General features: G+C 44.7%; 5 protein-coding genes across 24 annotated transcripts in view; 2 read left to right on the top strand and 3 right to left on the bottom strand.

Moving 5' to 3' along the window:
• DDX42 (DEAD-box helicase 42) overlaps positions 1–6,326 on the bottom strand; it is a 47,717-nt gene extending 41,391 nt beyond the window's left edge. The window contains exon 1 of one of the 2 annotated variants that reach the window (XM_057536017.1): positions 6,127–6,326. The gene's annotated coding sequence lies outside the window, so the exon portion shown is untranslated. The remainder of the gene's footprint in view (positions 1–6,126) is intronic. The other variant, XM_057536018.1, reaches the window with a different exon arrangement.
• A 551-nt stretch (positions 6,327–6,877) lies between these two features.
• On the top strand, positions 6,878–26,134 carry CCDC47 (coiled-coil domain containing 47). Of its 2 annotated transcripts, none has more exons than XM_007175763.3 (13): positions 6,878–7,085; positions 12,079–12,347; positions 12,820–12,927; positions 14,191–14,365; positions 15,790–15,911; positions 16,297–16,362; positions 18,543–18,644; positions 18,843–18,953; positions 19,664–19,749; positions 21,106–21,164; positions 21,679–21,788; positions 22,015–22,182; positions 25,593–26,134. In XM_007175763.3, exons 2-13 carry the CDS (start codon positions 12,084–12,086, stop codon positions 25,671–25,673), a joined length of 1,452 nt encoding a protein of 483 aa, XP_007175825.1. In that variant the 5' UTR covers positions 6,878–7,085; positions 12,079–12,083; the 3' UTR covers positions 25,674–26,134. The 2 variants fall into 2 exon arrangements, with proteins under 2 accessions (XP_007175825.1, XP_007175826.1); XM_007175764.3 differs by having other exon boundaries at positions 6,881–7,034.
• Positions 26,135–31,478: 5,344 nt separating this feature from the next.
• STRADA (STE20 related adaptor alpha) lies at positions 31,479–65,744 on the top strand. Of its 16 annotated transcripts, none has more exons than XM_057535834.1 (20): positions 31,495–31,888; positions 36,730–36,852; positions 39,858–39,913; positions 42,648–42,705; positions 44,967–44,995; positions 51,569–51,671; positions 52,071–52,192; positions 53,999–54,107; positions 54,213–54,336; positions 55,931–56,102; positions 56,631–56,735; positions 58,921–59,162; positions 59,466–59,508; positions 59,790–59,897; positions 60,925–61,116; positions 62,038–62,222; positions 64,197–64,291; positions 64,476–64,520; positions 64,600–64,739; positions 64,820–65,744. In XM_057535834.1, exons 3-20 carry the CDS (start codon positions 39,902–39,904, stop codon positions 64,883–64,885), a joined length of 1,950 nt encoding a protein of 649 aa, XP_057391817.1. In that variant the 5' UTR covers positions 31,495–31,888; positions 36,730–36,852; positions 39,858–39,901; the 3' UTR covers positions 64,886–65,744. The 16 variants fall into 16 exon arrangements, 15 of the variants coding, with proteins under 15 accessions (XP_057391818.1, XP_057391815.1, XP_057391823.1 ...); XM_057535831.1 differs by having other exon boundaries at positions 39,858–39,937; XM_057535835.1 differs by lacking the exon at positions 36,730–36,852 and having other exon boundaries at positions 31,479–31,603.
• Positions 65,745–68,146: 2,402 nt separating this feature from the next.
• On the bottom strand, positions 68,147–128,871 carry MAP3K3 (mitogen-activated protein kinase kinase kinase 3). Of its 3 annotated transcripts, XM_057536205.1 has the most exons (17): positions 128,477–128,868; positions 120,394–120,515; positions 118,687–118,779; positions 109,553–109,593; positions 101,420–101,519; positions 96,576–96,689; positions 89,785–89,905; positions 80,435–80,568; positions 76,781–76,854; positions 74,886–74,953; positions 74,585–74,677; positions 73,746–73,937; positions 73,063–73,211; positions 72,311–72,442; positions 71,697–71,826; positions 71,154–71,331; positions 68,147–69,966 (listed from the first exon to the last, which is right to left on the bottom strand). In XM_057536205.1, the coding sequence occupies exons 1-17, from the start codon at positions 128,478–128,480 to the stop codon at positions 69,738–69,740; spliced, it is 1,974 nt and encodes a 657-aa protein (XP_057392188.1). In that variant the 5' UTR covers positions 128,481–128,868; the 3' UTR covers positions 68,147–69,737. The 3 variants fall into 3 exon arrangements, with proteins under 3 accessions (XP_057392188.1, XP_057392189.1, XP_057392190.1); XM_057536206.1 differs by lacking the exon at positions 118,687–118,779; XM_057536207.1 differs by lacking the exon at positions 71,154–71,331 and having other exon boundaries at positions 69,793–69,966; positions 128,477–128,871.
• An 8,479-nt stretch (positions 128,872–137,350) lies between these two features.
• On the bottom strand, positions 137,351–141,656 carry LOC102999708 (translational activator of cytochrome c oxidase 1). The gene is made up of 5 exons (XM_007175781.3): positions 141,148–141,656; positions 140,741–140,847; positions 138,943–139,070; positions 138,243–138,420; positions 137,351–137,907 (listed from the first exon to the last, which is right to left on the bottom strand). The coding sequence occupies exons 1-5, from the start codon at positions 141,425–141,427 to the stop codon at positions 137,707–137,709; spliced, it is 894 nt and encodes a 297-aa protein (XP_007175843.2). The 5' UTR covers positions 141,428–141,656; the 3' UTR covers positions 137,351–137,706.
• Positions 141,657–142,064: the final 408 nt, after the last annotated feature.

Below are 142,064 nucleotides of genomic sequence, written 5' to 3'. Positions count from 1 at the left end.
TTATTAACTCTTCGGAGATTTGGGTCAGCCAAAAGACTGAGAACACTTAAGTGCCCCCAAGCCTTACACTAGTGTGATCTAGGTCACACTGCCCATGTTCCCTAATTAATTGCCTCTAGCAAGGCCAAATAACTGTGCTATCTATACCCCACTGACTAGAATGTCAGCTCCACGAGGGCAGGGACTTTGCCTGTTTTGTCCAACATAGAATCCTTAGTGCCTAGTGTATATAGTACTCAAAAAATTTTATGTTGAATGAATAAGTATCATGCGTTCAGGCTCTTCAAAATTCATCCTAGTGTTTGTGAAAACCATCATCTCCCGTTATTACAAACCTTGCTATCTAGCCAACCAGTCGTCCTGATTAAATCTAAGCCAGATCATCCTCAGTGCACCACTAATTCTTACTTTCTTGACAACAGTTTTTCCTACTATTAGTCCATGTATATGGCTACAGATCCTTGACAATCAGAGGTTTGAGGGGCTGTAGCTGATATAAGAAGCACAAGATGGCCAACCTAATCTCTATTTGGTTTTATGATGTTCAAAGAAAAAGAAAAAATGAACCCTCCTCTGCTTAAGTTATTGAGGCTATTAAAATTAATTTTCAATCTCTAAGCAAACATTGTTTGGAGAAGAGACATCCATTAAACAGTTAATAAGACAGTCAAAACATAGTGAGGATATTAAAAAATTAACTGTAGTCCTATTCGTGGGTCTCCTCAAAGCTCCCTTTATTTAGTCTTGACACACACACACACACACACACACCCCCACCCTGAGCCTTTTCTCAGGTTATAATATGCCTGGTACATCCTTCCCACAAGCTGGCAAACTCATATCAAATAGCTCTGAAACTTCACCTCTGCCTCCATAAACACTTCTCAAATTGATGACAGAAAAGGTGAAAAATCACCACATGGCTTCCGACACCCAGGTAAAGCTCACAGACTTCATTAAAAACACAAACCAGCAACAAAAACAATCCAATTTTAAAAATGGGCAAAGGACTTGACATTTCTCCAAAGATATACAAATGGCCAATAAGTATATGAAAAAATGCTCAACATCACTAATCATTTGGGAAATGCAAATCAAAACTGTATCACCTCATACTCATTAGGATAGCTATTATTAAAAAACAACAACAACAACAAAAAAAAGGGCTTCCCTGGTGGCACAGTGGTTAAGAATCCACCTGCCAATGCAGGGGACACGGGCTCAAGCCCTGGTCCGGGACGATCCCGCATGCCTCGGAGCAACCAAGCCCATGTGCCACAACTACTGAGCCTGCGCTCTAGAGCCCATGAGCCACAACTACTGAGCCCGTGCACCACAACTACTGAACCCCACGTGCCGCCTAGAGCCTGTGCTCTGCAACAAAGAGAAGCCACCGCAATGAGAAGCCCGCGCACCACAAGGAAGAGTAGCCCCTGCTCGCCGCAACTAGAGAAAGCCCGCGTGCAGCAACGAAGACCCAACACAGCCATAAATAAATAAAGTAAGAAAGAAAGAAAGAAACCTACACAACACAAAATAACAAGTCTTGGCAAGGATGTGGAGAAACCAGAACCCTTGCACACTGCTGGTAGGAATGTAAAATGGTTCAGCTGCTGTGGAAGACAGTACGGTGGCTCCTCAAAAAATTAACCATAGAACTACCATATGATACAGCATTTCCTCTTATAAGTATAGACCCAAAAGAACTGAAAGCAGAGACAGACATTTGTACACCCATGTTCATAGTAGCATTATTCACCATAGCCAAAAGGTGGAAGCAATCCAAGTGTCCACAGATGGATGGGTAAACTAAATGTGGTGAGATAAATATACAGCAATAGTATTCAGCCTTGAAAAGGGGGACAATTCTGACACATGCTACAACATGGATGAGCCTTGAGGACATCATGTTAAGGAAATAAGCCAGTCACAAAAGGACAAATACTGTATGATTCCACTTATATGAGGTACCTAGAGTAGCAAATTCAGAGACAGAAAGTAGAAGGGTGGTTGCCAGGGATTGGGGGATGGGGGGATGGGGAGTTACTGCTTAATGGGGAGACGGTTTCAGTTTTACAAGATGAAAAGTGTTCTGTGGACACTATGGTGGTGATGGTAGCAAAACAATGTGGATGTACTTAATGCCCCTGAACTGCCCACTTAAAAATGGTTAAGTTTTTTTACGTGTATTTTACCAGTTAAAAAAACCCTTGAAAATCAAAGAATCAGAATTCCTCTTGCACATGTATTTTTAGGTTATTATTTTATCCAGTTTATGAGGGAGAATGATGCTGTCTAGACCTCAGTTTCTACTCTGAAATGCAAACATACTTGTGAAATTTGTTATATTTTTTCTCTTTAAAAATAGTGCTTTTTAAAATAAAACATCCAATCTGAAAAGAATTAGCTGTATAATAGAACCATAAACAAAATGTATAAGCATTTGCTTTAAAGAGAACAACCTGAGCTGGGTCTTAGAAATAACAAACATTGTTTTATATAGAGCAATAACCACTTTTTGCTATGTGCCCAGTACTGAGGGGAAACACCTCTCCTTTCCCATAATCTATAAAAGGCGACTCTATGTGGTAAAGTATTAAATGAAGTATAGTGGGTCAGAAATAAATAGTGAAAAGAGAAAATGAATTTCCATCTTTTTTCGCCAGGTGTTTGTTAATACAGTGGAACTAGGGAAAGTCACACTCAAGGGAGACGAGCACTCAGAGGCTCCGCAAAACCTTCTCCCAGGTACCTCCAGGCCCTGGCCCCAAACCTCCCGGCAATACATTTCTGACCCTGTCTTTCCCTTCAACAGCTCTCCACAGGTACTCAATCAGGCTGGAATGAGGCTCTCCATTGTGGCAAGAACTATTTTACATGCACTTTGGTGAATGCTCTTCCCTCTACCTGTATTCCCTCCCCACCAAATCTCTCACTATACCTACCATAGTCCTATCCTTCAAAGCCTATCTCAAATACCAACTCGTAGAACTATGACATGAAGATGATTCCCCAAAAGAAGTGGTATCTCCTTCCTCAAACTCCCTTTCTAGTCTTAAAACACCCAACATCTATTCATAACTATTTGTGTTCTTGTTTTATCTCTCCAACTCCATGTTACAAGTTCTATGGCTAAAATAGCAGGCTTATTCACTTTCTTTTCTTTTGTTTTCCAGAGAATACACCCATTATTCATATTTATTCAATATATAAGGGTACCCAGGGCGACTTACAACTTGGCCAAAGAGAAAAATTAAAGATAGCTGAAGTACCTGCTTGGTACTGTTTTAGGCGCTAAAATGTTGTGATTTAGCAGAAAATCGTAACAGCACAGTAAAGGAGTACCGACTATGGAGCCAAGCTGACTATGTTTAAACACTGGCTTTGCCACTAACTTGATGTGAACCTCATGGAAGTTACTCAGATTGTCTGGCCTTAGTTTCTTCATCTGTAACATGGTGAGACTATCACCTACTTCACAAGGTTGGTGTGAAAAACTGAATTCATACCCAGAAATACACTTAGAACAAAGCTTGCCAAACAGTGCACAATATGTATTAGCTGTCATGTTTATCATCATTATTTTTTCTCCAAAAATCAATCTCTCCATTGGTAAATGGAGAATATCAAGCTAGACTTCTCAGGTTTCTTTCAACTCAGGGATTCCATACATCAGTGTCACATGACACTGAAGATGCCAGAGATCACTACGAGCTGACAAATGGGGACAGGCTTCATAAGAGAGCTAGAACCCAGAAAATGGGGTTTTCTATACAGAAAGATGTAAGCTGAGTAGAGAAGTGTGAAGGAAGAAGACATTCTCGGGAGGAAAGCTAGAAATAGCAGTCTAGGAAGTCAGAATAAGTTGGAACATAAGGAAGATAATTTGGCGAGAGTCTTGGACAATCAAATAAGATATGATCTAAATGACTTTAAAAATAGTGGACTAAAAACAACTGATTATAAAACTACTTTATCACTTGTGTCTTGGGAGAGGAAAGATTTCTAGTGACAGCTGACCACCATCCACTCTAATAATCTGCCCTGAGAATAACTCACACACTATAAATCTGTCGGTTCTTTAACAAGAATCTGTTCAAAACCCAAGAATTTCAACACATTCTTCTAAAGCCAAATACAAGTAAATGCTGGATTACATTTATTTTAAAAGCATGTCTCTTCTCTCTGCTGGCTTAAAGAAACTAAGAGCTGATTACGTAAAGATCTGATAAAACTAAAATATAAAGAACTGTACTGTTCCACAAATTACACTAAATTATTATTTTTTTTTAATTTTATTTATTTATTTATGGCAGTGTTGGGTCTTCGTTTCTGTACGAGGGCTTTCTCTAGTTGCGGCAAGCGGGGGCCACTCTTCATGGCGGTGCGCGGGCCTCTGACTATCGCGGCCTCTCTTATTGCGGAGCACAGGCTCCAGACGCGCAGGCTCAGCAATTGTGGCTCACGGGCCTAGTCGCTCTGCGGCATGTGGGATCTTCCCAGACCAGGGCTCAAACCCGTGTCCCCTGCATTGGCAGGCAGATTCTCAACCACTGCGCCACCAGGGAAGCCCACACTAAATTATTACAATGTAAGTCAGTTCTTACCATTTCTCTGCTCAAAACCCTCAGACAGTTCCCACCTCAGGCAGAAGAAAAATGAAATCTTCACAACAGCCTAAAAGGTCCTGGTTGTTCTGTGCTTCCCCCCACCCGCACCCCCCATCCCTGCAGTTCTTCCCTGACCTTATCTCCTACCACTCCCTCCTTTGCTCACAGAGCTCCAAGCATGTTGGTCTTCTAACTGTTCCTCTAACAGGCCAGCATTGTCCTCTGCAAGGTCTTTTTACTTGCTGTTCCCTCTGCCTGGAATGATCATTCCTCCAGAAACGGGCTGGGGTCACTCCCTCACCTCCTTCTAGTTGCTTAAGTATCAGCTTGTATGTAAATACTTCGCTGACCAAGCTATTTCAAAATGCAACACCTCCCCTTCCCTCTTTGCAGCTTTATTTTTTTACCTAAGGCATTAGTTATCTTCTAACATACAGTATAATTTATATACGTGTTTTCTGTCTCTCTTTCCCTCACTAGAAAGTAAGTTTCATGAAGGCCGGGGTCACACACCTAGAACAGTGGTAGGGAACAGGCACACAGAAGGTATCAACAAAAATATTTCCTGAGTGAATGAATTGCAGGTTAGGCCATATAATGCCCCTTCTGGGTACAGGAAAATACAACATACATTTTTTTCCTCCGCCGCTTAAAGTCTAAAAATTAATTTTGGTATGAAAGACTTATTGCCCACCTTCCACTGGGCCTGGCTCTGGAAAGTTAAAGTGAATTAAAGCAGAATCTCTGCTCTTTAGGAGTTCGGGGGTGTGTATACAGGGGACAATAGATATACAAAGATCATTTACAAAAAAACAATATGTATGGGAAGCCAGAGGAATGTGAATGACTGCCCAAGGGAGTGAGGGGCAAAGCTTCCACTAAGGTGATAAAGAAGCTATGATTCCCCCAAACTCTCGACTAGTACGACTGTTCTTCCTTATATTATTGGTGCGTATGCTTGCAACTCCATATAAATTATTTACCCACATCAGATAGGCTCCTAAGTAGGCCGCAAAAAAGTTTGTGTGACGATGGTGATGCTAATCACGGATGTACTCAAAGCTACACCAAGATCACCGACTATGTCTTTTACTGTCTTCAGATTTGGCAACTTTTCCCTATCAGGTCCCCCGACTTGGAGACGAGCATCTGCTAACTGCTGCTGGCTTGGGTCAGAATCCTCCCCGCGGGTATCCCTCACCCGGAGCCCAGCACCCTGCAAATCCCTTCCCTTGCAGGGCGGGCGGCCGGGAGAGCGCCGCCTCCGGAACGCCGCCAACTGGGCCTCGTTAAGAGCTGCGGGAGAAGCGGGAGCCGTGGGAGGGCGACGAGGTTCGGAAGGGCCCCTCGAGGCTTCAGTCACGCACTCCTACTCCTCCCCAGCCCCCTGCGCCTCGGCTTCCCCGAGGCTCCGCCGACTCTTTGTTAAGAGAGGCCGCGGTTCCCTGGCCCTCGCTAGGCCCCGCAGTTGCCTTGCGGTGCCCCCAAGGGGTTACGGCCCCGCGTCCAGACCCACCTCGCACAAACCTGCTGCTGCGGCTGCAGAGGCAGCTACTACTACCGCCGACGCGGAGAAAATCCCACGGCCCGAAGTACGACCGGTCCAGACCCCGTCCCGCCGCGCTCCTCCCTCTCCGCCCCCTTCTTCGCCGCCGCCGCCTCCGCCGCCTCTCGGCCCGTAGCTGACGGGGGGAAGGGGAACAAAACCGGACATGCGCAGAGCAGAGCGCGGGCCGAAGGGCGGAGCCTGATCTACGGCTCCCGGAAGGCGCCGCGGGCTCCGGGCCCTAAAGCTCCGGAATGCCTCACAGACACCTCAGACACCTAACAGGCACTACTGCTGGATGAGGAGTGTTCATGGCCCGTTTAGGAAGTGGGCCTGGAAGTGAAGAAAGTAGCAGTGACGGGGAGCCGCCAAAAAATCCCAAGAAAGGGGCTCGGGTGGAAACCACATGTACATAAAATTGTCGATCCTCTAAAGTCCGCTCCTTTGCAAATGCGACCAGGGCAAGATTTCCCCGCGTGCCTCTGGCCACGTGGTCCGTAGAGCATGGCGAATTTTAGCTTCCGGAGCACGGGTTCAGCGTGATGACAACTTGACTGAACCCTAGTGGAGAGCACAGGGATAGGCGCGGGCAGTTCCGGCCCAGGGGCCGGGCTTATGTAACCCTCCCAGCTACCACACCTCGCCTCAGCTGGGCGGGGGAGGAGGAGGTCTCGCTCGGCCCCCTGAGCTGTGTCCCGCCCCCGCGCTGTGCGCAGGCGCGAACGGGCCGCACGCATTCTACGTAACGGCTGGCGGAGGTTACGTGAAGAGTGGTGCGGCGTGACTGAGCTACCTGGTCCGGCTGTGTCCTAGAGGCGTCGAGGGCAGTGAAACCGCAGTGACCCGGCAGGCGGTGGCCGGCCCGAGAGGCAGGCAGGGTAAGGCGGCAGCCGCAGGAGCGCTGGTCCGGGTTCTAGCCCTCTGTACAGGTAGGGAGCGGGCCGTGACGCGCTAGTCGGTGGCGTCGGGCTGGGCCGAGCGGTGACGCTGAGTTGCGTGGCCTAACCAGGTCCCTTTTCCCACCCCATCCCCTAAGTCCAGCCTATGGTGACATGCCTCGGTCCCCGCGCCTTCTCGCCTTTCCCGACTTTCTTAAAAACAAACCAGACTTTGTCCACCCCAGGGCCCATTTTCTGTTGGGAGTTCTGTTCGGGGTTGGAGTGACTTTTAACGGTTTTTGGGAACTTCCAGAACTGTGAGCAAATGCCAACCCGCAGAGCAAAGTTAGAGCAAGCCCACAGCGTGCCAGCAGGAAGAATGCAGCGTAGAATTGATTCTCCTTGCTGGGGAAAGACTAGACCCCGCAGGCTTAACAGAAGCAGCAACTTCTGTGGTCCGTCTTCTCTGAAGGTTTCTAACATGACATGTTTTTATCCACCATGTGTAAGGAGACAGGAGAGTGTCTCCATGATCTCCAGAAGCCTCAGGGTCTGGCCATTGTCAGAAAGGCCTACTCTAAAATGCCAACAAGGAATGATTCCTGCACTTAGTCCCCTTCCGTTTTTAAGTCCAGACCCAATCGCTGCGACTGCCAGGTGAGCTAGCAGAAGAAATCAGACCAGACTTGTTAGTGCTGGGGTGCCCTGCCCCAGGAGTCTCAGGACTGCCTCTCAGGCAGGGAGTTGTGCGTTTGAGAAATGAGTTGACAGGTGTACCAGACAGACTTCTGGGAAGGAAGGCCAAGGCACAGATGGCTTGGATAATTTTAACCTAAATACCCTTAAAGGAGCTCTGTTACAGGGCTGAGTTAACTTAGGAGTGCTTCTGTGGTGTGAACGTTCTAAGTGGAAATTCACTTTGAAATGACCAGACCTTTTGTCAGGGAGTTAATCAAGTTGACTGTGCCAGTGTTAACCTTTATTTGCTTCTATTTGAAAAAGTTTAAAACTGAGATCTGAAAGAGAAGCACTAAAAATGAGGTATTTTTACACCTTAAAGGGCGTTCATAAGGCACAGTGGAAGGAAGTAATGGGAACTGCTATTTATTGAGTATTTTCTATGTACCAAGCACGTATCTCTTGTAATATCCACTACAGCCCTGTGAGGCAAGTAGTGAATGACTATCCCTTTTTTTGTATGTGGGGAACAGGGGTTTAAGTAATTAGCCCAATATCATATGGCTGGCAAATGGTAGAGCTGATGTTTTAAACCAAACCTAACTCCACATACGTGCTCCTTTTCGTATTTCTTCCACTTTTGACTATGAAGCTAAGGGTGTTTGGAGACACATCACGAGCCTCTTTGAGGTTGTTGTCAAGAGGGCAGCTATGGGGCTTCCCTGGTGGCGCAGTGGTTGAGAATCTGCCTGCCAATGCAGGGGACACGGGTTCGAGCCCTGGTCTGGGAAGATCCCACATGCCGCGGAGCAACTAAGCCCGTGAGCCACAATTACTGAGCCTGCGCGTCTGGAGCCTGTGCTCCGCAACAAGAGAGGCCACGATAGTGGGAGGCCCGCGCACCGTGATGAAGAGTGGCCACCACTTGCCACAACTGGAGAAAGCCCTCGCACAGAAACGAAGACCCAACACAGCCAAAAATAAACAAATAAATAAATTAATTTAAAAAAAAAAAAGAGGGCAGCTATGTTTTCCCATAAATGTCCCCTGCTGCTAACCTCAAAGATCAAATATTGGAAAGGATATATAATATTGGCCTATCCTTGGTGGCATTTCTCAAATCATTTGTGCCTTTCAAAATTTATGAACTTTGCCCAATTTTAAGAACATTTCTTGAGCAGCCGTGAGTTGCAAGGTATTGGGCAATAGCCTTTGAAATTGAGCCAATTTCCTTTATGAATTTATGGTGTTGTAAATATGAGCTATAGAATATTCACTATACCAGAGCACCTTGAGAGATCAGTATTGGGTTGGCCAAAAAGTTCTTTCAGTTAGTGAATATGTTGTTCAATAAAGTTCTTCATGAAAGTGAAAAATGTGTCCTTTTTGAACTTAAAACCGAACGAACTTTTTGGCCAACCCAATAACATACTCCCTTTTGCCACCCATTCACTCTGTTAGTGCTCAGCTCCCTGCATCCTGGCTTTCATACTTACCACTTCCTTGCAGTTGCCAATAATGATTTCCTTATTAACATTGGGAAATTTTTGGTCCATATTTTACTTGAACTTTCTGCAGCAATTGAAACCGAGCTCTGTTTCCTTCTTAGAAATATGCTTCTCCTTTGACTTCTGTGCTACCACTTTGACCAGAGTCTCTTTTTCTTTAACCATTCCTTAGTTTCCCATTCCAGTTCTCCCTATTATGCACAACTCTTAGCTGTTATGATTTGTTTCAAGACTTTTTGGTGCTTTTTTTTTTTTAAACCTAACTCTTAATACTCCCTGGGGATCTCTTTCATTCTCACACCATCTCTATTTCCAGCTTAGGTGCGTATCCTGAACTCCAGGCTTATACTTCAAATGCTTCCTTTTCTCCCTTTGTAAAATAGGTTATAATACCTTTTAGGATATTGTGAAAATTAAGAGTTATATAAATGTTAATCATCTGACATACTGCTTGAAAACACTTCAAACTTTTCAACAAGTATTAAATTTAATTTATTGCCTTCCCCCAATTTTTTCGCCCCTTTATTGTTTTTTATCTCAAGGATGACTTTGTCCAGCTGTTAATCAAGCCAACACTTGGAATCACCCCAGATCTTCCTTTCCCACATTCCTTATATTCATTCACTTTATGCTGACAAATATAATCCTTAATACCTGTCAAATCTGTTTTCCTGTTCATTCGCAATACCACTGCCAGTTCGGTCGTGTTTTATCTCCTAATTATCTCAGCCACTTGCTGTTTTTCCCACCTCAGGTGCCCTTCTCTAATTCACCCTCTGTATGAGCTGTCAGGGTTAAATTGCAAATCTGATTGTGTCACTCTCTTACTTAAATCCTTTAGTTGATTCTAATCATCCAAACTTCTTAGTGTGGTATTTAAATAAGGATCATCAAATAAATAAATAAATAAGGATCATCATGATCTGGCCTGTGCTGGCCTTTTTAGCCTCATTTCCCCCATTTGGGTCTACAAACCCAATGTTCTATCATACCAAACTCCTAAAATGTGCTGTTTCAGCCCTCTATGCTATAGCTGTTCCTCAGTCTGCAGTGCCTCTTCCTGAGTGCAGGAACTATCCTTTTATTTTATTTTTTGAAGAACATTTTATTATAAGAACATCATAGAAAAATTAGAAAAGTATTCAATATAAAGAAAAATAGGGCTTCCCTGGTGGCGCAGTGGTTGAGAATCTGCCTGCCAATGCAGGGGACACGGGTTCGAGCCCTGGTCTGGGAGGATCCCACATACTGCGGAGCAACTAAGCCCGTGAGCCACAGTTACTGAGCGAGCCTGCGCATCTGGAGCCTGTGCTCCGCAGAGGGAGGGGCCGCGGCGGTGAGAGGCCCGCGCACCGCGATGAAGAGTGGTCCCTGCTCGCCACAGTTGGAGAGAGCCCTCGCACAGAAACGAAGACCCAACACAGCCATAAATAAATAAATAAATAAATAAATTTATAAAAAAAAAAAAAGCCTACAAATAACAAATGTTGGTGAGGATAAGGAGAAGGGGGAACCCTTGTACACTGTTGGTGGGAATGTAAATTGGTTCAGCCACTATGAAAAACAATAAGGAGATTCCTCAAAAAAAAAAAAAGAAAAAGAAAGGCAAAATGCCCATAATCCTATCATACATAATAACTACTATTTATATGTAGATGTATGTATGACCTTCTAAACCTTTTTGTTTGTGTATTTGCTTCTAAAACCACTTGGGTTCTAACTTCAGTCATAACAATTTTTAATAAACAAAAAGTAAGTTTTTTGTATGTATGTATGGTTTAACTGGTTTCAGATTTTCCCTGTCATACTGTAACTCATGTCCTTGAAGCTAGGTTCTCTTGGCATAGTATCTGACATGGTGATATGCTCAGTGAGGGAACATTTTATTTGATATGGTAGGATCATTTTATGAAAAGCAGTGAAAGCCAGAGGAGTTTTATTATTATTCTTTAGGTAACTGGTTAGCCTTCATTGGTGATTGAATCCTTACGTAACAAAAGTCATGTTTTAGAAGGATAAAGGTAGTTTTTAGGGAGAAGTATGGAGTAGGGAGAGAGTTGAGCAGGGGAGACCATTTAGGATAATACTGTGGTTCTTGAGTAGGTGGTGTTAGCAAAAATTGCTACTTTAAATAAGTAACAAAATCACTGCTACTGGCTGACTTTGGAGGTGCTGCCTGAGAAGTGGTTGATAGCAGGGATTCTGGAGGCAAAACTGGCATCAGAACATAGTTCTCTGTCACTTGGTGGTTGTATTACTTAGCATTTCTGTGCCTCGTTTTCCTTATCTATGAAATGGGAATGTTAATAAAACCACTTTCTTCAGAGGGTTGTCATGAGGATTAAATTGGTTGCTTTTTGTAAAGCCTTTAGGACAGTGCCTAGCACTTTGTGTCTTAAACATTTGCTTTGATGATGATGATGATGTGCACACATAAAGTTGACCTAAGAATGAATAGCTTTTCCGTTCATGTATTATTTTTATTACAACCAACAGATAGTTGCATCTCATTCTTCTTTCATTATCCCTCTTCCCAGTTTCTATATAAAGCTTTTTATAGGTGTTCAAAAACTGCATACTGAATACACAGTGTAAATGGAAACCAACCTGAAGAAATTAAATGACTAGTACAAGATTTTACAGATAACTAGTGAGAGAGTCCAGACTAGAACCCAGGCCTCTTGAACCTCACCTTATTATTCTGTATATAATGCTATCTGAAATGAACAGTATTAAATAAGAGAAAAGTGGGAGAGTCTTAGATTTATTTTTTAACTGTTTACAAAATGTGATCGGTATGTGTAGAATGGCAGTCCACTTAGGGTTTTTGTTTTTGTCTTGTTTGACTTATTTTTAAGGGGCAATGAAAGCCTTCCATGCTTTCTGTGTTGTCCTTTTGATATTTGGGAGTGTCTCTGAAGCCAAGTTTGATGATTTCGAGGATGAGGAAGACATCGTAGAGTATGATGATAATGACTTCGCTGAATTTGAGGACGTCACAGAAGACTCTGTTACTGAATCTCCTCAACGAGTGATAACCACTGAAGATGATGAAGACGAGACTACTGTGGAGTTGGAAGGGCAGGATGAAAACCAAGAAGGAGATTTTGAAGATGCAGATACCCAGGTAAAGGTTCTTTTTTACTGATTTCTTGGGAAAGTGGAAGGATGGGACAATGTGTAACTAGCACTTTTCCCAGACATTAAAAGTAATGCCCAGGTCTAAGGAGACCTTTACCCTCTGGTATGCTCATTTTTATTCAGTAGATGGAGCTCTTCTAAATGTTTGTGGTATGTTCTCGCCTTTTACATTCAAGAAAAAATGAATTGTATTTTTCTCCTCTATGGAAAGCCTGGATGGAGGATGATGGAGTGGGGGTGGATATGTACTGGTGTGTGGGTGGGTGGGAATTGTATCATTTAGAGCTCAGGGTTCAAATGCATGGGGAGTCATCATTTGTTTCAAATATGTAATATCTCTGTGTTCTGTGCTTGCTGCTTTCATGTTCTGTTTTCCTCTACAAATGTTGCCTATAAAAATGAGATAAAATTGCCTGTGATGTTAGTGGGGGAAAACAGATTGTGCCTCATTTTCGTAGGAGGGAGATACCGAGAGTGAACCATATGATGATGAAGAATTTGAAGGTTATGAAGACAAACCAGATACTTCTTCTAGCAAAAATAAAGACCCGATAACAATTGTCGATGTAGGTATACAGGTTTTGAATCCCAAACTAACCAACAAAATATCTTGCTGTCGTTAATCTCAGAAATACAATTAGTGACACGTAGCTGGTGTTGATGTAACATGGGAGCCATGAAAGAGTTTGACATCAGTTCTTCTGATGCAGTGGACACACGGAAAAACAACCTGTATCTTTTGTTGGGTTCTTTTTATATAAATTTATTTATTTTTGGCTGCGTTGGGTCTTTGTTGCTGCACTCAGGCTTTCTCTAGTTGCAGCGAGCGGGGGCTACTCTTCATTGCAGTGCACGGGCTTCTCATTGCGGTGGCTTCTCTTGTTGTGGAGCACAGACTCTAGGCGCGCAGGCTTCAGTAGTTGCGGCACATGGGCTCAGTAGTTGTGGCTCGTGCGGCACACGGGCTTAGTTGCTCCTCGGCATGTGGGATCTTCCCAAACCAGGGCTTGAACCCATGTCCCCTGCATTGGCAGGCGGATTCTTAACCACTGTGCCACCAGGGAAGTCCCGCAACCCGTATGTTTTTATTTTAGCCTTCCTAGTTTTATTTACCAAGGAATGAAGAGGATAGACATTGGGTTTATTTGGGGGGTGGGACTCAGAATCAAGATGAATACAGAGGGCTTTCCAGCTTTTCATCCCATTTGATTATCCTCATATTTCCTTAAAGAATCTTTTACAAAGATGACCTGGAAGGACTTTCCTGGTGGCGCAGTGGTTAAGAATCTGCCTGCCAACACAGGGGACACGGGTTCAATCCCTGGTCCAAGAGGATACCACATGCCGCGGAGCAACTATGTCCGTGTGCCTCAACTACTGAGCCTGCGCTCTAGAGCCCGCAAGCCACAACTACTGAGCCCACGTGCCACAACTACTGAAACCCGTGTGCCTAGAGCCCATGCTCTGCGACAAGAGAAGCCACCGCAATGAGAAGCCTGCATGCTGCAACAAAGAGTAGCCCCTGCTCGCTGCAACTAGAGAAAGCCCGCGCGCAGTAATGAAGACCCAACACAGCCAGATAAATAAATAAATAAATAAATAATAATAAATAAAACCTTCATTAAAAAAAAAAAAAAGCAACACTGAAAAAAAAAAGATGACCTGGAAAACCGAAATGGGCATATTTTTCAAAGTATAACCATATTCAGTGGCAGTTACCTAACGTATCCACTTCCGTTTATGGGTTTTATCATTCTCCTTCATACCTTGAGTTAGACTTCGTCCTTCAGCCTCAACCAACATTAAATGGAACGATTGTTCTTCTTTAGGTTCCTGCACACCTCCAGAACAGTTGGGAGAGTTATTATCTAGAGATTTTAATGGTGACTGGTCTGCTTGCCTACATCATGAATTATATCATCGGGAAGAATAAAAACAGTCGCCTTGCTCAGGCCTGGTTTAACACTCATAGGGAGCTTTTGGAGAGCAACTTTACCTTAGTAGGTAAGTTAGGCTAATACAAGTCTAGCCACCTGTTTGAAAACTTTCTGGTAAGAACTGCTTATTCGCTCAGTGTAAGCATCTAACTACTTTCATGGACTGCTGAAGAGGATGCTTTTTTTTCTTCTCTCAAGGATCTCTTTTTTGTTAGGTTTTGCATAATGAATAAATTGCATTCATGAAATAATTTTCTCATCTTTCATCAATCATTTGCTATACAGCTTCAGATAGAATGAGACAATCAGTGTTATAAAAACAAGTTGATAAAAATCTAGCCAAAAGCAAAGAATTTTGACATTTTACGTAGCTTAATAAATGCTTTCAATTCATCTTTTAGAAATTAGAAGTCCTTCAAAATTCCTTCAGGTTTTAGGCACTTTAGTGTCAGATCCACTGCAGAGGTGTACACTGATACCTTAGAGGAAGCCTTGTAATGGTGTAGTGTAGGGGGTAAGGTAGACTCACCGACCTTCACTTCAGTTTGGCTTTGAACACTTTGTTTCCCTTTGATAGCAAGCAAGTATCCATCTCTTCTGCTCTTTAGCAGGACTGTGTACTATGTTGTGCTAGGTACTTTGCATACATTGTTTCTTACTTAATCTTTAGAACAATACTGTCAGTTGGATATAGTTTCTGTTTTCCTAAGGAGGGATCTGAAGTCCAGAGAAGTGTTAAAACTTGTCTAAGCTCTTCAACTGCAACCATGATATTAGAACCTAGTCTACCTGCTTCCAAAGTCCATGCTGTCCACTGTACCATACTATTTCAGTACTTTTTGACCTGGAAATTAGGAAAAAAATAAGCAGCCTTTAATGCCTTCTACTTCTCTTGGTGTGTTTTCATTTGGTGTGTCAGTCTGCTTTACCTTGTAAAGTCGGACACATTTTTGTGTACATTAATGAATTAAATGAAGAGAGGAAATTATTGGAATTTGAGCTTTTTGTAGCTCTTAATACCACTGTTATCATTTTGCTGCAGGAAAAACAAACTTGGATAAAGTTAAATGAAAGGAAACACCGTGAGGGAGCGTTGAATAGTTAGTATTAATGGTATTTTTTTTTTAATGGTATTTTTTATTCACTACATAAGTTTTTTTTTTTTTTAACTTTTGGTAGAGACATTTAAACTGACTTTGCTCCATTTTGTACCTACTCTCGAGATACTTGTATTTCAAGCTGAATGTCATTAACTAACAAGGACACATAAGTAATGCTAGAGTCCATAATTTTTTAATGGCAACAATAAAGCATTTTAGAAGTAAAAGGAATAATGCTCATCTGTTATAATCTATGTCTAAAGGAGAGTTCTATAAGATAGCTAAGTATTGTTAACCTAAAGGTACCATCATTTGGGGGTCAGAGTAGAAGAGTGTGTGGTGATTAGGCCCCAACATTTCCAGTGAATCATGTTAATGGTTTTACCCCTAGGGGATGATGGAACTAACAAAGAAGCCACCAGCACAGGAAAGCTGAACCAGGAGAATGAGCACATTTACAACCTGTGGTGTTCTGGTCGAGTGTGCTGTGAGGGGATGCTTATCCAGCTGAGGGTAAGTAGGGAATTTCTGGTACAGTGTATATCTTCCTTTCATTTTTTCCAGTGTGATCCCAAGTCCTGTAAGATCAGTGTCTAATTTTTTTCATGTTTGACTTAAAATGGGATCTAAAAATTATCTTTTGGGAATTCCCTGGTGGTCCAGTGGTTAAGACTCTGCACTTCCACTGCAGGAGGCCCTGGTTCGATCCCTGGTCAGGGAACTAAGATCCTGCAAGCCACGCGGCACAGCCAAATAAATAAGTAAATAAAAATCATCTTTTTTACTGACTGGCAAATGTAGAGTATATTTGATGAAGCATTTGAGTCCCCCTCCAATGTCTTCTCCTTATAGCAAACAGAAGTTGCAGTTGTTCTCTTGGGTTTTTTTTGTTTTTTAGTTCCTCAAGAGACAGGACTTATTGAATGTCCTGGCCCGGATGATGAGGCCAGTGAGTGATCAAGTGGTATGTATTCTTTCTGCTGGTTTTCTCTGTACAGATTGAATTCTTAACTTCTTAGAGCTTGTTCCATTTCTTGCCAGGATTATATTTGGACTTTCTAACAACTTGTGTCCCTTGCCCAAAAAATGGAACCTTTTCTATCTAGATGGATCATCTTCCACTCAGTGTGAAACTGGGGGTGGAGGTGCAGGTGGGTGTGAGGAGACGTATGTGCTTTTTGTGGGGAAAGAGGTAATACTCTGTCACCAGGTAGATCAACAGAATCAACCTGGATGATGGAGGGAAAAAACAGTTGTCACAGACCATTTGCCCTCACATCTGATTCTGCTTTTGGTGTCTGCTTTTACCTTTGGCAGTAGGCTGGGTTTCTTTTCAAATATTTTTTGCCTCAAGTAATACATCTTGGGCTGAATGAGTTCATAACACAGTATGGAGACCTTATTGTTTGGTATACTTTCTTTCTTTTGCTAAATTAACGTGTTAATCTGAAAATTGTGTCCTTCATTAGAAATGCCACATTCCCCCTCCCTTCATTCTTCCAATAAATAATTGTGCTGACTCCCACTGCTGCAAGAAACAAAAATACATGAGACAGGCTTTTATATAAGCTAGTAGAACAAGAAATGTATGCATATATATCAAAATACAAAGTAGTATTTGGTTAATAAGTGCTATATTGGTAATATAATTAGGTACTTTTTATTGGATTGAAACGCAATTGTTATTTTAAAGGTCTTATTGTTAGTTGGAAACCTGTTTCTTTTATTTATTTTAATTTTTCTAATGTGGCCACTGATGATTTTACCCACTAGTTTTTAGAGCCTCCTCAGTTAAAACTCAAAGGAGGACGTTTTGCTGCATCTTCAGCCATCTTTTTGTAGAAATTATTCTTTAGAGTGTTGTGTTAATCGTTTTCAGTTCTTTCCTGAGGTTGATTTAATCTCTTTTCCTCTGAGCCAGCCAGCCTTTTACTTTTTTTGCTGTTTTTTGGGGTTTTTTTCCCTGCAATGAAAAGCAGCCTCAACAAACATATGGGTTTTTTATATTTTTAAGCCTTTTTATGTGGGTTCTGCTTAAGGTGTTACTTTGTGTAGTTTCCCCTCAATGATAAAAGAACAGAAAACCTTTTCTTTAGCAACTGCCATCTTGCCAGATCTTTGCTATATTTCCCTACATTAACATTTCCCTTCTTCCACATATATACTGGTAACTTTTGACCCAAACTTTTAAAGATATAGTTAATAAGACAAATAGGGCCATGTTTTATCATACCAGACTCTTTAGGCTTATAACTTTCTCTCTCTGGCCCAATGTAGAGTATTAAAAACTGTTTAACCTGCCTCTGGGGTGTTTCCAACACCAACAACCAGTTCTCTGATTCTCCAGATACCAGTTGGGTGTCCAACAATTCAATCCAATTCTCATATCATCTACTTGGAGTTAGTGCCAGATCCCACAAGTTAAAGGTCTCATTCCCACAAGATTGCCCACACTTCAGATGCCAGTTGCAGGCCCCAGGCCGCCATACTTCTGACTGCCCAGCTATAAATCTAGAGTTCCCACAGCCCTCCCCTCCGATTCAATAATTTTCTAGAATAGCTCACAGAACTCAGGAAAACACTTCACTTACATTTACCAGTTCATTGTAAAGGCTACAATTCAGGAACAGCCAAATGGAAGAGAGGCGTGGGGGTGGGGCGGTACACAGAGCTTCCATGCCTCTGGAGCTTGGACCCTTTTTCATAGGGTCATTTAGGCTGTTGGCAGAATTCAGCTCCCTGTGGTTGCAAGTTCCTATTTTCCTGCTGGTTGTAGCCGGGAACAGCTCTTAGCTCCTAGAGGCTATTCTCAGGTCCTTGCCACGTGGTTCCCCTCCGCCCCATAGCCCTTTCACACTTTCACTCTTTCTTCAAGTAGGGTCCAGTCCCTTTTGAGGACTCACTTGATTAGGTCAGTCCACCCAGGATAGTGTCCCTTTTGATTAACTCAAAGTCAACTGATCAAGGACCATCTGTCATGTAACACAGCGTAATCATGGTAATGATAATACCATCACATTCACAAGTCCTGCTCACATTCAAGGGGAGGACGTATACACCAGCAGGCAGGAATATTGGGGGCTGTCTTAGAAATCTGCCTATCACAGAACCTAACAGGTGAGTTTTGTTGGTTTTTTTTTAAAGCAAATAAAAGTAACCATGAATGATGAAGACATGGATACCTATGTGTTTGCTGTTGGTACTCGGAAAGCCTTGGTACGACTACAGAAAGAGATGCAGGATCTGGTATGTCAGGTTCTTTTTCAAATATGTAGAAACTGTGCCTCTTTATTACATAAATGTTTGACTTCAGAGCATAAGATAATTATATCACTTGAACAGTTGTATCACTTTGAAATAGGTCAGTACATATTCTCTTGAGAAAAAAAAGTTCTTGTGCATAATAAAATATCATGTCTTACTTTCAACTGCGTCTTCCTCTAGAGTGAGTTTTGTAGTGACAAACCTAAGTCTGGAGCGAAGTATGGACTGCCTGACTCCTTGGCCATCCTGTCAGAGATGGGAGAAGTCACAGAGGGAATGATGGATACAAAGGTAAGTAAACTAGAAGACATACATTTGTAGACCATTTACAGGGCAGTCTCCCTGAAAGTTACACTGTACAAATTCTTCATTTTTATCTTCCTTTCCCACACAACCATTAAAATACTTTCTTTAAACAATAGATTCACGTGTCAAAAAGACAGTTTTATTAGTCAAGAAATTCTCTCTAAATCAAGAACAGATTGTCCCTAGGATTGCTAATGGCTTTCAGGTTTTTTGAAAAAGCACTACTACTTTAATCCTTATCACCATGTCATTTAGTACGTTTTTTAAAGTTTCAGTTAGTATAGAAGACAGGTATGTAAAGAGCTATTTTTTTCCTATTGGTTGTGTATGGTAACAGCACATCTTAGTATCATAAAAATATAGGAAAGCTCAAAGACAGTTCTAAATGTAAGTTCTGGGTGATGTGGTTGTGAAGAATTCCTAAAATTATTTTAGATTTTATGTTCATGCTTTCACTCGTATTTTGAACACTATTTTGAGATATATTTTCAGCTGCTCAATTTTGATCATTGGTGTGACTAAAGAAAGGCAGTAGTTTCATCATAGGGAGAGTCCTTATTTAAATTTAATTTTTTTAAGCTTTAGCCTTCATGACATTGTGCAAAAGTAAGGAGGATTAAAGAGTGAATATCTATGAAAAAAGAGAAGTGCATCAAACCTACTTTAAAAAAAATAATTTTCTTTTCTTATTTCAGATGGTTCACTTTCTTACACACTATGCTGACAAGATTGAATCTGTTCATTTTTCAGACCAGTTCTCTGGTCCAAAAATTATGCAAGAGTACGTATAAAATAAAAATATTGAAATCAGTTTTCTTCACTAGCTTTCTGTGTTGAAACACCTGCAAGGTGCTTCTGCAATTTCCCTTCCCAACTGAGTGAGGGAAGTTGGTGACAGCATCCAAGTTTTCCTTTGCTTTGACTGCATGCATCGTGAAGGTAATTGAAAACCTATGGGGGACAATCAAATAAGCCTCCCCAGTTTGCACGTGTCACCACATGTATGCATCACCCACTCAGTGAGGTAAATGAGAATCTAACAGAATGGCTAATACTAAGAAAATGCAATTGGTAATCTCTGTCCTTTGTAGTCTAGGGTTGTTGTTTTTTGGTTTTCTTTTTCCTTTTTAATTTATGATGTGAATCTGTCTGTGATGTTTGACTTGTGTTTGATTGCAGGTGTATGCATTTTGTAATTCATGGCTTTTTCCGGCTTTCTTCTTTGAATGGTTGAGTGATTATATTCTTTCTAGTGTATTATCAGACACCCTTAATGCCCATAAAGTTTCTGGCTTTATAGTAATATTGTTCGAATGTAAATATTCAGGGCTTGAATTTGCTGTTTGATTTCACATCCTGTCGCAGGAGAGCATATTTAAGTTTACCCTTGGTGTAAAATTGGTTCTGACCTAAATTTTTGGCTAAGGACTGTGGAGTTGAATACAGTTAAAAGCCAATTTGAATTTTAATTTTCTGTCAAAATCACTAAGGTAATCAAAATTACTTATGCCTCTAGATGGTGTTGGATCATCCTTGCCTTGCTCAACTCAATAATAACACTGTGGACAAAGTATCACATTGCGGCATTCATGGAGCATTTTGTATGTGGGGGGAGGTGTGGAGGGTTAAAAGTCAAAGATTACAAGAGGATTCTTTGGGGAGTCAGAACTAAATTATATATGCTATAGTAGATTATTTCTCAACTTATTCTGAGCCTGACTCAAAAATAAGATCCTTCATCATAGGAAGATAGATTAAGAGTTGGAAATAAAACATAAAAATCCATCAAAATAAACAAAAAGGTTATTTAAAATATGGGCCTCATACTTAAATACAGGCTCATTTCTGGCTCCCCAGGTGAGATGGAATTATCCTGCCTGGAGGGGACATCACTGGAGGTGTTGAAGGATAGGATAAAGATCACTTGGGAATGCATCCATCAGGTAGAAGAGTGGAGCAGATGACCTGTAAAGCTCCTTCGGGCTCTGAGATTGTATTTGACTTGGGGATGCCAAGCCAAATACTGTGCTGATTATTTGCACAGGTATCTGTTCATCTAAGTGAATTGGGTGACTTATGTGCATGGAAAGTATCTCTCTCTTGTGTTCTTTCTAAATAACTCTTTCTTTTATGACAGGGAAGGTCAGCCTTTAAAGCTACCTGACACTAAGAGGACACTATTGTTTACATTTAACGGTAAGTGTTCTGTGTCCTGTCTGAGTTCTTTGTTTTCTGTGAGATGATCTTAAGGAGAGTATTGTTTCTTTCTAAATGATAGCTATAAAAAACTACATTAAAACTAACCCCAGGGACTTCCCTGGCGGTCCAGTGGTTAAGACTTGGCTTTCCAATGCAGGGGGTGCCGGTTCGATCCCTGTTCAGGGAGCTAAGATCCCACATGCCTTGCAGCCAAAAAACCCAAAACATATAACAGACTCAATATTGTAACAAATTCAATAAAGACTTAAAAAAAAATGGTCCACATCAAAAAAAAAATCTTTAAAAAAAACAACCTCATGCGAGCTTATTGGTTTTTTGGTTTCTTCAATAAGAGATCCTTTTATATATTTTAATTTCTATTTTCTGCTGCATTTTAGCTGCCTAAGAAACTTGGAGAAAGGAGCCTATTAATACAAAAAGAAAAAAAAAGTTAATACAAGAAGTATGAATGCTGCCATTAACTCAATAGGAAAATGGTTTTGTTTTCCAGTGCCTGGCTCAGGTAACACTTACCCAAAGGATATGGAGGCTTTACTACCCCTGATGAACATGGTGATTTATTCTATTGATAAAGCCAAAAAGTTTCGACTCAACAGAGAAGTAAGACCTGCAGCCTTTATTATAAGTTGGAGCCTTTTATTGTGTTTTTCCCCCCAAGGGGCGGCGGGGAGGGGGGTCAGCTTTCGATTATTTCAGTGATTTTATCTTTGCTAGTTGACTTAAAAGTGCTACATGGGAGTGGTTTTATGAAAGAATATTAAATGGGATTTTGTTTCTGTTGGATTGAAATGGATTTCTTATAAATTGCTCTGTTTCCTGGGGAAAGGGCAAACAAAAAGCAGACAAGAACCGAGCTCGAGTGGAGGAGAACTTCTTGAAGCTGACGCATGTGCAGAGACAGGAAGCTGCCCAGTCTCGGCGTGAGGAGAAGAAAAGAGCAGAGAAGGAGCGAATCATGAATGAGGAAGATCCTGAGAAACAGCGCAGGCTGGAGGTAAGACAAACTTTTCTTATCACCGTGGTAAAACTCAGATTTATAAGGATGCCTATTTGCGCCACATTGGCTGTTAAGGTAATTCTGTGTAGGAATGTACACAGGCTAAAAGTTTAGCATTTTCTCAGCACTTGGGACAGTTAGTTGATAGCACTGTAAAAAAAGAATAATCCTTCCTGTTCAAACCATGTTAGATTGAGTCTCGATCCTGGAGAATGATATGAATTATCCTGTTCCCCCAGCACAGGCCCTTTTGGAAAGTTCCACTATCATCTTTCAAGCCAAACACTTACTAAGGTAGAAAGAAATTTGGAATTTTAATAGAGGCCAGGACATGTGCCCTATGGTCCAAATAAACTTGTTTTGTAAAAATTTTATTTTGATTATAGAATTAGAGAATTCTAATATTTTTTGTTTGTATTTTGTTTTCTATTTTGTACATAACTAGAATCTCAAACTCAAGAGCTTTTTAAGGCTGTAGTCTGTTAGGTTTCAAACATCAGCATGTTCTCATGTTTTGTGAAGTAAGGTGCTGTAGTCCAGCTCTAAAATTTTAAACCTTGCAAATGCTGGTCAAAAAAGAGGAGAACAAAGTTCTGGGAAATGTGAATTTTAATGTGAATAACCTCAAGGATTGAAGAAAATTCTTGTAAGTGGAGGAGGCAGGCTGCCAAGAAAAAGTGAGCCACTGGACTTCCCTGGTGGCACAGTGGTTAAGAATCCGCCTGCCAGTGCAGGGGACACGGGTTCGAGCCCTGGTCCGGGAAGATCCCACATGCCCAGGAGCAACCAAGCCTGTGCGCCACAACTACTAGAAGCCTGCGCGCCCTAGAGCCCGCGTGCCACAACTACTGAAGCCCGTGTGCCTAGAGCCCGTGCTCCGCAACAAGAGAAGCCACCACAGTGAGAAGCCCGCGCACCTCAACAAAGAGTAGCCCCCACTCCCCGCAACTAGAGAAAGTCCGCGTGCAGCAACGAAGACCCAACACAGCCAAAAATAAATTAATTAATTTTTAAAAAAAGAAAAAAAAAAGTGAGCCCCTGTGCGGCACTTTAGTTGCTGGTACAGTCATTAATGCTGTTGAGTGTAGTGCCCAGAGTACCACAGCCCTCCTCTCATCCTTTCTCATCAATCTTTGATTTGGTTTCGTTTAGTTGATGGATATTTTTCCCCTGAAAATAGAGCTCTGTGTTCATGTAGTCTTCTTTATAAATATAAATGGCTTTTTAACAGATACACAGGAAGAATCTACATGGACTCATTAATAGATAATGCCTTTCGTTTTTCTATGGAAAAAAAAAGTTCTCCAGTTATTTCCAGAGTTTGAAACTATAGTAGGTTTAAGTAAAAGAGGTGCCCAGAACTTAAGTCAGATTGTAGGTTGCTTGTGGGTGTAAACCATGTATTTTTTAGAACCACCACTTTATAGTATCTAGGCCTAGGTACCTTGTAAAAAGATCTAGTGAATTAAATGGGAAAGGAGCCAAACAAAATACAAAAAACCCTGTAGTGAATTTCCGGCTTGAATGGCTCATTTATACCAATGATCTGGACCTTCCTGCCACTACTGGTAGAGCTTTGTTTTATTTTGTTACATATCTAATTTGAAAAGTATAGAGAAACATATACACAGACATTAAAATTAACCTTAATTCTACCATGTAAGAACAATGTAACATAATACTTCAGACAGGTCCCATCCCTAAAAGTAACCACTGTTAACACTAGTTTATTTAGTTCCTCAACTGTGTATATTCAGTGTACATATTCCATTTCTTAATGTAGATCATCTTATAAACTTTTTATATTAAAAATATAGCAATCTTTCAGGAAAGTGTCTTTCCATATTTGTTCTTTTTTATTTCCTGAAGAAAACAATCCTAGGAGAGAAAAAGAGAGATTGGCTGCCAGTAAGAAGTTGTACCAGTTTATACTTTTACCAGTACATGATATGAGAGCTCCTCTTTACTCATGTCTTTATGAAAACTATTTAACAAGTTTTTGAATGTATGACTGTTAGTGGGGAAATGGTATCTCATTTGTTTTGGCAGTTTTTGAATTATTGAACATTTTTCACATATTTATGGACATTAACATAAACATGTTTCTTAAATATGTTGATGTAAACAGATTTCTTCTCTTAATCACTATACTGTATTCTGTGCATTGGTAGTTTTACACATGTGTATAGTATGTAATATGGTAAGGGATGGATAGTGTTGGGGAAAGAATGAGTATGGTGGAGGTAAGAGTTTGGACAGTGGGAAAGGGACCTTGGGACAGTCTTTTGACCATTTTATATAGCTGTCCCAGTAGAGTATATAGCTCCTGACAAATATGCTATTGCTGTTTGCTTGCTACTGAGCCCTCACAAGAGGCAGCAGCTGCCAAAGGAGGTGGCTTCATTCCTGCCTCTGTGAACCCAAACTCAGAATGCATTTTTCCATTGAAGTGGTGTTAACAGTGATGGCTCAATTCTTCAAGATAGTTACACAGTAGCACAGCTTTGGATAGATACTCATTCAGGCTTACCCTGCTGTATTGATGGTTAGTGGATAGTTTTTTGTTAGCAAGTGTGAGAACCTGACAGAGTCAGTAGGTCCCAAACCAACAATTTACAAATCACCCTTTGAAACATAATTTGTTATACTGTCGAGGACTATATATATACTATGTTCTTCTGTTTTTCCTCTTCCATATTTTCTCAGTCCTGTACCAGTGGAGGAGTATGTTTATCAGAACATTTCTACCTTAAACCCCTAAAAAAATTAGGCTTGAGATTGCAGCTGAAATAAGCTTTAATCAGACGTGGCCACTGTTAACTAACCGTGAGGTCATACCTTGACTTGGCCTGTAAGGCTTCCCTCAGTACAGGTGATAAAAACCAGTGACTTTTGCTACCAAAATAATGTGTTTGAAGCTCTTTCTGCTTTTACACAACCTCCTAATTCCTAAATAAAAATATGATAAAAATTCCCAGTTGAACATTATGAATTGAAAAGTGTTGTGCTTGGGCATAAAGTCTATGCTAATAAGAAGAGATTTATAATTAATAATCTGACCAAACAAGATCTTAAGGTTTTCTGAACTGAAATACAAATCCTTGGCAGATACATATGTTATGATGAAAGTTGGGCTAGTGTTTCCTGTGTTTAGGAAAAATCAGACCAGAATAACAAAGTCTGCTTGAGTGTATAGTGTTTAATTTCTCTCTAACTTGAGATTTTAGTTATCTTTACTTCATTTCAAGTTAATTTTCATTAACCAACATACATATTAGCAATTCTTATAACTATCTTCTGGAATGTTATTTGTGGTGCTAGCCTAAATAGTATAGGCAGTATTCTAGTTTTGACTTTTTTTTAAACAAGTACTGAAATCTTAGTTTGCATTCCCTCTTTCTCTCTAGGAAGCTGCCTTGAGGCGTGAGCAAAAGAAATTGGAGAAGAAGCAAATGAAAATGAAACAAATCAAAGTGAAAGCCATGTAAAGTCATCCAAGAGATCTGAGTCCTTATGCCACCTGTAAGCTCTGAATTCACAGGAAACAAAAAATACCAGTTCATTTCTCATTGTAAAGTTTCCCAGTGACTGAGAAATCCTTATTTCATCATGTGTTCTGTTTTTGGTTTGGAGTTTTACAAAGGTTATAGATACATTGGAAGGACTCTGTTACAGTAATTTTCTTCCAGATAATCAGATTATTTTGATTATTTTATAAAAGGAATAATATATGAAATCTGTGTAGTTTCAAAACATTTTAAAAATTATAACATGAATCAGTACTTTTAGTGCTTGATATTTGAAGAAATATCATGAAATTTATAGATATATAATTAGATTGTTACTTTTTGTTTAAACTAGACAGTTGAAATGGCTATGAAGACTGACTCTAAACCAAGATTCCACAGATAACTATTGGAATTGCACAATAAACATTGCTTGGTGGTCTCTTCTGTGTCTACATGAAACTTGTAAAAAAATAAAATTTAGAACACTATATGTGATACTGAGATTTCAGGGACTCAACAGTCTGGTTCAGTATATGTATTATAGGTGGGAGGTGCTGATGACAGTATGATAGGATATCTTTAGGCTCTAGGATACTTACATGTATGTGGAAAATTCTAGGGATAGGTAGTACAGGAGCACAGTTTCCTCCTTACCTGATACCATGAGCTAATGACAATGTGAATGCTGTATTTTAAGTGGTTGTATGTTTTCTTGAGTAACAAATGCATGAAAAATTAACTGCTTCACCTAGATGAGATCAGTGGTCTATGCGAAGTCACAGAAGTTTTCCTTCTTGGTCGCTGCAACCTATGGGATGTTCACGGAGAAGCTCTGTTCTCTGTGTTATGGCCATGTCCCTTTGCTTCTCCTTCTGCTTTTATCTCTTCCACAGTTGAGACTGGGTATATTCTTTCAAAGAAATAGCCATGAATATGCATAAACTACTTTTAAAAATGAGCTTTCCTAGACTATTGAGAGTTCCTTCTGCCTCTTGAGGAAGGAACTCTTGGGGGAGAGGCCCATCTATCTGCACGAGCATTTAGCTTGTTCAGATCTCTGCATTTTATAAATGCTTCCTACTAAGAAAGCATTTTTTAAGTCACTGCTTGTACCAGGTAATTTTTGCTGGGGATGGGAAAGGGTTGGGTTTTTTGTGGGAGAGGGGTGGGTGGGTATTTTTTGTTGATGCTTTATGTGCAGGTGTGTTCTGAGGCAATAACAAGTTGCTGTGAAAACAGCATGTGCTGCTGCCTTTGTAACTGCATGGAAGCTTTTCACATGGGTTTTTCTCTAGGTTAATGCAGAAATGTATAAACTGGGAGATGCAAATGTAATTTTTTTAACAGTTCATGAAATTAAGTTATTAAAATAACAAAATTTAATTACCTTAATGCTATATAATTCTAGAATTAGCCTTGTTTTACAAACCTTTAATCTGCATTTTAGAAATCAAAGTTGGTATGCTTAGCTATCTTTTGATTGATAAAAGCTTTCTTAAAGTCCCACACATTTGGACCATGGCAGCTAATTTTGTAATTTAAGCATTCATATGAACTACCTATGGACATATATTAAACTAATTGACAAAAGTCTCAGAGTGCCGCCTTTACTTTTCTGGGGTTGCCCTACAAGAGTATAAGCCCATAGGAATGTTCTTCTTGTTCAATAAAAGTCAGCACTGAAGTGCTTTTCCCTCAAAAGAGTTAGCATTGACAGTAATCCTTTAGTTGTTACCAGTTTTTGGTGTTTTGTTTTGTTTTTCGGCTGTGCTGCACGGCTTGCGGGATCTTGGTTCCCCAACGAGGGATCAAACCTGCGCCCTCGGCGGTGAAAGCGTGCAGTCCTAACCACTGGACCACCAGGGAATTTCCACTAGTTATTTTAATTAATGTTTTATATTTTTAGAGCCCCATTATGTCATTGATGGGCTTCTCCCCAGAGTCTCCCACTAGAGTTGAGACACCCTTGTCTCTCCTGTGACTGAGAGGACAAAGAGAGGAGAATGTTGTTGACTGGCACACGTTGGAAAACCTGTCTTGTCCTCCTGTCTTGTCTGCATTGCCTGGGCACTTAGCAATACCACAGCAAGTGCTGGACTGGAAGATAGAGACTTGGCCTTTAGTGCCGGCAAAACCAGTTACTAATCTTTTGACTTTGGGCAGGTAACCTCTTTGAGTCTCTGTTCTGATCTTCCTTCTACAAAGTAAGGGAAGTAATTATTTTCTCTACCTACCTCAAATGTAGGTCAACACCAAGACGTAATATATGTAAAATTCTCCTGTAAATGGTAGCACTTTAAAAAATGTATCATCTAGGCCTATTCTCCAAGTGGTGTATTTTTGCTTTATTCTGTTTTGCTTTTCTTTCTCTCAGTGGAAACCAAGCAGATCCTTTCAGAGTTCTCTAACTTTATCTGCAAAACTTGACAGGGTATTATTGGGGTGGGGGGGGATAGTTTACAATTCTGTTTCCTTAATAATAGAAACTTTCCTTGTCAGGCACCAGATGTGAAACTCTTTTCTTTAGATGGAACTTAGACCAAAGAAAAACATTAATTGGCACTCTCATTCCACCCATCCAATAGGAATTGGAAACGTGAAAATTACTTAGAGCAGTGTTGTACAAGGATCTAGTCGTTTTGGTGTGAGGGATGAAATACTGTACTTAATCACCCCAGATTCTCTTTCCTTACTGTTCCTGGCTCCATGAATTCAAATTCATGCTTTGAATTATTTGAAAGCGTGTAAGAGGGAGAAGACAGTTATACCCATAAGAGTGGCTTCTATTACATACTACTAAAACAATAGTGAAAAGTATTTTCTCAGTTTCTGGAGTTTGGTGATGGGCTAAAGATTTATTTGCATTTGGAAAAGAGTGTAATGTTTTTATCTTTGCACAAGTTGAATGCCATCTTCTCAGCTCTGTGAACTGAGAAGTAATACCAATTTCAGAAGAAGGTTTTTTGTTGTTGTTTTTTTCCCTGAAAGGGAGAACTTTGTGTCTATTACTAACTGCTCTTAATGGATATTATTAGGTTATATTTTCATCTTTTAAAATTAATTGTCCTCTTTAATTTCACCTATTTTGCTTTTCCAAATAGTGTAACTTTTATTTATGTAAAAGACACCCAGGCCTTTTAAAGTATTTAGTTCCATGGGAGTTATTTGGAGATCAGATAATATCATATACGCCTAGGTTATTTGTTGTAACAACTTTGCGTTCCTATCACATTTCCAACTTAAATGCTTAAATAGCTTTCTTTTGCCTCTTTTTCTTGCATGTTAACTGCATCACTTAGCAAGTTTGTAGCAAAGCTAGAATTGAAGCTAGTTTTCTGCTTCAGGAAAGAGCCCTGGGTTTGTGGGTAGGGACCCAGGTGCTGTCCTAGTGCTGTAACAAGTCTCTTTCCTTAGCTATAGGTGGGCATCATCTACTCTGCCCTTTCTAAAATGCCTTTTCAGAGGATATTAGATAACATGTATAAAGTGCTTTGACATATAAAATGCTCTATAAAATAATCCTGCTCAACTTGTTAAACTACGCATTGTAAACATTTCTAGCTCTCACTTGAGTATTGCAGGCAATTAGTTTTACCTTTCTCACAGTTAATTTATGTGGTATCTTGAAGAGGGCAGTGCACTCCGGGTGCTCAGGGTTAAAAACAAAATAGCCAGGATCTTCAGTCCATCTCCATTCCTCTAGGCTTCAAGCAAGTTTCAGAAGGCTCCAGAAATCTTGGAGAGTCCCAGCCCTTATGATACATAAGTGAAAAGCAATAGGGAGTTTGTGCATCCCATGACTCAAGTCAAAAGCAAAGCAAGGAGAAACTGAGTTTGTAAACTCTCAAAATTGACCTTTCATTACACCAGTTTTCTAATTAATCTGGATTTAGGAGGCCCTTTTGCAAGGAAATTTGCTCCTTGAAACAGAGTCTAGGCCAAAAGTTTCTCAAAATATCTTTTGTGGGCAGTCATGAAGATGGTGAGATCTTTTAGCCCCCTTGACCAACTGACATCCAGTTAGAAAATGACATAGCTACTGGGCTGGGCATTAGAACAGATGAGAAGTACTTCCGTGTTTAAACTCCCCATTGTGGTGGCTGCATCAAGCCTGGCATCTTTCAGGCACTGACTCCTCTAGTACCCTTGATTCCAAAGACCACACGTGAATAAGGTCTTTTCAAGAGAACATCACGGGGGACTTCCCTGGTGGCACAGTGGTTAAGAATCCACCTGCCAATGCAGGGGACGCGGGTCCAATCCCTAGTCCTGGAGGATCCCATATGCTGCGGAGCAACTAAGCTCCTGCACCACAACTACTGAGCCTGCTCTCTAGAGCCCGCGAGCCACAACTGCTGAAGCCCACCTGCCTAGAGCCCGTGCTCCACAACAAGAGAAGCCACCGCAATGAGAAGCCCAGGCACTGCAACGAAGAATTGCCCCCCCCCTCGCTGCGCGCAGGAACGAAGACCCAACGCAGCCAAAAATAAATAAATAAAAATAAAGTTATGAAAAAAAACCACATTCAGTAATTAAAAAAAAAAAACATTGCAGGGATTTTACTTCAATTTCTGCTACTATCTTGCTTTGTCAATTTACCGAGTTTGCTGCTGAGAGAAGTATCTTATTTGATGACAGTGAGGATACTGTTTTGGAATGTTAAAGCACTAGATAAGAGCAAAGTGATGTGTGTAAAATTCAGTGAGATCCTGAGATGCACCGGCAGAGTTCACATTCAGTTTCGGCATCAAATTTCCATCGGTCTCTGTTTGAATGGAGGGAACTTCTTCCCCGTCTTGGAAGTGAGACCAGTATAAATCCGTGTCAAGGGTCGTAGCTGGGAAGGGCGAGTGTTCGTTACTTGATGGCGTATATCCAGTTTTGGATCTAGCCCACCGCACCCCTGTGGGCGGAGTAAGTCACTGAAAAAAAAAAAGTCTCACAGAAGGAAGACTTGCTCCATCCCTTACTGCTTCATCCTTTCTCAAGCCCTGCATGCCTTGGCTTAGGCTAGCTTCCCCAGCAAGGCAAACCTGACAGGTTTCTGCAAACAGAACATGTCTCTCAGAGTTGTGGGTAGGGAAGGATCCAGGACCAAAAAGATCCAGAGGGGGGGGAAAAAAGATAGTTGAGATACTTTCCTCCTTTTACCTAAGGTGGCACAGAGAAAGGGTGGGATTCCCCTTTGTAGCTTGTCACTCTTGTGCCCGAGAGGCCAAAGTGAGGGGCATTTGAGATATCTTCAAGGAAACTGCGAGACTGATTTTTCCACTTAAGTCCCACCACACGAAAGGAAAAAGAACTTTAAATAAGTACTCAAAAGTAGCCAAGTCAGCAGCCAGTGTTGGTTTGCCTTATTCTAGTCCCCTTGACTCTTCATTACTGAAATCATCCCACTGCCTTCCTGCTTCGGGGATGGAGGCTCTGGAGAGCCCTTTTCGGACCCCGAAGGCCACACCAACGACAAGCTAGGTCTTTGGCTTCCACACGCGGGGGAAACGGGTCCCCTCCGTTGGAGACCGAATGCCCTCAGGTATGCGCAGCGCGTAATGAGGTAACTCAGCACTGGAGAACCGCTCTGTGAGAGGCCGCTGCTGAAGGCCCGCCGCACACGAGACGCAAGAACCTGGCAGAGCTTCCCCACCTGCCGGGCCGAGCGGGCCGGGGCGGGCCTTCCTCTCCGGCGCGGGGCGGGGCGGGGCGGGGCCGTGGCGGGGCGGGGCCGTGGCGGGGCGGGGCCGTGGCGGGGCGGGGCGGGGCGGTTCTCTACCAGCCCTCCCTGGGTTCCTCTACTGCGCATGGCACGTTGCGTACCTTCCTCCCAGCAACTGGCCTGGCGGCAACGCGGCCTTAAACCAAGGAGGCGGAGCTGAGATTGGGTCGGGATTGCTTGCCAACTCCAGGACCAGGTACCGGGCTGGCGGGGCCGCCTGGTGCGCTCCAGGGATCGGTCCCTCCTTGCCCTGACGCCGATACCATCTCCTCGGGGGCGGGCCTGCGGCAGAGCGGCCATCCTGAGCCCCACCTCGCCCTCTACGGGCCCCTTTTCACCCGAATTCTTCTCGATTCCCGCAACGAGGGGCTGCAGCCCGAGAGCAGAATAGGCTTGGGCCTGGCCCGGAGACACCGGAGCAGAGTTGCCGGGCGGAAGAGGCGAGCGCCTGCTGCCTCTCCTCTTCCCCCCTCATTTTCAGGTGGGAAACCTGGGGCCCAGGTGGCAGTTTGTCCTGATCTGGCAAAGAGGAGGCATATCCTAGGCTGCCCTCTCCCCGCATCCCCCACCTCATCCCCATCTCATCCCAGGCTGGATAGGCAGTGGGTCAAGCCCTCGTAAGGACAGAGATCAGGTACTCCCTGAATCAGCCTAAACAGAGCTTCTGATTGTCTTGTTTTCCAAAATGTTTAAGTGCCCACAGTAGATTGGGGTGGAGATGAGGGGCGGGGGTAGGGAAGTGAGCTAGAGGGAAGGGGTGTGGTTAAATAAAATTGTTCAAGTTTTCAGGAAATGGGGAACTAACTTCTCTGCCCAGGCTTCTGCTAAGATATCCTAGTATATTCTAACCTGACTTCTCTCAAAAGAGCAAAAGCCGTTCGAATTGATTCTTTTCTTATCTTATCTTATCTGTTGGGGTAGAACCGTATTCCAATATGTATTTGTGGCATTAAAACAGTTTTTCATTGATTGATGGATGCTTTTCTTTAGAGACCCCCCCCCCCCCAAGACTGTTTCTTGTCCCTGAGAGTTGAAAAAACCAAATCTTTTCTGATTTTCAAATCTCCTCAGGCCAGAAGCCTATTCAGCCATAAGTTAGTGCTGAACGGGTTAAATCTGTTGCCCTCCCCCCCACCCTTTAACTAGGTTTCTTAGAGGTATTGTGGCTCAAACGCAGTGTTTATAGTTGTATCGCAGACATGGAGGAAGTTTAGAAAACCAGTGACAAAAATAGGGAAAAAAGGAAAAATTAAATCAAAGTAAATGAATCTCCTTTCAATACCACTTGGCATCTGGTCAACCTCATTGTCAAATCAGGTGATGCTTTTTCAGTCATTATATCTTTGCACACACAGTCTTGACACTTCTCCCTAAGATTCTCTGTTATCACTCATGGTTTCCAGAGCACAGGCTTTGGAACAGACCTAATCAGTCCTCCACCACTTGCCTGTGTAACTTTGTTTTTTTGTTTGTGTGTTTTTTATTTTTTGGCCATACCACACAGCGTGTGGTATCTTAGTTCCCCATCCAGGGATCGAACCTGCGGTGGAAGTGTGGAATCTTAACCACTGGACCACCAGGGAAGTCCCATGCCTGTGTAACTTTGGGCATTTAACCTCTCTGAGTCTTAATTTCCTGATCTGTAAAACGAGGATCTATAGTACTTACTGTGAGCTGATCTCGGTGAAGCGTTTGGCACAGATCCTGGCACGTACTAAGTTCACATAAGTGTCTGCTGCTTTTATTATTTTTACCATTATTAGTTTAACAGATACAGGAGTGCCAATATTAAGTGCTGGTCACAGTAGCCCCTGGGACTGCAACAGTGAATGAAATGCGTTCCCTGCCTTCACAGAGTCTCTATTCTAGCGGAGGAAACTGATAACTAGGCAGTTAAGAGAGTGGTAGGTATAAGCGTTGAATACAGAGGCCAGACATCTAACGTGGGTGGGGTGGGGCGGTCAGGGAGGACTTCCTGTAGCACAGGACACCTGAGATGAGTAGTGAATGACAGGTAAAAGTTAACAGATTGGGAGAGTGTTAGTGGTCCACAAGGGGAAGCAGGATCGTTAAAGTTTTTCCTTTGGGTTCCATTTCCTACCTGCCTTTCAAGCTCCATGTCCTAAATATGGACCTATCCCAAGGCTTACTTCCCAGCTTTCTGCTTTTCTCTCACCATTTTCTTCTTTAGTGAATTTTTGTCGCTCATATAGCTTTAGCTGCTAACTTTCAAGTCCACATAGCCATTTCTAACCCCTCTTTTAAGCATCAGTCTTTTCAGTACTTCTCTAACTGAATGCTATTTCTACTTGGGATATATAACTGTTTTCTCAACCTCAGTATGACCTAAAAACTCACACTCATCTTTCCACCAAAACTTCCATCTCTGAGCTTTCCCATTTTGTCTTTGACACGCTACTCTTTTCCCAGTTACTTGGGCACAAAAAAAAAAAAAAGTCGGAGTCATCAGAGTTGTTCACAGTTAGAATGGGTTCCCTGATTAGGTAGTGAGTATCTGGCATGAGAAGTTTTCAAGCAGAGACTAGATAACCTTATATTCAGGAGTTTTTAAAAGCGGTTCTTCCAAAGGGTGGAGGATAGGCTTGATGACTTATGGTATCCTTACTAACTAAATTTTTTTATTTTTCCTTCTCCCTATCCATCTATTTCTTAATATTCCCTCTGCCACAGGCTCTTATCACCACAGATGTGGTCCAGTATAATTGTATTCTAACTGGCATTCCTTTTCTGGGTTATTTTCACCTCCCCCTCTCCCATCCCTTTGCAGATTAATATTCCTTAGAATGTTCCTTAGAACAAGGCTTCTCAAATGTCAATATGATGGTCCACAGATCAGCAGCATTACCATCATATGGGAGCTTGTTAGAACTACCAGGCCCCGCTTCAGACCTTCTGAATCAAAATCTGCATTTTAACAAGATCCTCAAGTGATTTACACGCACAGTAAAGTTTGAGAGACACTACCGTAGACCACTGTTTTGTGTTTGTCACCTTTCTGTTCAAAACCTACAGTGGCTTCCTACTGCCCGCTGAATAAAATCTGTGCTCTAGCATGCACTTAAGGCCTGTTAATTGTTCTCATATGTGTGGAGTTCTGCTTCTGTAACCGCCCTCACATTAATTGGAGAGTATATGCAAAGTGCTGAAATACTGCTCGGCACATTTGTTCAGTCCTTCAGTATTACTGAGTGCCTACTCTGTGCTAGGCGCTATTCTAGAAACCAGGAGATACACCTGTGGATATGTAAGCACTAAATAATCAGCAGTTAATACTATTGTATGCTTGGAATTCCCATTTTCTTTAAGTCCTGTTTGACATTCAAGCTCCACCTCTTCAATGAAACTATCCAGGTCCACCTAGCTAACTGTAATCTTTCCCTTTGCTGAACTTCATAAAGTGTTGCCCATTTCTACTTCTGCATTCCCCAGACCTGCTGAATTAAAATTTTTGGAGGTGGGAGTTTGGGCGGGCATCCGTAGATTTTTTCTAACAACACAAATTAATTTGAAACACATCCTGGTTTGGGAACCAGTGGTTCAGATCATTCGCGAAGCTGTTGAAGTGGCAGCCTAGAACCAGTTCTTGGGTCTCTCCAATTGGGCAGTTATATTTGTTTATACAGTGTTTTGGAATTGACTTTATTTCTGTTTCCAGTGTTTTTTCCAGAGCATAGATAATTCCTTCTGAGGATAAAAATCATCTCTTTATCTACATTAATACTCTCTTTTCTTTCTGTTGTAGACTACAGATGGATATGGATGTTATTTTCTCTTAAATTTCTTTGGCATGATGCTTTGTGTTTAATGTTATTAGACAATGTGCATTCTAATAATCTTTTTTTTCCAAATTCAATCTATATTTTTACTATTTCATGGCAGGATAAATGATTCTCAACATGGTGGGGTGGGGGCTTCTATAAGATCAGGGTTGGGGTGAGAATAAATGCAGTTTGGTAAAAATCTATAGATGATTTTGAAAGGCCTCCTCACTCCCCTGGATTGAAAACCATTGCTTTGATTTCTCTGAAGCAGTTCTAAGGATTTTTAGATTCTGTGTACCACACTAAGTCCCCACCCCCATTGCTGTACCACTGCCACAACCCCTCACAACCCTAGCCCCCCCTTAAAAAAAAGAAGGGAAATGTGGCAGGGTTTTTTCTAGATTCTTCAAAAGCATTTCTGAGTATTTATTTTAACCATTTTACTTTTAAAATCAACTTTATTCAGATGTAATTCACCTATAACAAAATACACTTTTTTTTGTTTTTTTGGTTTTTTTGGCTGCGCTGGGTCTTTGTTGTGGCGTGCAGGCTTCTCTAGTTGCGGCCCACAGGCTCTAGAGCATGCGGGCTCAGTAGTTGCAGTGTGCGGGCTTAATTGCGGTATGTGGGATCTTAGTTCCCTGACCAGGGATCGACGGGCCCCCTGCATTGGGAGCGCAGAGTCTTAACCACTGGACCACCAAGGAAGTCTCAAATACGCCTGTATTAAGTGTACAGTTTGTTGAGTTTTGACAGATACACTCACATAACCACCATGCAATAAAGATACAGAACTTTTCCATCACCCTGAAAAGTTCTCATGTGTCTCTTTGAAGTTGGTCCCTCATCTCACTGTTGGTCCCAGGCAAGCAAGATCTGCTTTCTGGGACTTCCCTGGTGGCTCAGAGTTTAAGAATCCACCTGCCAGTGCAGGGGATATGGGTTCAATCGCTGGTCCAGGAAGATCCCACATGCCACGGAGCAACTAAGCCTGTGTGGCACAACTACTGAGCCTGTGCTCTAGAACCCGCGAGCCACAACTACTGAGCCCATGTGCCACAACTACTGAAGGCTGCGTGCCTAGAGCCCGTGCTCTGCAACAAGAGAAGCCACCGCAATGAGAAGCTTGTGCACCGCAACGAAGAGTAGCCCCGCTCGCCACAGCTAGAGAAAGCCTGTGCGCAGCAACGAAGACCCAACGCAGCCAAAAATAATAAATAAAATAAATAACTTTATAAAAAAAAAAAGATCTGCTTTCTGTTGTATTTTTACTTTTTCTAGAATTTCATGTAAATGGAAACAGTATGTAGATCTGTGTCTGACTTCTTTCACTTAACATGAAATTGTTGCCTATATCAGTAGTTTGTTCCTTTTTATTGCTGAGTAGTATTACATTGGTGTATGTACCACATTTTTAAAATCCATTTACCAGTTGGTAGATGTTTGGATTGTTTCCAGTTTGGGGCTCTTGTGAATAATGCTTTTACGAGCATTCATGTACGAGTTTATGAGAAAATATGTTTTCATTTCTCTTGAGTAGATTACCTAGGAGCAGAATTATTGGGTCATAAGAAGCTGCTAAACCATTTTCCAGCGTGGCCATATGTGTTTGCATTCCCACCAGCAACGTATGGGAGTTCCAGTTGGTTGATATCAACACTTGGTATTGTCAGTCTTTATGTTTAGCCATTTTGGTGGGTGTTTAGTGGTATCTCATTGTTGGTTTATGTACATTTCCCTGATGACAAGTGATGTTGAACATCATTTCATGTGCTTAGTGGCCACTCATATATCTTCTGTTCAGATCTGTTGCCCATTGTTTAAGCTGAGTTGTCTTATTATTGAGTATAGAAATTCTTTATATATTCTGTATATAAAGTCCTTTGTAGACACACACACTCACACACATATACATGCACACACAATATGTTTTCTCCTAATCTTTTCATTTTCTTTGATAAAGATCAATTTATCATATTTTTGTTTTATATTTCATGCTCTTGATGTTCTTTTTTTGAATCTCTACTTACCCCAAGATCATGAAGATTTTCTCCTCTGTTTTCTTTAGTAGTTTTAACTTTCTCTTTAGTTCTATGATCCATTTCAAGTTAATTTTTGTGTACAATGTAAGGTAAGGGTCAATGTTCATTTTTTCTAAATAGATATCAAGTTGTATCCAGACTATCTTTCCCCATGAAATTACTTTGGCCATTCTTTTGAAAATTAATTGACCATATATGCATGGGTCTATTTCTGGATTCTCTGTTCTATTCCACTGATCCATTTGTCTATCCTTAGACCGAAGTACACTGTCTTGATTACTATAGCAATAAAGTAAGTCTGGAAGTCAGGTAATGTAAGTCATAACTTTCCTTTTCAAAACTGTTTTGGCTATTTTAGGTCTCTTGTATTTCCATGTAAACCTTAGACTCAGCTTATCAATTTCTTTTAAGAGTTTGCTGGAATTTTGATTAGCATTGCACTGAATCTGTAGATCAGTTTGGAGAGAATTAACATCTTAATGATATAGAGTCTTCCAATCTATGAACATGGTGCACACCTCTTATCTAGATTATCTTTAATCCCTCTTATCAGTGTTTTATAATTTTAAACGTACAGGTCTTATCCATAATTTATTAAAATATTCCTAATTATTTTATGGTTTTGTAGGTATTATTGATGGTATTGTTTTTTAAATTTCATTTTCTACTTTGTCATTGCTAGTATATAGAAATACAATTGCATTTTATAATTGACCTTCTTTCTAAATTCATTTTAAGTATAATGATTTTTTTATAGCATACTTACAGTTTTCTATGTATACAATCATGTCTACATAGAAAATCGTAAAGAATTTTACATCTTTTCCAATCTATATGCCTTTTATTTCTTCTTGCCTTTTTGCATTGGCCAAGACCACTAGTACAATGATGAATAGCAGTGATAAGAACATTCTTGCTTTCCTTCTGTCCTTAGAAGAAACTCATTCATTCTTTTTACTGTTAATAGATGTTAGCTATAAATTTTTTTTTAATTTTTTAATTTAATTTTATTTATTTTTTTATACAGCAGGTTCTTATTAGTCATCAATTTTATACACATCAGTGTATACATGTCAATCCCAATCGCCCAATTCAGCACACCACCATCCCCACCCCGCCAAAACTTTTTATACATATCTTTTAGCAAGTTGACTTGGTAAATTCTATTTCTATTCTATTCCTAGTTGACTATTCCTAATTGACTAAGAGTTTCTTTTTTTTAAAACTTGTGGGTTAGTGCTGAATTTCGTTAGATGCTTTTTCTCCATCTATTGAAATAATTTTATTTTTACTTGCTTACTCAGTTAATAAGGTAAAATGACATCAATTCATTTTTTAAAATTCCTTAAAATTGGTTGTTCTTTATTTGCAAACAACTTCAAACAAAGACAGTTTTGTGTACATTAATTCATTTTTAAATGTTAAAACAATCTTTTATTCCTGAAGTAAACCCCACTCGGTCATGATGTATTACGCTTTTAGCCATTCTAGATATAAATTCTTAACTATAAATAGCAAACATAAAATAAGATCAGGATGATATGAAAAAAGATACATTTGAGAAATGGCAAAAGCTCTTGGAAATGGGTAACAAAAATGTAAAACTTAGTAGAAAGGTTGGAAAATAAAGTTTGAAGAAGTCTCCTAGAAAGCAGAGAGTTGTAAAGTATGAGTGAAATAAATACAAAATTGAAGGCTAATTCTAGAAGTACACCTTTAACTATTAGAGTTTCTGTTCCTATTTCTTGTCAAAGAAATAATATTCCCCAGAATTGGAAGCCCCAAATCTCCACACTATAAAGGCTGACTAAGTGCAACTGACTAAGCAGCTCGTCCAGATTGCAGCAGGATGGAGGGCCTCTGGAAGGCCGTCTCCAGGGGAAAATTGGAATGGATGAGTTTGAGTGTATGGAAAAACACACTGATGAGACTAATAGCAGAAATGTTGAAGTATTTGGAAAAGTTAATAGCTACATGGAAAAACAAGCAAGTGAAAAAATGAGGCAATTATTAACTCTAGGGGGAAGAAATGAGTGTATGGGAAAGAAGACGTGGTCATCTCTATTTGCCTCAGTGAAGAACCATGTTTGCATAGTCCTAGTAATGTAAATTTGGACTATTAACCAAAATTTATGTCAGAACTATGTTGGGAGAATGAAGGCAGGAATGTAGGGTGCAGGAAGTCGATGTAGGAGAGCTTAGTCTTCACCTACCGTGGTAGGAAGTTAGTAGATAAATGTCTAAAATGGATAAGTCATGACATATAAACAGCATTTAAGAATGATGATAAAAAGGAGGATAAACAGACAAAAGAATTGAAGGTAATTGCTTCTGCAGAGGGGTCAGTGGAGGGTTGGGTCACAAGAAATTTAAAAATTAATTTAAACAAAAAAAACCCTATAAAAAACTTCTCTTACAGATATTACAGTATTTCAGAATGTATTTGGCCAAAGTACATCCAGGTTTATTGTCACTGAAAGTTTCTCTAAACAAATCTTTAGAATCTAGAAATTTGTAGGTCTAGCACAGTGCTTTGAATGGTAGACTCATAGTAAGTTTTTGTTAATCAACAAATATTTCTATAAAAGCAGATTTGACTAACAACCTGTGTCTATTTTCCTTTTAGGTTTAAATTTTTGAAATTGAAGTAGGTCTACACGTTAGGAACTCATGTCTTTTCTTGTAAGTAAACCAGAGCGAATTAGGGTGAGTGCTTCTCTTCTTCTGGCTTTACTATTTTTTATTTTCTGAAAAGCAGTGTGTTTGGCAGATATTGTAGGAGGTTTTGGGTTTTTTTTTTAATGTGGTGTTCAGAATCATACAGAAGTGAGGGATGTAGAAAGTAAAGCAGCTATTGCAGCCTCCACTCCTAAGAAAAGAACTTGCAGGGACTTCCCTGGTGACGCATTGGTTAAGAATCCACCTGCGAATGTAGGGGACACGAGTTTGAGCCCTGGTCCAGGAAGATCCCATGTGCCGTGGAGCAACTAAGCCCGTGCGCCACAACTACAGAGCCTGTGTGCCACAACTACTGAAGCCCGTGCGCCTCGAGCCCGTGCTCCGCAACATGAGAAGCCACCACAGTTAGAAGCCCGTGCACGGCAACGAAGAGTAGCCCCCACTCGCCACAACTAGAAGAAGCCTGCGTGCAGCAGTGAAGACCCAACGCAGCCAAAAATAAATAATAAAAAAAAAAAAAAAAAAAGAAACGAATTTGCAGAGGCTGACCAGAGACATAGAATATACCCACCAGCTTGTCTGATAGAGAAGAAACAAGGTGGCTTATTTTAGGATTATCAGTCATTCAACATTAAATGAGTTGCTGGCCCTTTTCAGCGTAGATGTGTACCCACTAATGATCTGCCTGTTTCCTACGCGTTTTCAGTGAGTTTGTGTGTTTTAAAAATCAACATTGGACTTCCCTGGTGGCTTAGTGGTGGGGAGTCCGCCTGCCAGTGCAGGGGACACGGGTTCGAGTCCTGGTCCAGGAAGATCCCACATGCCGCAGAGCAACTAAGCCTGTGTGCCACAACTACTGAGCCTGTGCTCTGGAGCCCGTGAGCCACAACTACGGAGCCCGCATGCCACAACTACTGAGCCTGCACTCTAGAGCCCGTGAGCCACAACTACTGAGCCCATGAGCCACAACTACTGAGCCCACATGCCACAACTACTGAGCCTGCACTCTAGAGCCCGTGAGCCACAACTACTGAGCCTGTGTGCCACAACTACTGAAGCCCGTGTGCCTAGAGCCTGTGCTCCGCAAAAGAGAAGCCACCGCAATGAGAAGCCCATGCACCACAACAAAGAGTAGCCCCTGTTCACTGCAACTAGAGAAAGCCTGTGTGCAGCAACAAAGACCCAACGCAGCCGAAAATAAATAAATTAATTAATTAAAAAAAAAATCAGCATCAGATTGTAATCATTGGAAAACTTTTTTGAACCCGGGCCCTTGGCAGTGAAGGCACAGAGTCCTAACCACTGGACCACCAGGGAACTCCCATCATAGGTTTTAATTGAAGGCTTTTTGAAAAATTTTATTACACCTGAGAACTTCACTAGCTAAAGTGACCTCAAGAACAAATACTGGGTTTAGCTTCTTTACAAGCTTCCTAAATGATTTCCTAAAAGACTGTCTTGTTTATTATCAAGTACTTAATTTCTAACTGCTGTAGTAATTATTTTAAAATTCTGTAACACTGTATGTGTACTATGAGACATTGGGAATATACCACTTTCTTTTTTTTTTCTTTTTTTTCTCTTTTGGCCACACAGCTTGTGGGATCTCAGTTCCCCCAACCAGGGACTGAACCTGGGCCACAGCAGTGAAAGCCTGGAATCCTAACCACTAGGCCACCAGGGAACTCCCTTAATATACCACTTTCTTTAAATATTAAGGTGTAAATTATATTTTGTGTTCCAGTGAATATAAATTTTTTATATCAATTTTTAAAATTTTACAGTGTTCTTTTTTTAATTTGGAAAAAATTGATATAGAGAATGATGTTACAGTTTCAATTCATAGTCCATATTATACAACTTATTTCTGAATGTTCCTTAATCTTCCTTTTTCTTATGTTTGTGCGGTAAGAATAATTTATATTGGAAAGAGTAAACCTCGCTATTAATTAAGAGAAACAAAACAGAATCCCTCCTTAGCCTGAATTCTACCCAGTGGAAAGAATACCCCTAAGCCAAGGTTTAATACCAGCCCTTGAGTGAAATATAACCTTGATCCCATTGCTTTTATGTATGAGCTTCTTTTCTATTTCAACCTAACCTGATTCAGGTGAAACCAGACCGCTGATCAGTATGATGGAAATCCAATACTTGTTTGAAATAGTCCAGTAAAGTGAACCATAGATTAGTCATGCTAGTTTGGTCCTGTAAACTTGGTAGAAAATGTAAATGTTGGTGATGTCTTTAGAAATCCTAGTGGATGAAAGAATATGCAGTTTGCTATTTCCTTTTACAAACTAATAGAGGTTTGTGAAAAACTGTTTCATCCCTATTTTCTGTGTGTGAATTCCAGTATTTTTCAAATTGGCATTAATGATCCAAAGCATCTGTAATAGACAGTCATGGAATGAGTAAGATGGAACCAAAAGGCAGTTTTATATATAGGAAGGACAAAAGCATTCTTCATTATTAGGGCCAGTACTACTTGTTTCTCATCTGTCAGATTTAAGAATTTGTCATCAAATTAGGCAAAGAAGAATACAGAAAGGAATTAATCTATTGTTTGCAGTTGATTTAAATCCAAGATTCTTTTCAAAACTTTTCCATAGAAATGTAGCTTAACTGTACTGCATGATTCGCTTTTTGTAGTTGTCTTTTTGTCTGTCTATCTAATGGCTGATAGCTGATTTTTTGTGGCTTGGAAGAAATACTAATTCTCTGGGGTTTTCCTCTTTAGCGGTGGGTCTCGGAAAAGTTCATTGTTGAGGGCTTAAGAGATTTGGAACTATTTGGAGGTAAGTACAGTATGGCATTTAGCCATCACTTCAGGATAAATATCGCTGCCTTTTTTGTTGATTAAATCAATTTTCTAGAAATTAGCAATTTAAGGGCAAGTTGTTATATTTGTTTGGCTACAGCTGTTATATTTACTTGGCTCCTTTTTGAATCCATGCTTTCTCCAAAATTTGAGGACTAATCTGGCAGTTGTCCTTGGCCTGTCTTGATTGTTAGAAAGCCAGTATTTACTTAAAAGCACACGTGTTTCTTCTAAGTATTTGTCTATGAAATACATATTCTTAAAGGAAAAGAAGTAGGTATTTAAAAGTCTCTAGCCTTGAAGATTTAAAAAATAAAATTATAGTCAGGACAAAGGTAGCAGTGATATAAAAGTCATGGTTTTTCTGATCAATCTAGTTGACTCATCTTTTCATGAGACTTAGAGACTAGAGAAAAAAAAATCTGTCAGGACAAAAATACTAACTTCCTGTTGTAAAATCTAGATGTTGATTCAGAAGTAAAGTAGGTTTGCAATTTTGAGGTTTAACAAATCCAGGCACTCCCCTTTGGCTATTTTCCAGTTGAGCTGTTTTGGGAACTGTGATCTTAAGGCAAGGAAAATTCTTTTTCTATAAAAATAATAGTAGTAAAGCCCCTTTCTTTTTATCTATACACCATGATACTCTCTTCAGCTCCTATAGCTAAAGAAATGGGTTATCAGATAGAGTATGTTGGTTCACTGATCCAAACTACCTCGAGAGGCTTGAGTAATTGAAAACTCAAACTTGTTAGTTACTAGGTGGCACCTAATTATTTATTTTCCCTACTGCCACTCAAAGAACTTCTGGAGTTGAATTATTCATGAACTTTGTCAAAGGGTTTTATAGAAGACAAATGAGAGTTTAGAAAAATGATGAGTTATTTTTGTTTTGGTTATAAAGAATAAAAATAATCTGCACAGTAAAGGAAAGGCTAATGGAACAAAAATACTATGTTCTGGAGCTGTTCTCATTTTTTTCCCTATCATTAATGGGAATACAGTGGTTTAAAAGTAAACATTGGCATTGATGGAAAATTGAGTTGAAAGTCCAGTTTACATTAATTAGCTAAAAATATTCCAGTTATGTGAATTAGATTAATGGATTTTGGTTTCAGTGTCTTGAGTGTAGGATCTCTGGATGTCTTTTGATAATTCCCTTGTCTCTGATCTGAGGAGGATGAAGAGATTGTTCTGTATATTGTTTACAACTTAATGAAGCGTATGTTACCAAGGTGATACAGCCTAGAATTTGCCTTCTGCTCTAAGGAGCCTTGGTTTGATTTCCTTTTACCTATTCGCCTGGCTTCTTATCTTTGACTTGTAAGAAGCCCCTCTTAAGCAACCGCTCCTGCCATTTGTGTACCAGAAAACTGATGTCCATGGCACACATACAAATCTTATTTTGATAAATTGAGGCTAATTTACTCTGCACCCAATATCTAGCAATATAATTTAAGATATTTGGAGATGTGTAATCATTCCAATACTCTACAGTTAAAATCTTTACTTTGATCACTTTTCAGAATAGAGAAAATAAAAAGCACAGATACAGAATTTGTCTTATTTTGGAGCAGAAAGTCATTTAAGTTGTCCTTTGCTTTTATTCATATTCATCAGGAGTAGCAGAGGGCCAAAAAGCCCTTGCTTTATTTTCGTTTAGAATAGAACGTATCTGACCGGAGAATCAAATTGGGTAATGGTCCCACAAACACATGTTACTGTATTAAAACTTTTTTGTCTTTTTTATGGCAAACCTGTTATCTAGTCCCTGAACTCCCTGGGAAATAGCCAACCATGTATATAATTTTATAACGAATTTTTTGTTCACAGTATAAGACTCTGAAACTAGCCTATTGAAAGTAACATTGTGTGCTGATGGAAAGTAATTGTATGACCAGAACTATAGCAGTTGAGTTGTACTCAGTAAAGAATACCCGTAGAATAAGAGCCTTGCCAAGTTTTGAAGAGCCATAGATTCATGTTTAAAACTCCATCTATCTGCAGCATTTTTACTGTGGATCTCTGGGGTGTGTGTGTGTGTGTGTGTGTGTGTGTGTGTGTGTGTGTGTGTGTGTGTGTGTGTGTGTTATATGTAGCACTGCAGGCACTTTTTGCTGTAATGATTCTTAAGTGGTTTCCATGAATAAATGCAGTCCTAAGTGCAGTAATTGCTGTTCTGAATGTGGGTGTGTCTTCTTCCAAAACCCAAAATGCCGACACTCAATCTCTCCACTCCAGAGCAGCTTCCGGGTGACACTCGGAGAAAAGTAAGTGATTTTCCAGGCTCTAGTACTTTGGCCTGTTGCATGGAGGTGACTTGTGGAATGTTGTATGTTTTTTTTGGTTGGCTTATCATTTTATGTTTCTGCTCATCTGTCATTGAGTTTTATACGTGGTATATTTCTTCTACTTGTGGGGACTTAGGTTTCACCCTAGAGAGATTCTGATGTGTACTTTGAAAACTGAAAAACTCTCAGGCACTTTTTCTCTCTCCTCCCCTTTGTAGCCCTACCATTGACCTGCCACCCCCTCCAAAAACTAAAAGGGACAGTTTCAACACTAACATGTGGTTATCTTTCAGTGGCTAGTAGTACTAGATTTCCCATCCTTAGTCTAGATATCAGTCCACAGAGATAATACAGATCTCTGTCTAGATTATAAGGCAGGACGTCAAATCTAGTTTAAAAACAAAACCCCAGGTTTTAAAGTACAAAACAGAAAATGTATTTTTTTTTGGCAGAAGTTTCAAGACTCTTGCCCTGCTTCTTACTCTTCTAGTTTATTTTACCAGTGGAAATAACAGCAGCGTACCAAGCTGCTTTTTTTTTTTTAATTTGTTTATTTATTTTTTTATTTTTGGCTGCCTTGGGTCTTCGTTGCTGCGTGCGGGCTTTCTCTAGTTGGGGCAAGCGGTGGCTTCTCTTGTTGCGGAGCCCGGGCTCTAGGGCGCGGGGGCTTCGGTAGTTGTGGCATGCGGGCTCAGTAGTTCTGGCTTGCAGGCTCTAGAGCGCATGCTCAGTAGTTGCGGCGCTGGGGCTTAGTTGCTCTGCGGCATGTGGGCTCTTCCCGGACCAGGGCTTGAACCCACATCCCCTGCATTGGCAGGCGGATTCTTAACCACTACGCCCCACCAGGGAAGTCCCCAAGCTGCTTTTGATACTGTGAATCAGTGTCCTATACAGAGAGGATAAGAGCCCTTTTCTCCATACACTTCTTCCTCTTTGCAGATAACAGACCTTTGTGCCTTTTGCAGGCAGCTCCAAGGTGAGTGAAGGGTAATGCTACTGACTAGGAATTTCTTTCTGAGTAAAGCTTGGCTGCGCTTTACTGGCCAAGAGCACTTCACTATCACATCCCAATATTTTCCAGTCAGGAGACCAAAAACGTGCCCTATAGGATCAGTTGGGTATTTTTCCAGAGTACAGTGCCAATTACATATAGTTCTTATATTTTCACAGCTGCTGATGTTATACCAAAAGTTATCCTGTGTGAAACCTTTGGGAGGTTGAATGTACTTATTTGTTGGACATTTCATAAATATTGTGTTTGTGTGCTTTATTGTATTTTGTTTTACGCTCTTTAAACAAAGTTATCATTTTATGGTCATTTCCGGATAGCAGTAGCTTATGTATTTTTCAAATGCTTCAAAATGAACAAAGTGCTTTTCATGGTGGGGGAACTAAGAAAAGACTTTGATAGAACTAGTTTCTTTCTCTAGGCAATTTGAGGTTATACATTATACTAATAAAACTATGCCATGCTATGTTTAAAGAGAATGGGCTAAATATCTCCTTTTCATCTGAGTTTTGACCTTTTCTAAATCTGAAGCAGTATAATGGACTAACCTGCCTTTCTTGTGGTAAAACCAGACCAAATCTCTTCTTTTCAAAATACTGCCTTTGTTTGTTTGTTTTCCTGAATAAAGGTTGCCTTCTCTCTGAGTTCAGACTATAGAACATCCACAAAGTAGAAAGCATCCATTTTAGGGTCATTTCCAGGGAGTTGGGGACAGAATGGTAGAGGGGGTCACAGCAACAACCAGACTAGTTCATTTCATGCGATTCTGGATTGCCCAATGAACTCATATTCCCAATTACCTAAAGAATTTCATTTTCTAAAACTAACACTTTGAAGTAGTTTTCCATAGTCAACAAAGACAGTAGAAATATTGTCAGGTTACGAACTAATCATATCAGTAGTTTAATGAATCATTTCTCACCTAGGCTCAACAAAAGTGTGGCTTTAGTGTGTAGCCTGGTAGGTAGTATGTCTTACGTGCGCTCCTGGCAAGGAAAAGGGAGATAGGTAATTTTAAGAAAAAAGTATCCTGTATGTAGTTTATCCAAAGGGAGTTATTTAAAGTGCATATAAAAGAATTTTTTAAAATCTCAGGTCTCAGCTGTCCCTCATAGTCCTTTTTTTTTTCAAATTAGAGAAACATAAGGAGTTTGCCTAGAGATCAGAGGAGAGACCTTCAAATACAAAGTCGTTCTAGGTTTGTTCTCACTGGGGCCATATTGTTACCTGCTAAAAAATGCAGTACTTTCTCACATGCAGGTGTCAGATTCCGATCTGTGAAGTTCCCCTGGTAACAGGGGAGCTAGGGAATGTGTTGTAGGAGGGCTGGCATTTGCAGTATAAGTCAGCATGTTGAACTGTCTCCAGTGGAATCGACTGGTACGTTTGCTCTCCTCTTCAGCCCATGGGAATAACAAGGTCATGGGCAGAAAACCTCCTGAGTTCAAACGTTGCTTAAATGATTACTTTTTAAGTAGATGCCAGCACTGTTGTAGGCATTGGGGAATACATCAGTGAAGAAGACAGACAGGCCCTGCCCCGACAGAGCTTGCATTCTAGTAGAGAAGACAGGCAATAGACAAAATAACCCGCAGTGATCACTATGAAGAAAATCACAGTGATCACAGTGAAGAAAATAAAGCAACATGACATAATAAAGTGACTGGGAGCGACTTTACTTGGCGGGACAGAGTCTTCAATGAATAGGTGACATTTAAGTTGAGACCTCAATGACGAGGAGGAGCAGCGATGAGAAAGTGGTGGGGCAGGAGTGTTCCAAACAAAGGGACAGCCGGTGCGACTTTGCTAAGACTGCTGGTTCGCGTGGGTCAGGTGCAGTGAGTCAGGGCAGCCCTGTGTGGGGTGAAGTCGTGGGAGAGGGCAGCGGCCGGATCGTGTGGATCCTCTCAGGCCAGAGTAGCGGGTGTTGGGTCTGAAAGCAACCCCCTGAGTTTTGTGTTAACTGGTGACACTGATTTTATTGAGGGCAGGTTGATACTTGAGAAAACAGCAAAGCAGAGCAAGCGTATGTGCAGCGGGTTAGAGCTATAAGGTTAAGATAGGACTCTCCAAAGTTAGCTTAGCCTGCGGCGAAATTCTCAACAGCTGGGGAGTCGCCGTTTCGGAGCTCTTGGTTTAGGCTTTTTGCTCAAATTGTTACCGAGTCCAAGCTTGCTCTGCTCGCCGCACAACAGGTCAATAAATCAGGTTACGAGGTGTTGAGGCAAGGGATATGACTTTATTCGGAAAGCCGGCAGACCGAAAAGATGGCAGACTAGCGTCTCCAGAAAAACCATCTTATCGGAGTTTGGATGCCAGTTTCTTTTATAGAACAGAGCAGCGGGGAGGCGATGAGGAAGTAAAGTAAAAAGGCCATAACTTTTGCAAATATGCCCTGGGATGGCCAGCCTCGGGGAGGGGATGTGTTCATTTCTTCTTTCTTGCAGCCATCCACAGGTGCACAGGGTCAGGATGCTTCCCTGAACAAAGGCACTTTGGTTTAACATTCAGGCAGAAGGGGCAGGGTTCCCTGAGGCGGGCCATTGTGTATAGACAGTATCCTTTAGTGAACAAAAGCAATGGAAGCAAAGGTTAAAGTAAAGGAAACAGATCCAACGTGTAGTCAGATTTGGCTCTTCCCTGTTACAAAATCTCTGCTCGGTTTTGTTCCTTGATTGTCTGTATCCCTCTCACCTGTGTGAGGCACTGGCGTGGCACCAGAAGACAAGATAGTTTCAAGAAGCTACAGTGGCTATTAAGTCATCTTAGAATCTGTTTTCAGAGCATCTGGAAACACAGAAGCCTGTAAAAAACAAAATCAAACCAACTTTAACTATCGATCAAGCTCTATTTAGGAGTCTCTGTTTTCTCCATTTTCTCTGTTCCATCTTCTTTGAACAGGAGAGTGACCAAAAAGTAGACAGCAAAAGAGAGAGGGGAAGAATAGAATTCGTATTTACTGAATACCTGTGATACACCAAGTAGCGCTAAGCTCTTTACATATTTTATCTCATTTCATTGTCACAACAACCCTATGAAGTGGGAATTGTTCCACTGATGAGATGATGAAGATCTCGGGGCTTAGAGGGACCTGCCCAGGGTAACAGAGCAAGTGATAGACTGAGTTCAAGTTCTGCCTATCCCTGGCCCCTAAGCCTAGAGTCTTCACATTATACCATATGTTTTACTTAAAATAGCCTTTCCCAAATTATCTTCCCCCAAATTTAACAGATGTTAGGCACAAAAGACTTCTCTGGACAGGTATCTTTGGGAAACGTTAGGTTAAACAAAGTTAAACTTTGTCAAATTACAGAACTTCTCAAAGCCCTTAATATGGGAGTACCCCTTGTGATTGTCCATGAGAAAAGAGTGTGCTGCATTTTGTAACTTAATTGGACGTGTAAACTTTTTTCATGCATTAACTGGCAGGTCAGTGTTCCATGGGGCCTACTTTGGGGAAATCCTGCATTAAAACAACTAGGTAGAAAAATGGACAAGAGACAGAAAAGGCATTTTCACTCTGGAGAAAACCCACATAGCCAATAAATACATGAAAAGATGCTCAACTTCATTCGCACTCGGAAATGTAAATCAAACCCACAATGAGACTGGCAAAAATGAAGGCTGAATATACCAAGTGTTGGGGAAAAGATGGATCAACAAGAACATACATGTGTTGCTGGCGGGAATGTAAATTGATACAACAATTTTGGAAAACAGTTTGGCATTTTCTTCTAAAGTCGAATGTTCATATACTCTGTGACCTCCAGTTCCACTCCTAGGTATAAGCTTTAGCGTAACTCCTGCATATATGTGTCAAGAAACACATTCAAGTGTGTTTTTAGTAGCACAGTCATAATAGCAGAATGAAAAGTAACCGCAAAAGCCCATCAGCATTGGAAGGATAAATTGAGGTATGTTCACAAGATGAGTATTATACAATATGGCTAAATACAACAATATAGGTGAATCTTAGAAATATAAAGTTGATTAAATTAGAACTGTGATTTGCTAACAGGGCTCAATTCTGCTTGACTGGGTTCCTCTTAATGTTAAGTGATGCTGGAAGTAAAACCCCATTTGGTTTCTTTCGTCATTGGCAGCATCAGTTGTTTTGAAACCACATGTGTTTCAAACATCAGGCACCCCCCCCCGACCCCAAGGTGATACCACCACGTCAGAATATTCTCGACTCTAACACTTTTCTGTCTCGTGCTGAGCCAACAGCCTTCGTGTATTCAAAGACCTTTTCCTGATCAGAGGGCAGGTTTATGAACGCAGCATATGAAATGTGAGCTGGCCTAAGGCTCTTTGTTTCAGTTAGACATACATCTCAAGAAAGAGGATCCAAAAGAAAGAAAAATACTCACAGTCCCTAAATCATACAAATAAATTTAGGTTTGGAAGAAGGAAACTGAACCTATTAAACTGAAGGAAGAGCCGTTGGCCTGCCATGTATTTTGCTGGGCACTTTTCCATCAGGACCTCACATGTGACACCCACATCCTAAATGGCTGGGATCCAGCTTCGTTTGCAGCCTGAGTGCACAGGGACGAGGGAGCAGGTCACTTCTGCTGCCTGGGGTGATGGCTGAGACCTGACAGCTCTGTTCCCTGCCTGCAGCCCAGTGTGTTAGCTGTTTTCTGGCTTCACTTGGAAATGTCAGGGAATGATTGGTCTGGCCTCTTGGTTTGCTAACAAGGGGGCCTCTTATGGCCACATTTTGCCTATAGCAAGATTCAGCGTTTGATCTTTGGGATTTTTTAGTCAGGACCTTAAAAATAGGACCCTAGGGACTTCCCTGGTGGCGCAGTGGTTAAGAATCCGCCTGCCAATGCAGGGGACACGGGTTCGAGCCCTGGTCCGGGAAGATCCCACATGCTGTGGAGCAACTAAGCCCATGCGCCACAACTACTGAGCCTGCGTGCCACAACTACTGAAGCCCATGAGCCTAGAGCCCATGCTCTGCAAAAAGAGAAGCCGCTGCAATGAGAAGCCTGCGCACGGCATGGAAGAGTAGCCCCAGCCCAACACAACTAGAGAAAGCCCGCACGCAGCAACAAATACCCAACGCAAAAAAAAAAAAAAAAAAACCCAACGCAGCCAAAAAAAAAAAAAAAAAAGGACCCTAATGCAGCAGGAAATTCAAGAGAAACCCCACCTCTCCATTCCCCTGCTCTTTTCTAAATGTGCCTTTCTCCAGACATCCTTTCCCAAGTAAGAATTTCATAGTTTTTAGCAAATGAGCCAGCTGTTGGGAAGGACAAGCAAATCAACTGTTGACTAGAACTGGCCCTTGTCCCCACCCCCATTTGTAGAGAGCGCTCACACTTACTCTGATATTAGTGCCAGTTACTGCATTGGACAGCTGATGTTTGACTTTATATTTCTCATCAAATAGTGCTGGAACGGTTTCTTTGCTCCAGGGTCAGAATTTGTATGTTTGTTTACAGGCCAGTCTCCTTGTGGGTCTGAATTACCATCTCCCCACTCTCATCCCGTCCCCAAGTTTCCCTTACTAACCTGTTTTTCTTTTTCTTTAGACCAATGAGGCGAGCGCAGAGTCGATAGCATCCTTCTCCAAACAGGAGATCATGAGTAGCTTTCTGCCGGAGGGAGGGTGTTATGAGCTGCTCACCGTTATAGGTAATGTCACGACTCTCATGCTCCAGGGACCATGGCAGCCTCCTCAGCGTCCTCAGATGAATGTGTTCCAGACGCTGTCAGCCAGGTAGCAGGATTCGTGGAGACAAAACTGGCTTTTGTGGTTCTTCTGTGGTTTTCTTCTTCCAAGTGTGGGGGAAGAGTCCATGTTTCCAGGAGAGAAGCTCTTTTCAATTTTTTCCTTTGGGCTGTACACTTCTGGTGTCCTGGGCCATAGTCAGTTAGAATAGTTGGCTGAGAAGGAACTGATGGAAGAAATACCAAGAAATAACAGAAATGAAAGTTTTAACTTGAATTTTCTTTTAAAATCAAGTCTCTTTAAGGAAGTTGAAAACCTGTGTTGCTCTTGTCCCTGTTTATGGCATTTCTCTTTTCTTTTAGGCAAAGGATTTGAGGACCTGATGACAGTGAACCTAGCAAGGTACAAACCAGCGGGAGAGTATGTGACAGTACGAAGGATTAACCTAGAAGCTTGTTCCAATGAGATGGTGACATTCTTGCAGGTAATCAAACGTGAATGTGACACTTGGAGGGAGGGCTCTTAGTTCCAGTAGTAATCACAAGGCATCTTTACATCTGTCATCTGAAATAGCTGGCAGGAAACGAAGGTAGACCAAGCCAAGAAGTTACGGAAGCTCTTGGTGAAGAATCTTGGGCATTTGGCATTAAGGGTTCTATAACACTGCTCAGCCCAATTTATATTCCCCTCTTCTTCACCAAATCCTCCTGTGACTCATTTATTCATGTATTTATTATTCAGGGAAGCTAAGTAACTCACCCCTGGTCGCACACACTAGTAAGTGGCAGAGGCAGGCTTCACACCCAAACAGTCTCTTTCCAGGTGCAGGGCAGCGGCGGCCGTCTTCTGACTCTTAGTGTCCTGCTTGCCTGAGGTTCCTTTCTTCTGGAGAAGCAAGTAGCTGCCCTGTTTTTAAACTGGGAGACGCTGTAGGTCTAGTAAGTGCCTGGGGATGAAGGCTTGCCCTGGGAACTCCCTAGATTTAGGGCCTGGCTCAGTGTATTTTCAGTACAGTTGGCTGCAGCCCATCCCCCTTCTTCAATTACAATGTTTTTCTGAATTCATGCTTATCTGACAGTGCCTCAGTACCAGTTCATGTGTTCAGAGTAGTTTTTGGGTCTGAGGATGGAACAGAATGTCAGTCCCAGCTCAGTTATTTGGGAAAAAACATATCTGAGTTTGTTCTAGAGCATATTGAGCTTTGTGATTCTTTTCTTTATCCTGTACAGCCGTGGAAAGGTAGAAGGTGCTGCCTATTTGACCTTGGCTCATTTCCCAGAGGCCAGGACGCTGGAGTTGCTGCAGTTCTTTTGTCCAAATTTTTGTTCACATCTTTTGTCCAACTTTATTTTAAAATTCCATCGGTCTTACACTTTCCATAGCTGCTTCTGAGGAAGGGAGCTCTCAACCTGAGGTCGCTGGAGAAATCTATTCTAATGTTTAGTAGTTGTTGTTTGTTCTTTAATGCTTTCTTTCCGTGTTTCTATTGCTAACAACATTTTCCTTTATAATAGGAAAACACTTTTTTGTTTTATCTTTTTTTTTAATTTTTAAAATTTTACTGGGTCTTCGTTGCTGCGCACGGGCTTTCTCTAGTTGCGGCAAGCGGGGTCTATTCTTCGTTGCGGTGCGCGGGCTTCTCATTGTGGTTTCTTGTCTTGTTGCGGAGCACGGGCTCTAGGCGGGCAGACTTCAGTAGTTGTGGTTCGCGGGCTCTAGAGCACAGGCTCAGTAGTTGTGGCTCGCGGGCTCTAGAGCGCAGTCTCAGTAGTTGTGGCGCGCGGGCTTAGTTGCTCCGTGGCATGTGGGATCTTCCTGGACCAGGGATCGAACCCGTGTCCCCTGCATTGGCAGGTGGATTCTTAACCACTGCGCCACCAGGGAAGTCCTTGTTTTCTTACCTTAAAGAAGAGTTCTGTGCCTTGGCCCTTGAAGTTGAGCTAAGCTTCTAACTTCCTAAGTCTGCAGTAGGCGGTTTGTTTTCATGGCCTCCGAGGTGGTGCACTGTGGCCCTCTGCTGTGTTGTTAGTAGTTTCCCTGTTGGCAGGGAATGGTTTCTCGAGGTGCTTTAGGATCGGCTGGCAGAGCCCAAGTTAGGCAGAAGCTGGCGAAGCAGGGCTGGCTTCCCTGGTTCCTCTCATTCTAGGGGCACCTGCTCAGGCTGCTCCCAGGACTCTGAGCAGGGCACCCAGGGAGGCCTAGGTCCCCATATTATTCATGCTGCCACCTTCATGTTGAGCGTCCTCCTCGGTGCCCCTTGGTTCTGACTGCAGCTCACCATTGCTTTCAGGGGGAGCTCCATGTCTCTAAGCTCTTCAGCCATCCCAATATCCTGCCATATCGAGCCACCTTTATTGCAGACAATGAGCTGTGGGTTGTCACCTCGTTCATGGCATACGGTGAGTGGGAACGGGGTCCTGGCAGAGATGGGTTCTAAGAACTCTGCTGTCAGCTTGCTCATGTGCTGTCACACTTTTCTCTGTCCCCATGATCCTCTTCCTCAGGCTCTGCAAAGGACCTCATCTGCACACACTTCATGGATGGCATGAATGAGCTGGCGATTGCTTACATACTGCAGGGGGTGCTCAAGGCCCTGGACTACATCCACCACATGGGATACGTGCACAGGTGCTTTCTTGGGCCTATTAACCCTTTATAAGAGTGGTATCTGGGCCCATGAGCCCTCAAGTAAAGGTTGACTGAAGTTAGTGAAGCCAGAGTTTAAATCAAGGGTCGAATCCTGCCCTCGCCTCTGCTGGGAGGGCAGAGCATTTACCCTGTCAGTGCTAAAGCTACTGACTTTCTCTTTACCAAGCAGCTTGGTCCTGAGTATTGTATGAGGGGAACACCTGACGTGGGCCTCTGCACCCCACCCTCTTCTTCCTTGGAGGACCCGTACTGGGGTGTGCCCTGGAGTCAGCCCTATGCTGGGAGGCTCGGGAGAAGACAGATTGCTCTGTAGATGGTGTCCAGAAAAGCGGCTTGTGGTAGGGAAGATAATAAAACTAGGACCCCTACCTAACTCCACATACAAAGGAGCACTTCAGATTGATTAAAGGCCTACATGGAAACTATAGACTTAGATAGAAGGAAATGCGAGGAAATATTTTTGTGACCTGAGGCATACCATAACTTCTAAATGTTTTATATGCACAAAACATAAGGCAAAAAATGGATGGAATCGATAATATCAAGATTAAAACTTTCTCTCCAATACAGGACACCAGGAACAAAGTTAAGAAAGGAGTTACAGCGTGGAAGATGTTAGTTTTGTCTAAAACACACAGGAGATTAGTAACAAGGAAATTTTGTGAATCAATAAGAAAAGGATAGCAAAGCAATAGGAAGATGAGCAAAGGATATGGAGTTTATAAAAGAAAACCCGAAAGACTAATGGTCATATGAACAGACACTCAAATCTAGCAAGAATCAGAAAATCAAATTAAAATAGGAGGATGTCACCTTATACCCGTGGGACTGGCTGTAATTCAGAGGCTGGGTGAGGACCAGTGCGGTGAAGAGGTGGGTCTCCCGTCCGGATAGTGGAAGGTGGCCCAACACAGCCAGTCAGGGTCACTCGGAACCAGGACCATCAGTGCTGCCTCTGGGTGCATACCCCAAAGAAACCCTCCCACAGGCCCATCAGGGGACAGGTATGTGGACATCTTTGTTCATATTTGTGGTGATGAGAGGCAGCACGAGTGTCCTTCCTGGAAGAATGGATTAGTAAGTGTTAGACCCCACCCCAGAGTGCAGGTGGCATTTAGAAGCAACAATTAGGTGTACACAGTTGGCAACACAGATGGATCTTGGAAACATAACACTGAAGAATGGGCTGCATAACACAGTACCATTAGGTCAATAGAAAACGCGTGAGAAAAAACAGTACACTTCCGAGAATACCTACAAACAGAAAGTACAGATTAAAGGCAGTAGATGGTAGAGGAAGCAGTGGTCTGTAAGCATAAAAGAGAACTTTAACAAAACATAAATAAGTTTTAAAGTCTGGTGATATGTAAATGGGGTCATGCTATTTTTTTGTGTGTGTATGTTTGAAAATTTTCATAAAAATGCGTGTTTGTGTATATATATATGTATGTATATGCGTATAGTACACACACACACCTGCCGGGGAGAGAGCTGACTGGGTCTAGTGTGTGAAGACAAAGGTTTGTGGTGTGAGGGGCTCCTGCTGCCCCGTGACCCCCTCCCCGCCCCCCAGGAGTGTCAAAGCCAGCCACGTTCTGATCTCAGCGGATGGGAAGGTCTACCTCTCTGGTTTACGCAGCAACCTCAGCATGATCAGCCACGGGCAGCGGCAGCGTGTGGTCCACGACTTTCCCAAGTACAGTATCAAGGTTCTGCCGTGGCTCAGCCCAGAGGTCCTCCAGCAGGTCTGTGAACTGGGTCTCAAGGAGCCCCCATTCCCCCACCAACTCGTGATTCCCCAAGGAGGCCTTCAGGAATTTCTGGGGGTGGGGGTTCCTAGAGGGAGGGCTTCCCTGGTGGCAGGTAGAACTGGGACGCCTCTCGCACGGGTGTTCCACGCCCTTGGCAGGTGATGTCGCTCCCCCCCCCCGCCCCCGGGGAGGGTCCCAAACTGCGCCTGAGGCTCCCTTCAAAGGTGCTGCCATTTCCTGGGAAGAACGAGCATTTGGGAAGCGTTTGGTGCTCCCCGCATCCCTGTCGTAGGCAGGAGCACTTCCTCCTCCTCCCATATAGCATCAGCAAGACGTTCGTTCCTTCTGAAACAGCACTGACCCCTCAGTAGTGCAGGCGAGGAAAGTCTCAGCAGCTGGTCCCGATTTGGGGACAGGCCTTCTTTTCCTCTCCCCAGTTTTTGCTCCACCCGCTTCTTTCTCTAAGAACAATGGCCAAGGCTACAGTGTGGAGTGACCTGTGGCTCTTTTCTCCTGATTTAGAATCTTCAGGGTTACGATGCCAAGTCTGACATCTACAGTGTGGGAATCACGGCCTGTGAACTAGCCAATGGCCACGTCCCCTTTAAGGACATGCCTGCCACCCAGGTGAGCCTGCAGCCCAGGGGTTTCCTTCTGCCTGCCTGCCTGTCTGCCTTCCACAAACACTTGCTGAGGAGCGGCCACACTCAGGACACCAGCCTGGGACACTAAGATGAAAGACTCAGTTCCTTCCTTCAAGAGCCCCACCAGTGGGGAGATAGTTGTCTAACTGTTTACTTCTGTCAGTGGTGTCTGTGGTGGTAATGGAGCCTCGGGGGGTGGGCTCACAATTTCCGGCCTGGAGCCCACACACCAGGTGTCTATTTAAAACATATAAATTAAGCTAACAGAGTTTTATAAATTTATAAAATATGTTCTGTCTTCTTACCTTGGTCCATATGCCTGGAAGGCCAGTTTCTCATTTAGAATTCTTAGGCTTCTCAGGTTCTGTGCCACCACGTTCCAGTCAATACCTTTGCAGCCTCCAGCCTGCAAGTTCTACTTCTGTTCGTGCCCCTTTTAACCACCGCCCTTGGCTTCTAGGCATACACGCAGCTAGTGGCATCGTCTACCCTTGGAGACAGACCCAGGGAAGAGGGTTATCCAGGTCTTATCAAGTCCAGGAAGTGGACTTGGGTCATTTGGGCAAGGATTACCTGGGTCCCAAGTACCTGGAGCATGATCTAGACCTGAGAGAGGGTGGGGGCGGGCGTGTAGGCTCTGAGTCAGCCTCTCCCTGAACCCACAGACTGCTTGCCCTGTGGGGAGAGGAGCAGCTAGAGAACGGCCAAAGGGCAGCTCTAGAGGAGGGGATCTGGGAAGGCTTCTGGGAGGAGGTGACCCTTGAGACTTGACGGCAAATAGGAATTAACTGTGTGAAGAATGGGAACTGGAAGGAAACTCTTTTCGGCAGAGGGAGCAGCATGTGCAAAGACCCAGAGTCAAGAAAGAACAGGATCTGGGAAGAGCAGGTAGTTGTAAATGGCTGAAGTACGGGTGCTTCTGGGGGGCTGCTAGGTGACGTGGTTGGAGAAGGAAGCAAGGGCAGATCACGAAGGACTTTGCTTGTGTGCCACGCCAGGGTGTTTGGTTTCTGTCCCAAAGCATGTGGAGAATTGCTGAAGGCTTTTAAGCATAGGAGTGATAGTATCAGATACATATTTTAGAAAGATGACTCTCGCAGATGGATTAGTTCTGGCAGACTAGTTCGGAGGGTATGGAAATCTATCTAGGTAAGGAGTCTAGAAAATCTAAATAAGACAGAAACAGATGCTCAGGGAAGACTTAAAAGGCCATTTTTAGGTAAACAAGATACGGATGCAGAAACAGCAGTGTCCAGGAGCACTTCCTGAGGTGATGGAAATGTTCTGTACCTGGGCTGTCCAACATGGTAGCCACTAGTCACCTGTGGCTATTGAGTACTGTGGCCAGTGAGATTGAGGACTGAATTTTAAGCTGAATTTAAATAAATATAAATAGCTATGGGAATTCCCTGGCAGTGCAGTGGTTAGGACTCAGTGCTTTTACTGCTGGGGCCCAGGTTCAATCCCTGGTCAGGGAACTGAGATCCTGCAAGCCAAGCGGCATGGCCAGAAACAACCAAAAAAAATCTCTTTCTCTCTCTCTCTCTCTATGTATATATATGGCTACATGTGGCTGGTGGCTCCCACACTGGACAGCACAGCTCTAGAAGGATTTCCAGGTTTCTGCCTTGAACAGCTCATGAGGTCCATGAGGACAGCAGTCCCCAAGGTGGGCTGCTTTTACAGGTGTGGAGTCTGAGGGCTTTGGAACAGCTGCCCAGGCCTAGCCCGCCCCTGGGTGCACTGCTCCTGTGCAGCCCGCTGCAGTGACAATTGGCCAGAATGAACCCCCTCGGACCCACCCGGGCGTGGCACACTGGGGCTGGGCTTTAAAGAAAGGACCTGGCTGCCACCTTGACCCTAGGGTGAGGGCTCTACAGTTAGAAAGATCTGATGCCTTATAAAGGGGGAGAGACTGCAAGCCCCTTCCTTCCAGCCGCGGTGGAGGCGGGTACTCTTTTGCAGCCCTCTTCCTCGTCAGTTCGGCCTTGCTGGGGTGTGGCTGCCGAGTCAGTGGCTGGCACTCCTTTGGAAAAGTCAGACGTTTTCCACTTCTTTCTTTACTCCCCCCGAATCACTCGTGTGTTGGGAAAAGTATACTTGTGAAGAAACGCTATAGGCCTTCCAGGGGCCCCCTCCAGCCTAGCCCCTGGCTCTGTCCTCCCCAGATGCTGCTGGAGAAGCTGAACGGCACGGTACCCTGCCTGCTGGACACCAGCACCATCCCTGCCGAGGAGCTGACCATGAGCACCTCGCGCTCAGTGGCCAACTCTGGCCTGAGTGAGAGCCTGGCCCCCAGCAGCCCCAGGACCTCCAATGGCGACACGCCATCCCACCCCTATCACCGCACCTTCTCACCCCACTTCCACCACTTTGTGGAGCAGTGCCTTCAGCGTAACCCGGATGTAAGGTATATCTGCTGGGCTGGGAGTGGGCTTTGTGGGGAGCCCAGGGGGCTCTGGAGTGCAAGGCCGGGCTCGAGAGGATGCATCTGTCCTGTAAAAGTCTGGGTTCCTGGGAGGAGTCCAGCGCCCCCTCGGCAGGAGGGATCAGCCCAGGGTTTGCTAGGAAGCCAGCCTGGGTAGCTCTGGCTGTTGTTTCTTGGTGAGCGGAGGGAAGGAGAGGGGGCACTTGAGGGTAAGGTAGAAGCAGCAGGATTTGGGAAACCCGGGGCACAGGGCTGATGCTGGTCTCTCCATCCCTTCCTCTACAGACCAAGTGCCAGCACCCTCCTGAACCATTCTTTCTTCAAGCAGGTACAGTAGCACTTTCCCAAGGCTCCCTGGTGGTTTTTCTTGCCTGTGGTTCCCACCGCCCTCAGTCCCCTTAGCTTTGGGGTCTTTAGATATTCTCTCCTCCTCCCTTCAAATCAGAGAAATGACCGTGTTTCCAAAGCCCCTTAAAGGCGCTGCTCCTTCCTCCCATAGAGACTCTTGGCTCCAACAGCCCATCTGTCCCTGGGCCGTGGTCCCTTGCCCCATGATGTCCTGAGACTCAAAGCAACAGGATCCACCCCCAACTCTCTCTCCTCCCCCAGATCAAGCGGCGTGCCTCAGAGGCTTTGCCTGAGTTACTTCGTCCTGTCACCCCCATCACCAATTTTGAAGGCAGCCAGTCTCAGGATCACAGTGGAATCTTTGGCCTGGTAACAAACCTGGAAGAGCTGGAGGTGGACGACTGGGAGTTCTGAGCCTCTGAAGAGGGTGCACATTCTCCATCCCGGGCTGTGTGAGCCTCCGGGACCCTTCCTGAGGGCTGGCTGCATTCCCACCCTCCTGGGGGCAGATTGAGCAGAAGGGACATTTCTGCCAGGAGAGTTGGCTGCTTACTGACTGGGAAAGAAATTCCTGGAAGGAAACTTTTTTTTTTTTTTACTGCTCCAAAGGCTTTTGAGACACGAGGGAATCCCAACAACCAGGGATCGGTAGGGGCCTGAAAGCTGACATTCCCAGTCCTGTGAGCTCAGGTGACCTGACCTCTTCAGAAGGAATAGATGCTGTTCTGGCTGTGGCGGCTGAAGTCCAAGGCCAGGGTTTGACTCACCCGCCCAGGAAACTGTGCAACTTCTTCCCACTCTGGCTCTCCTACCAGCCTAGTTGCGTCCTTCTCCCCTGCTCTCAAATCCTATAGGTCCAGAGGGGCAAGCAATAAGACACCCCTCCCCTCAGACCTCTCCCTAATAACTGAAGGCAAGGGTATTGTCTCTTTATAAGCACTAGGTTAAGGCTAGGGCAATCCATCCTCCTCCCCCTTTTTGCTTGGGCCCTGACACCTGAAACCTTCCCTTGGTTCATCTTTGTAGCTCATTCCTTTCCCACGAACAGTCCGTCTTAGCGACTCCTGCTGGCCGCCTTGGTGCTTCCTCCAAGGGCCATAATGTTTTGCCTAGCCTGAGGGCCTGAGTCCTTATGCCATGTTAGTTTCATTGCCAGAACAAATTAAAAGTTGCAGAGAATCCACTGGAGAGTGACATTGTTGTGTGTTGGCCACGCAGGCTCGGACGTGAGTCATTCCACCCCGGGTTCTGCCATCTGAGAGTGGTCCCACAAGTGCTTGTGGAAGCACAGCGGTGACTTCCTTCGTTAGCTAGACAGCCTCACAGCACACATTTCTTTTAAAACCCGTAATGGATTTGTCTCTTAACTATCTAACGTTGAGACTATTAATTTTAGCCTGTGGCCATCAAACTGCTCTGGGGCTGGAAAGGTCTGAGTGCTGGAGACCGGCTGCTCTGCAGGACCACTTCTGGGCCACTGGAGCCCAGGCAGAAGAGGCTCACTTTTGTCAGGAAAGGAGGTGGATGGGGTTGTTCTGGAACAGGACTCCGTGTCTCCTCACCGTTGGGACTCATACTGAAAGAGCAGGTAACCTAAGACCCGGCCCGGCCCTTCCTGTCGTCCTGGCTGGCAGCCAGGGAGTCCGGGCCAGGCGATGAGTCTCACCTCGGGCTCCTGCGTGCGCTTCCCAGCCTGCACGCGCCCCCCAGCCGGGCCCCTTCCCCCACCGGTCTCTCGGGAGGGGTGCCCCTCTCTAGCCTGGGTACTTCAAATGTCAGATCAAGGAAGTGCCCCTCCCTCTTCCCTGTAGCTGCTTTAACCCGTCAAATGCCCTCACTTTCCCTTTCCTCAGAAATTGTAACATCAGTTTTAAAAAGAAAAATAGAAAACCTCTTCCCGTGGGCAGTTACAGGGGTTGAGGGGAAGGGACTCGTACCAGCCCGGAGGGCGTGGGGAGACCTGAAGCGGAGGGAGTGAGCAGGCCAGGTCACATTTATTTCCAACCCTCTTGCCAGCTCGTTTTTTTTTTTTTAAACCTCAAGTTCCCTTTTCTTAACACCCTGGGCAGCTTGTTTTTTCCCTCTGATCTGCTTGCTCCACCTTGCTGTCGGCGCCCCAAGGGCTGATTCTGTGGGGGCCGCCGCAGTTCAGCTGCGGATCATCCTGGGCAGGGCAAGGGGGCCTGAGGTGCCAGCCAAGCGCTGCTCCTTGCACCTCCGAGGGCTTCACGTCTCTTGCATCACCACGGCCCCCTGTGAGCATCTGACGACAGGTGTGGAAGCTTGGCTGGTAAAGATGCCCGTTAACAGTTTTTAAAGTTCTCACACACCCCATCCAGGGAGTTCGGGGGGCTGCAGCTCAACCCAAACGTAAATCTTCCTCCAGAGAGGGAGGGAGGCTGAGGAGAAGAGTGAAGCACAGCCTGGGTGCCCTGAGCCAGCCAAGGGAACAGCTGGGGGCTGGGGATGCCCGCGGCCCCGCTCACTCGCTCGCTCGCTCTCCTGCCAGGTGAGCGCCATGAGCTGTTCTGTTCCTGACAAGCGTGTGGGCCTCGCTCTTGAGCCACTAATTCTGTTCCTGCCATCGCATGGGAACAAGCTATGCTTAGGGCTGTGCTTCGTGAAACAGCTTCCAGCTGCGTCAGGGAGGTGGCTTCCCTGTGCTCCCCGCAGAGCTGAGGCTCTACCCCACAAGTGAGTGATGCTCCTTGGGACCCTTAGTGCCGGACACCAGGCAGCCGGCTTGGCCTGGGGGGCGGGGGGCGGTGGGAGGAGTCAGGAGGCCTGGCCTCTCACGCCAGCCCTGCCGCTCCAGCTTTGTTACTTGCACGAGTCACTTTAAATCTTCAGGCCTCGCTCCCTGTGTCAAATGAGGTTTGGATGAACCCAGGTTTGCTTGTTCGAAGGATGGAGATCTCTTTCCCTGAACGGGGTGCCGGCAGGGGCTGGGAGCGGGGGGTGACGAAGCCCTCAAAACCCCTCCACAGAAGCGCTTTAGGATGGCAGCCTCTGGGCACCACAGCCGCAGGCTCCCGGTTTCCCTCTCTCCGGGGCGCCAAGAGAAGGCGCTGAGGGCTGGTGGCCGAAGCTGACCGAACACGGAGGCCCCAGGGCCCTCCTGCGGCGCGGGCCGGGCCTCGCAGCCTCGCGTGGCCGGACCGCGTGCCCGGCCGCCCCTGCCATCTTCCTCGGCGGCCGTGCGGGCGCGCGAGGCGCCCCTGGCGGCGGGAGGACTCGGCGCCCGAGGGGGCGTGGGAGCCGCACGGGGACGCTGGGCGGGCCTCCGGGGCGGCCCCCGCGGGTCCTTCGTGCCGCAGGGCCCACGGAGCGGGGAAATGGAGGCAGCGAAAGGCCCAGGCGCGCCGGGTTATCTTTTCCGCCGCGAGGGCCTCGTCGGGAGCGCCATTTGTCCCGCGACCCCAGTCATCTCCACCTGGACTCGCCCCTGCCCCGAGGCCTGCGGCGCGGGTCCTCCAGCTCCGGTCCCTGCCTCTGTCCGGAGCGGGCCGACGGGGCGGCCGGTTTCGCGAGGACGGTGAGCGCGAAGCCCGAGGGGCGGTGCGGAGCGCTGGGAGAGCGGGGTGGGCGTGGGGGGCAGACAAAGGCGGGGGATGCCGAGCGAGGGGAAGACAAAGCGCAGAAAAGGGGTCGGTGGCGGCGCCGGGGCCCCGGAGGCGGCTCCGGGCGCGGCGGAGCCAATGGGCGGGCGCGGGGCGGGGGCCGGCGGGGGCGGCGCCGCAATAAGGCGGCGGCGGCGGCCGCCGCGGCCGCTCGGGGACCACAGGCAGCGGCGGCAGCTCGCGCCCGCGCACTCCTCGCACCCGAGGCGTTCCCCGGAGACCGACCCCCGCCCCGCGGCCCACGTCGGGGCCCGGTGAGACCCGCGGGCAGGCCAGGGGAGGGGCCAGCATCACGCTCGCAATCCGGGCGGCCCAGGTGGGGGCTGTGGGCGCGAGGGCCGCCGCCCACGGGGTCCCGACGCCGAGCGCCTCAACCCGTCGCGCTCGCCCGTGGCCCCGAGGCCAGCGTCCGCCCTCCGGGTCCGGCCTCCAGACAGAGGCGGGGCCGAGGTCCCCTCGGCTGGACCCGCGGGAATCCCGGGTCTGGGGTCCGGTACGCGGGATCGGGACTGAGGAGCGGGGCGCGCGGGCGGCGGCTCGGCCGGGCGGGGCTGGCGGCTCTGCCCGCGAGCGCTGTCCAGGGGCTGGGTCGGCCGAGCGGGGAGCGCCCGGGCCCCCGCGCCTCGGCCCCGCGCTGGGTAGGGTCGGGCCGGGGTCAGGCCGGGGCAGCGGATTCTGGCCGCGCCCCCCCCCGCCCCCCTCGGGCCCGCCCTCTCCTGACCTCCCCTCGCTCCAGGCGGGGTCCCGGTCCGCGAAGCGCTCCGGCTGCTGCGCGGAGCCCCTCCCCCAGCCGCTGCCAGCTAACTGTTCTTTCCCCGACACATGGTTCCACTCAGGGACCCCTGCCCCCTGCGGAGCCGCGTGGGGGACGAGCGGCCCAAGGGGGAGGTGGGTGAGGGGCGGAAGTGGCAAGACCCAGAGCAACAGGAAATGACTTAGGGAAAGTCCCAACCACGGCCCCCCAGCCCCTTGCCTGTAAACACCCCACCCCCACCCTGCGGGCTGGGGAAGGGCTTGTGGGGCCCTCTCAACCGACTTCCCCTTGCAGAACCCAGCGGGTGCCGCGGCTCCACACGGGGCCTCCATCGCCGCCAACGAGCCATGTTCCAGGCTGCAGGAGCCACCCAGGCCACCCCCTCCCACGTAGGTGATCAGCCGGGTGGGAGGGCACTCCATCCCTGCAGGTGTCTGGCCTGAGGGTGAAGGCGTGCCGAGCGGCGTGTTTGCCTGTCTCCCTTCCCCTCCTCCTGAGTGTCCCTGGGATCTGGGCTGGTGATGGTCTGGGGCACTCCTCAGCTGACCCTGCCCCGCCTGCCCTCTCCCTCAGGAAGCCAAAGGTGGCAGTGGCAGCAGCGCGGTTCAGCGCTCCAAGGTAGGGCCCTGAGGCTGGGGTGTGCGGGAGGGCGGGCCGGTCGCTGGTCAGGCCCCTGATGAGGTCTCTCCCGGATCAGTCCTTCAGCCTTCGCGCCCAGGTGAAGGAGACCTGCTCTGCCTGCCAGAAGACCGTGTACCCCATGGAGCGGCTGGTGGCCGACAAGCTCATTTTCCACAACTCTTGCTTCTGCTGCAAGCACTGCCACACCAAGCTCAGGTGCGCCCTTGCCCTACCCCCGCCCTGGCCTTCCTGACCTGACCCGACCCGACCTGACCGCAGCTGTTCTGCTTCTACAGCCTGGGCAGCTACGCGGCGCTGCACGGGGAATTTTACTGCAAACCCCACTTTCAGCAGCTGTTTAAGAGCAAAGGCAACTACGACGAAGGCTTCGGCCGGAAGCAGCACAAGGAGCTCTGGGCCCACAAGGAGGTGGACCCCAGCACCAAGACAGCCTGAGGTCCCTCTCACCGTCCACTCTCTCCTCCCTCTGTCGAGGGCCTGGAGCAGGCAGGGGGCAGGGTGGGAGAGAGGTTGGACCCCGGGCCCTGGTGGGGGCAGGGTGGGAAAGGGATGAGGCCGTCTTGCTCCGGCAGAGGGTCTTGGGGGCAGGGCTCTGCTCCGGGATTTCTTCCTTCTCTCTCCGTGGGTGGGGGGGTTAGGGAACCAGGACTGGGCTTTGCTCACCAGCCCGCTTCCTGCTGCTTCCAGCCTACCCCACCTCACCCCACGGCCCCCTGGGAAGGCCCCCCAACCCACCTTCCCTATCTAGGTGCCTTTTCTCCAGCAAGGAGTCAGCATGCCCCCCTCAGGGTCCCAAGCTCCCTCACTGCCACCCAGGGCCCTGTGTGGCCCCCACGTCTCCCCATCTACCTCTGCCCTTAGCCTGGTCCTGAGCCATGGAGACTGCAGGAAGGTGAGCCAGGGTGCCCCCTGCTGGGTCTCTCCAAATGCCCACCAGGACCCAGTGGGGGAGGGGAGGGAAAGTGGAAGAGCCCTGCCCTCCCACCCCCACCCCCACCCCCACCCCCCAAGGCGAGGCAGGGCATGCCCATTAGGGCTTGGGACCATCTCACACCACGGAAGCAGCAGAAGCTACAGCACCTGCCAGGCTGAGAGCCACAGAGACTGGTGGGGAGCTGGCAGGGTCACGTTTCCTTCTTCTCCCATTTCTGCAGGTTTTGACTGTTGTAATCAACCCTATTTTAAACATGTTTCAACAGATCCTGACTCTGTATTATGTGGCCTGATGGGGGGTTTTGTGGCAGGAAGGACACAGAGTCACCACACAGAAGTGAAGGGGGACAGGGTCAGCCCAAAGCACTCCTGGCCTTGGTGGTGGTGGGGGGCTGGTGGTGATGGGTGTCAGGGGAATGAATACTGGGCAGCCTGAGAAAAGGGGGTGTGCTTCCCAGCCAGGTCTTCATGCTGTCAAACCCAGAGTGTCTGATGACTGAACTCCACTTTGCACCTCAGTCTGTGTTGCTTAAGGTCAGGCCGTCAGTGGGTAATGGTGCTGTGCCTCGCTGCACTTCAGTATGTTGGGGTACAAGACAATCCTTTTGCTAAGTCCTTGTCTGAACCCCCTTTGCCCTGGAATTCAGGAAGGCATGGTGGGAACCAGCAGATCCAGCGATTTGTATCAAAGGTCTCCTAGTCTCTGTGCCCTTTCCCCATCTGTCCTCTTCCTCCTGCTTTTTCAAGCTCCAGGGAATGGGGCAGCCGTGGTCATCATCCCAAGCAGTCTAAGGAGAAACAGCTCGTCTGCTCTTCTGAGGGGACAACAGTTTACAACAGAGCAAACAAGGCAAGCTTGGAGGACCTAAGATTCCCCCCCCCCGCCCCCACCCCAGCAGAATACAGGCAGGATGTCTGGCTTGTCCTGCCCCAGACCCAACCATCCTGATTCCCCCCAACTGCCTGTGGACTTTGTGAATTGGTGGAACAAGAAGGCAGACTCCTGGGGGATTTGCTACCTCCACCCCATACACGTCCTTAAGTTCCTAAGTGACCTTATGCCCATAGAACAGGGCAGGGAGCTGGGCCTCAAACTCCGATGGCAGGTGGGCAGGCCACTGTGCTATGTTGCCCCTGGAAATGGCAGAGCTAACAGCAAGCAGAGTTGGCACCCTGAGCCTGGGTCCTCAGAGCGTGAGGAGGGCTGCTGAGAGCCTCACTCGGGGCAGGTCCAACGTCTGTACCAGAGGCCTCAGACGGGGACAAGGATGGTCTTTCTCTGCTCCGAGCTAAGCAACAGCAGCAGATAGCCCTGGGGGAGCTATCAGAGAGGTGGCTCCTGGAGGTGCCCGATCCCTGCCCTGCAAGGATACGACTCAGGTGAGTCCTTCCCTGGGCTGGGAAGACCAGTGGACGCCACAAAGGTCCTGGAAACTGAGCCGCATTGATACTCGGGTCAGGTGAGCTGACAGTGCCACCTCAGTAAGTCAGCCGTGGTAGAGCCGCCCTCGGCAGAGCTCCGAGGAACGGGGGGAAGAGAGGGAGCCACTTCTGAGCTAGCAGTGGTACCAGCCAAGTCACGCCATCCCGGGACCCCTCTTGGAGTCATTTCAAGTTCTCATCTGCTAAGGGAGGCAAGCTTGTTGCCAGGCGCCGTACCCAGCTTCTCCCAGGTAAACACCTATTCCCTCCACCCCCCCAGCCAAAAGCACTGCCACAGGACCCCTTGGGTATAAATGATCCCTTTTATTATAAGTAATGCACGACACTGGCCTGGCTTTGCACTGCAAGCCCTCGGTCAAGATATAGTCAAAATAACTATGGCTGCAGGTTCTTCTGCACGATCCACAATTCAGACACAGACACAGAGCTGGGGTGGGCAGGAGGGGCAGGAGCGTGGTGGAGTGTGGACTGTCCCCAGCCCTGGCCTCTCCGCGTCGGGCTGGCCAAGGCTGACATACCCCACGGAATGATGAGCAAGTGGTGGCAGGCCCTTCCCACAGCCAGCCTGGGGCTGCTAGGAGACGGCCCTTCAGATCCTTTGGGCCAGGCCACCCTAGGCCCCACAACTTTTCATCTGGATTATTTAATAAAAAAACAATAAATTAAAATTAAGCAACAGCTTGGTCCTGAGGATGCTGAGCCAGCATGTCCACAGTTTTTGGCACACAAAAAATCAGGGTCTTGGTTTTTTGGAGTGTAGGATTTGTTGGCTTGTTCGCAAATTCATTTTTAAAAACATTCCCTGTGCGGCAAGACCCCGGGGGGGTGGGGCTCTGTGAGAGCCTGAACCTGGGACACAGAGTCGTCTCATCGTGTCGGCACCGGCACCACGCCGTTTCCTGTTGGGGGTCAGGGACTGGGGCTGGGGGTGTGGGCCCAAGAAGAGTGCTACAGCCATCAGGACGGGGTCGTGGAGAGGCCGAGCTGCCGCTCGGCAGCTTTGGTCGAGGCAAGGGGCCAGTCCCCACCCTGGGCAAGAGCCAAGGTGGAGGCAGGCAGGAGCACACGCTCACTGTCTTCAGAGCGCCCGGCTGGGGGTGCCTGACAGAGGCCCCTGGGGCAAAAAGGATGGAAACAGAGGGGCCCAGGCCCAACTGGCACCGTGCAACACACATTCCTGCAAAACCAGCTGCTTTCATTTTCTCTTCTCTCTCTTGAGGCGTCCATCACCTGTAACAGTCTAGAATTGATATATATAAAAACCATCAAATATGATCTGAGATATAAATTAACAAGTACAAGGCCTCACATTACATGATGTGAAAAGGCTAAAAACAGCGATAGAAACTACATTCATAAAAGTGCATCGTCAACATACAACGAAGGCTTTGGCTTGTTCTGGTGCCCGTGGGGAAGTGGGCAAGGCTGGCAATGAGCTGCCTGGCGCTAATCCCCAGCTCCTTGGAGACACCCATCCCTGGGCACTGGCTTTTTTTTTTTTTTTTTTTTTTTCCTTTAATGACAACTCCCAAGGAAACTGGGTGTTGAGAGGGAGGAGCTCTAGCAATAGGCACATTTTTGGAGGGGAGGGGCCGGAAGAAAGGACCAGCGCCCAGGCTGAGGTAAATAAGGCCAACTCTAAGCTGCTTGGAGATACTGGCTCCCTGACCCCTGCTGCCATTCCTCCCCCATAGGAGCAACAAGGGAAAGAGGCTGAGACCTCATGGGGATGAGCAAGGCTGGCCAAGGAGGAACAGAGCTTTGCAGTTTTGGACACGGTGGCATCAGAGAGAGCTCTGGCCTAGCGGGTCGTGACCCGCAGACAGCCTGATACGACTCCCCTGGCTGCCCTGAACGGCCCACTCAGGGTAGCCAGCCGGCTCAGATGCCTTCACTGTGTTGTCCATCTTCCTTTCTGCCCCAGGAGGGGAACAGGTGCCAGGCCAGGAGCACAAAGGCCATGACCTTCAGCTCTTTCCAATCTGGCCCAAGGCCCAAGCCCACAGCAGGGGTACTCAGAGCCCAGAGGGCACACGAAGTCTCCAGTTTAGAAACTGGGTACAGCATAAGAGTGACTCCAACTTGTAAAACAGAGACAATTGCATTGACAAAACTGGGTCTCCCGCTCAGTGGGGGCAGTTCCACATCTCAGGCCCCTGCTTGAGGGTGGGAGGGGGTCAGGGTCATGGGGGCAGGCAGGACAGGCTCCTCCTTCCCTGAATAAGGCAGCATAACATTTGCTTCATTCATCTTTGGTAAAGGACAGGGACTGGCAAAGCTGGCCTGGGGCTCCAGGGAGAGTGCAGCCCAGGCCTCCGCTTTCCATTGGCTGCGGGATGCTGGGCTTTACCTCAGGCTTGGCTGGGCTCATCCAGCCCAGAGATGCCCTGGCGGTCTCCAGACATGGGGAGGAGAAACAAAATAACACTCTGAATGAAAGTAACACTATTCAGACCCTCGTGTCCATCCTGTGCCCCCAGACTCTCTGGGGGTCTGGTGCTGACTGCGGTGTCAGGACACAGTCCCGAGGGTGGGGCCCACGGCGCCTCGCACGCTGTTGCTAGCCCCTTCCCCTCCAGGCTGAGCTTGGGACGCTGGAGCTTCAGGTCTGGCAGGCTGGGGGCTCCCAGTCCGTGAGGCTGCAGCCACCCTACCTGGCTCTGGGCCCCGGCAGCAGAAGGGCACAGACAACGCGGGCCGGACTGCAGCTCCGTGGTCCACAGCCTCGCCTGGGAGAAGCAGCAACTTCGCTGAGCCCCACAGCAGCCCCTCGCCTATGCAGCAGGGGGCGGCCAGCAACAGCGTGGCCTTGAGAGCTCAGTACACGAGCTGTGCAAAGTGGTGTGTGAGCAGCTCCTCGGCCGAAGGTCTCTGGCGGGCCTCCACAAAAATGCGCCTCAGGAAGTCCCGGCCGTGCTCAGAGATGTGGGAGGGCAGCTGAGGATTGGTGGGCTGGGTGGCAATCTTGAAAATGGCGGCCATGGCTTCATACTCTGCCCAAGGTGGTTTCTCTGTCAGCATCTCCACCACGGTGCAGCCCAGGCTCCTGGTGAGAGAACCCCAGTGTCACCCCCTCAACCTGCCCCAGGCTCCCAGCTGCCCTGCCCACTGTGGTGAAAGGAGGTGCCCTTCCCAGAACACACTGAGGCAGGATGGGCCAAGCTGAGGGTTGACACCCCTGTAGAGGGTCCCCAAGGCCAGGAGAGGCTTCAAAGCCCCGTCAGCTTCGTCCACGTGGGCTTCATCAACCTACACCCACCCAGGTGCTTCTTGACACTGGGGAAGAGAACCACTTTAGCATGTTCAGAAAGAGCTCTGAGATAATGGTATTAGTTCCTGTTGCTGCTGTAACAAATTACCACGAACCTAGTGGCATAAATTTATTATCATTTTGGAGGTCGGAAGTCTAAAATGAGTCTCACTGGGCTAAAGTCAACGTGTCAGTGGGATGGTTCCTTCTGGAGGCTCTGAGGGGAGAATCCATTACACTGCCTTTTCCAACTCCTAGAGGCTGCCTGCATTCCTTGGTTCATGGCCCCTGCCTTGCGTCACTCCAACCTCTTGTTTCCTTTGTCACATCTCTTACCGCCCACTCTGATATCCTGCCTTCCTTTTATAAGGACCTTTGTGCTTATACTGAGCCCATCTGGAAAATCCAGGATCATCTCCCCATCTCAAAGTTCTTAAATTGACCTGCAAAGGCCTTACTGTCATATAAGGTAACATTTACTAATCCCTTTGGCATTAGTACGTGGACATCTTCAGGGACCATTATGCATCCCACCACAGTAACATTCTAAGAGGAAGTGATGCTCTCACAACTTTCAGGCCCTTTCAGAGGATGGACATGAAGTTAGGTAGAGCAGATGCAAGCCACCTGAGCACTAGGAGGGAGCGGAAGCCTGCTACTGTTGAGAGACAGATCCAGGCCTTCACCTTGGATCCTAGTTCTTTCAGGGATTCAGCAAACATCAGGGATGTTTTCCATGGCCTAAGTTCTCAGCGATAACAAAACAGCTGCTCTTCAGAGTTAAAACACAACGCATCTGCTGTATGTACCGCTGCAGGCACCACCGCCTCTGCCCACATGGAGCCTGAAACCTGGCCTCGCTGGCCAGAGGCGAGTTCTCACTCCCTCCTGCCACACTGCAAAGCCCCCAAGCCTCATTTCTAAGTTGGAGCCACTACAGCCCAGACAGGGAGATGGGGTCCCAGCACGTCCCCAGTGCTCACCACACGTCTGCCTTCCTTCCGTAGCCCTCACCGCTGATCACCTCAGGGCTCATCCAGTAGGGAGTGCCAGTGACCGAGCGCATGCCCGTGCCTGACATGCAGATGGTCTGCAGGCGCTTGCTGGCCCCAAAGTCCCCCAGCTTCACATTCCCAGCAGAGTCTCGGAGGATGTTGGCTCCTAAGGCATGAAAGGGCATAGGCTGCAACCCTGGACCCCTGGGCACTTTCCACCATCCTCCCTCTGTCTCTCCCTCCCAGGTCAAAGGGCTGCTGGGGAGGATGGGAGGCTACCATGAATTAGACATGAACTGCACAGAGCAAACAGGCTAGTGACGGGAAGCCTCAGCCCTACAGCACCAAATCATCACCATGGCCAACATCTGCAGAGCACTTCGCAGTATTTTCCCAAATTGCTTAACTGATCTTCGTGCCAATCCCCCAAGGAAGCAATTAGGGTTCCACTTTTCAGAAAGTTCAAAATGACCAGGCCGAAAGTTCCCAAGTAACTAGGTCACGGGGACCACACAGCCTGCCCCTGCTCACCCTTGATGTCCCGGTGAACAATCATGTTACTGTGCAGGTAGGACATGCCCTCCAGGATCTGCCGGGTGTATTTTCGGGTCACACTCTCTGTCAGAGCTCCGTAGGCCTTCAACTGGTCCTTCACTGAGCCCTAAAGCCACAGGAGTCAGAGGGAGTCACTGCAGGAAGGCGGTGGGAAGGGGCAAGGCTACTTCCAGCCCCCAGCATTCGGCAAAGGAGCGACTCTTCCCATTCCCATTTGTGACGTGCCAGGCGCTTTGCTAGGGGCTGTCGGGCCGCTCGAGAGAAGGCTGAGACGGTCCTTTCCTCAAGCAACGGGCGGCCCAAATCCAGAAGCGGGGTCTGTCTGCTCCACGTAAAGGCGGTACTTACTAGACAGTGCAGCTGCCCTGTAAGCCTCAGGTTAGGGTAGCCTGGGACATTTCTCATCCCACACCATCACTGCAGCCAGACGCAGGGCCTGCTGACTCCAAGTCCTGCCACTGCCTCACCTTCCCCCCTGCGCCTCTGGAGTCTCAGGTAATCAGACCCATGTCAAAGGGACCCCTCCTCCACAGCCCCCAGCCCCAGGAGAGGTCCTCTCTGTGTGTCCCACATGCATCAGGGGCACATACCCCCGGCATGTACTCCATGAAGATGGTCAGCGTCTTCTCGGCACGGTCCCGCAGGCAGCCATAGTACTGCACTATGCGCTCGTGCTGCAAGTTCTTCAGCAACTGGATCTCACACTCCAGTGCACTCACCTCCTAGGGGAGAGGCCCAGTGGTCACCTAGGCTTTCAGGGCCCTGGTTCTACCTGCCTAGGATCAGCTCAGCTTGCCCTAGTCAGTGGCCTCAGAGGAGTCTGCCTGCCTTGGGAACTTCAGCTGGAGAAAAGGGGGGACTCTCTCAACTGTTTGGCCCTTGTCCACAATGCTGGCTAAGCCTTGGGATGGTGGCATTCCCATGCTGGAAGACAGCAGACAGTGGGGTGGGAGACGGGTTTGTGGGTGCAACTAAGCAGTTTAGATAACCGCTGTATTTGTCCACTCCAACTGGAATGAAGGTCACATCCAAAGCTAAGCTCCAAAGACAGGCTCCTTCCTGGTCTGAGAGCTGGGAAAGAGAGGCATGTCTGGTGAGGGTGGGGCAGGTACTGCTCTTTGTAGCACTGGCCATCACCTCCCAGTTTGGGCTGCTTGGTACTTTGGCACCAACTCAGTTCTTCATACCCAATCTCTCCCCTGGGCCAGGGTCAACAGCAAGGGAGCTTGGGAGGAAGAATGATGGGAGAAGCAACCTGTAGCATCTCGAGCAATTTGTGCAACAAGACAGGTATTTTCTTGAGAGGGAGGAATTGGAAGTCAGACCATGGGGAAGGCAGTACCTTGCTTGTCTCTGGACTGTCTGGGTCAAACTGGACCTGCTTGGAAGCAAGTTCTCGTCCTGTGTCCACATCATAGCACAAATAGACCCTGCCAAAGGCACCCTGGCCCAGGAGCTTCCCCCGGCGCCAATTGATGGGGGCACTGGGAGCTACAGGAGAACAGAAGGAAAGAGCATCAGAGTTCGTGCACTTAGTTACCGATATCCTGCCTCATCCTACAGAGGCGCGAGCTGCCCCCTCACCCGGCATCATCACATCTCTCAGCATAGCATCTCCACGCCCATCTGGAACAGGCTCAGTGCCCTGGTCAATCAGACCTTAAGGCCCAAGGCCTGAGAAGCAGAGGATTGGCTAAAATAGTGGTTAAATGTTCATCTGAATTGATTAAATACCTTCATACTTCCAAGGCCCCCAAATATCTCATTATGTCAGGGATTAAGGAGACTGCTCTTCAGTTTAAACATGGAAAAACTAAAGGCCAGAGAGAAGTGGCTTGTCACACAACAGTGGAGTGAGGACTAAGGTCCAGGGGATCTGCTGCCCACCCTCGGGCTCTTCCACTGGGTGCGGATGGGCCAGAGCTGCCACTGCCAACAGCCCCGGTGGACCCGCTGGCCTCCCGCCCTGCAGCTGGTCTGAGCATCCCCTGGGCAGCCTCCACCTGGCCAGGGCCCACTCCTCACACTTGGTTGGCACGTTCCTCTCCTGCACAGAGAGGGCGTTCTCACTGTCCGCACTCCGCAGGCGCCCTCGGGGGTCCAGGTACTGCACCGCCAGGCCCATGTTCTCGCCATTTGTGCTCAGGGAGCGGCTGGAGGGCACCAGGGTGAACAGGTTGCCTTGATGACGCCGTATTCGGGGAAATGTTCTTCTGCCTGAAGGGTTGCAGGGGCCAGAATAGAGCAAGTCAGACCCCTGGCCACAGGCTGAATGTGCAAACCGGGCCATAACAGCAGCTCCAGTCGGGTGAGCTCTCCAGAACCTATCTGCCCTCCCACCTGACTCGTGCCAGAATGGCTAATGTCTCAAGCATCCTGAGAATCAGGACAAAAGCAGGAATTAGCAAGCAGCCAGATGGTTTAGGGAAACCTAGCCAAAGCGAAAGCATAGGGCTGGCCCCTATGTCCTACATCACTCGCAGGGCCAATCCACGGCTGATCTATTTTCCTTGGCATCCTAATCCTAAACCTCTGAGGCTTGAAGCTCCATTCCGTTTGCTGCGTGAGGCAGAAGAGGGCGTTGGAGAGCTGGCGCCCTGGAGCACGCTGTGCACTCAGACAAAGGACAGAGTTCCCAGAGGCAGCATCAGTCTACAAATACCAGCCTCCCTCTTTTTCTTTCTTTTTTTTTTTTTTTTAAACCCTGACTCTACTGCCTCAAGCCTGGGCACAGTTCCTCAGGAATAAAGGAAACATGGGGCCTGGAGTGCCTGGGCCACCTGCTCCAGTGGCTTTTCCTGGAGGAGCTTTAACCACGTCCCTTCTGAGGTGGCCAGCAGGGGGCAGGGTGGAGGCGCACTCACCGTCATTGTAGTCCTTGTGGTGCACGGACACGTGGTAGCGCCGGGGGTAGGTTCCACCTTTGACCCCTTTGTCATAGAGCTGAGTTTCCCGATCTGAGTAGGAGAGAGGAATCACTGGCTTCTCGACAGGCCAATGTTAGTGATCCATTTAAGCCTCTAGGTCACCCGAGACCTCAGAGCAGCAAGCCCGAGAATTAAAATACAGCCCTGGCTTCTCTTCCCAACTCAGCCGTCAAAAGCAGACTGCCTGCAGCCCCACCCGGACACCCAGCAGTGCTCACCCAGGCTCTGGAGAACTCACCCGAGAATTCCTGTCTGTTGTCTGGGAAGCTCTGGGCTCGGGACATTCGTGATTTCCGGAAGGATGGGCTGGAAAAACAAAATGAATCACAAAGTAGACTTCAGGGTACCTCCAAAGCAGCTCAGCAGGGCAGAAGGCAGGATACTCAGACAGACTGCTTCTCCTAGCTCCTTCCCACACACGTCATTACATGGTAGGAAGCAGAGTTGGAGAGAAACAGCCCTTTTCTCAGCCTACTACTCTCTCTTCACTAGTCTGAGGCCCACATCTGACGGGACCCTGAATAATGAAGCCCTCCAGTGCTACTGACCTCCACCCTGGCTGCACAGTGCTTTATCTTACCCTTTCCTCCCACCTTGGTAACAGGGAAAGAGCTGCACAAAGTCCCTTGCCCAGCGCAGTAATAAAGACAGCAACAGCATCTTCCTTTCAGACTAATCACCACCGTCCCATTTTAGAGACGTGGAAAACTGAGGAACAGAAAGGTTAAAGGGCTTGTCCAAAACTATTCAACTAGTATTTGGTGGAGCTGGGTCTATATGGCTGCAGATCCCATGAAGGGAAGATGAAAGCTCTGACCTTAGGTTATGCTGGCCCTCAAGGAAGTGAAGTCCAGGTCACTGAGTCTGACTCCCAAGGAGAAGAAAACAAAGCATTGGAGGGACAGAGGAAAAATTCAAGAATCAAGTGAATTATCTTTCCCAGCATCCACCTGAACGGTTCTTTCCCTCATGTGAGAGTGCCTTTTGAAAAGGTCATAGGTCAGAAACTCTCAAGGCAGTGATGCAGGGGCTGTCCCCTACTTCCCAACTGCTAGACCTTCTGTGGTCCTGTCCCACAGCTCCCCTCCCCCGCCAGCGTGGCCACAAAGCTTAGAAGAGAGTTCAAAGCCAGAGTCAGTTCCTGTCCTGGCAGAGCCCTCAGTTTGCAGCAGCAACTCTGGCACTTTCACCTGTGCCTTCTTACTCTTTTGGTTGGAAAGCAAGCCTAAAATAAGGCTGCAGATTGGATGCCAACAAGCAACTGTGACTGTTCTATGATACCGAGAAGGGAGACCACGCTCACCAGCTCACAGGTCTGTTAGGAGAGACACGGTACAGATCTGGCCACGGTCACAGGGTGATGACCCATGTGAGCAATTAATCAGTTACACAAAGAAAAGAAAATCCCCAGAACTGTTCCTTAGCCTCTGACCACAGTCCTAAGCCCAGCCGGATGTGGTCAAAATGTGCTCTTGGGCATAGTAAGGTCAAGGAGAGAGACTGCCTACATCAATGCCAAAGCCACCTCCAACACCCCCGCTGACGGGCAAACCAGCTCCACAGAACCATGTGGTGTGTAAAGGATGACGCTTGTTCCCTCCCAAAGTGTAAGAACGAGATTACACACCAAGCATGCAGTGTGGTAAGCTAGGCAGTCTGAGTATCTTGTTTTCTGGTTTTTATATCCCAGTTTCTTATTCCACCAGAAAGACTTGGAGAAAAAAAAAAGAAAGTAAACCCAAAGGTGATAATTCAGTTTTGTCCCCCAAGCATTGAAGGTCGTCCAGATCTCAGCAATGAGGCTAAGGGTACAAGGGCAGCATGTGTTATGTGGGAAGTCAAAACATGTAAAGTGCTTGGAACAACAGAGCAAGCATTTAATACATGTGAGCTTCTATTATAACCTATTACATTCATCTAATTATACAAACATAACATTCTCCCTGTTTGGAAAATTGAGAGGGCTAGGAATGCTAGCGAGAGGTTTCTTTCCCAGAAGCGTGACGTTTTAACCATGGGCCTGCAGACCAGTGTGTAGTTCAGGGACACACAAACTAGCTGACTCTATTTCCTCAGCTCATCAGTTCCAAAAGTGCCTATGCACTAACCCCCGAACCAGCCGCAGTCTCATACCTGTCTGCGGACCTGTCCAAGGACTGGCAGCTTCCTGACAAGGAATTTTCAGCACTGCTCAGGGGATCCAGCATCTGCAAGGCAAGTCATACAATAGAACCCCAGCCCCAATCCCTGCCAAGGCCAGCAAATGGTCCTTTTTCTTTTCCAAAATATGAAAGTGCCCTTTCTCCGCCAGGGCAGTTGGAAGAATGGTTAGGAAGGTACCATCCTCCCCCGCAGTCTGAAAGGCAAGTTTCCAGGAGTGAGAAAAATGCCTGGCTGGCATCCCAAGGAGCTCTGCCAGGAGAGCAGAGCAGAGACGCTGCTGCTCTTGTTGGCATTTTCTTGGCTTGTGAGCGCTGGAGCCTGGTGCTGGAGATGCTCCTACCCTGCAGAGGCTTCCATTGCATTTGGGTGGGACCATAATGCTTCTGTTTACACTCCACAATTTATAATTGTATTGCCCTCATTTCACAGACAAGCCACTGCAGGTCTAGAAAGGTTAGGAGAATTGTCTGAAGTCATGAAACTAGTTAGTACACAGCTGACACAGAACAAAAATTTCCCAGTTCCTGGTTCTCATGCAGAGCCAGTAAGTATCTATGTAAGTTAAAATGTTTCTCTGGCCCTTGGTCAAATGCAGTAACAAAAAGCCTTCAGATTAGCTTTTTCTCCAACTAATCTCCCCTTTATTTTGCCTACGGGGGGTATTCACTATCAGAGAATTTATTATCTGAGATCCAAAGTTAAACATTACATAGGGAAGCAAAGGATCAGAACTATGAAAATTCATGAACAACTTTCATAAAATAGGTTATCTCTTCCCATTTAATGCTGGAGTCCATCTCACCTATATTGTCACTCATATATTGTCATATATGATTTTTTTTTAACTGCCAATCAAGGCAAATTAATTGCAAAGTAAAATCCCCAAAATCTTGCTAAGGATATAGAATTTCCCCAAGAGGATAAAACCAACACGGGAAAGAATTGCTCCCAAACCATAAAGTGCATATTTGGCAAAGTTAGATCAGAAAACAGAAGAAGAGAGAATGAGCAAGTATAACAACATGACAGGTGTGATGAAGGAGGAAGAATACCAAAGGTTCAAGAGAGGCCTTTGGAAAATACACTGAACCCCGTGAAGGCTTCTGTAAAAAAAAAAAAAGGAGCCTCTTTAGGACAGTGCTGCCGAAGTCAAAGAGGAAGTGAAGGAAGTTATGTTGTGCTAGTAAAATTTTTGTTAGAAAAATTAAGCCAAAAAAAATTAGCCTGAATCATGCTTTGTTCATTCTAAAAATGAGCAAATAGATGCAACTATTACTCAAATCTGATTAAAGAAAAAACAAAATAAAGTTATCTTAGTTTCATTTTTCAAGAAAGTCCCAGTTGGATATTCTTTCACTATATACTATGCTGTTTTGGTCTCTGTTAAGTGGATTTATCTTGAATGGTCCATTAGCAGCAGCAATTCTCTTCAGCTAAAGAGGCGGGCACTGGGGAAGGACCTATGCATTCTCCTGCTGCCACCTTCCTTGGCCTCTTTCTAAAAGTCTATCCTCACTACAAGTCTAATACTCCCATGCCTTCCAGGGCCAGGCAGGTAAAGAAGTAAAAGGACCAGGATATAGGACCATGGAGAGGGATAGAGAGCAAAGGCAATCAAACTCATTAGCAAAGTCACCCCTAGTACAGCTGATGTCCGGAAGCACTCTGGTTAGAGAAAATGGAAAGGATGGTCAGTAAGACATCCAAGAAGGGACTCTGCAGCTAAAAGCACTCTAGGTCACTGTTATAAACCTAAATTTATCTGGAAGGCAGGACTGTAGAAGAGAGAAGAGGCAGTGTAAAAATGCTTCTCATAGCCTATATAGTTTGAACAATGCTATACAGAGATTAGCTACTGAGGGGAAAGAAAAGTTGTAAGAATCAGTTTTAGGAAAAAGAAGTTATAAGAATCAGGTTTTTTTGGTAAAATCCCCCATGTGATGGTGCTGGCCTTCTACTGGATGCTTTTACCCTTAAGAAATTTCCCCTTTCAAGATCAAATCCCAAAAGTTTGTAAGACAGATCTTTTTCTTGCAATCAAAGCTCACTGAAAAAACTTCAGAATGAAGCCAGAGATCTCATTCTTGCTGAATTCACTAAGCCAAAGTGCCATTTTCATCAAGTGGGCCACAAGTTAAAAAAGCTAGCCATTAAAATGGGTAAGCCATTGTGGTAGACGCACCCTAGGATGTCCCCACTCCACCCCATCCCAGTAAGTCAAAGCCTTGCATAGCCCCCGACCCTTGAGTATAGGTAGAACTTGTAATTTGCTTCTAGTCAATAGACAATGGCAAAGAGGATAGGATATTCATTCCCATAATTGTGTTACATTATATGAGACTTCATCTTTTTTTTTTTTTAATTAATTAATTTATTTTTGGCTGCATTGGATTTTCGTTGCTGCGTGCGGGCTTTCTCTAGTTGCAGTGAGCGGGGGCTACCCTTTTGTTGCAGTGTGTGGGCTTCTCAGTGCGGCTTCTCTTGTTGTGGAGCATGGGCTCTAGGAGTGTGGGCTTCAGTAGTTGTGGCACACGGGCTCAGTAGTTGTGGCTCCCGGGCTTTAGAGTGCAGGCTCAGTAGCTGTGGCTCACGGGCTTAGTTGCTCGGCGGCATGTGGGATCTTCCCGGACCAGGGCTCAAACCCGAGTCCCCTGCATTGGCAGGCGGATTCTTAACCACTGCGCCACCAGGGAAGCCCGAGACTTCATCTTTGCAGACTAGAGCAAGAGATTCTTCTGCTGGCCTTGAAGAAGCTACCATATTTTGAGAGGGCCACATGGCAAGGAACTGCAAGTGGCTTCTAGGAGCTCAGAGTGGCCCCTGGCCGACAGCCAGCAAGAAAACAGGGACCACAGTGCTACAACCACAAGAAACTGAATTCTGCCAACAACCATGTGAACCTGGAAGGGAACCCCAAGCTTCAGAAAGAAATGCAGCCTGGCTGACACTTGAGTGCAGCCTCGTGTGACCCTGAGTGGAGAACCCAGCTAAGTCATGCCTGGATTCTGGACCCAAGGAAACTGTAAAATAATAAATGTCTGCTGTTTTAAGCTGCTAAGTTTGTTGTTGTTTTATTTAGCAATAGATAACTAATACAGCTGTCTACTATCATAAAAGTCCACCCAAAGGAGCCAGTCCTACTTTGGACTGGTATACTCGTTACCTTTCATTAAGAAATATCAAAACTAAAAAAAAAAAAAAAAAGAAATATCAAAACTAAAATCTGGTTGAAATGAAAAACAAAATCTGTCTGTTTAGGACTGGTCACATGTTAAAACTCTGCTGAAATGACAGGTTGTTGTAAGGAAGTATACAAACAGCGGAGTGGTGTTCTGCAGGGAGACCAGTGAGAGGACCACGGAAGAGGAAAAATCTGCCAAATGCACATCCAGCACCAAGGAGGCTAGGTAGCTTAGATTCTGTCTTTGGTAGGAATTGATATTTGGCCCCTAGAAAGGAAAAATTCATATTTGGGCAGGCCTGGTTTACAAAAAAGCTACTGGATAGGACTCAAGTCCCTCACCTCCACACCATGCCCACTGAGAACTCCCCCTGCTAAGCTTGGTCCGACACGTCCCAAGACACACCCCAGCCCCCAAACCCCCATCCCCAGACTATACTCACGCACTGCTCGCTGGTCTCTGGGATGAACTCCCCCTCGCTGTTGATGCTGGTGTAGGACCCCTGTCGGGCAATCCGCTGCTGCCGCTCAGGCACGTAGCCAGGGGGAGGCGAGCTTCGGCCAGGGTTCTGGGAGCCTAGAGCACAGAAACATGACCTTTGACTGCAGAGCCAGGACCTGCAGCCTGAGAGGAGCAGACCTGGGGCCAGCTCAGACCAAGCATCTGCTTGGTGGTGGAGAGCTGGTTTGGCTCTTTGAACATCCTGGAGGAGAGGGAGGGCCTAACAAAGTGCTGAGGTTCAAGGAAATTTCCTGAGCCAGGCAGCTCCCCCCCCTAATCCAAGGACCCCAAGAAGGAAGAAAAATACTTAAGAGAAAAGTTAAAGAATGGTGGGTAGGGTTGCTCTTTGAAAGATAGGCTTTAAGATGTTTTAAACTATTATTTTCAATGTCCTTCAAGAAACTGACTCCTTCATTCTTCTACACGAAGTCCGTCGTTCAGAATACAAGGATCACGCGGTTTGTAGGGATGCTACGTTAATGAATTCACCACCAAGAGCACTTGGTGCTCCAATCTCTTGTTGGAGGCATCAACCCATACTCTCTCCAAGAACCACTGACACGATCTTGGGTGGGAAGGCTAACCTGAGGCTCTTGGTAGTCTGGCTTCCCCACTTGACTCAAGGGCAGAGGCCAGAAACCAAACTGCTCTAAAAACAGGCATAGAATTATGCTGGATTTCCACTTGCAACACCTCACTCACAGGGTAGAGGCTACCAATTCTGAGAATAAGGAGGTACCTGAACCATGCCTTTCAAATGATCTCAAACAGCCCATGGAGGAAAGAGTCTGTTTGTCCACGTTTTCTAAGCCCTGGCAGAAACTGATGCTGCTCAGAGTATAAATTTAGGGATGTTATGCCATGAACTAACAGAGCAATGAAATCAGCCAAGGCAATTTTTCTTTTCTTTCTCCGCCCCCCCCCACAAGCCCCTGGCCACCTGCACAGCATGCGGGGTCTTAGTTCCCCGACCAGGGATCGAACCCTCGCCCATGCAGTGGAAGCACAGTCTTAACCATTAGACCGCCAGGGAAGTCCTTCTTTTCTCTTTTATACTCTGTTACCTTGTCTTTAATTCTCACAACACTCCTACAGCGGAGGTGCATTATCATCATCCACAGTGTGCAGAAGGGGAAGCCAAGGCCCAAAGTCATGTAGTGTCTTAAGGGTGGTGCTGCATCTAGAAAACAGGCCTTGTGACTCCCAGTATATTTCAGCCACGGCAATTTTGAGACCACAGTTTATTTCCAAAAGGGGCAGCCATGCTGCTCATACGTTCCCCATAAGCAATCCAAACGGTGGGGGGGGGGGGTTCCCACCGGGATCCCCCCCCTGGGGAAATGTGACAGCCTTTCTGCAAGGAGCAGGAGGGAGGCAAATATGGGGGTTTCTTGACAGCACAAGGGCAACACAGTGCCATGTCTCATGCAGCTCAAATTCAGAGTTGTTCTGTCAGTGACCACTTGTGAGTTGGATGCAAGATGCCATCTGGCCAACAGAGGGCTCGAAGGCAATGACAAGATGGAGGTAAGGGGAAATCGAACAAGAAAGCTACTCCATTTTTCAGAGGGCCAGATGTCAAAGATCCATGCAGCTGGCCATTTCCCTTGCCACTGTAGCACAAAATGCCAGTGTAACCATGAAAAAAAAGATGGTTTTCTTAAGCCCTAGCATGCCCCAAAGCACAGAGCACTTTTTTAACACATGGCTTACAAACATTAGCCCAGTGCCTACTTCCCACTTCCGGCTTTGGAAAACATTCTAGTAGCCCACAGGTTCTATGGAAATCCAATCCCTATGCTGGCAACATTTGTCAGCAGCAGAAGCGACCTAAAAAGGTGAGCAAGGTATAGTAAGAAAAGCCTAGGCTTGAAAATTAGATAAACAGAGGTTCAAATCAGGCTTTCACTTATTAGCTGAATGATTTAAACTCTCATCTAAATTTCCTCATTTCAAAAATGGGAACAACTATCTACCTCATAACCGTTTTTGGAAATTATAAATGAAATGTGGTAGCACAGGTACACATACACGTGGTAGGAACTCAGTAGAATTCCATTCGTTCCCTTCGCTCTGTGTAGCAGATATAATGGGTTAGATAGACTCAAGAGCCATTCTACCCTTCTAGTGTGCCTTCCAGCACTTCAGAAGTTAATCAGCTAAAAGCTATTCTAAGACCTCCTTTCGGTTCAGCCAGTCAGATACACTTGTGTGAGATCTGGATGGCTTCCTGCTGTTCCTGGGCACAGTCCTGGAAGCCTTGGTTTTTCTGCTGCAGCACTAGCAGAGGCCCCACACCTGATCTCTAGTTTTCCTGATGTCAAGACACAGGTGCAGGTATCCCTGTGTAAGTGGTGTGTGGACAGAGCAGAGGTGCCCTGTGCTTCTGGATCTGGTGCCTTCCTCATTACAGAAGGAAGAGGAGCTCTGCAGTGTGTCTTTAGACTTAGTCTGTTTCTCACTCTTCATGATTTTACAGCCAGAATGTGCACCAAATGCCTCTTCCTGAAACTAGTCCGAGTGGATTCTGTTCTGTGCAACTGAACCCTGACCAGTACATTCTGGAGAGAAAAGGTATTACATATTTGACCTACAACAAACAAAAAATGTCTCTTGTGAGGAACTGATGAGAGAGGAAGAAAAACTCTTACGTATTGATGATATCCGACACACTGGTCCAAACTACCCCCAGGTAGGCTGAACTACCCTCGATCTGTTACACGGAGCATCTAGGGTGAGACTTCCCCGGCATAAAAGATCCCTGGCCCCTCAACACCCATTCTCTCCTTCACCGGCTGCCACTGAACTCTCCCCTGGTTTTGCAGGTGGGATGGGACTAGCTCACATGAGGCCAGCACTACAGACCCAGGAGGGGCTGGGGGAAAACAGCAAAGGTTTTCTGAGCTTTTATTTCCAGCCAGAGACTTTCACTTTTTCCAATACACATTGCTGCCTGCGGAGAGCCAGCCTTGTTATCTGATGGGCAATGGGCCAGGGGCTATTGTGCACAGGCCCACAGCTTGGGGCAGGAAAGGGAAGTCTCCCCAAACCAATGGCTATCAGAGGAAGCGAATGGAAAAACCAGGAGTTGGCAGAACTGCTCCAGAGCATTTTCAGTTTTGTTTTTATCTTCATTTCAGAAATTAGGGGCTAATGAGACACACAACAGCATCTGAGAACGAGCGAGACAGGGACCTGAATAGGACAGGATACTGAACTGTAAGACCACTGATCCTCACATATTTACCAGCAGGGACAACAGTGAGCCAGACGGCACGAACACAGTGCTATGCAAGACACCGCTCATCCTAGGTCTCAGAAGGCAGGCAGCTTCTCTGGGCCACCCTTCCCTGGCATTCCAGCCTGATCTTGCTCTAGTCTCATCAGGCCACTTATACCAAGGGGCCCCCTCTCAGCACCAGCGGAAGTAAAAGAACAGAGTAGTAATCCTGTGCTCAGAAGGCTCTCTTCTGAACAAGGATTTCAGCTGCCAGCTGTCTGCATTCCTCTAGGGCTTGCTGGCTCTCTGCTTGCCTCCTTGATCTGGGGCAGCAAAACCCTTACCCTAGGATACGGTTGATTCTTCTGCTCTGTCTTCTGACTCAAAGCTGAAAGCTAGGTTCTCAGACTCTAGCTCTTCTCATAGGAGACTCCTGTCAGGAAGCTGATGCAGTCGGGAAGTTGCCTCCACAGGGAGCTAGTTCTAGGGCTTTGGGTCAGTGTTAACGTGCAGGTCATTGCAAGTACAAAGAGAGAGCTTTTTTCGGCCATAGACTATTTTCTCTAAACCTTGTTCTCTCTTAGGGAGCTGATGAGGGGAAGAATCAAATCTTTTTTTCTTCTTCAACATCCTCGCACTGGACCAGGTTGTGCAGAACAGAGCTTCTCAATATTTTCATCTCGTAAGACCTTGAGAACATCCTGTGTTTCAACTTTCAAAACTCCCATTTTATTTTGAAGTTGTGACCACCACTGAACAGTTTCTGGTCTCATCTAGTATCACAGAAGAATTTTTAGCAAGAAGGAGAAAAAAACCTGTGCAGTGAAGGAAGCTGACCTTTTTGTTTCCATGTATGTGGTCACTACCTCTGCAGTCCTGGTTTCCACTCTTGCATATCTGTACCAGGACTGGAGGTTTGCACTGTGTATAGCTCTCTAACTTGTTACTGCCTGGGTGTCACTGTAAGTCATCTCATCCTTTCAACATTCCTTTTTTTCCTCTGCCTGAGTTTTTCCTCCTCTGCTCTCAGAGGAAGAGGGCTGCCCTCCTCCTTACCAAGGCACTATAAGCCCTCTGCCTGGACTCCCCACTTCACCCCCAGCAGGAGTCAGCTCCCCTATGGTCCCCTCTTCACCACCTTCAACCTCCTTTTCAGCTGTCTTTGTGCCTCCCTTGATAAACATGCTCAGATCTCTAGCCTAAAAAATATCCTGACCTTATTTCTGCCCACCTCTTTTTTTCTTTTATGGCCAAACCCCTTGAAAGAACTGATTGCCTCTACTCATCAGCTACCCATTCCTTAGTGGGGCAATCTGGCTTGCCCCACTGTGGGACGCAGTGGCAGGACGAGGAGCAAGATGGAATAAGAACCGAGGCGAAGGACTTAAGATACACTAGACCAAATGGGAGTCAGATGTGGCAGGGACAAGTCCTTTAATTGATGGCTTAAGGGCACCACCCACTGCATTATGGAAGAAATAGTGCTTGAGCTCAGCTTCACAGGTGATAGAATTTCTACAGGCAAAGACACAAGGAAGGGTAAATTCGCGTAGGGAAATTCCATTTGCCTTGTCTGGAGATCTTCCTACAGGGGTCTCTCTTTTGGGTTAACACATTCCCTAGTAGGTTTTATTTATTTATTTATTTATTTATTTATATTTTTATTTTATTTTTAGCAGACTAACTGGCTTGAAAAAAAACTGGAATTCAAGGTATGTATATTATGATGGAAAAAACAAAAGGTGAACAGGATAGCTGGTTTCAAATATCTGAAAAACTGTCATATGAAAGATGTTATCTGTGTTGCTCAAGAGAGCAGTACTAGAGTCAATGCGTAAAGTGAGAGAAGGCAGAATTTCAATTCAAAATAAGGATGAACGTCGAATAAAGAGAGCTGTCTAAAATTGGGGTGGGCTTCGTTGCACTTCCTCATTACTGAAAATGTTGCAGTGGGAGCTGAATGACCTGCGTGTTTAGTCTTTCACTCATATGCACTGGGAGCACAGGTACAGTAATGTTGGTGGAGGAGGAGAGCAGAGAGCCCCCTCCTGCTGGTGGGGGGTTGAATCACTAAGGCTTCTCGTTTAACCCCATTTGTAGAGCTAGGACTTCTCCTAGTCCCTCATGCTTAAACCTTGACTTCTCTCTTTCTGTTTCCTTCTATTCCAGAAGGCCTTACCCTGTACCAGCACAGCAAGCACTCAGACATTTGTGGATGAAAATGACAAGTTTGTGTCTCTTACTCTTGGTCTGTCCTTTCCAACCTGGCTGGTACCATGTAACGCCTTCTTCCCACCTTCTCTTACCTTCCCTCCTACTTCTCTGGTCACTCCTTTCCTGCGTCCTTTGCAGGCTCATCCTCCTCTAATTGGCCACTGTCCGGATTTCTAAGGCTCAGTCCCAGGCCCTCTTCTCATCTCACTTTGTAGTCTGTTTAGAAACTCTCATCTGGGCCCATGGCTTCGACTGGACAATTTCCAATTGTTTCTTCTACCTCTGGTTTTCTCCCCTCTGAGCTAGAAATCTGTATAGTTAGCTGCCCATCTGCTATCACCTCTTGGCTGTCTCTTTTTTTTTTTTTTTTAAACACTAATATGTTTATTGGTGAATCGATAATCATACCAAAATATTCATAATTATACCAATTCAACCTGTCTAAAACTTTAGGTCTGCCCTTCTCAGTGCCTGAAACCAGGCTCTCTTCTAGTCTCTGTCTTGGTGGAAGGCACTGCCAATTATCCAAATCCACAAACCAGTAACCTACATCCTGCTGAAAATCCAATCCAATACCACAGTGGTTCGTAAACCTTTTGAACTTAGAACCCTTTTCCACTTCTAAAATTTGTGACACCAAAGAGCTTTTATTTATAGGGGTTATATCAATTGATATTTATTGTATTAGAAATAAGGGTCAAAAAATTTTAAAACACAATAATACACAAGTACACATTCCATTAGCCATAGAGCAATGACATTACCTCAGGCAGGTAACCTCTGGAAAATTCCACTATTTATATGTGAGAGCCAAATCATGTCTTAGTATTATCATGAAAATAGCTTTGACCTTGCAGATCCTAAAAGGATCTCAGGGACCGCCCCCACCCCCGCCATGTCCCCAGACCACGATGCCATGTTCTGTTGGCTTTACCTTCTAAATGCCTCAAATCCACCTGTTCCTTCCTCTCTCCACTACCCTCACTAGCCTAATCCACGCTTCTGTCTTCTTTCATCTGGACCACTGCATTAGCTAATACGGTTCTCCCTTGGATCCATGGTGCCCCACTTTGATCGGCTCTCCACACTGTATGCAGCTGGAGCAATCTTTTCAAAATACAAATCTGAATATGCCACCCATTCCTCTCCACTTAAAAATCCTAAGGTGGATTTTCACTGCTTTCAACGTAAGAATCAAAATCTTCATCACGGTCCCCAAGGCTCGGCCTCCCTCCCCAGCCTCAGCCCATCCTCCTTTCCCTTGTTCTCAGCTCTCCAGCCCTCAGGGCTTCCTTCTGTTTCTCAAACACACCACACTCCCTCTGCCATGAGGCCTCTGCATGCGTAGCTCTCCCGCCTGGAGCTCTCCTCCCTATATCCCCTTTGAGTAACTCCCCTTCATGCTCTGGGTCACAGCCTAAGGCTTCTCTGGCCCCGAAATCAGGTCACATCCTTCTGTTACACGTGCTCACAGCACCACACACCTTCTGGTCGCAGCCTGTAATTATAGATGGGTCACATCATGACACATAAGGTCTGACCTCCTGCAGGTGTGTAAGGGCCATAGGGACAGAACTGTGTGTTTTGCTTCCCATGATTCTGGCACACAGCAGATACTCTGGCAATTATTTCTTGAATGAATAAATGAACAAATGAGTAAAAATGCAGTTTGACAGGGAGAGGGATACAATAACAAGACAATGTGATAAGCATTAGAATAGAGATGGGTACAAGGGGTCACCATTCCCAGTGGCTTCCCACCGCCCACCGAACAAGCCCACGTGCAGTCAAGGGTCCCCAGCCAAGGCAGGCATTCTTTCCCAGCCTTCTCTACTTCTCCAAATATCAATACACGAGCCAGTCTGAAGGATAAGCAGGATCTCCACCAGCAAATCACTGAAATGCCCTCTCTCCTCATCCTTGCTTATGGAAATCCTCCATAATCTCTAAAAATCCCAGAATGCATTTCCCAGGTCATTCCAGTTAGAAATAATCTCTGCCATTTTCCAGCTTTTAGAAAGGCTGGCAGGCTCTGCCCACTTCTCTCATCAAACCCACCATTCCAAACCACCTGGGGTTCTCAGAAGCCACCACCTTCTTCTGTGATCGTGCCTGGCAGATGCCCTTTTCTGTGCCCGGAGTATCTGTCCCTGTGCTCAGTAAATCTTCCTTCGTTTGTCAGCTCTGATGTTCCCTCTCTTTAGTGAAACCTTTCCCCAAAGTCCTGGGCGCCGTTGGTTACTGCCTGCTCTGTGCTCCCGCACCACCCTCAGCCTCCCAGGTGCCTCCACCATGGCACTCATGCCAGCCCAAAGGCTGGTACCTAATGCTTGCTGACTGAGGGAACCCAGGATCTGTGTGTGCTGGGAGGCTGTGTTGCCCATTCTCTAGATAGATAGGAAGTCGTTCATAGAAATCTTACTCCCAGTGAGATTTCAGCCCTCTCAGGCAAGGAAATTCCATATACGGCCCCTACAGTGAGGGCCCAGCATTTAGCCTCCACACACAAGTCACAGGCACTTGCTTAGGAGCCGGAGGCCCAGTCACTGCCCTGTGTCCATCCTCACGGCTTACTCCGCAAAGGAGCAATGCTGCCCTCCTCCAGCCCCTTGCTCTCTACAAGGGCTCTGGAACAGGGGCCAAACTAGCAGAGATTCCCAGGTTCCAGGGCACCTGGATTCTAGGGCCAGAGATACTCTGGATAAGGTTTCCTTGTTGGGGTGCTGGCTCTCTCCTCAACCAGCTTATTGAAAACGCAGCCACCAATTATCCACAATGTTAGGGAAATATGAAACACATATACAGACTTTCAGCTTGGCAACACTTACTACCAGTGCTTGCTAGGGTTCCAGAAATTACTCAGTGAGGCAAAGTCAGTGCCTCAGCAACACATTCTTCCGGCTGCCCCCTGAGGAGGCTTATCACTCCCAGACAAGCTCAGTGACAGGACTGATGCTCAGACCTCCCCAAGCTCAGCTCAAGATCTCCAGAGAGCAGCTCAGTTTGATGCAATTCTACCTGTATGGACAGACCCTGTATGGACAGACCCTGTATGGACAGCACCTGTATGGACAGCACCTGTATGGACAGCACCTGTATGGACAGCAGCAGGGGTCTCAGCAACGTTAGGGCAGCAACCTCAACACAACTATTGTTAAGGCCAGACTTCCCTCTTGAAACAAACTGCACAATTCAAGAAATGAGCTTTCTCCTCAGACTGTGGGAAATGGGATCCAGAGCAAAACTGGATCGCCTGGTATAATGCACAGACCTGATTTAGATTCCTTTCCTAGGGAGGCCTGGCAGCAGCTACATTGCTTTCTTCCTAATGAGCCAACTGTATTTACTACGTCAACAGTCTCCTGTCCTTCCCAGACAACTTAGTTTGACTCTCCAGGAGTTTCGTTGGAGAAACTTCTTTCCACCTTCCTTGAAGCATTAGGACTCCTCAGGAATCACAAGCAAGAGGTTTGATGTCAAAACTCAATCTTGGACCTGATTCGTAACTTCATAAGTCCCCAGTCCTTTGGGGAAAGAATGGTCAAAAATGAGGGCATAGTGCTGCTGGAGGTCTTCACGCAGATGTTTGAGGAGGTCGCTTTTTCAGGGCTGTTGAAAAGGAATCTGATTCCGCCACCACGTCATGAGAGTGTGAGCTCCCGGAGGGTCAGGACTCCATCCCAGTCACTTGTCTATTTCTTCTCCCCAAAGAAAAGCATGGAAGACTATTCCGAACAGCATAGCAGTCAATAACGTTTGATGACTGTTTCATAATAATTAATTTTTTAAAAGAATATTAAAAAAAAAAACATGGGCAGATAAATTAGATGAGAGGAAAAAAGGGGTGAGATACTCACTGACAGAGAGGTGCCTGCTCCTGGGCTCAGGGGGCTGGTAGATGGTATTTATGTCTCCCGCAGACTGGGAAGCTTTGATCCGCACCTGCCTGGACACCCCGGAGTGGGGAGGGGAACTGGTCTGCAAGATAAGAGGAAAAAGGCTGAGCTCGCTAAGTAGGCAGGCTTAGAAAGGCCCCCCGCCCCTCCCTCGGACTCCCCATGCTCTCAGCCGCCATCACGCTTTCAATACATGAGCTACCCAGCTTTCCCTCAAATCTCACTCCTCAATTCATCTTGGCAAATCACCATTTACTCAATGTAGTTATCCAGCTTCACTGATATAGAGCACTGAGACTCGGTGCTCCAATTTATTAGGTGATGACCCAGACACAGAAGAATAACAGGCATTCCTGTAATAATGTGCCAAACAGAAAAGCGTTGTAAATACCCTCTCATAAAACTCTCCAGAGAGCTTGGGAAGAATAGCAGGAAAAGCAGGAAATTATTTCAGTGGCAAGATCACCTGCCACGTGGGGGGTCAGAATGGAGAACGGTGGCAACTTCTGCACCAAAAATTCTGGTTGATAAACTTTTAAAAAATAGCTTGATATGCTGCTTCTTCCCCAACCATAATCACTTCTGGAAAATTAAGGTAAGAAGATCTCAGCTGCTTCATATTACTGGGGTTTACATGTGAACCATCTCAGGATTGCGTTCATCTCAGAAAGGCTATCAAGGTACCATTCTGCCAGAGGTCAAGGACTTCAGAACAGGGTCAGCAGCCTTGCCACATCTACCCCACTTTGCACTGACCCAGTTGGGCCTCAAGGTGAGCCCTTGAGAGAAAACAAAGCAACAGAAAGGGGCCCTTGCACTGAGAAAGCTTAAAACTGAAGCTTGGAGGTGAGCAAGTGATGTCAGGATGTGCTCATAAATAAGCAGAGCACTATGGAGAGTGGGAGCTCAGAATTTATAAATAATTTGGGTCAAAGTTTCTACTTGTTTCTCTCTCTCTCTTACCTCCTGTAAGAAAAAAAAAAGGTCCAACCTAAACAAACTATATCCTGTCCTCCAGGAAAAAGGCTTCCCGCTCTCAGGGCTAAGTTCAGCTGCCAAGCAGCCTCCTCTAGTCCCCCCACGCCAGACTTTATCACATGCAGGGCTGTCTTGACAAACTGTCTTGCTCTAACGGGAAGTCAGACCAAGGGGAAGTGAATGTTCTTGCTAAAGCCTCCAATGTGCAATAGCTCTCTGCCGAGGGTCAGAAAGGAAAAAACAATCAAAGCCACACGCTGGGGAAGCAGGCTAGTGAAGGGCAAGGAAAAGGCCACAGCCTTAGAGTCAGAGAGAGAAGAGCTGCACACTGAGCACCCCAAGGACACCTGCTTAGACACGGGGCCTTACAGAAGGTGGGAATTCAATACATCTTGGCAACACGAATCTGAAACGTACCAAAGAACATACATTCTAAACTCTCAATTTTAAATCTAAAAGCTGAGCCAGGAGGTTCAACAGCCAGCATGAGCATAGGTTTCTAAAAGGAAAGGCTGACTGTGGCAACAGTTGGAAAACAGATGAAGGGAATCAGGGAAGGTTTCAAAGCAGGACTTCCCACATTTTCGTGTGCACACAAATCACCTGGGACCTTGATGAAGTGCAGATTCTGATTCAGTAGGTCTGGGCTGGGGCTGAGAATCTGCATTTCTAACAAGCTTCCAGGTGACGCTGACGCTGCTGGTACACGGACCACACTTAGGGCGGCAAGGTCTTAGGAGGTGAGTCACACTTGGGTTTAAGGCGATGGTTCAGCCCGAGCCGCCCAGCACAACTGCCTGTGGGGTTTTTAACACCTCAGGCCAACTACAACAGAATCTCTGGGGGTAAGGCCGAAGGATTGGTGTTTTTTAAATCTCCCCCAAGTGTTTGTAATAGTCAGTCAAGTTCAGAAAACCCTGACTTAAGGAGATAAAAAGAATGGCATGGTAAACAAAAATGAGGTTGATGCAAGGATTCAGTGAACCTTGAACAAGACCTAGAAGTGGGAAAGAGAGGAAGGAGGAAGGTGGGACTAGGAAAAATAAAAGGGACCTGTAAGAGAGTGAAAGGAGAGCTAACAGGTATAAAGTGTGTAGCTGGCAGAACATTCTAAAGACAGCAAATAGAATGGTCATTTCATTTGACCATTCAATGAAAACCTCACTGAAAGGCTCTGGGGGCAGCAGTGTGCTGGGGCCGACACAAACAACATGAAAATTACCAGGGAACCACATGCACGAAGACTGCAGTCCCTGGAAGCTAGGAGATGAGCAGAAAAAGAGATTATAAAAGTTGACCCACAAATCATCTCAATAAAAGATTTGGTGGTATCAGACAAAGGGAACAGGTGGATTCAACGATGCAGGGGGAAAAGAAGAGGTGTGTGTGTGTTTGCTTTAGTTTGGTTCACGGACACATGAGCTGAGAAATGGCACCTTGGATGTCACTAGTCCTCTGCTTCAATGGTGGCAACAAGAGACATTTGCATGGAAGACCATGACAGTTATGATAGCTGTGGAAGAATCCAGGTTATTTAATAGATTTACAGCTTTAACATCCATGAATTTATTAAAAGCCTTAAAAAAATCTGCTTTGAAGCTATACAACTTGAATAAAGGATGCCATGTTTATACCCCTTATACAAATTCTTATTTCCGTTTTGTTCTATGATAATCCTCAATATTCAAGGGGTTCATTCAAATTGAGATTAGGTGAATAAATCTGTGTTTTTATTATCTCTACTCTTCAATGCATCACAGACTTTGTTTATACATATGTATGCTTCGGCTTCCTTTCCCGACTAAAGAGTTCCAGGCTTTTTAGGCCATACGCATATAAAACTGACCCCAACCCCTTATAAAGTTTGTCTTCCCTTGGACCTTTCCTAGCTCAGTTAACCTTCTGAGCTGTGGGGAAGAGAATGACACATCTCACAAGTTTTCCTCACGGGCAACATTATACTTTCTGTTCTGTTTCTAATGAACTGTGAAAGAACCTGGGTGAGGTTTTCCAAGGACTACAATAATTCTAAGATCCCTTTCCTGGATGGTATCTAATACATACTGGACTACAGTCTGAACATCTGGATTCAAGACCAGCTCTGTCACTATTTACTGTTTCACCTAGGGCAAATCACTCTAAGCCTCAGTTTCCCCAGGGGTAGACTGGCGATAACAGATGCCTAACCGACCGCTCAAAGTTGCAAAAACCGAATGAGAGATGAAAGTACCTTATACATGTAAAGTGTAATGATTTTTAAACAGGGGCCAGACTGAAGCTATTCTGCCCAACAAGTTTCATTTTAACTTCCTGCACTTGCCCCATTAGTTTCTTGGAAAACTGAAAATAATTACCATTTAGATTATCCTTGATATTTTGAACTTAAATAGTGTCAAATTCATTGATGGGAAATTTGGGAAGTGGGCAACATTTAGATGAGAAGATTGTAAGTTTACTTTTGTCAGAGAGAATCTGAGGTAACAAAACAAAATGCCATTCACAGTTTAAGGTGGTTGGGTATTTAGTTTTCATCATATGCAGATACAAGTGACAACAGAATGTTAAGCTTGAGATTATGTTATGACAGTGGAAAGGTCGAGAAAGTTATAAGAAAGTCAAGAGCAGAAAGATAAATTAAGGGTTAGATGCACACATGTTTAGAAAAGAAGTCTGTAATAGGAAAATAGCTAAGAGTTGATGGCCCAAGGCAGAGGGCTAGGGCAGCAAGAACTACTGAAGGAGACGGTGAAGTATCTTAAAATGGCAGTAAAACCAAGGCTAGAGAAAGACTCTTCAGACTAAGAGGAGGTTCTGTGATTGCCCAAATCCAGGAGTTCTCAGGTAAAAACAATATTGAAGCCTAAGGCCCAGCCTTGGCCAGGTGAGATGGGAGGAGTATGACTTTCCACCTTGGTGAGGGATGAAGACAGAGGGAAGATCAGAAGCTGTCATAGAAAGATCAATATAAAAGGAATCCTGAGAGTAGAAAGAGATAGTACATTTAAAAACAGGACTAAGAAGGGAAGTAAAGGTATAGGTGGTAACAAAAGGTGGATGAGTTGACAGATTGCTAAAAATGGAGGAAACTAAGTAGAGAACAAAGTGGCTGACAGTTACCATCAAGAGGAGATGAAGACCAGGTGGATATGGTATCCTGGAGAAGTGTATGTAAAGTGTGATCTGTGGGCTGGTGCCAGGGTACAACCTGTGGTGTATACCAGTCCTCAACAAGGTAAATACCAAAATGGAAGAGCAACTCTTTAAGCACTTTTACAACAATTTGGCAGTGACTCATGTCTATTGAACTTAACAATAAAAGTTGTGGGCTTGTATTTTATACGTCTCTAGTTAATTTTTCCATTTCACCTTTCACGTTTTTAAAAAAGAATTGGTCCATAACAGATTAGAAACTAGAAGAATAAAACTGATATTTCATCACAAACAGAGAAGCACTTCTAGAAGTAGGACTCCTAAGCACATAGCAATTTTGGATCATGATACCTCTGTTTATTGAGAAGCCTGAGGTCTAGCTGAGGAAGTCCCCAAGAAAAGATTTCATCACCACCAATGCCACTATTAGTCTTAAATGTAAATCTTTATAAATGCAAAAAATAGGAGTAGCTTAAGTGTTCCAACAGTAGCAAAAATGGTTATTTAATTAAATTATGGTATATCCACTCAATGGACTTATGCATCCTTATAAATTATAATCATGAAGACTGTATATTAACAGAAAAATGTACATGACAATGTTAAGTGAAAAATTAAAGTAGAAAATTGTATAAATACCATGACAACACTTACAGTGTGTATACATATGGCCAAAGAGGGGGCGTATGCAAAAATCAATCAATTGTGTTACGGTGCTAGGATTATGTAAGACGGTCCTCTTTTTTTTTTTTTTTTAAGTTTACAATAAGTTATACTGATTTATAATAATTTTAAAAAATAAACATCCTTAGAAAGAGAGGCATCAATGTGGCACTTATTTTATGCGATATCTAATGCCACGCCATGAGTGTCAGAGCTCAGGTGGTCATCTTTCAAACAGCTCTGGTGTTGCAGCAGTATCTGCAGCTGAGTGCACCCCTTAATGGATGGGAAAGAGAATGCAAAGAACCAGTTGTCTACAGCTTCTCATCAGGGGAGTGGAGGGATCACCATCAGGGGTGCTAGTTCCCAGTTAAACAATCACATCATTAAACTAAACCCCAATTCCAGCTTCTTCTGTAAAGAAGGGGTTTGCAGAATATGATTTCTGCTTGACTCCTGCTAACAATTCAAGAAGTATTCACTGTGTTCTCTTAAGCGGATAGGTTCCAAAACAAGACACAGCTCCTGTTCTCAAGGAGCTTATAATCTTTTGGGGTAGAACTTACAAATATGCAACAACTAGAGGGCAATTACTCAGGAACCTATAAACTAGTGTGCAAATTATATCCAATGACTAAAGGAACAGGGAATAATGAAAATGGTCTCAGTCAAAAATACTGACCAAACTGCAGCAGGTAAATCAAGCTAGAGCCTTAAAAAAGGTTGACAACCATGGTCTGGCAAAGAGGAAGAAGGAAGAACTGCAGAATAGTGGAAGCATGCTGAAGAACTTGGAAAGATGAGACTGGGGAGTTGAAAGGAAGGGTAGTTAGTGATAAACCTTGGGTGCTAGGCTACACTGAGATCTTACATGACAGGCCATGAGGAAGGACTACAAGGAGCAGGTGAGTAACTTGAACAGAGAAATGAAATAATAAAGTACATATTTTACTTCAGAATACTTCCCAAAACACATCCAGAAACAAAGACATTGTGAGAGAGAAGACCAGTCCTCATGCTCAAGGACACTTCGATAATATTGGAGAATGTCTTCTTTATTCTAAGCCTTCCTAACCGCATTCTCCTGTGTCTTTCGCTAATCAATAGACAGTCCAAGGTCTCTTTAAAAATAAATGGTCAGCATAAAGCACCATTCCATCTAAACTCTGTCCTGGTATGGGGTGTCCATAGTTCTCAGGCAGTAATGTCAGCTGTCCACAGTTGGCTGTCTTCAAGCATAAGGAAAGGAAAGAGTGCCAAGAAACCTGCAGGAACATGCATCTGAAGAAAACTGGTAGAGCCATCAGTGATTAGAAGACAGACCCAGATTACAAGCATTCTTGTGAAATGTAGGCCCCCAGGGACCCTTTAGGAGAGGAAACTACATAAGGGATGATCCCTCGCTTCTGAAGGCCCCCATAGATTGCTGCCATTTGGTAAGGTAGCAGCTGATAAATTACAAGAGGCCCTTTAGCCCATGGCCTTTTTTCCACTGAACAGAAGGGAAAGCTTGTTCCCTACATGTGTCCCAAGGGAAAGTCACAGTTGCCGAGGAGTTGCGGGAGTTGGGTTTACAAAGCATGATAGTCTCAAATCCTTGACAGCCTCTGCTAATTAGCTCCCCCACGCTGAGCAAATCTCTCTTGCTGGGGTCCAAATCTAGTCGAAAGAACATAAATACAGAGAAAAAGAATTTCCTCCTTTATCATAAAATGTTTCCCTTCCTCCCACACCATAAGCCAAGTCACCTTCAGTTGCCATTTTAACACCAATGATCTGGCTTCGCAGTAAGATCAAAGGCAGAAGGTTAAATGGCTACTGCCCCGGTGGGCTGGGCCACACCTACGTTCTCGCTTTAGCAGTGACTAAGGAACACAAAATTCTGTCAAGGAAGCAAGGTGGACTCCTGAAGGACAGCAAGCTTTGTCTTCAGCTGTCAGGCCATGACAGGGGCTACTTACATGGTTTCTGTCGTGGGACAGCAGCAATATCCTAAGGCTTTTCATGCTTGAGCTTCTATCCAAAATATCAATTGCTTTATCAAGATCATCTTGGTTCTTCAGCAGGATGGAGAGCTGTGACACAGGACACAGAAAAAGGAAATCACATAAAACATAAGTCTTTAGTTTGCAAAAATAAGCAAAAAAAACAACAAAAAAATAAATTTGGAGGAAAACAATCTCAGTGGATACTATGGGGTCTTAAAAGATCTAATTGAAACCATAGAGATATTTTCTTTTCCTTCTTGTTAAGTTTACAATTCAATAATTTTTGGTAAATTTACAGAGTTGTGCAACCATCACCACAATTCAATTTCAAAACATTTCCATTGCTCCAAAAAGATCTCCTGTGCCCATTCATAGTCACTCCCCTTTTCTACCTCTTACCCCAGGCCACCACTAATCTACTTTCTGTCTCTAGAGATTTGCATTTTCTGGACATTTCATATAAATGAAATCACACAATTCATATTCAATTCAATTCAATTCAATTCAATTCAATTCATAGTCTTTTGCATCTAGCTTCCTTCACTTTGCTTAACGTTTTTGAGTTCATCCATGCTGTAGCACATATCAGTACTTTATTTCAAGGTATTTTTTTTTTTGATGGTATAAAAATACTTTAAAAAAATTTTTCATTTTTTAAAAAAAATTTTTATTGGAGTATAGTTGCTTTACAATATTGTGTTAGTTTCTACTGTACCGCAAAGTAAAACAGCTATACGTATACATATATCCCCTCTTTTTTGGATTTCCTTCCCATTTAGGTCACCACAGAGAGTTCCCTGAGCTATACAGTAGGTTCTCATTAGTTATCTATTTTATACATAGTATCAATAGTGTATATATGTCAATCCCAATCTCCCAATTCATCCCACCCCCCCCCAAGATATTTTCTAAGAGAAGCTTCATCTCTAAAAATAATACCCTTTACTCCAAAGCATCAAATCCGAAACGGTTATAGGCCCCATATTTCTTCCCAAATTAAGCAGTAGAATCATGTCCCATTCTACCCTGTGCTGACATTAACAGAATAAGCAGAAAAGGCACAGGAGGAGGAGGGGGCAGGCAGAGGATGAAAACGTTACTCAAATAAGAAGACAAACTTAGACTGCATAGAAGGGTTTAGTATCTTAATGTATAAAGGTTAAAAAAAATCAGTGACTAGAACCAAAAACTACTTCCTCTGTTTTCATTCCACTGAAGTATTAAAAGAGATGGTTCTTGAGGGTACAGATAAGCCTGACTCACTGTTAAAAGCAGAAGATATTATGAGTACTTAGTATTAAAACATGCAAAAGTATGCTTTGCCTGAGACGTAAAAAATGTCAGATCTTATGTATTTGTGGCAAACATAAAGCAAAAATCCAATTAATTTCTTCAGTTCCCGATTCAGAATACAAGGAAATGAGAACTCTAAACCCCAGGCCAGGAAAAAACAAACAGTAAAATCAGTATTTAAAATAAAACCTCAAGACAACCCATGGAATGGGAGAAAATTTTATAAATCATATCATATTGTAAAAGAATTCCTTCCTGGGTAACATTCAAAGTAGGGATAAATAAGGACTGGTGTTGGGGGAGGTGGGGAAGGGGCAGGTGGAGATAGGGGAAGATAAAGAAATTACTGGAGTAGGTTTTAACTTAAAAAAAAAAAAACTACAATTTTGCAAATGTATGATAAGGGTCTAGTATCCAGAATATATAAAGAACTCTTACAATTCAACAATAAAAGGACAAACAATCCAATTTTTTAAAAGGGCAAAGGATTTGAATAGATATTTGTCCAAAGAAAATAAACAAATGGCTAATAAGCACATGAAAAGATACTCAACATCATTAGTCATTAAGGAAATGAAAATTAAAAACCACAATGAGATACCACTTCACGCCTACTAGGATGGCTATAATTTTTTTAAAAAAGAAAAAAAAAAAAGAGAGAATCACAAGTATTGGTGAGGATGTAGAGAAATTGCAACCCTCGTACATTGCTGGTAGGAATGTAAAGTGGTACCAGTTGATATGCGAAAGTTGGGCAGTTCCTCCAAAAGTTAAATACAGAGTTTCTACAAGAACCACCATTCCACTCTTAGGTATATTTTAGAGAATTGAAAACATTTGTACATATAAAAATTTGTACACAAATGTTCATAGCAGCATTATTTATAATAGCCAAAAGTGAAAACAACTCAAGTGTCCATCAACAGATGAATGGATACACAAAATGTGGTATATCCATATAATGGAATATTATTCAGCCATAAAAAGGAATGAAGTATGAGACATGCTACAACATAGATGAGCCTTGAAAACATGCTTAGTGAAAGAAGCCAAACACAAAAGGCCACATATTGTGTGATTCCATATATATGAAATGTTCATAACAGGCAAATCCAGAGAGACAGAAAGTAAATAAGTGGTTGCCAGGGACTGGGGAGTGGGGAGAATGGGAAGTGACTCCTAAGAAGTAAAGGATTTCTCTTTGGGGTGATGAAAAAGTTCTGGAATCAGGTAGTGATGTTAGTTACACAACTCTGTGAATACACTAAAACCACTGAATTATACAGTTTAAAATGTAAATTTAAAAATAAAAGGGTAAATTCTATGGTAGGTGAATTATATCTCAATAAAGCTATTATTACAAAAATATAAACATAAATAAAATAAAATCTCAACAGATTTTTTCATTTGTGGTTCACAAATCCTGACAAGGCAGGGTTTAGAGGGCAAAGAAAAGAAAAATAGTTGAGACATTTGAAATTAATAAGATGTAAATTAGTCAATTCTTGGTCACTGACATTAGCAGACTACAGAAAGACATGAATGATTTAAAATAGTAACAATTATGGGAGTTCCCTGGTGGCCTAGTGGTTAGGATTCCAGGCTTTCACTGCCATGGCCCAGGTTCAATCCCTGGTCGGGGAACTGAGATCCTGCAAGCCGTGCAGCGTGGCCAAAAAACAAAAACAAAAAACAACAAAAAACAAAGTGATGAAAAATAAATGCTCAAATAAATTAGTCTCACTGACTCAAAAAATAATGACAATTACTTATATTTGGCTTTAAAATCAGTATCTGTATAAACATTTGAATAAAGGAATGCCCAACATTCTGGGCAGTCACTCCCTTGGCAAAAGAGTTTGAAAACGGATTTTGGGACATCTGAAATTCTTAATGGAAATATTAATGGAAAGAGAAACAAGTAGTACTAAATCATCCAGAAAAGTCTTTACTAACTAAAGAACACCTTCTTTAATGCTGATTGGCTAGCTGACTTTAGCCTCACTTTCTTATATAGTCATTGATGCTTGAGCTGAAATTTTTAAAACTTCTATGGATTTGACATTTGTATTTGGGAGGGTTCTCATATCCTGTATTTAAAATGTGTTACTTTACATACTTTAAAATACTTACATCTGTGTTATTTATTAACTATAGAGTTAGTGGTTTATTTTTCAAATTTGCTGTATTTCTAAAATTTATCCAAAAAGCAAAAATCAGATGGTGTTATTTTTGTTAACTATTTGGCAGTGCATATATCCAGTTGTGGTTGTACATTTTATATGAAGAGGACCACAGAGTTTTTGCCAACAAATCTCATCTCCTACAGATTTAAGCCCCAAAGTAGAGGAAATTCTTAACTTTTCAACCAATAAAATAAAACTACAAAGTAAGGGGGCTTCCCTGGTGGCGCAGTGGTTAAGAATCTGCCTGCCAATGCAGGGGACATGGGTTCAAGCCCTGGTCCGGGAAGATCCCACATGCCGCGGAGCAACTAAGCCCGTGTGCCACAACTACTGAGCCTGTGCTCTGGAGCCCGCAAGCCACAACTACTGAGCCCATGTGCCACAACTACTGAAGCCTGCGTGCCTAGAGCACACGCTCTGCAACAAGAGAAGCCACTGCAATGAGAAGAGCGTGCACCTCAACAAAGAGTAGCCCCTGCTCACCGAAATTAGAGAAAGACCACACAGCTACTAAGACCCAACGCAGCCAAAATTAAATAAATATAAATAAATAAATTTTTAAAAAAAGACAAGAAAAACTACAAAGTAAGGACCTGACTCTCAAAGAACCATGAGGTTGCCCAGCTTTCCTGTCTTGCCCCCCAACTCAGTTCCCTCAAGGTGCAGGCTCCTTACTGGGCACAAACACAGTGCCTTTCAGACTAATGCAAAGCACCAGCCTAAGCAGACTGCAGCCTCTAGCACGTTCCTTGGAGCTGGGAAAGCAGCCAAGTAACTGACATTCAAAAGAATTCCTTCCTGGGTGATGTTCAAAGTATGAATAAACAAAATGGCTGTCGGGAGGGGTCAGGAGGACTAAGAGTTAAAGAAATCATTAGAGTAGGTGCTAACGTTTGGAACCAGCTACAATCAGAAGTTAAACTCTGAGAGAAGAATCCAGCATTTATGCCTATCAATAGAGGATCTACCCACCAGTTTTCCACACCTCCCCAGCCCTACTGAACCCTCTGCTACTAAGGCTGTGCTGGAAGGAAAAAGATAACCTACAAAATGTAAAGGAGACAATATAAGCCCTGAACCTAATCCCGTACCTGATTCCACCATGGAGTATTAGAGCTACCAGCATTGAATGAGCAGAGGGAATGGACATAGCTACATAACCTCCCATGTAGTAAAAAAGAGAAATCGCAGAATTACTGGAATTAAGAAAAGAGGCTCCAGACGATGAAAACCTGCAGATGACATTAAAGGAACAAACTAGGAAATCCTCAGTTAAACAGAGAGAAAAAAGGTAGGCAGCTGGGCCTCCCTTGCCCGCACACCATCCACCTTTCGTACCTCATTGTTCATGTAATGTAGATCGAGAGGCTGCCCAAACACTGTCGTCACCTTGTGCTCCACATCTTCATATCTCACAGGCCGGCTGAATGCTATAATTCTGAAAAGGAACAGAAATCATGGTTAACTGTATATTTTAAATGCAGGGTTTAGAAGCTATGGCTCCTGAGTGTTATCTTCCTTTTCTTTTCAACATAGAATTCTCTTTATTTTTCATGCAGCTTGCCTTTCTCTGTATTTTTTTCTTCTCTTACATCTACCTTTATCTTTTCACCCTTCTTCTGAGCATCTCTCAGGTTTGTCAATAGTACCTATGAGCAGTACTCAATCTCAACCATTGTTCTTCCACTTCAGCTCAGCTCTTTTGGTCATTGACAGTGCAGTATCATAGGAGGATACCTGGATTTAAAAACTATGCTTCAAATATTCCTGTTAGGAAGAAAACCTGGGGATTGGAGCAGCAGTCCTGAAAACATGGTCTTAACTCCTAAACGACTCAACTCCAGGACTTGAAAGGTCTCTTCCATTGTTCATTTTTGAGATGCCACAGTAATCTCAATGCTGATTATCCTCAGAACTGACATTTCCTGCCATAGTCACAGGAATTCCCCTTGAGTTGGTTATATGCCTGATCAGTTTTCTTAACCAGTGACACATGTGTGCATGTAAGTAGTGTTGATATTGATGCTTTTCTAGAGAGACTCTCCAGGTCAGTTCAAAGAACAATTTCTATAAATAGATGGTAGAGTAAGAACATGCTCAAAGAGGTCTTAAAATGATTTGTCATTAAATGTCACAGCAAAATTTACAAGTGGGGATAGATGAAACAAGGTTGGCAAAATGTTGATAATGTTGAAGCTGGGTGACAGGTCCTTGGGGGTTGAGTATCATATTCTATTTTTGTGTGTGCTTCAAATTTTTTTAATAAAAAGCTTTAATTAATGCATTAGGTTTAACTATATGATACTGGACGTAGTCAACCACTTTCGCATATAAAAGTGGCAATTTTATATGGGACCAACCCAACACTCTAAAACTTAAATAATTAAAACAAAAATAAGCAAAGAGGGACTTCCCTGGTGGCGCAGTGGATAAGACTCCACACTCCCAATGCAGGGGGCCCGGGTTCCATCCCTTGTCAGGGAACTAGATCTCACATGCCTTCCGCAACTAAGAGTTCACATGCCACAACTAAGGAGTCCACGTGCTGCAACTAAGGAGCCCAGGAGCCACAACTAAGAAGCCCGCCTGCCGCAACTAAGACCCCACGCAACCAAATATTAAAAAAAAAAGCAAAGAGATAAACAGAAGAGAATATCAGAAACCCATATATATTATATATATATACATACATATATATAAAGAAAATATAGGATTGAAAAAAAATATTAGAGTAGGGAAGGTCTTCCTAAGCATTACATAAAATAGAGAAGACGAAAAGGAAGAAGACAAGTTTGACAACAAAAATTTAAACTTTGATGGGAAAATAAACCATCAACAAAGTTAAAAAGAAATACCAAACTTGGAGAAAATACTTGCAAAAATCAATAAGAAAAAGACAATCCAATAGAAACACAAGCAAAGGATATGATGAATGGCTAATAAACACATGAAAAGATGCTTAATGTGATAGGGGAAAATGTATATTAAAACCACCTTAATCTGTTAGCATGTCTAGACTTAGATGAAATCTGACTAGTGTGTGGCAGACTAGCAGCACTCAGCCATCAGCCTCTATAGTTCTTGCCCTCCTCCATACTGACAGGAAGAAGTGTGTGGTTCTTCCATATACTCCCTGCTCCCCCAGAGTGGGAAGTGGTATAACCAGAGGAAGAAGCAATAAGCCACAGGAAAGAGGGATCTAAGCCATTTTTTAAAAAATTTATTTTATTGAAGTATAGTTGATTTTACAATGTTGTATTAATTTCTCCTGTATAGCAAAGTGATTTAGTTATACATATACATGCATTCTTTTTCATATTCTTTTCCATTATGGTTTATCATAGGATATTGGATATAGTTCCCTGTGCTATATGGTAGGATCTTGTTTATCCATTCTATATACAATAGTTTGCATCTGCTAATCCCAAACTCCCAATCCATCCCTCCCCCACCCCCCTCCCCGCTGGCAACCACAAGTCTGTTCTCTATGTCTGCGAGTCTGTTTCTGTTTCATAGACAAGTTCATTTGTGTCATATTTTAGATTCCACATATAAGTGATATCATATGGTATTTGTCTTTCTCTTTTTTAAAAATAAATTTATTTATTTATTTATTTTTGGCTGTGTTGGTTCTTCATTGCTGCGTGCGGGTTTCCTCTAGTTGCGGTGATCAGGGGCTACTCTTCCTTGCGGTGCACAGGCTTCTCATTACGGTGGCTTCTCTTGTTGCAGAGCACGGGCTCCAGGAGCGCGGGCTTCAGTAGTTGTGGCACGTGGGCTCAGCAGTTGTGGCTCGCGGGCTCTAGAGTGCAGGCTCAGTAGTTGTGGTGCATGGGCTTAGTTGCTCCACAGCATGTGGGATCTTCCCAGACCAGGGCTCAAACCCATGTCCCCTGCACTGGCAGGCGGATTCTTAACCACTGTGCCACCAGGGAAGTCCTGTCTTTCTCTTTCTGACTTACTTCACTTAGTATGATAATCTTTAGTTCCATCCATGTTGCTGCAAATGGCGTTATTTCGTTCTTTTTTATGGCTGAGTAGTATTCCATTGTATATACGTATCACATCTTCTTTTTTTTTTTTAATTAATTAATTTATTTATTTATGGCTGTGTTGGGTCTTCGTTTCTGTGCGAGAGCTTTCTCTAGTTGTGGCAAGCAGGGGCCACTCTTCATCGCGGTGCGTGGGCCTCTCACTATTGCGGCCTCTCTCGTTGCGGAGCACAGGCTCCAGATGCGCAGGCTCCGTAATTGTGGCTCACGGGCCCAGTTGCTCCGCGGCATGTGGGATCTTCCCAGACCAGGGCTTGAACCCGTGTCCCCTGCATTGGCAGGCAGATTCTCAACCACTGCGCCACCAGAGAAGCCCCATATCACATCTTCTTTATCCATTCATCTGTCGATGGACATTTAGGTTGTTTCCATGTCTTGGCTATTGTAAATAGTGCTGCTATGAACATAGGAGTGCATGTATCTTTTGAATTATAGTTTTGTCTGGATATATGCCCAGGAGTGTGATTGCTGGATCATATGGCAACTTTACTTTTACTTTTTTGAGGAATCTCCATACTGTTTTCCATAGTGGCTGCACCAATTTACATTCCCATCGACAGTGTAGGAGGGTTGCCTTTTCTCCACACCCTTTCCAGCATTAGTTATTTGTAGACTTTGTAATGATGGCCAGTGTGAGGTGATACCTCATTGTAGTTTTGATTTGCACTTCTCTAACAGTTAGCGATGTTGAGCATCTTTTCATGTGCCTGTTGGCAACCTGTATGTCTTCTATGGAGAAATGTCTATCTAGGTCTTCTGCCCATTTTTCGATTGGGCTGTTTGTTTCTTTGTTATTGAGTTGTATGAGCTGTTTGTATATTTTGGAAATTAAGCCCTTGTCAGTTGCATCAGTTTGCAAATATTTTCTCCCAGTCCATAGGATGTCTTTTCGTTTTGTTTATGGTTTCCTTTGCTGTGCAAAAGCTTGTAAGTTTGATTAGGTCTCATTTGTTTATTTTTGCTTTTATTTCTCTTGCCTTGGCAGACTGACCTAAGAAAACAGTATGATTTATGTCAGAGAATGTTTTGCTTATGTTCTCTTCTAGGAGTTTTATGGTGTCATGTCTTATATTTAAGTCTTCAAGCCATTCTGAGTTTATTTTTGTTTATGGTGTAAGGGTGTGTTCTAACTTCACTGATTTACACGTGGCTGTCCAGCTTTCCCAACACCACTTGCTGAAGAGACTGTCTTTTCTCCATTGTATATTCTTGCCTCCTTTGTCAAAGATTAATTGATGGCAGGTAATGTGGGTTTATTGCTGGGCTCTCTATTGTGTGTTCCATTGATTCAAATGTCTGTTTTTGTGCCAATACCACACTGTTTTGATTACTGTAGCTTTGTAGTACTGCCTGAAGTCTGGGAGGGGTATGCCTCTTGCTTTGTTCTTTTTCCTCAGGATTGCTTTGGCAATTCTTAGCCTTTTATGATTCCACATAAATTTTAGGATTACTTGTTCTAGTTCTGTGAAAAATGTCATGGGTAATTTGATAGGTAAGCCATTGGATTTTAATGAAATCTGGCTGGCTGAAATCAGTAGGCACCATAAAAGCTGTTATCATCTAGAACTGCGCTGTTCAATATGGTAGCCACTAGTCACATGTGGCTATTTAAATTCAAATTAAGTTTTAGAATTGGCTCTTTCAGTCCCACTAGCCACATTGCAAGTGCTCACTAGATACATGTGGCAAGTGCCTAGTATACTGGAGAACACAGCTATAAGTCGGCCCTCCATATCCACAGGTCCATATCTGCGGATCAAAAATATCTGAAAAAAATTCCAGAAAGTTCCAAAAAGCAAAACTTGAATTTGCCGCATGCTGGCAACTATTTACATGGCATTTACATTGTATTAGGTATTATAAGTAATCTAGAGATGATTTAAAGTATACACGAAGATGTACATAGGTTATATGCAAAGACTGCACCATTTTATATAAGAGACTTGACCATCCAAGGAGTTTGGTATCCACAGGGGGTCCTGGAACCAATTTCCTCGGCTACCAAGGGATTACTGTAGAACCTTTCCATTACAGCAGAAAGTTCTACTGAACAACATTGATAGGATATTACTATAAACCATAATCTATCCTTCACACAAAGCCTAACATCTCAGGAAGATAATTTCTCTATAACTTTTCCTTCATCCATCACTACCTTTCATTTTTGGAAATTATACTGCTGAATGTATTAGTTTATATCCACCAAGAAATCCATCCATATTGTAATCCTTATATTTTTTTCCCTCAAATCAACTGTCCCAAGCAATAATTAGGTGCGATCTAGATATGGGTTATCTAGATACGAGTGTTTTCTGGATTCTTTTGAGAGAATACCTTTCTATTAATTCAAAAGGGGCCAGCCTTTCTTTCTTTTTTTCTTTTCTTAAATTTATTTATTTTTTTGGCTGCATTGGGTCTTTGTTGCTGCGCGTGGGCTTTCTGTAGCTGTGGCAAGCAGGGGCTACTCTTCCTTGTGGTGCACAGGCTTCTCATTGCGGTGGCTTCTCTTGCTGTGGAGCATGGGCTCCAGACCTACGGGCTTCAGTAGTTGCAGCACGCAGGCTCAGCAGTTGTGGCTTGCAGGCTCAGCAGCTGTGGCTCACAGGCTCTAGAGCGCAGGCTCAGTAGTTGTGGCACACAGGCTTAGTTGCTCTGCAGCATGTGGGATCTTCCTGGACCAGGGATCGAACCCATGTCCCGTGCCTTGGCAGGCAGATTCTTAACCACTGCACCACCAGGGAAGTCCCCAGGGCCAGCCTTTCTGAATAAAATACCAGGAGATCACTCAGATGTCTCTAGCACAGTTAGAAAAACATTAGGCTCCGAGATAAATTTTCCTGCATTTGGTCTGGTGATGAGCCATTCAAAACCCCCAAAAGCAGCCCAGAAGTCTGGTCAAGATCAGAAACCAGCACTCCCAGGTTTGGTAAGATCTAAGCTGCTGCTACCCCCTTGAATAACAGACATTTTTAGGCCAGTACTTCAAAGAGGGGTCTAACACCCAGGACAACCATCCTCACCAGTGTTCAGACACGAAGGGAAGGAGATCCTAATCTACAGTCCTCTTCTGCCCTCCTGAGGCTAAGAGGCAGGAAGGGTAGAAGTCTGATGCCCACCCTCCCAAAGCAAAGGGAAAATCAGCCCACCAGAATGGATACCTGGCAATGATGAATGGGAAAAGTCACTACTTCTTTCCTCTTTTCTGTAAATTCTTATTCTAAAAGGGCCTACAACATTTAGGTAGATACTGTCCATATTCCCTGTAAAAAGTAAAGAAAGCCCACAATAACAGTTTCTACAAAATCCTAAGACATGAAATACACGAAACCAGAGCTGTCTGGCACAGAGCAACTTGAACTTAGCTTCCCCGCACCGACTTTATAAAGTCCTCAATTCCACACACAGTACACAAACAGTGAAACGCCATGGCTCCCGAAAACAGCTCCATAAAAAGAGAATGCAGTTTTCAAAACCTTGATACCAACACTGCCGCTCAGGGCTTCAAAAGCCTGACCACCTTAAATATTTGTGGTTTCGATCTGGCAGCATCTCTGAAACTAAACACATACACTTTCTCAGTGTAAGTCCGCTCACTGTTAACTGCATACCACTTAGGGAACAGGAATTCAGGAGAGCGTAACTGTGTAATTAGGCTCCAACACAACTGAGCTTTTGATTTCATATCTTCATACTTCTGAAAACTCTCTGCTGCTCCAAGTTTGGCAATCCCTCCAATACCCAGTCAGGTCATAAGTGTGAAAAGGAGCAACAATGAAGTGACAATTTAAGTTCCATGCTACTGGCAGGTAATAGGACAAACAGCTGGGGACAGAGCTCAGAAGACCTTCTTCCCTCCAGCCCTGGAACAGCCCTAGAATTCACATGGCGGCAGCAGAACCCTGGCTCTGCAGACCACTCTTTGTACAATGTTTCCATCCGGCAACCTCTGACAACCTTGCAGGCTTCCGAATGTATTTTTTTAAGGGAGAACAGCAGCCAAAGATCTCCTCTGGAGCTAGTTTCAAAGTGGGCTGAAAGATGCCAGCAGTAGAGAACTACCAGTACAAGAGCATTTGAAGGCACTAAGGTCTGCTGGTGGGACTCCTAAAGTAGGTCGATCTTATCCTGATGGGTATGCTCTTTGCCCCTCCAAATGCTCAAAGCAAAGGAAAAAGGGCGGGGCAGTTATCAATGGGAGAGAAAGGCAAAGAGGGGGAAAACAGATATTGAAAAGCATGCTTGTGCGCATGCTTGTGCCACATACATGCACACACAGGGTCTCAAATATCCCCTGACCAGAGTTCTGTATGCTTTCTTAAAGGTTTTCCTTAAAATAACTTGAGAAATTCAGTGGAGTCATTTTTCTCCACTGAGAACTTCTACCTTGACTTCCTACAAAAAACTAAATACTGACAATGGAGAAAAGGATACAAGGGTTTTGTAACATTACTTTCACTTCCCTAACAAGGTAAAATACAGAATGCAGACTGAAAACTCCCTCTTTCTATGTCCTCAAATGAACTGAAATCTTTCACAACTGAGGTACTTGATGCAGCTTCCCATGACCTAGAGACATTTTAAACTTTTTCTTTTTCCGCTGAGTTGGGTCTTCATTGCTGAGCACAGGCTTCCTCTCGTTGTAGCGAGCAGGGGCTACTCTTCGTGGTGGTGCGCGGGCTTCTCGTTGCGGTGGCTTCTCTCGTTGCAGAGCACGGGCTGTAGGTGCGCAGGCGTCAGTAGTTGCAGCTCGCAGGCTCTAGAGCACGCGGGCTTCAGTAGTTGCGGTGCACGGGCTCAGTAGTTGCAGCTCGCAGGCTCTAGAGCGCAGGCTCAGCAGTTGTGGCGCAAGGGCTTAGTCGCTCTGTGGCATGTGGGATCTTCCCGGACCAGGGCTCGAACCCGTATCCGCTGCACTGGCAGGCGGATTCTTAACCACTGCGCCACCAGGGAAGTGCCAAGACATTTAGAAGAAAACCTTCCAATTCACCAACCTGGCCCCTGACGTGGACAGAACCAGGGACACTCTACAGGGATGGGAATGGCACCACGTAACGGAGAGCCCTCACCTCCCTCTGATGCCCATGGCTGCCACAGTCTCAGTGTGTCTGGAAGCCATGACTCAGCAGAGCTGGGGTCCTGACTTCCTCCCCTAGCACAATGGTGGATCTCACAGTAGCAAGATAAGAGCAGAAGAGTAAAACATCAGCAGCTGAAATGGCTTCCAATTTTGAGACCAGAAACAAGGTTCAATCAGTAGGCCAAACCAAGGGTGAAACTTTCCCCTTTATGCCCTACCAACCCCGTTCCCCAGCCAGTGACCCCACAGGAATCACTCCAGGGCAACGGCTTCCACAAGCTGAACGCTTTCTAAGAAATGCAGCACACATGAACACAGCCACTCATCAGAAGGCAGACTTACCGCCTCTCCCCGTTGTGCTCGAACTTGATTCTGACGTCACTCTGCCAAAGAAATGATAGACAGGTTAGCGGGTTCTCTGGCGTGTGTCACTCCTGCCCTTCCCAGGTAAGCCTCAGGCAGTCCTTTAGCAACCTTAGGCAGACATCCCTGATGGCTCCTGTTAGAGCTTCTCTACCCCGACAGGCATTCCTTTCAATGAGTTCTAACCTCAGCGGCAACAAAGCTCTTGGGACAAGATCCTTTGGTGGCTGCCCCAGCTCAGGTGCTCTGCTCTGACATATCATTTCTAAGTTCAAACACTCTCTATTTCCACAACTGGCTCTGGAGTTTCTCCCACTATACCACCACCTCCCGGCCAGGACACCGTTCCTTCTGGGCTGATGTAACTAGACGGAAAAAGAAGTCTTAATACTGATACTTCCTAGCTCTACGACCACAACCAAATTACTTATCCTCTGTAAGTCTTAGTTTTTCCATCTGCAGAGTAGGGCTAAACATACCTAATTCACAGAGTTGCTATGAGAACTAAACGAGAAAATGTAAGTAAAATACCTAATACATAGTAGACATGCAATAAATGGTTGCTGCTGCTACTAATGATTTCCACGATCCTTTCAAGGCTGCCCTCAGTGGGAGTAAAGTGGCACTCTGGACAAATACCTTATAATTGTCCCCAGCTCTAACCTAAATGACCATCATGTGTACCCTATAAGCTCCAGGAGGACAGGGATCATGTCTCTCTTGTTTCTGTAGCTCCAGTGACAGCAAAGGTAATAGTATATATCTGTGCTTATAATATTTATTAAACGGATTAATTGATTGAAGAATAGAGTTGGGTGTAAGTGTCAGAAATTAAGACGAGGCAGGAGTGTTAGAATGTTAAGGAACGAACCAGGGAGGACGAGAGATACTGTAAAGGGCAAGCAAACAACCTGAGGGAGTTAAAAATGACAGGAAAAGGGAAGAGATATAGAAGAAAAGAACAGGTACATGGGAAAAAGAAAACTAAGTCGGGAAACCAATTAAGTAATAGAGGGGGAGGTAAGAAAGTTCATGGTCAGTGAATGAAAATTATACTGAGATTGACAAATTAAAAAACTGTGGCTTGGAAGAAAGAAGAGGGCTTCAGAGTATCTGAAGATGAAGAACATAGAGCAGACAGAAAAGATGACAGAAAAGGGAGAAAGTTGAAAGGTAGGGTGGGTGCACACAGGACTTCCTTTTCCCAAGAGATTGGGACGCTAGAATTCCCTTCCAGTCAAATGAACTAGACTGGTGTTTCTAATTTACACTCTAAAAATTATTGAGGACCCCAAAAAGCTTTTGTTTATATAGATTATATCTACAGATATTTGCCACGTTAGAAATTAAAACTGAAAAAATTTAAATTTTATTCATTTAAAAATAATTAAAAACCGTTATGTGTTAACATAAATACATTTTAATTAAAAAAACTTTAAAAAAGTGAAGTGAGAGAATTCCAGTCTCTTTAATGCATGGCTTAATAGGAGACAGCTGGATTCTCATATCAGTTTTTGCTTTCAAACTGCTGTGATAATACGTATTGTGTAGCCTCTGGAAAACTCTACTGTACATTCTTAAGAGTATGAGGGTATAAAGGGCAAGGAACATCTTAATACGATTATGAAAATAGTTTTGACCTGATGGACCCTCAAAAGGTTCTTGAGAACTTCCTAGGGGTCCTAGAACACACCTTGAGAGTCAATGAATTAAAATATAAGAATACAGCCTCTAACTCACTATTTTAAAGACAGGGAAATGGAGGCTCAAAGAGCTTCATGACCCTGAAAAGCTCACATACTAAACAGTGGACAGCAAAGCTCCCCTGAGGAGCAGGCCTGGGATGTGACAACTTTTCAAACTACAGCCCTGACACAGCCCTTTCATCCTTTGATGTAACATATGGGCCACTGGATCCCATTACTAATAATATGACAATAGTTAACATTTACTGAGGATTTACTATATACTAAGTCTTGTTCTAAGCATGTTACATATATCAATTAAACTAACCCTCACAACAGGTACTATTATTGTGTCTATTTTACAGGAGAACCTAATTTACAATGAAGTTAAACAAGTTCTCTCAAGATTATAATGCTTTAAAAGAAGCCCAGATATGCTACAACTTAAGTGTCACACAGGCAAGGGAGATTTATTTTACTCACAGATGCAGGGCTTCAATGGGAGCACTGAAAGAAGGAAACTATCAAAGGATCTTTTGAGACCTTACTTTTCAGAACTCATGGAGGAGATGGAGTAATAATGGAGCCAGCATCGGGAGACCAGGGGAGCAATCATGCAGGAAGCTATGGGGCCTGGGGAACCAGTAGGGGAGGCTCTGGCTGAGGCTGTGCGTAGGTGGAGATGGAGGAGGTGGCATGGGAAGGCAGTGTGCCCCCTCTGGTGTGCATTCCAGGTGAGAGAGACTGTGTGTGTATGTGAGCACATGCGCGCGTGAATATGAGCGCACAAGCAGAAAGATGAGGCACTGCTGCAGAGGAAGTTATCACGGGGCTTCAAGGTTTGCATGAGTGACAGCAGTGTTTTCACTGTCTTCTTTTTCTCCTTCCCCTGAACTACTAAGCAGTTCCCGTGGCAAGGCCCTCCGAAGCACAGTGCCTGCAACACGCTGCCGCATCTGACATGCTGTCTCCAGCTTCCCATGCTGTCCGGTTCCACAACTAGCTCTGGAGTACCCCAAGTGCTCACCGCAGTTTGCAGTCCTGTCTGTCCCTACAGCTGGGTTACCACTCCTTTCACCTCCTCCTGCTCACAGCCCAGCACACCTTGGTGTAGCACTCATTATTATTATATTTTATTAATCGATTCTATTTTTAGAACAGCTTCAGAGTTACAGAAAAATTGAGCAGATAGAGCAGAGAGTGTCCATATACCCTTCTCCCCCCTCCACCCCCCAGTTTCTCCTATCGGTAACATTAGTATGGTACATTTCTTTTTGTTACAACTAATTAACCAATATTGATGTGTTAAATAAAGCCCATAGTTTATTCAGATTTCCCTTTTTTCCTGTTGATTAAAAAAATTTATTCCTCTGTTGATTTTTATCTAATTTTTTATAGTAATAAAAAACACATAACATAAAAACACATAACATAAAAACACATAACAATAGCTCTCATTCTAAACTGGGGCATTATATTTAGATGCACCTATGAAGGAATCCCCTCTGTCCCTTTGTGGGACTGAAGGAATTAAATTTATTTCATCGTGGGCCACAATCCGAATACTATTCTACTTGAATTTAGTGAGAAAGGGAATTAAACGTTTGCCTCAAACCACAAATCGCTCCTCCTCAAGACTAGCCTAGCCTGTGATTAGTAAGCAGTGAAGACAAAGACGCCCAGCCTCCTGAATCCCTTGTCTGATGTGACCGCAGCCTTGCCAGAGCAGGACGCAGGCCCATGACCGGCTTCCAGGTACCGCATGGTGTGCCCAAATCTGCCAGGTTCCTAAATCTGAGTGACCCCTGTCAGGCTGACTAGAATAGCCATAGACAAGAAAGTTCAGATAAAGCTAACTAGATTCAATTCCTTCCTGCCCACCATCCTCCTTGCCCCTCCGAGGCATTTCGCACTGGTAGCTGCGTCCTCTGTCATGAGGTTCTCTCCTCTTGCCTCTGTGACTCTATCCCAAGCCAGGGAACCTGCCACCACTCTAACCACTTCTGCTTCTTCGCTGGTTCCTCTTCCTCATGCCGTCTCACACCCCTCCCCCAACATGTAACTGTGCCTCAATGTTTGGACTTTTGGCCTCTGGATTTCTCTCCCTCTTCTCACATCTTCTCCTCGGCAGGAATTAAAAAATCAGGCAACCTCTAAATAGAAGATTCCCAAATCTCTACGTCCAGCCCCAATTTCTCAAGCGAAACCTCATCTGTCTGCCACGGATACAAGGCAGACAAGTCATTGTTAGGAATGCAGCACTAGAGTCAAACTGTCTGGCTTCAAATCCTGGCTCTATAACCTCCTTGTTGTAACCTTGAACTAACCTCTCTGCAACTCGGTTTCCTCATCTGAAAAGTGAAAATAGTGACAGTATCTATCTCATCGAGTTATCAAAATAATTAAATGAAATAATTGGATAAAGATATGAGAAAAGTTCCTGACATATAATAAGTGCTCAAAAAATGGTAATACAGGTCCTTTATCCTTTAGCCAAAACCCTTGGGGCTAAAAGTGTCTCAGAAAGCACTTTTGGATTTAGAGAGGTAGTGGTACGTGTTCTGTATGGTAAGCGATGCCCCTCCAGGGGGAAGGTGTCTGGGCAGCACTCCACGGCAGAGCAGAACGCTCACAGGCATTCCGTGCACCCCTCCACGCTGCTTAGCCTCTCCTGAAGTTAGTTTGGGGTTCTGTAACTACTTCTGACCAGCAGCTGGCAACAAAGTTGAGTTCTACACTCTCTTCCCTGGTGTGCCAGGTCAGTGCAGCCACTGTCAGTCAGGGTCCTTCAGTGACTGTGGGGAACGCTGTCCTCCCCTTCCCTGTGCTGGCCATATCTGTACAGTCACTAAGATTTAGGGTTTACCTGTTAAGAGCAAAAGCTAGTTTTTGTATTGAAAAGTATGAATATTCACAATTAGTCAAATAAATAAAGACTCTAAATAGCCCTGTGTCCATTCAGGCCAAGTTTTGATTCCAAATGAATTTGCTGCAAATTTAAAAATAAATAAATAAAATTTAAAAAACACCTTTTAGTTTACAGTACTCTCTGGATTTTAGAGTTGCAGATAAGGGATTGTGTACCTGCAAAAGCAATATACACACATACCTGCATGAGTATGTGCACTGTATTTCACTGTATTTCAGAGTATTTCACTGTAATCACAAACTCAACCTAGCCATGTGTGTCTGCATCAACTACCCTCCCGAACTAGTCCCCCTTCTCAGTGTTGCCATTTCTAATACTGACTACAGGCTCAAACCTCTGAGTTCTGCTTGATTCTTTCTTTCTTTTCCCTTTCTCACAGCCAGACAGCAAGTTCCAATTCTCCCCTCCAGGGACTCCAGTATGAGACTCTGCGTCCCATTCTCTCAGTTGTCACTCTTGGAGCCCCTTTCCCCTCCTGAATTCCTGAAGCAGCCTCTGTACTTCTCAGCTCCCCCCTTTCAGCACATTCTACATTCCTCCACAGTTTCAGTCATCTTAACCACCACTTTCACCACATCCCTTCTTTGTTCAAAAAGTAATCAGTGATACCCATGACCTATGGAATAAAGTCTAAGTTCTTTACTATCATTCAAAGCCCTCTGGAATTTAAGCTCACTCAGTTTACCTAATCATCTCACACTGTTTGTTCTCAAAGGGAACCCTTTCTCCAGCCAGATCAATGCCCACCCTATTTCCTGAAAGATGCCACATTCCTTCCTTCCCCGAGGCCTTTAATAATTCAGCTTCCCAACCTGGAGTGCCATACTTCCTCCTTTCCACCTAACTAAACTCTTATACATCCTTCACTGCCTGGTTCCAGTGCCACCTCTTCCAGAAATGACTCCGTAACTCCTTCGGCCCAAGTTCATCTTTCACTTTCCCGGCCTCCTGTGGCTCTCAGTATCTGTACCATATATTTAGGCATAGTCACATCCTAGCTTAGTTTCTTTTTTTTTTTTTTTTTTTACATATTTCTCATTTCTCATAAGACTGCATGATTCCTAGGGTACAGGGAATATAACTTATATTTCTTCATCTAAGAAGGTTGAGTATAGGCCCATGTTGAACTGAATGGAGAGGTGCCACAGCTGCTGAGAAAAAAGTTCTAGTACAAAAATTCAGATCTAGGCAGGTTCAAGTCCCCTGCCCACCAGAGCTAATTTGGTGAAAGGAAGAGTGAGAGCCATGCCCAGGAGAAGGACAGTGCAGGCCTCCAGGCTGAGCTACAGATTTGGGAACTCAGGGGGCAACAGGAGTAACCAACGATACCAAACTTAAGTAGACATGACCTTCTCAAAGTTTGAACTCAACAACTGAACATGTAACCCAAGAAGACTCCCAAGAATTCAAAAAAAACCTTTATTAAACAAAGGTTTGTGAACCTTTGACCTGGCAAAGGCCCCAGCTAGCCATTGTCTCTGGTGCCCGCTCTCTGATTCTGCAGTGCTCCCCCTCCCTGTAGTTGCTATATACCTTTGGCTCCCACATCTCTGGCACTGGAGTCCTTACTTTGCCAAAGAAAGTAAATAAATGAGAAGAAAAGAGCAACAAAAATAATTTTATTTGTGTGACTCAGGAAAGTCCTAAGAGATCAGTGGAAGAGGTGATTATAAAGCAACCTTCTTCCCTACCCTAATTCTTTCTATATCCCCAGTCCCAGCATTGTGCCTGGCATGCAGCAGGGGCTCAGTGAGTATCTGAATAAATCAATGATGAAATAGTGTATTAGTTATTTACTGCTAGTTAATAAACTACCACACAAAAAAAGGAAGTTTCTTACAAAATAGAATATGAGGCTTGTATGCTGTATTATGTTTTACTTTCAAACTAGCCAGCCTATCTTATCAACAACCCTTGAAAGAGAAAGGAAGTCCTGAAGAGTCAGGTCTATCACAGTAAAAGCAAAAGGCAGTCTGCTCAATCACTGACCCTGTGGAGGAACAGCTCCTAGAATTCTCCTCCTCTATAACTGATAGCCAAGAGCCTGCCCTTCTAGTGCTTGCTATGAAGAAAGCAACTCTTCCATTCTTAAGCACCCACTAGTGATCATCTGGAGGGTCAGACCCAGACCCTGGGCTCTGTTCAAGCCTCTACCTACCACCGTGATAAGATTCAAGGGAAACAGGAATCCATGGTAATAAGGATTCTATTTTTTCTTCTACTGGGACTTTCATATATCAGGTTAGCTTCATAAGTCTGCAAAGGACCATCTGATAGATAGTAATGTCAATCCAATAAAGGTAGAAAACCGTAACCCTTTCAGTTCCATGACAATCTGCATACTTCTGGTTAGAAGCTTTCACTAGCGCTCATACCCACAATGCCCGAACATAACAGAAGTGATGTAGTCACTACCACTTTACACCCGTACCTTGTTTTACAATGTACAAAATCTTTTATACTCTGTGATCTTACAACAACTTTCAGAGGTAGACACTATGCCTGTATTTTCAGATGGAAAAACTGAGGTTTAAAAAGGTTATCAGACTTACACATGGTAAAATTACTGTGACCGGGACAGACGATCTGGCTTTGCTTCCTGGCTCTACTTAATATCTTTGCATAAGCACTTTGTAAACTTTAAAGTATTATACACATGCTTATAGTTTAGCTTATAGTTGTTGTTATTGCTGTTAACTGTTGTTGTTGGAAGCACTCTCTAAACTGTAAAATCCCATGTTAATGGATTATTAACAACTCAATGACTTCTGGGCCAGTGCTCCTTTCACTACACTAAGCTGTCGCCCTCACAGAGAAATAGCACCTGTTGATAAAGGACTATTAGTTGATGACTGCTAAAGGGTCTGCCCTTCATGGCCTATAAAACCATCCACAGGCCCCAGCTGAGGATGTGCTACACATATCTAAGAACATGCAGCCAGCTCTAACCGGCTGCAGGCCTCCAGGGACCTAACGTCCAGGTGGGAGAATACAGAGAGTGCAGATCCTAACTCTTAGCAAACAGCTGAATAACCAAGCGCCTCATACCCCTGTACTTCCGCAGCTGCTCAGAATGCTTAGTGTTTCTCAAATGTATTCTCTTTTTCAATTAATTGCCTAGCTTGTTTACTCAGGGAAGAGGATAGCTGAAGTCTTGCCAAGCAGAGGTATTAAATTACGATTTCCCGTTCTTCCAGGCCTCAGCCCCCACACGATTCTGTCAGGGAACCCCCAGCTCCTGTGGCATTCCTTGCTGTGCCAAGCTTGAGCCCCATGAGGCTATGCCAATCTCAGCGCTGCCATTCTCACTCTGAAGCGCTGCTTGCCTCTGCCAACATCATTCCATCCCTGAACAAACCACCTTTCCTGGTGGCCAAAACACTTGGGTACTTTCAACTGGGACTCTGCAATTTGAATCTTTAGCCCAATTTGACATTTCTTAGACCAATTTGGCATCTCTTAGCCATTTACATTAGGTTTTTATCTTTCAGTCCTCTCTCCTCCTAAGCATGGACCTTCTGACAGAAGAATTGCTACTGGAGGAAACCGTTTAATCCTATCCTAGGCCCAAGCAAACAAAAACAAGAATTTTTCAAAAGGGAATTCACTGTGTAAACTGTAAAGTCCTACGTTAACAGATTATTAACATCTCAAGACTCAGGCTGGGCTCTTTTCATTACATTGAGCTGTAAACACTTCTCCCCCCAAATGTTCCCACCATCCCCATCTCACCCCATCCTTCCTTGGAAATGCAATCACTGAGACTCTCTCTCTCCTTCTGCTTTCACGATTTTGCTGAAGACTATTCCTCCTGGTCAGAAGCTGAACATCTGCTATACTTCCCAGGAGAGACCATTCTACAACCTTGACTTTATTAAGAGGAGAAGCTATTTTGACATTTTCATTGCCCTTTTACCCAATATTAGCATAAAACTTTGAGCTTCAATTTCTAAACAGCCATGCTAGTTCCAAGCTTCATATTCCCCCCAGATCCCCATGCCCCCTGGAATAGACTCTTAGCTGGGATTCCCACTGATGAGCTTATCACAATGCACAGAAACTCATGACCTGTGTGGTGGAACGAATGTACCAAGGAGATGTACACATCTCCAAGCATGTACTTAATTTCTTGCCCAACAAATCAACAGTCTCTTATACAGTATATAAAGTTGTGCTATCCAAGACAATAGCCATTAGCCATATGTAGCTATTTAAATTAATTAAAATTAAATAAAATTTTAAATTCAGTTCCTCAACTACACTGGGCAGTACAAATATAGAACATTTCTATCATCACAGAAGTTTACTGGACAGCACTGACCGAGGTTGCTTATGAATAATACTGTTGTGAGAAATGGTGACAGCACACAGGTAATGAGTAACCAGTGCTCCCTGCAAATCCACTAAAACAATTTGTCCAGGAAATGAATTCCACACTCTTCCAGCACTAGTAGATTTAAAAGCACATTTTAGCTTTAATGGGTAATTTTGTTCCTTACCAAAAATTTCTTTTTCTCACTGGCCCCTGCACATGAGCTTGTTGTTACTGTGGGGCTGTTCAGAAGGGCTGAGCTGCTGCTGTTGTGTTTTTTCTTTAAAAACAAAAAAACTGAGGTTAATAATTTGTATCCTTCATGCAACAGATAATGTTTGACGATATTCAAGTAAACTGTGGGTCCAAAGAGCTAGTACCGCTTGTTAAGATTATTTCCTCTATACTAGTCAATCCTTTTCACAGGCTTCTACCTTCATAACCACTGCCTTCACCCCAATAACACAGCAGCAGGCATGGTAAAAGATCAGGATTTTTCTTATAATAGCTTTTAGGCCTAAACAGGATTCCTAAAAGGTAATCTCCCTTCAAGGAATGATCAGAGACCACTCCACCCCTCCTCTTCTCAGCAGAGTCCCTTTGGGCCTTCCAACTCAAGAAAGTTTCCCCTTTTCACCTACTAACTGACATCCACGCTAATAGTCCCATTTGGAGAAAGATCAGCTGACTGGAGCAGCGTTAACAAGCACACTCCACATAGGAAGACAGGAAGGAAAGTGAGGTCATTAGGCTCAAGCCTGGGGGAGGGGATTCACTTCTGGTAAAATGCTCCTTCCAAAAGCAGCTTTGAATAGAAGTGAGTTACAGCAAGTGAGAACCCACACAATTAGAATAATGTATGAAAACAGTACAAGAATGGGCCCTATTCTGTTGTTCCCTTAGTTCTGTAAGGTAAACACAAAAAATAAAAGCAGCTTTCTAAACTATTCCTTATGTTATAACTGAAACAAAAGGACTTGGGGTCCCTAGTTTTCCTAAAGGCAGGAAATACTCTGGGAGGCTATATCTAGCCAACCTCAGACAGAAAAAGTTCTAGCCCCTTATACTTTCTCCAGGAACCAAGAGTACTTCTGAAGAATTCGTAGACAAGGTGCAAATGAGGAGAGAGAAGGTTAGCTGATAACGAAGAGAACCACAAGGAAGGATATCATCAAACACACCAAACTCAGCCATCTGATACCCACTAGGAAGGAAAGCTCCCCGTCACTCACTCCTCTCTGTGGGCCAAACGGCCTAGGCAACAGGGAGGTCAGTGACACTGGAAGCGAGAAGAAGGTTCTCAACAGCGCACAAGTTTAAATGTTAACAAAATAGAAGCTGTTTTCCTAAAGAAGCACACAACTCTCAATAAAACAGGCACTCTCAACTACCTGAGTTAATGGGGGGAAACAACTGTAAACAACAATAACAAAATCACTCATTGTTACTTTCAGTATATGTTATTTTATTAAATAAATTTCCCTTCCTAATTACATTTTAAATAAACCAATACTAAAATTAATTAATTTTTCCTGAGTATATACTGTAAGATAGCTAAAAAGTTTCTGAGTTAGGGATCGTGAATCTGGATAAAATATTTGCCAAATGATCAGTAAAGGAAAAAGTATATGAATACTGTCCCCATAATTAGCGAAGAAATTATTCTTACTCTCCACAGATGAAACACTATTTACAAGGTGAGATGCACAAGGCATTGGGACTCCAGATCACGACCCACACCTGGTTAGCACATATCACTTACCATTTAACAGACTGTTAAGGGAAGGGACCAACAGCATTCAAGCCTGTATCAGAGTATCACTGGCTTCTCACATATTTCCCACCTGAAAACCCCTCCCCAACAAATTTAGTTAACAGCCATGGCTGCACACACCTGCCTATTTGGGTGACCCGTTTCTTTGTTCTTCATGGTCTCATATCCAGGCACCCGGGGACGTCGGCTCATCTGGAGGGCCACCAGATCCTTCATGATTGAGTTCAATGCCTCCTGTTCGTCTGCAAAGAAAGAGAGCACATGGGCTAAGGTACTTTAATACAGACCAAAGAAGTACTTTCACAAATTATATCACTAATACTCAGGGAGTTCTGCCCAGGTGAAATGAGAGACCCTGTAACTATAATCACATGAATTTGCTGTCTGTGAAAAGTAGATAACTGAGGTCAGACTATGGCGATTTGAATTTTAATGGATTCTTAACAGCTCTCCAATCAGATTTCTGGCAGCAATACCTACCAATTCACTGGGGGCAAGGGAGGTGTTCAAAAAGACCAATTCTTCCAGTGCCAGAGAAACTCAACCAGGAAAAATAGATGAAAAGTTGGAGTGAAGAACAACACAGCACAGTGTAGCAGGGTACTGAGTGAAAAGATGAATTCATGGGAGAGCTGATTATGGGACAGAGTCAGTCAGACTTATTCCTAAACTATCGTACACAGGAGAGCATACTTAAAAGGTACCAAACAAGGACCTCAGGTCGCTGCTTTGAACAAAAGTTGCTTTACAAGCCTAGCCTCTGAATGCCCCCTCCCAACTCTTTACAAATTTATAGGCCTTCTGCTTCCCACAGGGAAGTCAAAAGGCAGTTCTATTGTTTTTCTTCCCTAACTGACCAAGCAATGCATTGTCTCTGCCTTACTGGTATTACTTTTAATCCCCCTTTCTTGACATAGCATAGAGCACTAGAGTTCTCATGCATTGAAAGACAACTGGCCAAAACCCAGAACCTAAACCAGCCCAATTCCATGTTTTGCAAAATCCTCCTAGGTCCTTCAAGAGATCCTTGTCTATTCAAATAGCACTGGGGAGTTGGAAATAAATCTGCTGATCTGCAAAGAAACATGAGGAATGAGCTGTTACACTTGCTTTAGTGACAAATGAGTCACTTAGGGACTTGCGGCACACCTTAAAAGAAGTACAAGACTCCACCCACAGAGTTTGCCTATCTTCTGCGCTTTATCACTGTCCCTTGAAAATATTCTAACACCCTGTGGAAAGGAAAGAGCAGCATGGAGTATAGGAAGTAAAGCGGCGTTATTTGCCTCTCCCCTTTTCCTAGACCAAATCTGCTCGGGTGCCCTACATGCCCTCTGAGGAGGTGCAGGAAAGGAAGGAGAAGGGTGCCCCTGAAGAGATTTTTGTCTGCTCAGAAAAGTAAAATTAGATTTAAGACTTGCAGGAAAAACACCAGTAAAGTAGCTTCCCAACTAATTCCATTCAAAATACATACAAAAGTATGAGGGTGATATCGTTGTAGTATGAAAAGAATGAGGTAAATGAGATAACGAATGAGGAAGTGGTTGTCTACAGAAAGACATCTGTCAAAATTAAAACACATACATCCCATCAATTATTTTATACTTTCTCACAATATACCTATAGGCTCCTTAAAGGGAACTTGCTTGGTTTTTGTTTTGTTTTTTAACCTCCCAACCAAGATTTTAAAACTAGAGCATAACATCTAAGCTAGGATGACTAGCTTATATATATGTATAACACATATATATAGGCTTATATACTAAATTGGCTTATATATCATTAAATATTACATATATATAAATTTATTGGGCCAACTGTAACAGTAAATTGGGGTCATCACGATTATGACTAGGTGGGTGTTTTCTGAGGAGCATTCAGTGATAGTCCTAACAGCAGAATGCATGTAGTTTTCAGTATCAAGGTAATCAGCCTTAGAATTGAGAATTTCAGTTGTCTCAACTCAGATATTGAAACAAGATGGATGTGAATATACACACACAGACACACACACATGCTTTTCAAGTCAAATCCATGACAAGTATGACTAAAGAAATTGTTTCTAATTCTGTATACGATGATGCTATTATAAGAGCTGGTTTATCAGGTTGACAAATTCTGTTTCCAGGAAGCTAACCAATGCCTGGCATTACTTAATGGATAAAAACTTGTTTGGTAGTTCCAGTGCTGAGTACACACTAGAGGAATGGTTTGGTTCTATCTCTTGAAATCTGGGACAACTGACACAAGTGAAACAAAGTAATAGAATCTGATTTTGTGTCAAAGTTGCATATACTTCTAGAGGCAAATGGGTTCTTTTTTTTTTTTAAATAAATTTATTTATTTTATTTATTTATTTTTGGCTGCGTTGGGTCTTCGTTGCTGTGCGCGGGCTTTCTCTAGTTGCGGCGAGCGGGGTCTACTCTTCGTTGTGGTGTGCGGGCTTCTCATTGCAGTGGCTTCTCTTGTTGCGGAGCACGGGCTCTAGGCGCGCGGGCTCAGGAGTTGTGGCGCACGGGTTTAGCGTGTGGGATCTTCCCAGAACAGGGCTCAAACCCGTGTCCCCTGCATTGGCAGGCAGATTCCTAACCACTGTACCACCAGGGAAGCCCTGGTTCTTAAACTGATACTTCAAACTGAGAACATGGATAAAGACAGGAAGCAAATCGAGTGGTTCTTTTAGGCATTTCTTCCTGGATTGGGATTTTAACTGAATTATCTGTGCTACCGTACGCATTCCTTAAAAAATAAAAACAAACAAACAAACCTTTTAAAAACAAATAGCAGCTTTCTTAGAGTGCAGTAGTCAGTTATATGGACTTTGGAGTCAGAAAGACCTGGCTTTAAGAGGCCTTAAACAAATTACTTATTCTCCCTAAACCTCAATTTCCTCATCTGTAAAATGGAGATAATAAAAGTATCATTACACAGAGCTGCTGTGAAACTTAAGGGAAAAAACAAACAAATAAACAAAAAACCTTACAAATTATTCCTCATGGTACCTAACACTTAGTAATGCTGAAAAAAATGCTGGCTATTATTATTAGCAATGGAGAAAAGGTTAATGTTGAAAAAAATGCTGGCTATTATTGGCAATGGAGAAAAGGTTAATGGGAAAAGACTGGAGGCCACAATCTATCCTAATACTCAATTGTATTTCTGAATTTTTATTATTAATTATTAACAATAACCATTTACTGAATATCTATCATGTATTATACATTAGACAGTTTTGAAAGATACTTTAAGGTATTCAAACTCTAGGGGTAAAAAGACAAAACACGCAAATACAAGGTTACACAAATAAAGAGACTGAATTAGACAAGATACAAACCAGAATACATAAACACACGTGTAAAAAATTTTTTTTACAGTGTGAGTAGCAAGAGATTATATAGATGATTTTACAGAATAAAGAGTTTTCCAGAGAAGCAAGCTGTTCCATCTATGCAAGAGAGCTTTACAAATAAAGCAGAAGGACATGAAAGCAAGTGAACGGTGGAGGAAAAGAAAAGAAGGTCAGGGACTGATCCTCAGTGAACAGTAATGCTGTCAAGTAGAGTAGGAAGAAGGTGTGCTGGTACAGAAGCCTTTAAGAGGATTGGGAAAAAACAAGAGTGACACCACAGAAGCTCAGACCAAAGAATAGCAGGGGCAGGCAGAGGCCAGGCAGGTCCAATAGGGTAGCAGAGGCAGAAACAATTTTACAGGGAATAGAGAAGCTGGAGATTAAAAGAAAATTGGAAGTAGTGGAAATCAACAATTCATTTATGAACTTTACACGTGAACAAGTTGAGGCAGAGGTAATAGTATGCTATAACCTTGAAAAGATTTCCGAAGGATGGGGGTGGTCTGACACACTTAAAAGCTACCAGAAAGAAGCACAGAGAAAGAAGTTAACTCTAGAGATTAGGAGGTTAAGGATCTAGAGGTGAGGAATATTCATAGAAAAAGAAAAGAAGGGATCTATGAAACAAGGTTTACAGTTCAGGCTTAAAAAGTGGAAGCTCTTCAGCAGTCTCAAGCAGACAGCTATCCGTAATTATCCAGCGGCCTGTACTTTTCCTTCTCCCCATACCCTGACCTAAGGCATGGGGGCTGCCAGGCAACACACTCGTCTCTCATTAGTCCCAGCAGGAAGTCACTCTTCCAGACTGAGCTATTACTTCTATCTAAAAGCAGGGTCTGAAGGCACTCCCATTTACAAATTCCCTTGGCTAAAAACCCAGAAAAGTTTCCAGAAGCAACATGTCCTTCGATAAACATTGTTGTCCTGCATGATGCCAGACACTCACTCTTTTCCATATATACAACCCCCAAATTTAATCTTTGTTTTCATTTAACAAACTACTTCTTCACCTTGCTCTACCCAACTCTGCCAGATCATCTGATCACACTGCTCACTCAGGAGATCCTGTGCTGCAGAGTGTCTGTGAGTCAGATTTTACTCTCTTACTGTTCATGACATGTTACATACTCGCACTGCCTCCACCCTCTCCATACCTGGGCAAACATCATTTCATAGTAAGTATAAGCAAAAAGGTCTGATCCTCAATTTACAAGAAACATTTTTCCTTTTTCCTTCAAGGCCCTGGTTGAATCTTTGCTAGATCTCAAAGTCAAATTCTGGTGTTTATTTTTCTGTTTCTGGGATATAACTGCCCTTCAATATTAACTGATGACTTAAAATTTAAAAATACATATTATAAAGTAAGCTATTGCTTCCTCATAAAAATCAATATATCACCATCATATTTTATTTTAATGGTTAATGAAATTAACCTTAGAGGTCTGAGGACTATAGGATAACGTATGTCAATCCCAAAACTACAGAATTGATCTCTCCCTCCTATGTACCTTTACAGTTTTGACGAAGTACCTATAACACCTCATTGCACTTATTTGTTTACATGTTTTTGGTTCACCTCACCTAACTGTAACTTCTTAAACACAGGATAAACGTATGTACAGGGCCTAACACTATATCTGACACATAAGAGATGCTCAATAAATGGGCAAAGAAAAAATGGATAGCTTACATAGTCAGAACCAAGAAAACTGCTTCTTCCTCTATGTATTCCCCTAAGTAACGCTAAGTTGGACTGATACTTACTTTTTACAAATGCCTAAAATTCAGTTTTAGAAACCAACCATCATTTTGTAAAGTATCAGAAATCTAGTCGTGACATAGCCATATTGATTCGTTAAACTGTGATCCCAATTTCAATCAAAACAGTTGCTAACTATTTAGAGTATACACAGGTGGTCAGATTCTAGCCAAACTGAATTGAGATTGGTCTAATTGGGAGCTCCCAACAGCCTTGAAACCCTAGAGACACAAGGCATCTGTAAATCACAATGATTCTGACTTCAAACCAAGTTATCAAACCAGAACCACAACATCCTAAATCCTATACTCATTTCATGATCGTTTCCAGTAACATTTCCAAGTTGTTGCATATTTTTCAGTAATACTTCCCACTAAATTTTAGATTGCATTTATAGAGTCCAAATAAACACTAGTAAATTAATCTTAGGTGTTATTAACAGCATTTGCCACTGTAATTACTAAAACTAGGAGAGAATTTTGGTGTGACCAAGAAAAAATGACCAGTCAAGCCCAAATTTTTTTTTATAACCACATAGTATCAAAACCAAAAAAAAAAAAAAAAAAAGACTATTTCCTATTATTTACAAGGATAAGTGTAATTTCCACTAGAAATTTACTGGGGCTAACAGCCAATACAAAATCTGACCTGTTTTCATTACCAACCCAAGTTGTCAAACAAGCTTGAGTCTGGGGCTTAGAACAGCTCAGGAAAATATGACTATTAACCAAGGAACCTGCAGGGCAGGGACTCAAATTAGTTTCAGTCCTTTCCTCACTGGGCTGGAGTTTAACAAGCATAAAAAAATATTAATAAGTCTATGCTTCTCTCTTATTACCACTTGAATTTATTTAGGACTGCATGCAGCAACTAAAGCATACTAACCTGGGAATTTGATTTTTCATCATTTATATCACCAAAATGGAAACTAGTATTTAAGAGAGACTCTGTGTGTCTGTGTTTGTACATATATGCTTGCTGAGCCCTATACAAAGTAAACTAAAGGCCAGGTTCTAAGAGAATTCAGTATCAGCTCTAATTGCATGTCAAGGTCATCTACTAAAAGGAAACCGAGAATGGTATGAGGGGAGAGTGCTGAAGAAAGCCAGGCAGTGGTTCTTAAATCAGCTTGCCTAATATACTGCAACCACCAGGCTAGTTAATTCTCCCCTCACTGTCTCACTTTCTTCATGTAAAAACTGACATGGGGACAAATGAGAAGACACTGAGTTTTTGGTCCTTTTTCCTTTGGGGCTCTGGACCCTACCTATATAGTTCCTTTCCTCCTCATCATTGTCTCTCCGTATACTCACACACTTAAACTTTTTGAAAATATCTTGAAATGTGAAAACAGGCTGACATCTATTTTATTGTTAGGCATGAAACGTAGTCAACGCATCCGGACACTCTAACTGATTTAGCAGTTGAGAAAGCGGGGAGTAGGAGGTCTGCACACCCTCAAGTATTTCACACTCCCCTTTGGGACTTAAGACTGTCCCCGCAGGACAAAAAGGAAAGACTTAGAAAGATTATCGCAAGTGTAGGCTCACAAATCAATTCAAAGATTTAGTTCAATCATCAAATTCCAGAACACAAAATAAATGTGTGAAACCTGGGGAGGACAAGAAGAATTATGTGCCCCATTTAAAGTAAATGTTCAATGAGTATTTGGTGAATTATGTATTTAAATACCAGGCCTCACTGGGTTCCTTTTCTGCTTACTGTCACAGACGTTTCCCAGAAAAGCAAGCACTTCTGAAGTAAAGCATGGGAAGGAAACAGTAAGCCCAACAAATGAACAAACCCATCTCTTACTGTATGAGGGGCAGCATGGAACAGAACAAGGTAATTCATTCAAAGCCAGAGTGTAAAGATGGGCCGCAAAAGAATATCTGCCCCATGTGACACAGCAAACATTTAACCTCCTACAAAAACGACTTGACCTTGCTATAGGGCAAAGCAAACATTAATGTTCCCTCTTCACAGATGCAATCAATGGCTGTGCAAATGATCTTTTTACTGACGTTTACCCCTTGATTATTTATGACAATACCAAATACTCTGCAAAACTTGCCACTGCAAACACTATCAAAATAACTGATCCAACAAGAGAAGCAAAGTACATCTAAAATGTTATTTGCTACTTAATCTAGTCCAATAGTCATTTGGTAAATTACCAAAAAGGACCTGAAATATAATTCAGTTCAAATGCTACGTGTGGAAGACATTAAAAGCTTTTCTTAGATTACATCTTCACAACAGAAATTGCAAATATCGATTAAAAAGGAAATGATTTCATAGAGATTCTTTTCTGTAGTGAATGTTTCTCTCTTTCAAAAGTTACATAATTTCAGGGATACAGCTAGATTAAAATAATGGATGTAAAACACTGCAACAAGATTTTTCGAAAGGTAGGATGTGTATTATATCTGGCAGCCCGCGACCAATTCCTAACCTCCAGCAATCTGCGTGCAGCTCGCATTTCTCAACCGCGCGGTTGATAACAGTGATTGCCGTTTTAATCACCTCCCAACCTATCTCTCTGCACGCCCTCCCCCCTGCGCTGGGGCGCGCACAGGGCTCGAGAGCAAGCCCCGGGAACTCTCACAGGCCAGCCTGTGTGAGCAAAGGGAAGGAAATGACACAGGCAGGAAAAAAAAGCAAATCAAGGAAAAGACACAACAGCAGCTGGGCCTGCACCAGCCTCCAGCCCGGGCCCCACACTGCGCTCGCGCTCCCCCGCCCTCGGGCTCGCGGTCCGGCTCGCTCGGCCCGGAGCGGGCTGCCCCGCCGAGCAATGGCCCTCGACCCGCCGCCGCTTCCTTGGGATGCGCCGGCCGCGCGGCCCGGAAGGGGGCTGCCGAGTGGGCTCCGTCGGCCGGGGCCGCCCCAGCGGGCCGAGAAGCCAGAACCCCCGCCCGGGCCGCGGAGCCGCTAAGCCGCGAGCAGGGCGGGCGGGCGCCGGCGGTCCGCAGCCCCGGCCCGGCTGGCTGTCCATGCCTGTCAGGCGGCGGCCCAGGGTCCTCCTCCCCTCAGTCCGGGGCGGGGCAACGCGAAGCAGCGCGGGCACAGGCCGGGGCGGTGGCGACACTCACCCATGGTGGCGATGGCGGCGGCGGCGTCTTGGGCCCGAGTGTCACCTCCGCAGCCGGGGCTGCATGCCGGGGGCCCGGGCGGCGGGGACGGCAGCGGGCCTGGCTCCGCGCAGGGGGCGCGGGCTGCGCTCAGGGCCCCCGCCGCCTCCCCAGGCTCCGGCTCCGGCTCCGCCCGCAGCCGGGCGCTGTGGCATGGGCAGGGTGGCCCGCTACATCGCCGGCGCTCCTCGGCTCGGCCCAGCCCGGCCTCGGCGGCGCCGCTCGGCCCGCCCGACCGCCAGTCCCTCAGTCCCGCAGTCGCTCGGTCCGGCCGCCGTTCTCCACCTCAGGAACGCTCCGAAAAACAAACCGCTGGTCGCGCAGCTCGCCCCCTCGTCTGTCACTCACCCCAGCGCCCGCCAATCCTAGGCAACCGCTGGACCTTGGTACCACCCCCCACTCACTTCACCAGCCAATAACAAGGAGGAAGTCGCTGCCCCTGCCGCCCCTCCTTCCCCCCCGCTCTCTCTCCAACATCCTAACTCTCAGCCGCCAGCTAATCATCAGCACCACTTGATGAACCAATCCCGCCTACTCTCGCAGGATGCCAATAGGCGAAGGCAAGGCAGTTTCCGAGGGCTGTCTACCGCCTGCCAATCATTGAAACAGCGCCCGGTTCACTCCGCTGCTAGCCAATCACATAGAGGGCTCTGAGCACCCTCCTCTGCGCATCCCTCGCAGGCTTGCCCTCCCTCTCTCCCTGGGAGGTGTGGGTCGCTCCAATCACAGCTCGCGCTTGAGGCTCCGCCCACATTCCCACCTCCCGTCAGTCACCCAAGGCTCGGCGGGCGCGCGGGCTGGCGCGGTTCCCCGCCGGCTACTTTGGGGCTGGAGTTTGGGAAGGCGGCTGGAGGGGCCCCTTGGCCTCCTGCCCTCCCGGCTCTCGGCGGTCTCTGAGGCTGAGGTCCTGCCCCTCCCTGTGCCCACACCGGGCGCGTAATAAGCGGGGAAGGTTCTGGCTCTGAGCGCTTGCCGGCATGTGGCCACCTCTGCCGCCGGATCCCCAGGCAAGTCCTCCGGTCCAGACGCTGCGCTTGCCGGGAGGCAGGAGCGGCTTACCACTGCCCGCCTTTTCCTGGGTCTCACACCTCCAGGGCCACACTCTCCAAGGGGCTGAGATAGTGCCGGAAAGTGGGTCCTAGGAATCTGCTGGCCAGGGCCGAAACCATTAAGTGCAAAGCCAGAGAGGTTCTTTCGGGAAGAAAACTTTTTTTTTTTTTCCTGGTCATAAAAGCAATACAAGCTCTTTGTATTAAAATTGAAAAAAATAAAAATAAAACTTCCACCCCAGAGATAATTTTATCTTTCCTACCTAAATATACAACGTTTGATAAAAACGGCTTCACATTGTTTTGTAGTGTGCTTACATTTTATCATAAGTGTTTTCCGGGGCCACTGAATATTGTTCCAAAACAATTGTACTGGCTGCATATTTCAAAATAGAGATGACCATAATTAATTTTCCCAACCCCCATTGTTCAACATGTTATACACCCAGATCTTCAGATTCCAAGTCCTCCACAATCCGGGTTCCCTTCCTCTGGCCTCTGTTCTACTGTAATATAAATCAGACGCCAGAATCATCTTCCTCTTGTCGCTTTCAACTGTAAACTAAGAACCTTTAGTGGTGGCTTTGCCTTGGTATCAAACCTCTTAAGAATTACCTTAGATTTCTCTCTTCTCTCTTTGTTTACCCCCGCCCCTCCCCCCCACCCCTACCATTCAATCAGGCCCCTTGTCCTGTTATTTTTTTCCTCCAACAAGCTTTTAAGTCTGTCATTTTCCCACTTGAGTTGATCCCTACCCAGTTTATGGTAGTTCCTTAACTATAATAACTTCTCTTTTCTGGGAACGGGAGGTAAAGCGGAGAGAACTAATATTTATCAGTCATTTTCTATATGCCAGGCACATCCTCTCAAATCTTTTCAGTAACTTTTTTTTTTTTTAATTCAGTCATCAATTTTATACACATCATTGTATTCTTTTCAGTAACTTTGAGGTAAGTAGTAGTACTGGTGTTTGAATGGTGAAGGTGAAGCTCAGAGAAGGTAAGTATCATGTCCAAGTGGTAAAGCCAGGATCCACATCAGGGCTTTCTGACACCCAAAGGCCATGTTCTTGCACATTTCTCAACTGTTTTTTTCATTATCACCCCCCAAGGAGAAAATTTTTAATTACTTAATTAAATTTAAATTCTCCTTAATGTGAGAAATTAAATATTAAGGGATAAGATTTTGTCAGGTAGGGCTGAGCTTTGAAGCCCATATACCATCATATTATCGAAGATTTTTTTCACCTCGTAAGAATCATTTTTCGTCCTGTTGGGGATATCACCCTGTTAAGAATGTGTGTAATAGGCCAGTGCTGGAGGTCACAATCTGCCAATCTGAGGCTCAGATCTGACCCTTAATTTTATTGAGCTGTGAAATAAATATTAAAAAAAAAAAATTTATGCCAGTGGAAATGTAGCACCCACTCCTAGATTTAGGAATACTTGCCTGTATTCAAAGGTCCATTCAGCAGCTTCTCTTGGAATGTCTAAAACACAACTCCAACTTAATGTGTTTTACACTGAACTCTTGATTCTTTCCCCCTTCCCCCACAAAACTTGCTCCTCTGTTTTCCCAATTGTTAAAATACAAACCTAGGAGGCGTCTTCCTTGATTTTACTCTTTCCCTAACATCCCTATATCCAGTCATCCAGCAAGTCTTTTCAGCTCTCCTTTCAAAATGTATCTGAATCCAACTACTTCTCACCACTTCCACCCCAGTGCAAGCCACCACCCTCTCTACTGTATAACTGCCCTAGCCTCCTAACTGGTTTCCCTGTTTCCTCTGTGGCCACCCAGCAAATGATTCTCCACACAGCAGCCAGCGTGATCCTTGTAAAATGTAATTCAGATCATGTCACTCCCCTGCTCTCAACCCTCCAATGGCTTCCCATCACACTTAGAATAGAATCTTCCAGGCCCAACAGGAGCTGGCTCCAGCCATCCTCTCCTACCTCAACTCTCCTCCTCCCTCAATCGCTCCAGCCACACTGGCCTTCTCACCATACTTTGAACCGAGCTCAGGACCTTTGCACTTGCCATTTGTTCTGCCTAGAATGCTCTTCCCTAAGATGTTCCCACAGCTAATTCTTGCATTTCATTCAGGTCTCTGCTCAGATATCAACTATTCAGAGCGCCTAAACACACCATCCAAAATAGCCCCTCTCCCCTCCATCATTCTATATTTCCATATTCTGCCTTATTTTTCTTCATAGTGCCTGAAATTATATACTTATTGTCTTTCCTCCAACTACAATAAACATAAGCCGTGTAGGAAGAGGGATTTTGTCCTGCTCACTGCGCTATCACCAGCACTTAGAACAGTGCCTCGTACATAGTAGCACATGCAATACAACTACATTAAGTCTTTAGCTGAAAAGAGCCTTCTGATTTTTCTTCTACTTTCCTACCAACTGCTTTCTTTGAGGGCTTCGTTTCTGTCGCCTGCTGCTTAACCAGCCATCTCAAGCATTCCCATGCTGCGTTTACCGTACTGGGCTTTCTTCTGAACTTCAGAGGCATCACCCACTGAGTATCCCACAGGCACCTCAAATTCTACAGGTCCAAACTGAACTGATCATTTTCCTCCATAGCTCTCTATATCCTCTCTCCATCTTCAGTTCCCCGAGTTGGATGCTTTTGAGTTATCTAACTTGGAGAGCTCTTCCTCTCCATTTCCCTTCCCCCACAGCTAATCTTGACCATGTCTCCAATCTGTCCACTCCTCTCCCAGCCCCAGCTCCACCATCCTAGTTCCAACCCCCAAAATCTCTCACTTGGATTACTTAGTGTAACAGCCTCTCAAGATCACTCCCATCACAGGGTGATCCTTTAAAACGGATACCTGATCCTGTCATGCTCTGCTTAAAAACTTTAGAGTTTCCCATCACCCTTAGGACAAGTCGAATACCTGAATGTAGCTAAGAAGGCTCTTCAGGACCCAGGCCGTTCCTTTTCCAGCCACAAGTTTTTCCATTTCCCAGCTCCAACAACCCCATCATTCAAATTCTGTGTTCTGGCCACACAGAACCACTGGAAGTTCCTCAAATATGACTCTCTTTTGCCTCTAACCCCTGCATGTGCTATTTTCTCTGTCTCGAACACTCCTCTCCTCCATTCTTGCCCCACCCCCATTCTTTCAGGGAAGAACTAAGCCTAAACATTGCTCCCTTCAGGAAGCCTTTCCAGGCAGAAACCCCTAAATCTGGGTACCAGAGCACCTAGCACTTTCTTCATCAAAGTGCTTATCTTACGCTATTGTAATTGCCTTTAAGAAAGTAAGCATAAAGACAGAGGCTGTGTCATTCAAAAAAGGTGGCCTAGCATCTCTCACAGCACATTCAAAAAAACAAGTATTTGGGACTTCCCTGGTGGCACAGTGGTTAAGACTCCGCACCCCCAATGCAAGGGGCCCGGGTCTGATCCCTGGTCAGGGAACTAGATCCCACATGCATGCCACAACTAAGAGTTCACATGCCTCAACTGAAGGAGCCGGCGAGCTGCAACTAAGACCCGGCGCAACCAAATAAATAAATTAAATAAATATTTTTTTTAAAAACTCAGAATTCACAAGATATAATTAATTAGGCTTCACTCTACCGGCTATTAAAAACAGTCAAAGTGTTCAACATATAATTCTTAAAAAAAAAACCAATAATTTGTTAAATAAATAAGTGAACTTCAAATGGGGGTGTTAGTAATTGAATGTAATTTCCACAAGTGTGCCCTTTTAGCTATGTATTTTATCTACTCTATGTTGTCTCTCTCCTCACTCTTCATTTTCCCCATGTGAAGCCTCCCAACTGGGCCAGGCCTTCTCAAGTCTATTCCCCTAGTTTTACACTGAGTAGATGCTCCTGGTTAAGCACGTGAGCCACTCCTGACCCCAAGACTCATTAGGCAGCCAATCACACACCAGCTGCACATTTTCCTTTTTTCTTCCAAGAGCATAGGACACATGACAGGGAACAATAAATACAAATGAATAAATTTCCTTACGGGATAGCTCAATGAATTTGGTGTAAAAAAGAAAACAAACCAAAAAACCTATCACCTAATTTGATGAAAATTCTTTTAATTCAGAGGCAAAGTGGAATATATTCAGATTACCAGTTCAACCAGTTAGGTTATCCGCATTGTTAAGGAGTGATGTACACAGAAGATTTTTACATCTTCTTTACATTTTTATATATGACATGTACTTCTAAAGAAAAATTGCTTTTCGTTTTGAAATTCCACTTCTATAAATTTATCCTAAAGAATACTTGGCAAGAGAGCAAAGGTAAAGAATGTTCATGGTAGCGTCTTCTGTAAGATAGACAACCCAAATGCCCATTGACAGAGACGCTAGGTCAATAAATTATGGCACATTAATTAATACAATAAAATACTATGTAGCTACTAAAAAGAATGAAGCAGACGTCTCCATTCTAATGCCCAAAGGAATCCAGGATATAGTTGGGGGGAGGGGGCGCAGGAGACAGGTTATAAAGCAGATATATACAGGGTGATCACATTTCAGTTTTTAAAAATGTTCTTTCACACTTAGTGGGAAAAAAGGCCAACATACACTGAACACTTACTGTTGCCAGGCACTGTTTTAAGTGCTTAGCATATATTATTTAATTCTCAAAACAACCCTATGATATAGATGCTATTATCCTCATTTTTTTTTTTTTTTAATTTTTATTTTATTGATTTATGGCTGTGTTGGGTCTTCGTTTCTGCGCGAGGGCTTTCTCTAGTTGCGGCGAGCGGGGGCCACTCTTCATCGCGGTGCGCGGGCCTCTCACTATCGCGGCCTCTCTTCTTGCGGAGCACAGGCTCCAGACGCGCAGGCTCAGTAATTGTGGCTCACGGGCCCAGTTGCTCCGCGGCATGTGGGATCTTCCCAGACCAGGGCTCGAACCCGTGTCCCCTGCATTGGCAGGCAGATTCTCAACCACTGCGCCACCAGGGAAGCCCTATCCTCATTTTATAGATGAAGAAATAATTACAAAGAGGTTAAGTTCTTCCCCAAGGTTGCTAGCAACTGACAGAGTCAGAATTTGTTCCCCAGCAGATTGATACCAAGGAGTAGAGCCGACTGTTAATGGTGGTTGTTATTTTAGGAGGTTAGGATTAGATGGGACTTTTATTTTTTTGCTGTATATTTCTATAAGGTTTGACTTTTTAAAAAACAATAAAGGTTACCTTTTTGGAACAAACCAAAGAAAGATAAAAAGAGGAACAACTAAAAACTTCTATCCCATCACTGTCTGGGGATAGAATAAAGAGAGAAAGTGATTTCAGTCAAGACGAGTGTAGTATCTATCATGACACTCTCTTTTGTGAGACCCACTGGCTCGTTTATTTTCTCTTCATAGAATGTCTTCAGAGGAGTCCCCAGGGATTCAAAAGTTGAGGACTCTTAGAGTGTGAAGCTTTATTGACAGCTGTGCTATATATTTCCGAGAGAAAAAAAAAGTAACTCAACCACACGACTGAGTTTCTGTAGTTGGCTAGAGGCAGTTTTCATTGTTCCTGTCTGATTCAGCGGGGGCCCCTGGCAGAGCTGGGGCAGCTACATACCACACGAGCGCTTCTTGTAAGAGTCAAGGTTATGGACAGAGCCTGTCACTGATACTTCCATCCCACTGAAAGGAAACTTCAAAATGAGCCCGAGCCAGCTCAAGGCTCTAAATGATTTTGTGTTGCTAAGACAATGACCAAAGATAAGGCAAAGGCAAGCCAGGACCAGACCCTATTCTTCTGACTTTAAGGTACACCTGAATCCCACCCTCTCACATGCTGTCTCCCTAACAGGACAATAATGTGACTAGTTTTCTTTTTTAAAAAATGCTTCCCTGATAAAAGTAAGACATGATTATTGAAAATAAAACTCAATTATAACATCACCACCCAGAGATAACCAGTTTTGATATTTTGGTATACTTCCTTCTAGTCGTTTTTTAAAAGTTCATATATAAAGTATGATATATATTTTAAAATTTGGATCATACTATACATATAGTTTTGCATCTTTGTTTTTCACTTAACATTATATTGTAAACATTTTCTCTGACACAAAATATTCTTTGAAAAATAATTTCTAGTGGCAGAATAACTCATACCCTCTTTACTTAACTATTCAGTTAAATAGTTAACTATTTAACCTATATATCTAAGGGTCTCTTTACCAGATCTAGAGGCAGAGCAGGTCCAAGTAAGCTTTCATTTCTGCCTTTCCCATACTAACTGCAGGAAAGACTGCAGGGCACCGCCAGGGGTCAGTGCAGAGCTGTTTAGTATGTCTTGATGCAAGAAAACTGGTTACACAAGAATTCACATTAACAAATCCTATCTATTAGATTAGAGGACTATTCACATGAGTAACCAAGTTCCCTTCTAGAGCAGGCTTCCTTAGTACAGATTTCTCAGATCAGAATGACCACATTCCTCCAAATTAATTTATATTCAACATTTACAATAGACCTTGGTTTATTTTATAGAGATGTAGTTCTCACCTGCTTGGTAAGAGATCATCTGTGCATAAAATACTTGGCCTGACTATTTTATAGGTTTGTTTTGAAAATCAAATAAATAAAATATGAAAGTATCTTATAAATTAGGAAGTGGCATTTAAACTTTACATTGCCCTATTTTAATGATGTGCTATTCAGATATTTAGATGAGTTATCTCCTATAAAAACTAAAGAATGCCAGGTAGCACCAAAATTATGAAATGAGGTATAACAGCGTATGCTCTGGCACGATAACAGATTATTTCATTGGTTTTCCTCCCTCTAGCCTTCACTCTCCAGCTGTTGAAGTCATCATGGAATTAGTAATCTGTTTTTCCTAGAAGGTGAAGTTATCATTTATAGCCAATTTGGTTTTAGTTCTTTTCCATCCTCATTTACCTAAGAGTCCTTCAGGAAAATTACTCTGAGCTCAGAACTGGCTTAAACAACTTACAAGAAGGTGAATAATAGGGATCAAAAAGCCTCTCCAGGCCCGACACGCTTGACGGGCTCCAGCACAGGTGGTTGGCACTCCTGGTCTCTCTAAACCCAGAAGTGACTCAGGAACAAAAGGCACCAAGGCCCCTATTTCCCACCTGGCCAGGCTTTTGACTCAGCCTTCTTTCTGTTCTTATTTCCTTTCCAGTTCCCAGTGCCCCATCATCTGGCATCAGGGATGAAAAGGAGCCAGGGCTGGGCATTCTGGGGATCAAGCAGCTTTCAAAACCAGCTTGGTATAGCCCTTCCTGAGTGCAGCTCACTGACAGGTCCACTCCGAGCAATCTCAGAACACAGAGGACCCAGGCAAAGCAGGGCCTGGAGTCCCTTATCATTGGCACTTGATCTCCTTCGGGGCTAGAGCCTTAAGCTCTCTGACAGAAGAAGGGTACAGAGGCCACATAAAGAGAACAAGGATGCATGCACAGCACCTCACATTGCCCTGGGACAGCTCCAGTAGAGAGCAATCCTGTCTTCCCCCTGAGGTCCTATGTCTTAGAGTGGATCTAACACAGGGCATCAATTGAACAGCTTGTAAGTGCAGTTCCTGGTACACAGTAGGTGTTTGATCAATATTGGTTACGTGAAAGAATGGCAGGTTTCAGCCATGAGATGAGCACTAGAGCACAAAGTACCTGGAGGGAGCTACATTTCTATGGTCAATCAAAAAAATAAAGTCTTGGGATTGGAGTAGTGGAACTAAGCCTATAGACCTGAAAGGAAGTCAAGAGGGTCCCAGCAACTGGACACAAACCCAGGAAAACTCAAGAGTCATACAACAGCAGTGCAGCAACCCAGGTCAATCACTGTTATTATTTAAGAGCAGTTTCTAGTACATGGGCCCTCAGGGCACCTACCATCCCCACAAGGGCCAACTTCCTGAGATCAGAATCTGACCAGCTGACTGGCCTCACTCTACATCCAGAAGGATGTGGAGGGACTCACCTGGGAGGGCGCTGAGACACCAGCAGAGCTGACAAAGAGGCCTCACAAAAGTGCAGGGATTCCACTGACCACAAACTACAGGTCTTATGCTTCCTAACCTGCTAGACCACCCACCGCCCTGACCTACTTGAGTCTCAGAGGACGCTGCAGAAGCTTGTGCTCCAGAATAGGCTGCCGGGGGGCACGTACAGCCTGGCTACTCAATGTTGTCATAGACGTGGATCACGTCACCGTGGTTGCCGAGAGCCTGGATGAGATGGGCAGCCTGCTCCAGGTCAGGGTCAGCCAGCCGCACCTTTGTGTTGGGGATGAACTCTAGCATACAGGACACAGAACACAGGCCCAGGGAGTCCAGCTTCTTCCTCACTTGATGCAGTGAAGAGACATCACAAATAAACTAGGAACAAAGGAAAGTCAGGAGGTAAGTAGCCAGGAGATAACAGGACAAAGCTGGACAGAAGTTTGCAAAATCTGAATGGAATTATTCTAATGTATCACTGGGTTTAAGTCTTCACTGCAGAAACAGAGTTTTCAATGTTCTGAATCCTTCTCATCATCCTCAAGAGAGTAAGCCCTATCCGGTATTCTCTTAGTAAATGTCTGTGCAATATGTGAGCTCTTTATCTCACCTGTACCCCGGGCACAGGAAAGAAGAGACTGACAGAAGCATGCCTTAACGTGTCAATCAGGGGCCTCTCAGAAGTCCACCAAACACTAAGGCTTCATACTCACTTTAAAAATGTTCGTTTCCTCTTCATCTTCAGCTTCCTTGACATCCTCAGCTCCTGCTTCTATTGCCAGCTCCAGGGCACGCTCTAGATTCACAGCTTTCTTCTCTTTGTCCTCCACTCCAACCACGATCACCCCCTTTTTGTCAAAGGAGTGGCGAGCTCCTTCAGCCATCATTCCCCTAATAGGAAAGGAAATGGGCCAGAATGAATGCCTTTAGACACTCAGTCTCCACACAGCACTGCCAAGCACTCATTCCCACCCAGCCCCTGGAGTATAAACAGACATGGAGCAGCTCTCTTCCTGAGGCAGATGCAGCTACCACCGGGCAAGGGAATAATCCAAACATAACCCCAACCCTCTATTTTCTGCCCTGTCTGGAGTTTGGAGGATGCAAAGACTTTGCTCATCAATTCCTGTGCAATTAAGATTCCATTCCTGGTTGTACATTTTAAGACCTGGACATTATACAGACAGATGGGATAATGGGACAGAGAGCTCGTTCTACACCTGATGAACAAGTCTTTTGGATCCTGCCCAGTACAGAACACATTAAGGGAGAATAAATGATCCCATTTGGATTCTGCTAAGGATGAAGTGTGTGTAAAACTTGAAACGCCACCAGGAACAACAGGACTTTCCCTGCACAGAATCGGAACCTAAAGACTCTGTACCCTTCTACTCTCCCCAGACACACACCTACCCATTCTTGTTCAGGATATGTTTGATGTCCGAGTGGCACTTGGAGCTACTGTTAGATAACGCCTCAATGAGAAGAGAAGAGCCACCAGGGCCTCGGCCCTCATACAACAAATAAATGTCCTTGGTTTTCTGCAATAAACAACATAAGCACATTTTCCGGTTTCCTAGTTCCCTCCTACACGCCAGCCCAGGCACCACAGGCACCACAAAGTTGACTCCATGGGATGGGCTCCCTGGACTGGAGCCTAGGCTGTTAAGGCTTCAATTTTGTCCTCCCCTCTGAGAGAAGGCCCTTGGGACCAACTTTTGAGATAATTGGAAGTATTATCCCTTATTTGGAAGGCAGTCTGTTTCTCTTGTCCCTGAACAATCTGCCGTATCCCAGCTTTGTTTCCGCCCCTCCCCAGCTGAATCCCACATCCACCCCACCTAGCTGCTACTAAAACTCATTCTCCTACACCTTATCCCACGTGAAACCCACCTGTGTTCCTACCCCAGGGCTGCTGAGTACTGCTACGTGAAATGACACATCTGGGCCTTATCAAATAGCATAGCCTCAAAATTCAAACAATCAATCAAAACCTCTAATGACCAATCTCATCTGGATCTCCCACACTGCCTCTGCTCATTCTTTGCCCATGCATCCGATCTTCACCACTCTCTCCATCACCCTGCCCTGCCGTCTTCCCAGGAACTCTCAACTGATGACTTCTCCCTTCCTCTTTCACAAAGGAAATTAAGGACACCAGGTGGGGGAAAATCCTCTGCCTCCACCGCCTTCTCTGCACCACACCTGACAGGAGGGCAGTATGTATGATGGTTAGGCATAGGCTCTGGAGTCTGTCGGTTCCCAGTCTGTCATTTTCTGTGTGACGTGGTCAAGTCGCCTAATCTTTCAGTGCCTCAGTTTCCATTTAAGGTTGTTCTGAGGATTCAGTGAGGTAATGCATACAAAGTTCTTATCAAAGAACTTGGCCTGGAATAAGCACTCAATAACTGTTAGCAATTAAGATGACTACTACTTCCTCAGATCCTTCCCGCTTGTCCTAGAGAAGAGGTGTCCCCTCAGCTGGGCTTGAAGACAATTCCCACACCTAGGCTCTACATCCCAGCCCCTCCCACTATCACTATCATCTGCACCCTCTCTCTTTCTACTGGCTTTTCTCCTTTAAGGCATAAATATCAGAAAAACAAACCCTTCCTCAAACTAACACCAGGGCTTTCCCCATACTGTGCCCCTTCTTTTTACACCATCTCCTCAAAACTCAGCTCAGCAGTCCTAGGCTATATAGTTCTATACACTGTCTATATATCCTATTCCTGACTGTGCTCCCATAACCAATGGCCGAGAGAAGAGTCACCAGAAGGCTCTGGGTTGAGGGTGTCAACAACATCACTACCCTTCTCTGATAATTTAAAGAGTGTGTGGTGGCCTTCCAGACATGTACCCTGTAGGGGCTGTGATCAAAAACAAGAAAGTTGGGCTTCCCTGGTGGTGCAGTGGTTGAGAATCTGCCTGCCAATGCAGGGGACATGGGTTCGAGCCCTGGTCTGGGAAGATCCCACATGCCGCGGAGCAACTAAGCCCGTGCGCCACAACTACTGAGCCTGCGCGTCTGGAGCCCGTGCTCCGCAACAAGAGAGGCCGCGATAGTGAGAGGCCCACGCACCGCGATGAAGAGTGGCCCCCGCTTGCCGCAACTAGAGAAAGCCCTCGCACAGAAACTAAGACTCAACACAGCCAAAAATAAAAAATATAAAAATAAATAAAAAACAAGAAAGTTAAACTGAGGACACACCTCCATTTTCAGTGCTGCCTCAATTGTCGCCTTGGGCATGTGCTTGCTGCGACACACCTCTAAGATGCTGGCCAGGTTGCTATTGAACTCGGGGTTGGGGCCTCCTTCTGAGATAGAAAAGAGTAAGCAGAGATATCTCATTATGACATCAGAGAAAAAAGGGATTTCCGCCTCCTACCCCCATCAGCCAAAAGAGCGACAAGTCAGCACTTAGATCTCGGTTCGTTTAGGACACTTTATCCAGTGTTTGAATGAGATCTGGGTATTTTGGAAAAGAAGTTTTCAATTCGCTCTGAATGAAAGGCCGAGGATCGGGGTGGGCCTGGCCCAACTCTAGGAGGCAAGCAAAGCCGTGGGCATAGTGAGGGCAAGTGGCTACCACCGGTGGGTGACCGTCAAGTTCTCACCTTTAACCGCTAGGCGAATGCTCAAACTGAGCTTGGAGAAGATGCGACTCCTTTCGGTGTCCTTGGGACCCTTGATGTGCCGGACTTTGGACCACTTGTTGTGCCCGGCGAGGACTTCTGCCGTGAGGTGCAGCGTCCGGCCCCCACAGGGGCTACAGCCTGGGGGCTCAGGCTGGAAGGCCGGGGGGAAGCTCGGAAGAGCCACCCGGACGCCGGGGCCTCGCGCCCACAAGCACTGGGCAACGGCCCTGCTCAAGGTGACAGCGGCCCAAGCCGCCATCGGCTCCGACCCTGGGCCAAGGTCAGCAAGAGCAGCGGCCGAGGTCAGTCCGCCGAGTCCGCCACCAAAACAAGCAGGTCCAGAGCCTGCAGTCTCCTCCACCCGTCACTGGAGAGCCAAAGGCTCAGGCCCACCCCGGACAGCCGGAACACGAAGTACGCCGCACCTTCCCCGCGGCAGCCGGGAGTGGGTACATTCAGTGGTGTAGCACACTTCCTTTTCCCGGTCCGTTCCAGAAACGCGTCCCCACCGCCCACAAAAGCCGTTCCGTCGCGTGGTACTTGCTTTTCCGTTGCAGCTGCGCAGAGCCTGGGCGGAGGTGGGGCAACCCTGTGCTCAATCCGTCTTGGTTGCCTGGGGAGCGCCGGACTTTTACTTCCCACAATGATCTAGTAGAGATACATCTGAGTTATGAAACTGATTTTGCTTCAGAATGACTTCCCAATTCTAAGCAGGCCTAGAATGATAAATGTTTTGTTGTTGCAAAGAAATAGGTAGTTCAATCACTTCACTTTAAGGTAGGGAAATCGCCGCCCAGAGACGTGATTTATCCAATCATTTAGTCTCTCTGAACTTCCTCTTCGATATCTGTAAATAAGGATGCTCCTACTTGCTTTACCAACATAAGAGGGTTGAA

This window comes from Balaenoptera acutorostrata, chromosome 20 (assembly GCF_949987535.1).
Source record: "Balaenoptera acutorostrata chromosome 20, mBalAcu1.1, whole genome shotgun sequence".
NCBI lineage: Eukaryota > Metazoa > Chordata > Mammalia > Artiodactyla > Balaenopteridae > Balaenoptera > Balaenoptera acutorostrata.
Note: the sequence above shows the minus strand (reverse complement) of the source record. Positions and strands in the feature narration are given on the sequence as shown.

Coding starts and splice junctions, on each gene's coding strand:
- MAP3K3 (XM_057536205.1), bottom strand. Junction 101,520..109,552: donor GAGCACAACGGGGAGAGGCG/GTAAGTCTGCCT, acceptor GTTCCTTTTCAG/AATTATAGCATTCAGCCGGC. Junction 69,967..71,153: donor GGAAGGAAGGCAGACGTGTG/GTGAGCACTGGG, acceptor TTCTCTCACCAG/GAGCCTGGGCTGCACCGTGG.
- STRADA (XM_057535832.1), top strand. CDS start 39,902: ATGTCTTTTCTTGTAAGTAAACCAGAGCGAATTAGG. Junction 56,103..56,630: donor GCCCAGAGGTCCTCCAGCAG/GTCTGTGAACTG, acceptor CTCCTGATTTAG/AATCTTCAGGGTTACGATGC. Junction 61,117..62,037: donor GACTCATACTGAAAGAGCAG/GTAACCTAAGAC, acceptor CTCTCCTGCCAG/GTGAGCGCCATGAGCTGTTC.
- LOC102999708 (XM_007175781.3), bottom strand. CDS start 141,427: ATGGCGGCTTGGGCCGCTGTCACCTTGAGCAGGGCCGTTGCCCAGTGC. Junction 139,071..140,740: donor AGGCAGCACTGAAAATGGAG/GTGTGTCCTCAG, acceptor TGTTTATTGCAG/AAAACCAAGGACATTTATTT. Junction 137,908..138,242: donor AGGAAACGAACATTTTTAAA/GTGAGTATGAAG, acceptor CTTTGTTCCTAG/TTTATTTGTGATGTCTCTTC.
- CCDC47 (XM_007175763.3), top strand. CDS start 12,084: ATGAAAGCCTTCCATGCTTTCTGTGTTGTCCTTTTGATATTTGGGAGT. Junction 15,912..16,296: donor GGATGCTTATCCAGCTGAGG/GTAAGTAGGGAA, acceptor TTTGTTTTTTAG/TTCCTCAAGAGACAGGACTT. Junction 21,165..21,678: donor ACTATTGTTTACATTTAACG/GTAAGTGTTCTG, acceptor TTTGTTTTCCAG/TGCCTGGCTCAGGTAACACT.